The 121896-nt window shown below is 39.2% G+C and overlaps 7 protein-coding genes and 1 non-coding gene across 11 annotated transcripts in view; 5 read left to right on the forward strand and 3 right to left on the reverse strand.

Moving 5' to 3' along the window:
• Positions 1 to 715, reverse strand: part of LOC116328575 (serine protease HTRA3) — a 7329-nt gene extending 6614 nt beyond the window's left edge. Inside the window, exon 1 of the mRNA XM_039613806.1 lies at positions 38 to 715. Within this exon, the coding sequence (XP_039469740.1) occupies positions 38 to 464 (427 nt within the window). The 5' untranslated portion in view covers positions 465 to 715. The remainder of the gene's footprint in view (positions 1 to 37) is intronic.
• Positions 716 to 3942: 3227 nt separating this feature from the next.
• pi4k2b (phosphatidylinositol 4-kinase type 2 beta) lies at positions 3943 to 15407 on the reverse strand. Its single transcript, XM_031750395.2, has 11 exons — positions 14852 to 15407; positions 10363 to 10514; positions 9759 to 9839; positions 9467 to 9586; positions 9151 to 9282; positions 8063 to 8216; positions 7746 to 7807; positions 7296 to 7398; positions 6208 to 6341; positions 6037 to 6096; positions 3943 to 4510 (listed from the first exon to the last, which is right to left on the reverse strand). Exons 1-11 carry the CDS (start codon positions 15204 to 15206, stop codon positions 4337 to 4339), a joined length of 1527 nt encoding a protein of 508 aa, XP_031606255.1. The 5' UTR covers positions 15207 to 15407; the 3' UTR covers positions 3943 to 4336.
• Positions 15408 to 17431: 2024 nt separating this feature from the next.
• Positions 17432 to 19194, reverse strand: zgc:195282 (uncharacterized protein LOC100192223 homolog). Its single transcript, XM_031750404.2, has 4 exons — positions 19005 to 19194; positions 18040 to 18134; positions 17873 to 17927; positions 17432 to 17775 (listed from the first exon to the last, which is right to left on the reverse strand). The coding sequence occupies exons 1-4, from the start codon at positions 19045 to 19047 to the stop codon at positions 17765 to 17767; spliced, it is 204 nt and encodes a 67-aa protein (XP_031606264.1). The 5' UTR covers positions 19048 to 19194; the 3' UTR covers positions 17432 to 17764.
• A 9140-nt stretch (positions 19195 to 28334) lies between these two features.
• Positions 28335 to 51298, forward strand: rnf38 (ring finger protein 38). Of its 2 annotated transcripts, none has more exons than XM_031750394.2 (13): positions 28335 to 28486; positions 29443 to 30134; positions 41495 to 41556; positions 47053 to 47255; positions 47363 to 47735; positions 47997 to 48161; positions 48411 to 48581; positions 49118 to 49303; positions 49420 to 49523; positions 49650 to 49734; positions 49874 to 49995; positions 50114 to 50213; positions 50479 to 51298. In XM_031750394.2, exons 2-13 carry the CDS (start codon positions 29531 to 29533, stop codon positions 50539 to 50541), a joined length of 2238 nt encoding a protein of 745 aa, XP_031606254.1. In that variant the 5' UTR covers positions 28335 to 28486; positions 29443 to 29530; the 3' UTR covers positions 50542 to 51298. The 2 variants fall into 2 exon arrangements, with proteins under 2 accessions (XP_031606254.1, XP_039469627.1); XM_039613693.1 differs by lacking the exon at positions 28335 to 28486 and adding an exon at positions 28914 to 29113.
• A 2116-nt stretch (positions 51299 to 53414) lies between these two features.
• Positions 53415 to 63854, forward strand: LOC116328587 (excitatory amino acid transporter 3-like). 3 transcript variants are annotated; one of them, XM_039613191.1, is made up of 14 exons: positions 53560 to 53652; positions 57078 to 57177; positions 57997 to 58137; positions 58534 to 58626; positions 59274 to 59382; positions 60785 to 60827; positions 60926 to 60988; positions 61066 to 61247; positions 61454 to 61564; positions 61663 to 61785; positions 61915 to 62106; positions 62783 to 62917; positions 63046 to 63162; positions 63460 to 63854. In XM_039613191.1, exons 3-14 carry the CDS (start codon positions 58005 to 58007, stop codon positions 63518 to 63520), a joined length of 1362 nt encoding a protein of 453 aa, XP_039469125.1. In that variant the 5' UTR covers positions 53560 to 53652; positions 57078 to 57177; positions 57997 to 58004; the 3' UTR covers positions 63521 to 63854. The 3 variants fall into 3 exon arrangements, with proteins under 3 accessions (XP_031606267.2, XP_039469126.1, XP_039469125.1); XM_031750407.2 differs by lacking the exon at positions 57078 to 57177 and having other exon boundaries at positions 53415 to 53652; XM_039613192.1 differs by lacking the exons at positions 57078 to 57177; positions 57997 to 58137; positions 58534 to 58626 and having other exon boundaries at positions 53415 to 53652.
• Positions 63855 to 69985: 6131 nt separating this feature from the next.
• On the forward strand, positions 69986 to 82682 carry LOC116328584 (neuronal acetylcholine receptor subunit beta-2-like). The gene is made up of 9 exons (XM_031750402.2): positions 69986 to 70035; positions 71200 to 71253; positions 74329 to 74474; positions 76079 to 76123; positions 76234 to 76343; positions 77231 to 77757; positions 78960 to 79450; positions 80838 to 80983; positions 81672 to 82682. Exons 1-9 carry the CDS (start codon positions 69990 to 69992, stop codon positions 81685 to 81687), a joined length of 1581 nt encoding a protein of 526 aa, XP_031606262.2. The 5' UTR covers positions 69986 to 69989; the 3' UTR covers positions 81688 to 82682.
• Positions 76657 to 76728, forward strand: trnae-uuc. Its single transcript has one exon. It is a non-coding gene; the product is annotated as a tRNA-Glu (tRNA).
• A 12173-nt stretch (positions 82683 to 94855) lies between the features above and the next one.
• On the forward strand, positions 94856 to 118060 carry LOC116328583 (neuronal acetylcholine receptor subunit alpha-3-like). Its single transcript, XM_031750401.2, has 8 exons — positions 94856 to 95144; positions 106473 to 106612; positions 107716 to 107760; positions 110278 to 110387; positions 111626 to 111833; positions 112963 to 113574; positions 115118 to 115387; positions 117226 to 118060. Exons 1-8 carry the CDS (start codon positions 95087 to 95089, stop codon positions 117349 to 117351), a joined length of 1569 nt encoding a protein of 522 aa, XP_031606261.1. The 5' UTR covers positions 94856 to 95086; the 3' UTR covers positions 117352 to 118060.
• Positions 118061 to 121896: the final 3836 nt, after the last annotated feature.

Here is a 121896-nt window from a genome sequence, read left to right on the forward strand (position 1 = left end):
ACATTCTAGGTTTCTGGCGACCTCAAAGCAACCCTACCTGCTCCTAAAGGCGAACAGGGTCCTTTGTGCGCTTGGCTGACCGCGGGTCTCCCCTTGAGTAGAGTTTTCCGACTGGCTGCTCTCATCTTACACACATTTCCATACGTTTTCCCGTCGCTCCCACACACTTCATGGTCCATCTTGCACCGGCAGGCCCCTTTGGAGCCTCGCCGCTTCCCTGCAGCGAATAATTTGCACTCCAATCCATCCCCGCAGGGCAGGTCGTCTTTGCGGCCGCAGGGGTCTCCTTCACGCGGGGAACACACCAGGCAGCAGTTACATCTGTCCGGAACGTAGCCACCGGGACAGCTGGGGCTCGGGCACGAGCTCACATCGCACCGGGAGGCGCACTTGTCAGAGCGAACGGCTTCGATGATTTCGTGCGCAAAGAGAAACGCAGCCACAAATATAAAGAGCTGCATCATGTCAATAGTGCCAGAAAGCTTAAATAAATATGATATGTATATACGCCCTCACAAAATCATATTAAATTACTACATTGAAAAAATTGGGTTGCTTCTTTAAGAACTAAAAAGTAATCTAAGTACAGTCTCCCGTGGCTCTGCTGTCTAAAAAGGACTACAAGCCAAGCCGTCTATGTCTGCATATTTTTACAGCCTTGTGACTTCACATCACTTACTTTTGTGAACGACTAAACTCATCGCCTTGAAGTGCACTTCCGACGGCAGGCAACTAAAATAAAACAGACACTGCGCGCCATCTAGTGGAAACAAAAGCTCATAACAGACATAACTGCAGGGAAGCTTGTACAGGTCAGAAATTTACATACACTCATCATGGGCATGAATGTCCTGGTAGTTTGGGCTTCTGATTCCTTTGAACCGGTCTTTATCCAGGGTGGAAGCATACATCTTTAATGTCTTTAAAAAAACAAGAACTGGGTGCACTTTTTTTTTTTTCTCCAGTTCTTACAAAGTCACAAAGTATAGATACAGGCTCAGATACAGACGTACATTTATTTAAATATTTTAATAAGCAGTGCTAAAGGTTCTACATTGTGTTTTTACTTGACAAATGCAAGTAGTGTTAAATTTTCATTAGTGTTCATGATTGATTACTTGGTAGTTTTTCCTTTGCCAGTACTCACTGGATTGAGCAATACTGAGAACAACGGGAAAGCCCAAGAAATTCAGTGACGATTTAAGAAGCGGAATTGTAGATTTACACAACTTAGGAAGGTCTTTCAGGGCCATTACGAAAAAACTGCAGATTGCAAAACCATTCGTTCAAGTAACTGTAACTATGTATGAGTTATTGAGATGTGTCACCGCATTGCCAGGGTCTGAAAGAAGATCCAAACTGTCACCCTCAGATGAGAATAAACTGGTTAGGATGTTCTGGAACAGCCCAGGAACCATCAAGGCTAAAGCTTTACATCCCCATGGACTGAGAGACTGCCAACCCAGGAAAAAAAAAAGCCCCCGTTTCAAAATCGACACATCAACCTGCACTGAAATTTTCAGCTTCTCACCACAGGCATGAGCCTAATGCCTTCTAGAGGAAAGTTTTATGTTCAGATGAAACAAAGATCGGGCTGTTTGGTCACTATGACAAGAGGCATGTTTGTAGGGGTAAAGGTGGGGCTTACAAATCTAAGAACACTGTACCAACCCTCAAACATGATGGTGGCAGCATCATGCTCTGGGGGAATTCTTCAAATTCTTCAGCTTCACCTCAAATCAACAGTTAGAGAAATGGAACTTGGACAGAGTTGGGTGTTCCAGCAGAAAAATAACCCTGAACAGACATCAAACTAGTTTTAGAATGGATAAAACAGGCGAACATCAAGCTTCTGAATGGGCCTCCCAAAGCTTCAACTTAAACCCAATTGAAAATGTATGGATTATGCTTAAACACCAAGTCTATTCCAGGAAACCGACCAAATATCCAGCCAAAATTATGTCAGAAGCTTGGTGATGGCAATCAAAAGCGGTTGGTCAAGATGCAACTGCTAAGCAACATTTAACCAAATATTAGTGGGTTGTGTGTATATATTTGACCCAGTATGGATCAGAGAAAATACAAAATAAACTCAAACTTGACTTTTGAAGTCAGTAAAGGTGTATGCTGTACAATCATTCCACCGTGGATAAAGAGCAGTTTAAAAAAGCCCCAAATTACCAGGACATTCATGCCCATGAAGAGTGTATGTAAACCTTTGACCACAGCTATATATACACAAGCAGAGTACAGACTCATACGTTTGGTTATTATAGTGCTTTAAAAGCCCTGGTACTCTATTTTAGAAGACTGCCTGTTTTTTTGTGGTGACTTGAACCCATTAACCTGAGGTTATAAAGAAAACTTTCCACATGAGGGCACTGTTGTGCAAGGCTCCACGTCACACTACTGCTCAGCTGACGAGACATTCTGGTAGTATTGCAACATCTGTTTTCACATTTTATTTCCTCTCCAGATGTGCGTCGCTTCTCAGCGAGAATGTGTGGTGACCCTATTCAGCTGTGCTTCACATCTACCACCACCTTGGTGTATATTGGTTTGAAAACCTCTGCTATACAAAGAACACCCACCACAATTTCAAGGCACACCTGTAGGAAATATTCTGTTTCTCGTCTTGAATGACATCACTGACATTCCCGAATGGTCATATGAACCTGTGCACCTTTTTGTTTGTTTTTTTGCTTTACAAAAGGCCCCATTAGCTTGTAATCTTAAACCGCTCCCTTTTTCCACTTTCACACTATTAAACATTTTCCCTGGCTCTGGTTTAGATCTTGTACCTTTACAATTGGCAAAGTTCCTCTCAGAAAATCTTTAATTGCTGATAACCTTTTTAATAATTTCTTAAGCTAAACATTCACTGGTTCCAATATTTCGCGTGTGAAGATCTGTTGTTCTTGTTTTCATCATTATTACCTGGATATCTTTGGGCTTTAGCAGGTTGGGTGGGAATTACTGTTGACATCTTTAATCTTAAAGTCAATAGGCAGGTGCATGAGAACTGTCATCCTGCAGATAGAGCTCTGCTGAACATACCTTTGTCACTGTTGAACTCCAGCTCGGTGCACTTCATTCTTTATGCCTTCAAATTAGCCTTTTCCTATAAACTAGAACATGTACTAGTGACAACTACAAAACACTTGATTTTGCCAAATTTTATTGTTTTTTTAATCTGTTAAATATACAACTTATCCCATATAATCGCTGAGTTGGAATAAAAACTTCAAGATGCATACATAAGAAAACAGAATGGCATCAAGCAAGTCTCCACAATTTAGTTTTTCCTCTTCACAGAGTACATTATAAAAAGCAAGGAGAGTTGCGACCCCCCATGCCACAAGATTCAAGAGAAAGCTGCTTACCAGCAATTAAATACGAGTCAAACAACAAATACATTCATAGTAATGAGAAGTCTATTTCTTACAGAATTCTCTTGTACTGAAATGTTTAGGAGCAAAATTCTGTGTATAAACGGTAAACAGATTACATTCAAGCAAAGTGTATTCGCAGTCCTCCACTTCCTCCAAATTCAAGTTTCAACAATTTTCTTCTCTTGAAGCTCTTCAATATTCCTTCAACAAAGATTTTGGCAGCACTGAGAATTGAAGACACTGTCTTTGTTTAACACGTGGTTTTGAAGCTGGGTAAAGTGTGTTTTGCCCCAGGTGGGGAGAACTGGTCAAACACTTCCAGTAGTGTAAGTGCACATCTATATTTCACTAAGTAATCCTATAAGGCAAAGCAAATATTTTGGACTTTATCCCAGATGAGGAACAATGTCGACCAAGAGAAACTCCTTTAAGATTCCCAAACACTACCAGGACCACTGTGCTGTTGGTTTGTGGTATTTAGGTGCTTGCTCTTTGGCCATCAACGCACTACATTATCGAGAGACCTTCAGTAGGTAGCTTGGGTGGTTTTAAAAAAAAAAAAAAAAAAAAAACCTTTCAGTTTCCTAACAATAAACAAAGCCCACCTCTGTGAAAAAGCAGATTATCTAATCAAGTCGCCATAGTAACCACAAACAGCCCCAAGGTCTCTCTAGGAGACGGTGGTATGCTAATCTCTCCAGCTCCCACGGTTCCCTGCACTCTCCTCAAATGAGGAATTGGCCTCAAGTCAATTTCCTCACAAAATATTTCTCATCTTATTTTTCATCATCACCGTATCCCTCTTCATTTCCTTCCTGCCGAGGACAAATATGAACAGTTTCCAGTGTAAGCTTCTCTCTCACTTTGTCCTTCTTTGCTTCAGGAGCGATGTGTGGATAAAAAGCAGACGCTTCTCCTCTGCTCCCCTCGTCATCCTTCTCCGACTACCAGGAGGAAAAGAATGGCCGCTTGCAGTGGAAGGTTTGTGTAAACGCATTCCCCAAAGTGACCACACGACCTTGGCCACCTGAACGGCTGCGCTCCACTACCACCCGAGGCATCTGCACCAGTTGGAGGGGGCTCTTCCCGTCCTTCAACGCCTGGGTCAGGTTCAACACCTGGGAAAAGACAGGGTGCATTACAGTTGAGCGAAAGCAACTCGAAGTTTGTAGAGAATATGCAAACAACTTATTGGAAACATGAAACCGTCTGTGCTTACATGTTATGCATGTAACATGGCTTTGATAAAGGACAGTAATACATAAAAACTGCAGTTATTATTAGCTACTTTCTCCACAGCCCGGTCATTTTAATATCTGACAAAAGTTAAATAATTAACTAAAAGTTAAAAAAAATAAATAAATTACAAAACAACTGCACTACAGGGCAAAGTCTTGAGCCATCCCTCATTTTGTTATATTTTGGAAAATGGGAAATAAGTGCAGTGATCTATGAAACGTGCAAACGTGTGGAAATACCATATGGAGCAAACACAGAATTGGTGAAATTCTGACAAGCTTGAAAATTTAGTACGACCATCTTTGTTCTTTAGTAGTTTTCAGGAATAATTCTCCAGGCTTCTTAACATTGAAGCTCTAATCTGGATGTTACCTGATTTTGATCCATTTGTTCCCTGCCTCTGTCTCACACCGCTTCAATAATGTTGAGGTCCAGGCTCTGAGGATACCAATCCATAACTGGTAGCATTCTATTATGCGTTTTCTACCCAGGTGTGCTTTCACTGCAGTGGCAGTGTGTTTGAGATCAATGTCATGCTGCAAATAAGCCACTGCCTATCAAGACGCTTTCCAGATGGTACTGCACGGTGGATCAAAATCTGGCAGTACTTTTCTGCGTTTATAATTCCATCAATTTTGACAAGATCCCCCACACCACTGACTGAAATTCAGCACCAAACTATGACAGAGCCTCTACCACATTTAACAGATGCTGCACACATTCACTGTTGTACCTCTCTACTGATGTCCTCCATTACACTCCAATGACACTGACAATAACTTGACAGATTCAAAATTCACAAGACCTGTTGTTTACAACAGGTTGTTGTACAAAAGTCAAGTTCTTGTGTAACTTGGCATAACTCAGCCTTTTCACCCTCTTTCCCTTCTTTAAGAAGGGCACCTTTACAACAGTAGATGGATCAACTGAAGGGTCAGATGTATTTCTCAGGTCCTTGGGTCCTGTGTTTTGCCTTTGTTGGAGTTATTCCTTTTTCTTAAGGACATGACTTTAAGCACTTTAAACCATATTAAAGAATTCCAATAGGGAAGGAGAACAAAAATATGAAGAATTGAGAATGGCTCAAATCCTGCACAGTATTGTTCACTAATGTAACATGTTTTTATTATTAAACTGCTTGCTGAGAGAAGAATAGAAAGACTGAAAGGTGAGACAGGACAGTGGCTGCAGATGCAAAATTAGGGTAAAATGTGTGGTGATGACGTTACAGAGCACACAAAGTGACAGAAAGTAGGCCATGAGAGGAGAAAGGAGAACGAGGTAGGATATAAAAGGAACAGGCAGGAAAAAATAAAATGGAGGACAGAACAGTACAAAGTAAAAAGAAAAAAAATGACTAGAGGAACATTAAAGTACTCATTAAAAAAAAATTACAAAAGCTCACCTGTCCTCTCATGACAGACATCTGTCTCTCAAACATGGTTTTGTCAAAGCCTTTATCTGTCTGAAAACAGAAAACGACTGATATTAGCTGATATCCTGCAATTAAAAATTCAACCCTGTTTAAAAATCTAGAAACAGATTAAAAAGGAAAGCTCATGAGAACATCTCATACCTTGAACATCTCATAGAGGTCCTCACAGAGGTCCTGAACAAAGTTCATGTCAGAGAGGCGTGACAGCACAAGGTCTCTGGTCTCCTGGGAGAAGGGTACCTTGGCCTGAGGAAGCCACGCCCAGTGGAATGGATCTGTTAGGAGGACAACACAAATGTTTCCATCTGTATAGCCTTTCACTGTCATTGAACCTATAACTATCATTGTATTTGATAGTAAGACCACATGTAGGATTGTTTAGTGGCCTAATTTTTCTCCACAGTTTATTTTTTTATTGTAAACAATTCTTTAATTCTTGCCAGAACACAGATCACAAGATTCTACCATAAGAAGAAAAGGACTGAAATTATTCAATAGCAATGAGATTATCAGAAAATTAAAGGAACTGTTGGTGGCTGTGTCCAAAGGTAAAAATCATATCAGCACATCTACAACTTACTAATTGCAACACTTTATCATGTTCACAGATTAGTACAATTTTACAAGCTCTTACATCAGTTCTACATTTGGAAAAAGCCAAGCTAGTAATTTCCTCCTATTTACAACCTTGGTGCTAAGATAAGCTAATTGCATTGTCTAATCTGGACTGCAGGTCTGAAAGTAGTATATGTCTCAGCAAGTATGCAAATAAATGCCCTTTCAGACATGCAGTCTCCTCCAGTAATTTCATGGTATCTCAGTGTTTTGTCTTTAGGTATGATGAAACTTGTGGTGTAACATAAATGCATTCGTGCATCACTCAGGACACAGCATAAGTCTAAACTGCATGCAGTCGCAGTGACTGGTTCTGATTTGTAATGAGAGTAAGACTTTTAGCTGTGACACATTTTGCAAGAGAGATCTCCTTAAGCCCGTGTGAACAAAGAGCCGGGTCAACCATCAATTACTGTGGCACAGAAAGAGACTCAACACTAAAATAAAAGTGCCTTTTCACTTTGTGTTTTTCAGAAGGTGATGTTGACAATACCCTTTCCTACAAGTGCAATGAGTCTTTTTAAGCATCACACAAATCGCACACGTAAAGAGGCCCTCTCATTACTGTCACTGACAGAGATGGTGAGCAAAAGTGAAATAAGTGATAAACATACAGGCTCTCCATTCATCCGGGTGTTTAAAGGGGAAGGCCAGGCCGTTGTCAATTGCTGCAATCTTGATGCAGGAGTCCTGAATGTTTTCTGTCCATTCTGCATCCTGCAGCATGAGGGAAAAGAAGATTAAAGACCTCGAATTCATTAAGTGAGTAAATTATTAATGACTGATGACCAGGCTAGTTACTGACAACTTTTGTCATTTATTGGCACATCGAAAATAATGATTGATGATAGGTAACCAAGACATACATCAAGTTTGTTCCACACATGTGTTTATCTATGCATTTGTGAGTGTAGTTTGCACATACACAGAACCAAAAACAATACAAGGTGTGTTCTGGTTTTAAAATATATCAGTGTTCATGTGTTTCAACAGAGTTAAGCGAGGTGAATGCGTGCTTGGTGAACAGTGTGAACACACCTCTGTCATGTGCTAAATTACCTCACCTTTTGTTCTTCTCCCTCTCCTGGTGTCTCATACTTGATCAACCAGTTGTCATTCCCTCGATCTGACAAGGAAAACAAACAGAAACAAGTTTTGATATGCAGAAATGAGAGGGAAGACAGAACGATGTCAAAGATAGCAAACAGCTGTTGTGCGCAAACATAAACTAACTTAAAATAAATACAAAGATGAAAGGAATTTTTATCATAACCAGTGTATAAGTAAATCGACATAAAGCTGCCAACACTGTAATGAGACTACAGTGACTGATCACTTCAATCTAAACCATGTACTGAAATGTTAACACATACACGCCTACCTGTGTTTCTGATAACATAGTCTAGCACCACCAGCCGCTCAAACTGCGACTGCAGCTGCTTCCTGATATTCTCTGGCAGTGGTTCTGCCTCAAAGCGTCGGAGCCAGTAGTCGGCTTCACGATAACCCTCCACAAACAGCTGAAATGAGCCCACCTGGAAACACACAGAGGCGCATATGGCATGAATGCAACTAACATACCCATTAAAACAAAACGCTGTATAGCAATGTTCAGTGTTCTGAGAACAGTAATAAGGTATGTCACCTTATTCATCACTGAGCCCCACCGCCACTGGCATCTGATAGCAGTTTAAACGGAAATTATGTGGTGTTCAGTGATATTACATGTGAAGCTGTAATGTCGAAAGGCTGAAATGTCAGCTGTGCCTGACAGTTGAAAATATGCAGTCAGTTTCCTCATATTTACTTCCTCGAAGACACTTCAACTATGTTTTCACATCATCTTAACATCCACATATCTTTAGATCACCCACAAGGCTGTCTCACGTGATAAACAATGAGGAATACAATACCCTGTTATACATGTTTTTGATTAAAAGACAAAACTGATATACGATTACAGTTCACGATACAAGAGATAAATATATCCAGTAAGTATTTACATCTCCTGAAAAAGAACACGGCTTAAAGCAGAACAACATTTATGGTTCTGCTGGCCTTTTATCTAAACACATTCTTCTTCAACACAAAAATAGTGTAGCATGATTTCTTTTACCGTTCTCTACCATCAGTGGCTATTCTCAGCCCTCCACTCACTGATGCAACAACTCTTGTATTTTATAGAGAAGCAGTCAGCGTACATATGAATAGAACAATTTTGACAAAGAACCTCTAAACTAATGTTGAAACAAGAAGATTAGAATTTGTTTCAACCAGTATCAGTATAGGTTTTTTCTGCATGTGGCTGCTAAGTGTTTTTGCACAAATACAAAGAGAAAGCAAGGAAGCAAGAGGAGGACACGACACAGGAATGAACAAGAGAAAGGTCAAGATTCCAAGTCCCTCATGAATTGCTTATAGTAAACAAATGGAGACGTTAGACTGTGACGGTTTAAAAGTGTTTGGTACCTTGGGTGGGAGGCCCACTCTGTGGAAGCGTCGCCCCACTTTGGGGACTTTCTCTAGGGCATACTTCTTCCCCCTGGACTTTGCTCTGTCTATGGCGTTGTAGTGGAATGTCTCACTGGCCAAATACACCACCTGATAAAATTTAGATAACACTGGTTTACTTTGAAATTGTGACCACTGCTGAACAGAAAGAAGAGTACAGAGACCCTAATCAAATTCAGATTCATTCAAGTGTTTACTTATACTTGGTTATGGAGATTACATGTTATTAATTCAAAAACTCTACAGAGAAAAACAAACAAAACCCCCCACACACCTTGGTTTTTGGCACCACACCAAGACCGAGTTTGGTGTCAACCAGTGAAGCAGCAGCCTCTGACAGGTAACCCTGGTTAGGTAACAAGCACCCTCGGCCAAAACAACATGGACAGCAAAGCTAACAACAGAGACAGACATGGGGAAAGTTTTGGAGAGGAGGTGTTAATATTACCCTACTTTTTTTTTATCTTACTCACTGTGTGCAGTCATTGAAGTTAAATGAATGACAACATATATCTTAATAACTTTTCAGATGTTTAAAAAAAGGTGATACATGTGACAGAAAGTACCTTGTGAAAGTATTTGGTCCATTTTGGATTCAGATGACCATAAGGTTCCTCTGACTTTGGTTTAAAAACACCAATGATTTTCTGTAAAAAAAACAAACAAACAAACCAAAAAAACAAAACAGAGTGATACATTTCTTTTTTTCTAAATTTGCAATCTGACATACAGCCCATGCCAGAAAACAGAAAGAGTGAGAACTAATTTTACCACGCATATTATTGTTACTTCAAGTTCCTTCCAAAAACACAATTAAAAAGCCAAAGATTAATAGTGTATAACTATAAGCAACAAATGTAAAGCGTGAGGAATGCGGCTGACATCTTGCGCTCACCATCTTCCCAGTAATTACCTGTAGATGCTAGTGATCTGCTGTTATCAGCTAAACCACTGCTTTTTGAATAATTAAACAAAAATCATAATCCTGTGTATTTTCATATTCCATCTTCCTAATTTACGATTTATGATTAAACTGATTAATGTTTTGAAAAAAGAAACGATAAATGTTTGGAAATGTTGCTAAGCTACTGATTTATATTCTTCCTCCAAGTTTAGCCCATGAACCTTCCTTCGCTTGTTATGAATCGGTGTCATTTGTACCAAACTTACCCCTTTTGGGTCTTTGACAAAGTAACTCCCACTTGAGCCCTGGGAAATCCTCTCTGGAAAGACCCCACTCTCAATGGCTTGCTCTGCCCTTTGGATAATATCGTAAAACTCGGGGTCCTCAGGGAAATGGTTGAAATCTCCACTGTTGGTACCTAGAAGGGGAATAACTCATGATTACTTTGATTTATTTTTACATCGTATACAACCAGAACTTGCTATAATTAAACAAATGTATTTTCTTAAGAACTTGAACAATAAGATTGCATTTACGATTACATGCCCATTCCAAAATATAGTATTAAGTAAACATCAAGAGGTTTCTCTGAATTGGTGTTATGTTTGGGTGTTTAGTACCATCAGACACTTTTGAAGTGATCATGAATGAGTTATTTACATTATACATGCTGAAAAATCAGTGGTAAAAAAAATACTAATAGTAATCCCCCTAACAGAGACTACTGTAGACTGTCCGTTACCTCAATCTTACCTCTTGATTATTGTGTTCTAAGCAGTGGGAAACTGGAAGTGTTCCCATTACACACTGTGCAAAGGGTGGGATAAAACAGGTGGCCAAGTCTATCACAGGAATCACCCACAAAGAAACACACATTTAAGAGGAATTCCAAATCACATGCCCATATATATATATATATATATATATATATATATATATTATATATATATATATATATATATATATATATATATATATATATATATATATATATATATATATATATATATATATATATATATATATATATATATATATATATATATATATATATATATATATATATATATATATATATATATATATATATATATATATATATATATATATATATATATATATATATATATATATATATATATATATATATATATATATATATATATATATATATATATATTTTTTTTTTTTTTTTTTTTTTTTTGTTGTTACATATTAAACTATGAACAAATTGCCCTAAGCAGTGATTCCACCACTTGTTATCTGGCATTTTCTACTGCCTTGTAGAGCAAATGTCATTCTCTTGAAATTGCTGCTCTCTGGTGAATAGTGCCAATTATTATTTTGATAAAGGTCCAAACACATGACGGGGCAGATTCTAAGTTCTCCTCCTTGCACAGGGCAGAACGATCAGCTGACAGAGACATATGCTCTGTATCAGTCACACTAAAGTCACAGTGGGATGCAAGGAAAGATAAAGTCACAGACATGTGGTAGGTGCAATAAAAACAGGGACAGGACAGTCAACATGCCAAGGGTGACCGATAAGGAGTAACAAAGATAGCTTTAAAGCTAGTTTAACTGCAGGGCTCGAGAGAAGCTAATTAATACGAGGAAGAAAAGAAAGACCGATAAGCAAACGTTACATAATTAATCTGGATTATTTAAAACAGTGGATAACTGTCAAACCTAGTCATGTGGCCCAGTTACTCCTGAACAAATACATGAAAAGTACCCAGAATCATCTGTTAAAAGTCAAACTCACTTTAACTTAACAGGGAGGTTCAGAAAGTAAAGTGACTAACCAAGACCTCCTCATTACAGCACAGTACTCCCACCCTGCAGCCAATTATCTGTTAGTGTCCCGGTAGCATATTATGCATTACTTTGATGCGTCAAAGGTATTTTGGTGGTACAGTGGGGAGCTAGACAACATTAGGTAAGTATTTATTATGTTGTGGCTGTATGATAACTCAATAAGAATTTAGACAGACTGATCATTTTCCTGTAACTTCTCTGTAAAAGCTGCAAAGTTTCACTATGCATTTATAAACCACTCTGCATTAATCAATGCTTATTATTAATTGCTGGCTCTCTTCCACAGTGTATCTTTTGTCCTGTCTTCCTTCCATCAACCCCAACTTGTCATGACAGATAGTTGCCTCTCCCTGAACCTGGTTCTGCTGGAGGGTCCTTCCTGTTAAAAGGGAGTTTTTCCTCCCCGCTGCTGCCAAATGCTTGCTCATATAGGGTCATCGGATTCTTGGGGTTTTCTCTGCATTAACTGTAGTCTTTACCTTGCAACATAAAACACCTTGAGACAACTATTGTTGTGATTTGGTGCTATATAACTAAAACTGAATTATTTGAAACAGAGGTTTAAGCTAGGCTGCACCTGTGTTTCATGCTCCATTTGGTACCTACAAAGCAAACATCATACTTTAAAAATAATTTTTTAAACTGTGCTGCAAATATTAATCAATTTTATTGGGTAAATACTCCCATAAATTTCTGATCATGCTGTACGTGCACAATCTCTGAAGGCTAAACTCTGAGTCATTTTTGTGGATGTGGACCACACTGGGACAAGATTTCTGGCCATAAAGGTAACTCTGATCTCTGGAAAAGCTGTCCAAAAGTAATGACTTAAAAATAGATCAATTTTGACTTTAGTATGAAAATTTTAACATAGTGCTAGATTGTGCTCTAAAACAGTAAATCTCTGATTTACTGTAAGGAGTTTGTAATCCAGTTCTGTGTGATGCAATATTTTATCTTCATTTAATTCCCAACAACAGGTCAAAGGGTGCTCAATCTATAATCTTGTATGATGACAGATCTACGCTTCCTGTGCACAACCCTGGTGCTTATAGTCTGTGATAATATCACTGTGGTGTATTGCTGCAGAAGGCAGTAATGGGCCTTGTATGTCGTACACATCCCATTAGCTTCAACCTGTAGAAAGCCAAAGTAATAGTATATGCGCATATAGTACTTCCTTTCTCTCAATTTCCCTCTTCATCATCTTCAAACACTGTACTGGACTACAAAGTGTGTCTGCTAGCACAGGGGCATTATGCATATTTAATATCAGCCTCTCAGATGTCCTGGTCAGCTAATGGGGCACACACAGCAGGAGTGTACCTCACTTATAACTTCAGAGACCTCCAACAGACCTGCAGAGCACAAAGTGTGTGACATGCCACAACGCTGGACTGGGAAAAGTGTTCTATAACTATATATTTAGGTTACAGCAAGCGCATAAAATCAATACAATTTGTCTTAAACGCTAAAACTGTTTCCCTCGTGTTTTGACATGATACATGATAAAATGCTTCAACTTACTCAAGTTTACGAAAATGAACTTTACATAAAGACTGTAACTATAAATAAACCCTGCGTGCCGTTTCTAGGCTCTGTGGATTGGTGACAAAGAAGGCAGCAGAAGATGGCATAAGTGATGAAAAACAGAATGCATCTATGGACGGATGCAAATTTTTACCAATTACTTTATTTAAAAAGAAAAGCACAGGTGCTATTATTTACTACATAAAGCAGAATTTAACAGCCACAATTTACAATTAATTTGCATTTGCATTTTAAATTACACAAAGTGCAAGAGTAACAGCTCTTAGTCAGTATTCTAATAATAATCTGTAAAACACTTTTGTAATTTTAGAGGAGAAGTCTATTGTTCCACTTGCCATTTAAGGCTCAGACTCTCTACCTGTGGCCTAGATTTGTGGCCATAATAGAACATGGATCTGAACAATAGATCTCTGTTGGGAGAGGCTGAATAACAGAAATGAATACAAATGCTCAAAATTTGTTTTGCAGGGGAAAAAAAAAAGAAAAAAAACAAAAGGTGGGCGGTATGAGGGGGAGTGTTGTTAAATCCAGTGAGCATTTAAGTCAGATTGTGCCGCTTCCATGGCGACTAGGTCACCTTTTTCTTGGTCTTTCCCTGCATCCCCTCCCCCTCTCATCATTCAAAACAAATCTGACAGAAACTTTAGTTGTTCCTGCTGGGAAATGTAGTTCATAGCATAGCCTCAATTCATTTTATCACAACAAACATCTTACAACATACCGGAATGTTCAAAAACTTCCTAGCTTGAGGAACAAAGATAATTTGGATGAAGGAGGCAATGATGTCAACCAGGTGGCAAGAGTTCAATGGAAGAGGCAGTCTTATTTATTATCCTGGAAGAATTAAAAACTGTTTGTTTCGGGGGGGGGTTAAAACTTTTTTGTCATCATATTTGTAGCTTTAATTCTGTCTTGATTGTCAGATAGACTTAAATATGGGTGATGACAAATTGAGCAGAAAATACAGACACGATACAGAGTGCACACCGAGCCTTCAGTACACCAAGGATCTGCAAAGTGCTGTGGAGAAACCGGGTACCTTTTTTATGTAATGTGACACCAAGTTTGTGCTTTTTTTTAAATTCTAATAATAACCAAAGTGTTGGTTCTCCAACAGCCTCAACAGACCTTAAGATAGACCCAAACATCAAAAAGCCAGCGTGAAATGCTCACTTCAGAGAGCTTACATAACATATCTATTTGACCACGTTGCATTACCTGTTATCACAACCGTAATCAGCCTGAGTAGGCAGAATTTTCCCAGAGCCATATGCATCAAATACAACATGTCAGAAAAGACATACCCCCTATGAGTGTCCGAGTGTAGCTGTCTATTTATTAGTTTCATATACAACCATTTCAAAGGCCGTGATTTGAAACACTTACCCGGGGAGGCTAATGCATCTTTATCCGAAGACGAGCTGTGCCTGTACCGCCTGCTCCGCTTTTCTTTTACACCTCTCGGAGACGACGAGCTTCCTGCTAAGCACGGTAACAGCAGCGCCTCTTCTCCGGAGCCCTCTGTCTCTAGCTCGGTTAACACGCTTTCACAAGAGTCCGAAATACGTATGGCGCCACCGGGGTTCGCCCCAGTTGTCAGACCTATCCGGTTCCTGTCAAATAACACCTTTGGAGGGTCTATGGAGTGAAAGTTAGACTCCAGCACTGGCACAGCTGTTTCCCCCGTGTCCAGCACTGGCTCGCCGGTCTCTGTCTCTGTCAGGTCGCATTCTGACATCATTCTGGCTCAGGCTCTAATACATACAGTTAAATATATATCGTATTAACTCAACTTCGTTTCGAGCTGTCAGCTTTTCATTGTAAGAAGACGGCATGTATCCAAATCAATCAGCTACTGCTTTCGCTCTACGGTATGTCCACATAATCCGTGGAGACAGTCTTCTCTGCTTCCTAGTTAGCTCGATGCGCATGCTCCACACAAAACGACGCTGTTGGCTATGAGTTGCCTTCAAGTACAGCTTGGAAAAGCCGAAGAAATTCAAAGACGTGAGCGAGCCCCCGTGTTTCAAATTTCCGTTTGACAAGTACACCCAAGAGCTTTACATCATTACTTCTGTTATTACCTTGTGACTAACGTAGTTGTCAGAAACAGGAACAAGAATCTAATGCAGTCTATAAACACATACCTTCCTACTCTATTTATTAGATATTAGCTATGTTAAGTAGGCCTGCTATCAAGATATCCGCTTCTGACCTTGCATTTATTTATTTATTTATTTATTTGCAGAACAAATATATTCATAGTTTTGTCTTTTCTGTCTTTGTCTCCGGTGCTTGAAGAATTTCAAATTCATGAACTGAGTTAGAATTATTGGCACACGATAGGGCTACGTTAGTATTTCTTTTGTTTTATTAAAATGCATTTTCTAAGCTATTAATACAAAAATACTTCGAGCCAGTGGTTACTGTACAGGCTTTTCAACTGACTCGACGCAGCCCAGCAGTTTTATTCACGGCCACTAGATGTCAACAATATTACATAAATGAAAATGTTTGCAAAGCATCGCCTCACAAGCAAAAATTGTCTAGTCTTTATACATTTTTTAAAATTTGCTGTAAAATACTTAAATACTATTTTTAAGTTCCTCATAAAGTGCCATTGTTTGAAGTGTGGCAAGCATAGTTACTGGTTTAGAATGCCTCTGAAGTTAATATTGGATCCACACATGGGCCTTACCCGCTGCCACCTCATGGTAAGATAATGACATTTTTTATTTAGCTCAATTTTCCAGTTTCGACCCAAGGTGAATTAATGCAAATTGAATAACCTCTGCATTAACTTAGCAAGGCTTAATATGGTAATTCTCCATCCCTCTGTTTTACTTTCCCCTCTCTCTTCCTGTCTCGCCTATAAATTCAAGCTCCCTCTCTTTTCTTTCAGTTCTGTCAGTGCCCCTCAATCACCCAGTGGTCTGCACAGCACCCACTCATCCCTCAGCCCCCCTTCCACCTATAATTCTGCCCTTCCACCACCACCCGTCTCTCTAATAAGGGAGTGTAGCTGAAACACTTGCAAATGAACAGTCAGCCAGCTGGTAACACAGCAGTCATGTGATCTATCAAGGTAGGGGGTTAGAGGGTGAAGGAGACATGGAAGGTGAGAGAGGCTTGGTGTGCTTGGGATAGAATATGGATCTGGAAAAAGGAGAAGGAGATGGACAGTTTTAAAGGCACACTGAAGGCTAGACAGGTATATCTCTGCTTACTCTTTGCTAGATGTCATAATAAACCCTCTCTCCCTTTGTCCATCTGCTCTCTCGATACTATTTCTTTTTCAGCCCCTTCACCCTTTATTTCAATATCCATCTCACCTTCAAGAGCAAACACGTGAAATGTCACTGGAGTGACACATGACACTCAACAGGAAAACACATCAAGCACATCTTTGGGTTTTTTTTCATATGCGTGCGGGTGTGTGTTTGAAAGAAAGAGAGCGAGAGAGAGAGAGAGAGAGCGAGAGCGTGTGCATCGAAACTGTGCACTTCACCCACCACTGGGTGACAAGCTCCTGCAGCAGACAAGGCACACTGCAGACACACTGCTTGCACGTGCACGTGTGTGTGTGTGTGTGTGTGTGTGTGTGTGTGTGTGTGTGTGTGTGTGTGTGTGTGTGTGTGTGTGTGTGTGTGTGTGTGTGTGTTTGACAGAGAGAGGCCCATGTTTGCCTCACTGTATCACCCATTCCACTAGATTCTGCTGGCAGAAGATGTAGTTTACCCTGCCAACAGCAACCACTCTTATCCATTCCTGCTCCTTTCCCCTGGCGGCTTGATGAGGGAGAGAGGGAGAACCCTCTAGCCCAACTAATTTTTTACATGCATCTGTATTGTTGGTGATTAGAGTTTTTATTAGTTTGTGAGGGAACACAATCATGCCGCATGCCCAGAAATCTAAAAGTGTAAGCCCCTGATTGCAAAGTCTTAAAAACTTAGACATCTACCAGAATTTGATGCTGCAACATTCAGAAAATGTATTTATTTGCATTGACTCACACTTTTCTACATCCAAATTAATTTACATTACAAAAGTGAACAGTCACATATACATAGCATTGCCTAGCTCTACCACATTTATAAATATTTTATTTTGTCAAAAGGGAACAAAGAGAGCTCACTCTGTCCTATAAGGTTTACAGTATATTCCGGTCCTTCATTATTATTTATTCACTCCTTTATCTTTTTGCCTTATATAAACCGGATCTTTTAAATGTCAGCATTTGTTCATTTTGCCTCATCCTGGCTTCTGTTGAGGGGATATACTGTGCCACACCGACTTCAGTTACCTGTTACCTGTTAAGAAAGATTTACACAGAGAAAAGGCATTCAGAAATAGCATGTGGTTGGTCAGTGTGCGTGTTTGTGTTTTCCTATTGAGATGGCAGTATACCTCTCGGTCCAAACATCTTCAGATAGCAGTGTGTACAGTATGGCTTCTCATCATACTGAAACACAATGAGTAGCACATATTTATAGCATCATCCTACTCATTCAGTAAACTGCATTCATATTACTTTCCTTGAATACTTAATTGACTCAGTTGTTGTCCTTATATACCTCAGCATGTTGTCCAGGGGTGAGCTGTCTGTTACACTTCTGACACTTCAGACACAGAGGATGGTAGTCTCTCCCTAAGGACCTCTTCTTCTCACCTGCAACAAAAGGAAGAGATGGACTAGCTTAATGAGATGCAGGATCGGATATTTTTATTAATATTTAATTAAAAAGTCAAAAGGATTTTGCATCTCATACAATTTCTGATAACACAATGTCTGGATTTCATGTGCCTGGTTCAGAAGTTACAGACTATTAGCCTCATCAGTGCAAGTAGGCCAGAGACTGTGATGTTGAACTAAAAGTAGGGCAGGTCACATCAGAGAATTTGAACTTAGCCAGTGCATGAACAGGCGAGAAAAACTAACAGCAAAAATAACAACCAAACAGGAATCTAACTGGTGGTTTGAGTCCTTTTGTGGATCTAATGGCTAGGCCTGAATGTGGAAAAGGACTTGTTTAAAAGAGAGAGGAGGTAGGAAGGAAACCCAAAGAGCAGTGCATGCTCATTTGGCTAGACCCACATCCTGTTGTTATCATGGATACGAGTGTGTGCATTTGTGTGCATGTGTGGTTCAATTAAAGCCAAAAGCCTTAAAAAGAAAGAGTGAAATGCCTTTTTTTGTCCTCTAAAAAGAAAATAGATAACAATTTTGCATTTAAGGAACATATTGATATCATTGCACTTTGTCTAATGTAGATAATAAGACTTTGCAGAAAGAAAACAAAATACAAGGTGGACCTCAATCTTATGTTAACTCCTACAAATGCCCGTTATTAATGTTATTATACCTAGTTTCACCTGTTCATTATTTGTGCTTTATTCCAGATTTCAAGTTTTATAACAATGCCAAACCGATCTGCCACAGAGATGATAGACAGACAGATAAAGAGCGTGTAAAGCAAGTGCCAGACAGAAAGAGGAAGACAATTGTATCGAGTATAAAATTTAAAGAGGTCAGACTTACCAAAGTAGACAGGCTTCCCACAAATTGGACAGTAGCCTACCATGATAGCATCTAATTATTTATCAGTATGCGTTTATGTGTGCACCCTTTTAGTCCACAGTGTCCTATGAGCGAAATCGTGTGAATACGAGTGTGAACTGAAAAGTGACAGGAAAACCGTTAAACTGTAGACATCTCAGCATCTTGTGCAGACAAAACCAGGATGTGGTGAGACGTCACAGGAAGAGAGTAAACTTTGAGATTTGAGCAGTAAATGGTGTCATCAGTGGAAAAACTAGAGACAGGTAGTTTCTCTCTCTGTCTCTTTCATATATATATATATATATATATATATATATATATATATATATATATATATATATATATATATATATAATTTTATCATTTTAAATCATTTAAATCACATTATTTTACAGTTAACTTTTCATATCTTCATATAATGCTTTGTGCACTCATCTATAACACTGTAAAGAGAGAAAGGAACAAAAAACATCTGTCACCAGCTCAAATTCCCAGCTACCTTCTCCCTTTTCGTGCTCTTTTCACCCTCTTTTCTAGATTAAAAACAAGGAGTTGAGCTCCTGAACTGAAAAGGGAAACTTGACACTTGTGCCTTTCTTTTCTTCTTTCTGTCTGTCTTCTTTCTCTCTCTCTTTCCCTCTGTGTGTGTGTCAAATACTCACACACACCTCCCGCTCACTGACTCACACAGACACCATACACCCATTTACACATACACATGCACTCACCGAAAAGGCCATCCTTCTGCTCAGTGACATCACATAAAGAGGCTGCAGCCAAAGAGCGGAGGGAGAGGCAGGGTGAGGCTGGCCTAGTGGAGGGACAGATGGGGCTGGGCAGCGGAGGCAGTTATCCCCTAGGGATAGGTGATGGAAGCAGACCTCGGGAGGGACAGGGGTGAGGAGAGATGAGCGAGACGAGGTTGGAGACAGTAGCCAACTACAGCTCAGCGGGGACAAAGACGATGAACTGTGATGAACTTTGATGAATGCAGAACAAGGCCACTGAAGTCACTGTGGAAGACAGGCAAATGTCTGTGTGGTTCGATTGCTATCACTGTCTGGGCTTATACATGGCTGAAATAGATGTTTAGCAGCATCAAGGACCAAAGACCAGACACAGCAAGAGCTTCTTCCCCCAAGCAGTCAGAGCCCTCAACTCACTACCACCAAAGGACTGATATACACATACACCTCTACAAACACCTTACAATACTCACCAAAAGACTCAAAAACAACAAAAACTTCCGCAAATCCACTACAAACTGGACCTGGGAACAATATGCTTATTTTCACACTGAGTCACATAGTTACTGAACACACATCTATATTTGCACATTTTGCATCTTCCACATGTCTTCGTCCTGTCTCGTCTACAATATCCTGACAATAACTTGAACCTGGTATTCAATACCTACTGCACAATCCACTTGTACAGTTAGTATTCTATAGTTATCATTATAGTATTGTATAGTTAGTAATTAGTACCTTTTTATCCCTTAATTTTACCAAAATTTAGCGTGTTATTTATCTGTAATTCCTAGCTTTATATCTCTTGGAGATATATCTTTTATATACTTATAAATGCACCATGAGGGGCTTGGGGTGAAACAGCATTTCGGTACGCTGTATACTGTGTATACTGTTGTATTGACAATAAAGCTCTTGAATCTTGAATTGAATCAAGGAGTATCCAGGAAACTATGGTGATGGAAGAGTTATTCAGATGGTTTAGTTAAGTAAGAGTACTTCAAGGCAAAATAACTCCAGCATGTACTTTTTACTTAAGTAAAAGTTAATTAGGAGTAAATGTTTCAGACACAGGGAGCATTATGCCATAAAGCTGACTAGTTGTTTCTAATCCTTAAGGGGAATTCCACCAGCATACACATGAAAATCTATTTAAGGTTTTAGGGGTGCTGCTACATATGAAAAAGTTTAGTGATGCCTTTTGTAGCTCTAGAGTGAGTAATTGAAATGTGACAAATTCTCTCCAGTGATGTCAATTTAAATTGAAAATGAAAAAGTGCAGGTGCAAAGTCAGAAAAAAGGGTGTTTTGTGCAGCTCATTCCTACTCCCGTTCAATAATACATACATGTGCAGCTGCTAAAAGGGCCAAATATCACATTCAGTTGTTGACTGTTAAGTTGCATTGTAAGATATGTTTGCGGTTGTTCTCCTGCAATCATTTTGACAAAAACACATCTTTTCTACCCTAAATTCACAATTTAGATGATAGAAAAATGTTGTGGATTAAAAAAGTCCTATATTTGTTTAAGGAATATAATGCAAGAGTAAATAGTATATAGACACATGCATTCATCATTTATTTTCAACATAGCAGTGTTTTACAGTTAGTGTTTCCTTTTCAGCCTTTAGACATGCCAAAAACATCTGCAAATCATTACTGCAGCTGATGAACTTCTGAACATCTTCTGAAAACCATGGAATATATGAAGTATTTCATCATTTGCATATTTACCGGCATCCCTCTCCTGTGTGTCATGCTTTGTAGAGGGATGGAATACCAAGTAGGTATTTCATCTGACCAGCTTTCCCTACAGGATAACCTATCATGTCTCTCCATCAGCATTCATTGTGTGTGGACACTGCTAGGAGAACTACATCCTGAATTAGAGGCCTATATGCATGCAGTGTTTTTTAATGCAAATGATGATGTGCTTTTAATAGAGAGCAGATTTTGAATATGCAGAGAGAAAGAGAGACCGGTGTCATTAAAGCAAGAAGAAGCAAAAGATTTCCACAGGTTGAAATTGCAGAAAATTGAATACTGAAGGAAAGGGGATAGAATTAGGAGGAAAACAGAAGTGGAGCATGGAGAAACAGAAGTAATGTAATTGTGAACTAAGGAAAAGAAAGGAAATAAGTGGAAAGAAGAGAGGAGGCGTTAAAACCACATTTCCCAGTGGATTTCTTGGTGAGGCTATGCTGAGAAAACTGCCAAAGCTCTTAACAGACACATTCCCGTACTGGCAAGCACATATGCATGGTTCACTTCTGCCAAGTCATATGAGATACACCAACACACTGGATGGAGAGATGTGGGAATATGGTGTGTATGAAGTGAACGATTTACAGTAATATTCGGTGAGTGGTGGAAAGAGACAGAGCTTGGGAAGACAGAGAGAGAGGTAGAGAAACACTGGCTTCTCTCCTCTGTGTCCTCTGGTGGGTTGGATCTTGCATAGGCCAAACCCTACGACGCCAGCTTTGAGAATTGTATGCAGAGGGGTGGAGGGGACACAGGAAGAGGCTCAGGAAAGAAAACGGCTGGAAGGATTCCTTCTTCCCACACATAAATGCACTCTTGATCACATGTGCGTACACATGAACGTACAGTCACACATACACACAGCCAAAAAGAGCCTTTGGAAGGATTCCTTTTTCCCCACTCACTCTCACACACCCACTAGTCATCACGTTTCAGCTCTTGGCAACCTCCTTTCTCCTCCAAGCCCAGAATATGACATGGCTTTAGGGTTGCATCTCAACTGCATACACATAGTCAGCCTCACAGTACAAGACATATGGCAAAGAAAATCAAGCAGCATTTCAAACATTCGACAAATGAAGATAACCAAAGGACCACATGGTGATTTACTTGGTGGTAACTCTTTGAGGTGCAGAGAATGCCTTTTTGTTTTTGAACTTGCCTCTTTTCATTGTTGATGTATAAATATCAGTTTTCAAAATGAATTTTCTTTGCCTCCTTGATAATCACTAGATTGTTAAAGAAAGGGAAACAGCTCACACCTTTGTAACCAAGCCAAAACTAAGTCTTTCACCCTTTGCTGTTACAAGCCTTTCTGGTGTGCATTTGGAACAGTCAGATGGATATTTTGGTTGTGTGCACTGTGGTGTGGTAAGCCATTCCTGGGGTGTGTTTTTCACAAATATCCCCCTCTGTGACAGTCTTCCTGGAGTCAAACAATCTAAAGGCTATAATCCTCTACTAAGGGTATCAGTGGATGGAAAAGTCCGAAAAATAAGTCCTTGTTTTTCACTCATAATCTGGCAAAGCTCATAAGTCCCTTCATGCCTCTATGCAGTGATATGATTGTGGAATGGCAACTATTACTACATGATTAGTAGATGTGAGTGGCTGGGTCAGTCAGATTGCATTAAGGGACATTCTATTGTTTTTCTTTTTTGTATATGAGTCTTTTTGTGTGAGTACATCAGCGACTGATTTGTATTATGGTAACATAATGGGTGCATGTTTAAAATCTCCATAATGTAATTTTAAGGTGAGTATAAAGAGAGTTTCGGATAGGAAAGCAGTAGTTGTGGTTAAGGTTAAAGAAAGTCATTATAATGTCCTCTGAATTCATGGGTTCATGACACACACTGTGTGTGTGTGTGTGTGTGTGTGTGTGTGTGTGTGTGTGTGTGTGTGTGTGTGTGTGTGTGTGTGTGTGTGTGCATGCGTGAACAGTAAATTAAACAGATGCCAGTATTGCTTAGGCTTTCAATTCTCCATAGGGCCTATAAACAATACCAGTCCCCCAAATGTCTAATGTCGCTTCCAAAATGCCATCCCTGCGTATGCAACAGATTGGCTACTAACACACACACACACACACACACACACACACACACACACACACACACACACACACACACACACACACACACACACACACACACACACACACACACACACACACACACCAAAAACTGAACATGATGCACAAGACAGCAAAAACTGTTGTGATAGCAAACTTCAAGAGCTGTTTAACAAATTAGAGTCAACAGATTTTTATGATGTTCTTCTTTGTAAGCGACAAGTTGGTCAGTCAGTTGATTGATCCTCCTCATTTTGTTTAAATAAACCTAAGATATACCAATAAATGTTGAATGGTTTATGATTTTGTTTGTGATTACATGTACAACTACAATTTTGTTGTACACATACAATGACAATAAAGGGCTATTATATTCTATTCTATTATTTTTCTTTACATATCTTTGCTGAAGCTGAAATGATACAACTGGTGGATGGATTTAGACAAATTTTGGTGCAGATATTTATATCCATCTCAGGGTGAATTACACTGGTCTGGTCCCATACTACTACTACTACTACTACTACTACTACTACTACTACTACTAATAATAATAATAATAATAATAATAATAAATTTCTAATGTGCACCTAATTTTGGTTCATAAGTAAATACCTGACCCCCCCATTCCCAGCAGACTCTGCTGTACTCTGTGTTTAGAATGTTTTCTACTAACATAAAACATGACATTTACCCAGCAAACATACCCATGTCGCCCCACAGTGAGTAGCTGTGGGTGAACTGTAGGGCTTTGTGGACAGGGCAAACCCACACTTATCCCACACAGGCCCAAACTGAGTGTGCCCACATGGGGCCTGTGGCAGTTGCAAAGTTGCCCTTTGGGACACCAGTATTGGTTTTCTATGGGCAAGCCTACTGTGGACTTCCACATAGAAGACCGGTGTGGGGCCACAGAAGTTTTTACTTTTTAGGTCCCCATAAAGGTTTTCTGTGGGTAACCTATTGTAGGCTTGCTCACAAAAATTCCTCACTGGCCCCTCCATGCCAATGAGGCACATACATGTGCCCACTGTGGGCCATTTAGGTCTGCCCTCAGGGGCCCACACAGGCCTGGAGGGGGCATGTTTGCTGGGTAGTGTCAGCTTAACAGAACTTTTAGCATGCCTAGACTCCTAGTCTTGTATTGTTACAACAACATGACAGTTTGATGAATCATCCAGCATTTGAAACTTTTGTAGTAGCGGTAGTAAAAAAACAAAACAAAAAACCCCACTGTGTCCAACTTCTGAGCCAGCACTGTGAAACCAAGCTTTGTTCATGATTACAGAATTCAGTTTAAATTATAGTGGAAACTGGACGGTTTTCAAAGTTACAAAATAGGCCAGATTTCATTTAGGAAAATGTCTTCTACAATGATGCAGAAGATATTTTAGATATTTCTTTTCGATTTAATGTTGGAACCATGACAAACATGTCCGTCTTTGCTTTAAATATTTCACTTAAAAATATCACCTGACTGACAAATACAGACTGTGGATACAGTCAGAGCAGGTGGCCTAAGATGACTGGCTACCTATTAGCACACAAAAGAGGAAAACTGTTAGAAAAAGACAGATATACCCCAAAGGGCAAAACTGCCATGGGCTCTCAGTCACTAAGTAAGGCTCTGACTGCACAGTGCTTGGTTCTCAAGGCTGGTCCCACCTATTGTTTAGATCTGCTTTAGGAAACAGTAAGGCAGGCAGAAGGAAAGAACCTAATGTGTTGCTTCTTGCCTGTGCATTCTTGGCATAGCTTGTTGCCCTTTTCATTTTTTGACTGTGATTTTTTTCCCTCTTGCTTTAATAGTGAAGCCAAGGGTCCACAGCCAGCCAAGTCCCACCGCTCCAGTCTGGCTAAGCCACAGAAAGCCTGGCCTCCTCTACTCTGCTCTCTCTGTCTCCCATTCTCATCATATGTACTACAATATGTACCCCTCTCTCTTTCTATTTGTATGTCAATATACCTCCTCTCTTACATATCTTTCCTTCATGTTTGTCTTTACTGGTCAGTCTGTCTTTTTGTCTCGTTTTCTCCCCTCTTTCTTGTCTTGTTCTCTTCGAACACACGCACACACACGCAGACGCACACACACACACACACACACACACACACACACACACACACACACACACACACACACACACACACACACACACACACACACACACACACACACACACACACACACACACACACACACACACACACACACACACACACACACACACACACACACACACACACACCACCCTCTCTCCCTGCCTGACAGTCTGTCACAGCCAGCGGACTGGTTTAGCAGGCGGGGTTCAGCTGGGCTCCACAAACACATGGCACTCAATCTGCCTTCTTGTGTGTGCTGGAATGGTATTTCTTTCTCCGTGCTGTTTAAAGCTTTCTGTTTAATCTTCTTTTAATTTTATGGACATGTTTAAAAACAGTCAAGTATCTTTATGTTACACTCTAAATGGGCACATGCGTACTTTTGTAGTGAAGTTTATGTTAAGGTTAAGGAGTTTCTCATACACAGGTCGTTTTAAATATCGTCGTTGTCATGTCTAACCTTCAAAAGCTGATTGCATAATGCTTAGGTAACACTGAAATAATAAATGCAATGATGCGTCATCTAAAATTTAGTTGCTCTACAGAAGACATTTGGTCTTTTTTCAATACGAGTACAAGAGAGTTTGGATGTATCCAAAAGAGGCAGTGTAGGCAATTTGCTCCTCTCTGCGTCTCAATTATAGATCAAGAGCCCCTTGTGTGTACAAAAAACAGAATTCGCCAACTCAAACAAAGCCTGCTTCCTCTTCTGCTCTGCTCTGTTCCTATATGATCAACACCATTCATTCCGCCACTCAGACAGGAATCTAATTAGACGAGAATATCAACATTAAAACCTATCGGCCCCCCTCCATCCTTCTCTCGCTCTCTCTCTTTGTTTCTCTGCTCTTCCCTACAGCTGGTGAGAGTATGGTTTGTGGCTGCCCCTCCCCCAGGTTTTGAACAAGCCAATAAGAGAGCACGTCAGCAAAATACCCCCCAACACACACAGAGACACACACACCATCCCTCGGTTTCCCTTACCACCCTATCCATTCCCAATCCCATCCCCCAGAGCCCTCTCTACACCCCATCCCCCTTTCATACCACCCCTAACCCACTTACTCATCCTGCCTCCACCCTCCCACACACCCATGAGACTTCCCCACCCTCTCCACTTTCTCACCCGTCCTCACCCTCTGTAGTACCTCCGTGGTCCTCGTCTTCTCGATTCCTTTCACTTTTCTTCTCACTCAACCTTATTCCTGGACACCCTTCCTTTCTTCTATACTCCCTCCCCTTCATTACACCCACTCGCCATTTTCGTTATCCCCATCTCTGCTGTTTCCCTTCTTTCCCCCACCTTTCTCCCTCCCTCTCCCTCTCTTTCTCTTCTCTATCTACTGTGGCCTTATCTTATGAATATCGGTAGCACACTGGGTGAAAAATTGATCCTCCCCGCCTGTCTGTGGACGCTGCCACAGCGCATTAGCCTGCGTGTGATGTGTGTGTGTGTGTGTGTGTGTGTGTGTGTGGAGGCTTGCTGCTTGTGGGAGACACAGAGGGAGGAAGGGAGGAGTAAGAGGAAGAGGGGTAGGAGGGATATTTGCATATCATCAAAGTAGGAAAAGGGAGTGTAATGAGGAGAGAATATGTGTGTGTCTGTTGGGCGTATGTGTGTATTAGGCCTGTTGTTGATGGGTTGGGCTTCAGTATGTGTGAAATGAGAGAACAAGACCAAGGGAATAGGGTATAGGAGGTAAGATAGACTCAGATGGGGTTAGATGTGTGTGTGTGTGTGTGTGTGTGTGTGTGTGTGTGTGTGTGTGTGTGTGTGTGTGTGTGTGTGTGAGAAAGAGAGGACAATCAGAAACCACATACAGTTTTCCTCTCACATGCCATTCTTCTTGCTCCCATACCCGCCCCCAAACATACACACACACACATACACACACAGTAGTTTTCATAAATATTTCAAACAGGGCATGTTCTTGACTTTTGACACGGCACCATTAAATGTTTTCCAAAAAAAGGTATAATGGTCTCAAGCTTCTGCAGCTGTGTGTTTGTTTGTTTGTTTTAACATTCAATCACATTTTTCTCCAGCTTATGAGAAAAAAAAATGCAAAACCCCGTTTTAAAAGTGAAAACTTTGGCTCAGATCTCATAAACACAGGCACTTCATTTATCCTAGTGGCCTAATTTATTTTAGATTACGGCTGAATCTGTCCTCCTCCCCCATTTTTCAATGTTTGTCACTATTTAATAACGTTCTAGTTATTTTTTTTTCCTCGCTACTGTAATTTTGTAACTCAAGTAACTTCTGCAAACACAGCAAATACTTATTTTTAAAGCGAACTTTCGGCTCCAAAGGAAACAGCTGCAATGGGTAGGCTTGGTATTTGTAAATAAATAATTTAAAACCCCTTTTAGTCTGCCTCTGCTATCCACGGCTTCTGATTTAACAGCCCTGCTAATAGATTGCCGAGCTTAAACCGGTTCGTTTCACCGGGAAAGTCCGGATTTAAAAATTGTATTTATAAAAACAAACTAAGATTAATAATTTTAGTTATTTGTCTGTGTTTTGTTGCTATCGGTGACTTGACCAGCATTGTGTGTGGGGGAAGCAACTACAAATGCACTCTGTTTTCTGCCGTCGATTGATCCGGTCTGGTGAAATCCGACTTGAGCGTTGACGGTCTGTCACATTTCACGCTGACACCGAGCGAACACTGGGCTCACACACTCGCGTTCATACACACTCACAGACAGGGCTCGCAATATTATCGACAGATCCGAGTTGGGAGTACAGTCGGGGAGAGCGCGTTGAAGGTAAGTTGTTAAAAAAAATACTCAGAGCAGGGGAAATAGACCCGGTTTCAGTGTTAGACACAGAGGCGGGGTCATTCCTTAAGATCCTGTTAATTTTAGCCGTGGTTCTTTCTTTGTAATTTTAGACCGGCCACTTTTAATCTTTCTCTCTGCGCTTTGCTGTTTGATTCCATACAACCGGGAAAACCCTACCGGCTCATCCCAACGCAGCGAAATCACCCGATTAAGTTTCTACATAACACCGTTTTGTTTTCGTACTATGAACCAAACATTTTAAAGCGCTTCGAGGCGTGGGTGGCTAGCTATGGGATTTTTCTCTGTGTTGGTCGGTAGAGGAGGAGGGGTTGGTATGGCTTGCCAAGCTAGCGAACGACATTACGCAGACTGGCTAAACAAGTTTAAATGGGGGTTAAAGTGGAGAAAGTTGTTTTAAAGTCGGTTCGGGGATAATTAGGATTTCGAGAAAGCGAGCTGGTGTGGTAACACTGTAGTTGTATAGTTAGAAGAAGCATAATAACGCCTTTACCACAGCGTGCTATGCGCACTAATGCTAGCATCGTCCCCAAACGCTAGCTTCCCGTCAGCTAGCGAGCCGTGGTCGTTGCTGTTGTGAAGTTAAAGCTGCTGGTGAGCCGGGAGAAGAATCGTATCCCTGTCACATTCATGTACATTAATTTTTTACATTCCCAAACAGTGTAATTTAGTGAAAACTTAAATATTCACAATAATTCACAATATTCACAATGTAAGCTGATGAACCTGTTTATGAAAGTTTTAGTACCAAACTACCAGTTAACTCGAAATTACAACACACGTGCATGTCAAAAGAAACTGATGGCTTTGACTTGTTTGTGTAGGTAGTCCAGCTTGGTGAATATTGTGATGTACAGTGTTAACAGAGTACCTCACAACTCGGTTGAACTCTTCGTAACTCATTGAATTTGTCATTTTAACAGTGTGTAAAAGCTGCTTCGGTGAGGGGAACGAGAGGAAAACGCAGGGAACAAAAAAGGAAAAGAAACGAAGGAAATCCCCCGAAAGGAAATGCCAATCGCAGCCGCTGGACAGCCAACGACTCAGGAGCCTCGAGTTTGCCCCCGGCTGCCCTCCACCCCGGAGCCTGTCCCTAAAGGGGCTGATTTATTCGACGAGGCGGGGGCGACAGAGTCTGCGGAGCGAATAGAGTACGGGGGCGCGGAGGGGGGCAGAGGACTCGGGGGCTATAGTTACAGCCAGAGCGGCGCGAGGGGCTTTGTACAGCCCGGATCTACCAACGGCTCTCCGCCGCAGTCCCCAGTAGCGTCCTCCTCTTTTCTCTTCCACTCCCTTCACCCCCACCAAATGACCATGGAACCTCCAAGGACTCGATCTCGCTCACGGTCTGGATATTATCAGTCCTGCGGTGTTGGGAATGGCAGTGGAATGACCGGCAGCGCAGTTATGGTATCTAACCACCACCACCATCTCCACCACCACCACCATCATCAGCAGCAACTACATCCACAGCAGCAGAACGGTGCCGCTTGCGCACCACTTGGAACTCACAGCAGCCACTCGGAGAACCAGCAGCGAGCCCCAGGAAGTAACGCCTCTCCCGGCATTCAGAGGCTGTCTTCTGTTCCCGGAGCGCACCGCATCCCAGCAGCAGGTAAACGTCCCCACTTGTCATCGTCACTGGACGTGTATGTGGTTGTGTAGGTTTAGAACAAGAAGGAAAGGCGAGTCACACCTCCACTCAGAGTTTTAATTTCACACTGTGTGTGAGTTGAAGGGACATAAGCGGAGGTGTTCTAATACCTTTCTTTAGAAGCTAACAGAGAGAGGGAGGGGACTGCCCTGGGGTTGGCATGACTGTAGTGTCTGTGCATGTGTGAACGCATTTGATGTATTTTAATTAGATGGGGTGTTTTATGTTCTTGCCACTTAGCTATAGTGTGGATGTGATACACAGTTAGCACATACAGTAGGCAAATGAAAAACAGCAGCCTGTGCTGTGGACTGGGGTAGCCTCAAGCCAGTTGAACTGCTGTGCATAGTTAACCAGACTGCATTTCTTTAGGCACTGTGGCATGTCTACTTTTAGTCAATTACACAAATATTGATGTAGCTAGGTAACAAGGCTTATAATGTGTACAGGCAAAATCTTTGACTAAACTAGGTATGGTCTGTTCTTTTTCAAAGCTTCTTGGAGTGAAAATTGTAGCTAGATAACCCAACTTGTTGGACTTGTGGGCTGTAGTGTGAAGTTGTGAACAAGAGTTAAAATATCCTCATATATTAGTGTATTGGTTCTCATTCATTTCATGTATGATATTGAATAGATCAATATTTAGTCAGCATTTACTGTTATAAATGCACATACACATACAAAAAAAAAGTGCTTATGACGGAGAATCAGCTGACCAAAGTGGTAAACAATCTTAGCCATGGCCTCTGTTTTAACAGATATTTGGTTTCCGTCTGAGGTTGTATTCTGTTTCAAATGTTCTTTTCTTTTTTTTCTTTTCTTTTTTTTTATTCACAGCTACCTGGGTAACCTCTGCTGTGACGTTTTTGCTCCATTGCAAAGCAAACTTGGTTAGAGTATGTGTGGACTGGTGTTGGGTGTTAAATACATGTGAGGGCACTCTCACACAACACAGTGAGTGCAGTGTTGTGAACTTCATAACATAGAAGCAGCACAGCTAGAGTTTCACATTCACTGAGGCTATGGGAAAGTTTTCCTTTCACTAAAGCTAATAGCACACCTAACTGGCTTCACAGGTTTGAAAATGCTTCTGCAGTTGGTAGTATCCACGGGTGTTGTGGAAACATTTTACTAGTTGTTGTTGTTATTATTATTATTATTATTATTTTTAAAGAAACATTGTAACATTCTAAAACAAAATCCCCTTTTTATACAGTGACATTATGTAGTGGAACTTTTGTTTTATTATTTTTTTTATTTTGCAAATTAATTTGAGTCATTGACATTAAAATGTAAGGACTCTGGGAAAAGCAGGGTTTAGGTTTGCTCTCATTACAGCAGACAAATTACTCATACCGATTCTACCTCTTGGGATATGTCTAAGACCGCAGTCATTTCTCTCACTAAGCAACTCATATATGACAGACGGCCTAGTTTTTTTTTTTTTTTTTTTTTTTTTTTTTTTCGTGGAGGTACTTACTTCTGCTCACCTCTTCGAAATATGTCCTCACTTGGGTACACCATCGAGATACACAGTGAAATGAAACTATTGAAGTCCATGGCTTGAGTTGCATATATAAGAGTAATAATGATGAAGGTGATGATGATTTAAAAAAACAAAACAAAAAACTGTCACATTTTAAACAGTAGGCGTTTGCATATCTGTGTACACAAAAAACTGAGCAGCTCTTTAGAAAGACTGGATTTACCTGTTTGGAAGACTGAGAGCAAGAACACAGCTGAACCCACATAAACAAAGAGAGGCCTCTTTTGAACACTCAGTCATTAGGTTGTCGAGGCAGTGTGTGTGTGTTACTTGTATACCTTTGTGTTGAGTTCCAAGGAAATAAAGTTGTCTCTGTATGTTTTTCTTAAGAAGGAACGAAGAACCAAGACAAATTAATAGGAATAAGAATAAAAATATAGACTAGTTTGCCAAGTCACAGTGTCTCACCAAACTGCTTCTAGTTATCTTCAGAGTTTATCGACCCACTGAGGCTTGCTGCCTGTACTCTATCATAGTAGCTTCGCTGTGAAATGGATAGCTCAAATCAATGGATGGAATGACTTTATTGTATTTCCATCCAAATTGATTTTGATTTAGAGGAGGAGGGCCTGGGTAGAAATTCTATAAATTTTACCAACTTGTTGTTCAGACAAATTTCAACATGACATGACACCCAGAGCACACAAAAGAACAGGTACTCAGAAAGGCTACAGGTGGATGTCCACATTTGTGTTTGTACTTTACTCTCTCTTGCATTTGTGTAGGTAGATGATGAGTCTAACAGTAGAAAAAATGCACACATATAAAAGTTTCTTTCATTTAGTAGATACTGTAGTGTAAATATAATGTAAGCTATTGTTTTATTTCTATGTATTTTTAATTGAGTGCTGTTTACATTGTTAACTGCAGGAAGCAGGGGGTGGGGGTGTACTTTTATAGTTAAACGTACTCCTACAAGGGTAAAGCAGCTGGCTAGCTGGACCTTTCCCACCACTACACACCTCTTATTAAACCCTCTTTCCATTCTCAGAATAGGATTTGCTTGCTGGGAGAGAGGAGGGATACTTAATCCATTCTTCCACTGCTAGTCACCTGCGTTGGACATGAAAGATAATGATATCCTGTACTCTTCAGTCCCCTCCCTACTCTCCTCTCCTTTCCCCTCTTTTCCACTCATCTCCTCTACTCTCCTAGTCCCCCGTTGTAATTGTTTTGCTCCCATTTTCCTCTTTGTGCCTTGTTCTTTCATACTTGTTTCATATTGTACATAGTGCAAAGGGTATTTTCCTCTTTTTTTTAATCTGTCATAAAGTTCACATGACTTTTTAGGAAATCATTATGTTTTCAGACTTAAGAGAGCTGATGTCTGCAAGACTAAGACTTGAGGTTGCAAAAGAGAAGCACAGAAAAGCTCTCAAAATGCTTAAGACTGCTGCCAATTGGTCCGAGTTGATAAAAACATCCTTTGTAGCAGCTGATATCTTACCCTGATTGCGACCCACCTCTGTCACAGTCTGTCCTGTTACTCACATTCACTTCTCCCTCCCGTCTGAATCAGTCAACCCTTTCTGTACCCCTCCGGTCCATTTTCTTTGGCTTCCTCCTTCACATTTGTCTAATGGAGGGATCGTTTTAATGGATTGCCCAAAGCAGCAGAGAGGCGGACAATCCTGCCACTCTACCTCTACCCCTCTACTCCACTCCTGTCCTCTCCATCCTTCTGTCTGTAACAGAAGTGGAAACATGCACTCTGTTTTTTTGCTTTCCTTTGTCTTGTCGCCCAGGCAACCCCCTCTAGTTTGAAGAGAAACTCTTTCACTTGGATTGACCAAGTAGCAGGGGTTCCCTGCTACTCTGTCACTCCAAATAAACAACAAAGCAGTCACTTTGGTCAGCAAGAGAGGATCCTTGGAATAGGGGAAAGTGACCTTAAATTAGCTCAGAATCTAAGGGAAAGGGCTCTGATCTGGTTTGGAAAAAAGGTGCTTCTGAGACTAAGTGTAAGAGAGAATGCCAAAGGGTCACTTAACTCCTGAAGAAAGGTCAGTATGAGGAGAGAAGAAGGAAGCCAATGAGTGAGCAAAAACTGCAATAGCTGGTTAAAAAACAAGTCAGTGGTGGGAATTTGTAGTCATAGGACTGCATTAAGCAAGTACAGTGAACGAGTTTTAGGAAGGTCAGGTGCAGGCAGGGGATGAGGAAGGGGAAGATGATTAGGCTGAGACCAGGCAGTGATAACAAAAGGAAGATGTGAATAAATATAAGGAAGAGGGCTGTTGAAGAAACGTAGCATGTCATGGGTGCGGCCATAAGCAAAGCATAGACAGGAAGCATGTCTTTCTTGCACAAAGCAGTTGAGTGTGCAACCTGAGAGGAGGTGTGGATACTGAAAAAGTGTTGGAGGCATGAAGAGGCCAGAACAGTTGACTGAAGTCAAGACAAGCACTAACTTTGGGAATGTGGGTAAAGGTATGTGTCAGAAAGGAATGAATGGTGAGTGAATTAAGGAGGAGGATGGGAGGGAGGCATACTTTGCTCCTGGTGTTTGCATGTTGGCCTTCTGTTACTTTCAGTTTAATTGCATATGTCCACTGGATGTACCTTTTTGTTATATCATGGCTGCAAGCCTGTGTTTCCCCTTTTGTTGTGAGAAATATCCTCTTTTGTAAAATTCTTTCCTTGCTCATGTAACCCTTTCTCAGTAAGCTGTTGGGAAATGGCATATTATGTCAAGTTGTACTTTTTAAGTACTATGATAGGGCCACCATTAACCCTTAGCACAAGTATAAACCCAACCAACTTCATACAACTTCATGATTTATATTTTCTTATTCTCACCTTTGGAAATTTCTTTTTAATCTCAAATAGCTTCTGTTGCAATTCTGTGCCTCAACAGTTGAGTATCCTTATCTTTGTTGATCATTTCAACACTACCCCTCAATGTGTCCTTCTCCTTTTCCACCTCTGTTTGTCTTTGTTTTCACTGCTTTAACCAAGACTGCTCATTTACATGAACTGAATATTTTACTGTGCATAGTTGTAGATTGAAGTAGTAAGTTTGTTTTGGATGTTTTGTAAAGTGTAACTGTAAGAAAACCCTTCCCACCCCCAAACCTCTTGTGCAGGATAATCCACTTCTCTGCTGTCCGCACATATGCTGAGTGTTTTCCAAACATTCATCATTTTGCCAACATATGGCTAAAAGGCTACATCCATTGAAAATTCAGCGCTTCGTGGAGCTGTATTTTGGCAAACAGGAACTGTTTAAACATACTGTGCATACAGATGGGCAGCAGAGAGGTGGAACACGCTGTAGGGATGGTAGAGAAGAGTCATTAAGATATTTCAGTGAACTATAAGCTTCTGTCTGTGTTTGTTTTGATACCCTTTCCTGCCACCTCTCAAGCGCTCATTGGTGAAAAAAAAACTTTAAAATACTGGCAAACTGGGTTTTGTTTTGGGTATAAATATATATATTTTTTAATTGCACTTAGGGTGTTTTATTGGTCAGAATGCGAAGATAATTTCATTTACTTATTTATTTACTCAGTAACTAGTTGGAGGTTTTTTGGGGGCTGTGAGATTTATACCTTCCAGCTTATGAAATAATATTACACTTTTTTCTTTTCATTTGAGATAAAAGATGTCCAGGAGGCTTAGTTTCACTTAAGTGAGGGATTGGAGCATATCCCAGCTCTAATAGGTAGAGCGCCAGGGTACACTCTTGATCCTGGCTTATAAATGATGTGTTAGTTGCCCCAAAGACAGAGAGCAAGTGCATTTTATTAGTAGCTATTTCCAATGGGCTCCTCAGAATGTAGTTTAAATAGTTGAGAGCTCACTTTGTGGCACTAGTGTCAAAATTTATGATGAAAAGTAGAGAATTAAGACAGTTATCACTCTCCTTTTCTGCCCATTACTTTCCCTGTCCTAATGCTGTTGCTCAGATGGCTTCTGTCTTTCACTGAGGGAAATGTGGAGAGGAAGACTGAAGACAGAAGGTAGAGTGAGAAAAGAAAACGAGTGTGAAAGAGCGGTTCGCTGTGTGCATTTTGTATTTTTATGAACTTGACTGACTTGGTGCGTCAGTGCACACGCCTTATTTACTTGCTGCCTGGGTGGGCTGGGAGCAGGAATGGGACTGTTAGAAACATGTGCATACAGACAGGATGACGTCACAGTCGAGCTAGAGACCAGCTTCATATCAGCCGCAACGCTATTGAGTTCTGAGACCACTATTTCTAACACATGTGCTTTCTTAAATTAATTATGAAATAAAACTCCTCTGCAAATATTTGAATTTTGAATTTTTTTGGGTCACAAATACATAATAGAAGAGCAGCGTACGGGAGCGGTGTGACCAGGTTAATTTCCAGTGAGTCTCATACCCTGCAAATAGACTCTCAACTCCACTGGATTGGACCTGCTGGTGGTAGTACTGTCCTCTGTTCTGTAGATTCGGTTATATCGACATTATGGCTCCTGAACCAGTACTCAAAGTGGTGCGGGCTCTGTTTAGAAGGACAAGGGGCCAGCTGGTATGAGTACAGGGAGTATTGGGGCTAGTTGGTTAGCAGCATAAACTTTAAAAGCAAGAGCAAGAAAATTAATGGATGTAATAGTTCAGGCTGAGGGATTTAAAAAAAAAAAAAAAAAAAAAAAAAGTGTAGTAGTGGAGCACCACTTTAGCTCAGTAGGTGAGCAGGCGACCACATGCCGCATGGAGTACAGTGGCTCGGGTTTGAGTCTGACCTGTATTGTAGTATAATGAAATGAAAGTCAGTTGCAAAGTATACTTCAGTGGGTGTTAAGTCAAATGGCATAGCACAGTAAAGTTTCTGTGTCTGCAGATCCACATTTTGCCATTATGATGTTGAAAGATACATAAGGTCAAAACAATACCAGCCTCGTCATAAAGAATGTACTTTATACATTTACACATCCAGTTTTAAACATTTTGTCATGTTGGAAGAAGCCAAAGGCCATTTCTTGGACTGTGCTCATGTTTAAACTTAGCCTGTGTTTGAGCTCACGTAGACAGTACTGGGACAGGCATACTCACAAAAATACCAGACTTGCCTTTGACAGGAACTATGTTTACTAGCAATGTACTAGTTTAGAAAGTAGCTGCCATGAAATCAGTCACTTATTATTTAAGGTGAGCATGGAGAAACTTCCCCTTTAATTCAACAATGCAAAAAAAAAATGTCTGTGTTAACTTGTACATCTGTACGTAATAAATATGAATAAACAATGTTGATTTTTGAATGGATTACATTAATATTTGAGCTCAGTGACTCTTAATTTGAAAGAAACATGCTTCTAAACTTTTTTGTTTTGTTTTTTGGCTACTTGGGACTTTTGGTAAAACAAATACACACACACACACACACACACACACACACACACACACACACACACACACACACACACACACACACACACACACACACACACACACACACACACACACACAAAGACATGCAAACTTCACCATGGCAGAAGTTTAAATCCAAAAACATTGAAAGATGCTTCAGCAAACACTATTTATTATACATACACGACATAATATTCTGATGTAGGCATGCAGAGATGAGGCTTCAGAAAAGAACATAGACGTGTGAGTTACTCACTGTTGCCCATATTCACAACAAGTTCGCACTCAAGTATGTTATGTGCAACCACCTGCACACGCTTGCAGACTGTGGGATGTAAATTTTCAGGCTTGAGAAGAAATGCAGGATGGAGGAGCAACCTGAAGGACTGCACACAAAAAAAGATAATGAGAAAGATAATGAGGAAGGAAATGTAGGAGGACAATGAAGTGGGAGAACAGTAGAATCCGACCCGTTTTTATACGTGCACACAGTCTTTTGCCATGAAGCGTGTGTGAAGCAGGTAATGGTTGGGCAAACGTTACATGCCCGCCTATTTTAAGCTTGGATATTAGCTTGTTACTTGACTGCTTTGCGCTAGGGTGTGAAGTGTGCTCTGACATGTGTTCAGGAGGCGGGGTGATGTGAGAGGTGTGCATATATGTGTGTGTGTGTGTGTGTGTGTTATACATATGTTCAGTTTTGCTTACTTTCTGTGAATGCTATGTAAATGGATACAAGTTCAGCAGCAAGCAGCGAGCCTTCTGTGGTTGGTTGTTACTGTTGAGCTGGTGATTTGTTAAGTAAACCCTTTGCTTATCTATCATCTATCCTTCCATCTATCATTTCTGTTCACCCACTCTCTCCTGTGTTTTTCCATTTGGACATGAAACGGGAAGATTTAGTTAAATAAAGATAGACGGTAAGAGAGAGGCTGATGGAGATCATGGATAGAGATGGTGCGATAGGGCAAGAAAAGGAAATGTGGGTGCCGTGCGATAAAGCTTCAGGAATATATGGGAGAGAGACAGGCCGGCAGATAGGGAAATAGATCGGTGGCTGGGAGGGATGGTGATGAAGTGATGGAGAGTGTGAGGAGGAGGAGGATGTGTAAGGAGGGTGTCTGAGCTGAGTGCAGGGGGGGAGGGAGGGATGAGAAGGGGAGGGAGAGGTGAAGGAAATGGATAGAAATAGCTGATGCACTCTGAGGCTTACAGAAAATCAATAGCAGTCAAGAGGGGAAGCCACAACCCCCACCCTGCTCCCTCTCTCTGGCTCTTCTCTCTTTCTCTCTCTCCCTCCACTCGTTTTTCTTCCAGCCCATGTCTGTTCCTGTCTCCCTTTCCTCCTCAGTGGTCTCACCTTTTCATGCATGTTTCCAGCCCTGTCCTCTCCTTCTGCACCTCCTTTTTGCCCTCTTCTTGTCACCCACACTTCTCTCCCTCTCTCGTTCTCTCTCCACCTTCACCCTCTCATGCCAACATTGTTGTGCTGGTTTTGTGAAACAAACAACTAAAGTCGATGGCAATTTTCTGCAGCCACGGGGAAGGTGGGGCCTGCAAACTATTCATTCTCCACATAGTTACTTAAGCTGGCATTGCTTGCAGTCATTTTTCCTTCATTTAGATAAGACCTTTTTAAATTTCACACAGCAAGAAATTGTTACTGCACACTCGATTCATTTTTTAAGTTTTTTCAAAAGTTTGTTTTGTGACTTTCAAGAAGAGAAGAGATGAATTGTGGTGCTCTAAAGCAGTACTTTGTGTCTTTAGTATTATAAGTCATAGTTTTTCATATCGTCTGCTTCACACAGCAGACATTTAATTGCCATAAAAACAACTCTCCATCATGATGCAGTCTGTTGACCTTATCATTCTCGCAACAAAATATCTTACTGTGTTCCACTTCCTCTTCTTCAGATAACTATGCAAAATGCAGTTTTAAACACAAAATCACCTGAAAGTTAAGTTTAGAAAACTTTGCAGCCTATTGCTGTTTTCCCACATGTATGTAAATTTTACTACACAAATACTGGTTTATTATGCTTTTAACCAGGTTGGCTGTTTTTCCAGGTAACCCTAGCTCGTCCCATCTTGTATCTGTGCACTGACTACTTTATTGGCCAGACTGCTTTTGTTTTAGTCCATGATATTATATTCTCATGCTCATCGTCAGACCGACAGACTCCCAACTCTGTTATCTAGGACTGGTGCAGTTTTACCCTGGAAAATTGCTGTGAGCTGGGAGGGCCACTCAAACCAGTTGAAGAACCGGTTCATGTGCTGCTGCACCAAACTCAATGAAGTCTCCAGAGCAGAATAAGACTAACATCCCAGTCCAAAACAGTAAAGTTGGGCTATATCTGTATCTTTATTTATAATGGGAGACTTTCTGAGTAGCAGATGATTATATTACCCATTTCTTTGTCATAGACTTTTTTACTTAACAGTTGGTGGGGTAAAGACAGTTTAATGTTCGACCTTATTGCTTCCTCACATTTCAAGAAAAGTTGAGGACTGCATTGGATTTGCGAAAATGACTGAAGACACAGGAAAGGAAGGTGATTCAAGAAGGTCACGTCATTTGCAGAGTCCGCGGCTTGCCAATGAAGGTTCATGTGACAAAGTCCTTCATACAGTAGTTCAGATTCCATGAAATCCATTTTGTACTGTCTAAAACTTCCTAGATATTGTCAAAGAATTTGCCATTTCCGTGCACATTGTAATTCATACTGCAAATCCCACCATTCGGCTTTCCTCGGGGCCCTAACAGCAGAACCACGATTGTGCGCAGTCTGTTCGTCCAACAGTGAACACGATGTTACTGCAACATTTTAAACCTGCTCTGTAGCTTCTGTGTTGTGCTCTATAGAGTGACTCTAACTGAATGACTCGTTTCTGAGTCAATTTACAGGATTCTGACAATGTGCAAGTGAGACCATATTCAGGGAGGGAGCTGGATTTTTGCCTATTGTGATCAGTGAATGAGTGTTGCAGAGACGAGCCGCTATGCAGCCGGCGAGCTCCCTGAATGCTTCACCAGTATTCCGTCCCAAATCATCTCAGTAGAAATAGCCTTTTAGCCTGGTTTTCACTACTCTAATATAAGCTTTACTTACTTCAACCTTTTCAATCCATTTATTTGTCCTGCTCTAGGGATTGAAGTATGAAAGGAAATGCTTTTTTTAAGGACTGAGGAATTCAGTTGTGAAAACCTCACTCTGCCTCTTTCTGTCTCTTCCCCCCCTTTGTTGTCAGTCATAGCTTCTCTTCAAAGAGGCCGGCTGTAAGCAGGAAAAATCCCACAAACAAACAGCCGATAGGTGAAAAATTCTCTTTTTAAACACCTTTTTAAGAAATGTTTTATTTATTTTTTTTTTTTGGTACATCTATTTCTTTTTACTTTAGATTTGTTCATTTTTATTGAAAAGGTGGTCTTGTCTGGAGTGCCCTTGGGAGTGCTTACCCTTGGTGTGTATACCACTGCCACCATCTGTGGTGAGGACGTCTCCGAACGAGAGACGTCCCCATGACAAAGGAAAAATAAAAGCCAGAATAAATAGGAAAGACAATAAAAAGATGAAAGGATTGTTGAAAAACAAAAGAGTAAAAGTCTTAGCTGTGATGGAAGCGGCGGTATCATCAGAAAGCTTCTCTAATCCAGGATTACTGTGTTTATTTTGTGTGTGTCTGTTTGTGTGCGTGTTTTTGCATGTGTGCCTACATCTACTGCCTGTGATGTGAGACAAGAGTATGCCATATGTGTTTCAGTCACTTTTTTGCCGTACACACGGTCAGCAAGCGCTCTCACAAACAAATATGTTGTCATTGTTTTTTGCTGCTGTGTATAAAGTCTTATACAGTGGGTTAGAACAATAACAACAAAGGGATTAAATGGAGATAATACAGAGGTCTCCAAACAATGATGGCTCTAATGTCAATAACCTCAAAAGGCATTGCTTTTATGTTGTAGTTTATATTGTAAAATAATACACAGTACACTGCAGAAAAAAATATTTTCATGACAGTGTACATGAGAAAAACTGATGCCTATTTGCGCTGTATTTTTGGGGAAATGAGCTGCTTCTGTATTTTTGGATGAGAAATACATAGAGAAACTTTTTAGCTTGGCATGATGATGGTTGTCCAAATACAGTTTTGTTTAGGTAAACTTATCAAGCGCAGATGATGACGATTTCTGGGCAATTTTAGACTTTTTGCTGTATTTTTTGCATCCAAGTGGGTCTGAGTGGGGGAAAAAGAGTTGTAGGAGTGTAGAGACGGCTTAGTAAGGATGTCTGAGTGCCCTCCATTTGTTGTGACCATGCAGGGGCATCAATTGTGACCTTCAAATGGACTTGAAAGTGGTATAATAAGGAAAAACTACTCATTTCGAAAGGTTTGTAGCAAGCCTTACATGTTCTTTCCTTCTTTGTACAGGAGCCTCTGGTGGGTCCTACCACTGCCACCCAGACCATGCGTATGGAGAGGAGAGTGATAAGGTAAGAAAGACATTTATCAAAGTTTTCACAGAATTTCTGCAAAATGGAAAAACTTTTAAAATGTATCGGTTTAATGACCCCTCTCCCAGAGATGAAGCTTTAGCTCTGAGAAGTGCTTGATGGTGTTTAGTATTCAGCAGCAGGCAATGAGGCTTCTTGTGTAGACATTTGCCTCCAATTGCCTCCTTGAGAAACTCAAACAGCAATGCGTCTGCTTTACATTTCATAAATGCTAAAGTATGTTAAGAGGTGGTACATAACTGTATGCACATTATACATCTATGAGAGAGGACTGCAGATTGTTGTTTAAGTTCATTCTTTAGAAGTAGTTAGGCTGTCATTGTTTCATGCGTTTGTTGTTTACTTTTGTGTAATGAAGCATACCATACCATGCTTTTGAATAAACAGCTGATGGCCAGTTGTTTACAGCAGATTAATCTGATTACTGGATATTGCATTTAACCACTTGCCGTTATTTGCAGTGATTTCACTAAACACAGTTTCCCTGTCTGTTAAGGGTGCTTATCCTTTTTGTTTCAGAAACTATATGTTTGCATTTACAAGTTTAAAAAACAAAACAAAAACCTTGTGTGTTTGTGCGTGTGCTTCTGATAATATTTCAGTATACAAGTGTACTTCAGTAAATGATAGTCATCATCACAAGTGAAGTTGTGTGTTAAAAGCTAACAGATGAAGTGGAAAACGGGTAAAAAAGGAGGAGAGGGGAGACAGGATGCTGAGGAAGGTGTTGCAGAAAGCTTGGAGGAAAAGAGGGGAGGGAGAGAGGCGAGGCCAAAAACAGGGAGGGGGTATTGCTAATGATTTCACCTCCAGCTGTGGAACTTGGTTGGAGTGAGAGAAGCGAAAGGAGGGGAAGGAAGGGAGGAACAGTGGCAGAGGAAACAAAATGGGCTTTGAAATCTTGTTGATGGAAAGAAAATAAGTGGGGGAGGGAGAAGTGTTTGAGTGCTAGTGGGAGCATGTCTGCAAAATATTAATGAATCTGTAAAAGCAAATGGCCATATTTGCTCAGTGTGCAAATTCGTGAACAGATTCTCATGCCAGGAAAGAGAAACCTGGTCTCTATTGTATTTTTTTTTTTTTAGGTTTGTATTTTCATGCAGTCTCTGGGCCTCTCTTTTATTTTGGTTCTCAGCAAAGACAGTGAAGCCACAACAGCTGTTGGCCAGAGTTGCTATGTGTATGTGGGTGAGAGTGGATACATGCATACCCCAAATGTGGACATGGTGAAAGAGAATGTGGAAGGGTGTGTCTGCACTTCTGCTTCAGGATGTCTGTCCACCCTGGTCTGTGAACATGCTGTGGATGCTGTGAGAAGGAATGGGAGGATGTGTGAGCCTTAGATGGATTCACAGTTTTTCCAGACATGCTGTAGTCAGTGTGTCAGTTTGCTTGTTTGTGTCAGAATGTTTTCTTATCATATTTTCTAGCTTTTGTTTTTGGACCAGATGTGTGTGTCTGTTTATAAGTTCACAAGTTCAGGCACTCAATTAGAACATGAGGCCACATTATAACACATTGCTTTGGGACACACACACACACGCACACACGCACACACACACACACGCACTCACGCACTCACTCCTTTGTCTGGCAGTGCTCCCCTCCCTCTAACGTGGGTAGACAGGCCCATCAAACTTTCATAGTAATGGGCAATAGTCTGCATTTGTTAAGATGTGTTTGTCCTGTCTAAGAACATTTTTTGGCCTCATATTTTAAGCAAGGGTCTGAGACAGGGCAGGCAGACAGGGAAAAACCAGGGGGCACATGAAGAGGCGATCATAGATGGGTTTAGATTATCTGATGGAAGGAAAGGGGGGATGGTAGGAGGTTATTCAGAAGGGTGGGGAGAGTCAGTAGAGGAGACTGGCTTAGATATGAAAATGGGCACAGTAGATGTCCCTAGGGTTTTGGGGTTGGGGCGAGGCTGGTAGAGAGGTTGTGGGGTGTTGGGTTGGAAGAGAGGAGCTTAGTGTCTCAGAGTGGGGTGGGGGTGGACCGCTAGTGCCCTCCATCCAGTGCTGTAATGGGCATATTGTAGTATCTTCTGCTGGTTTTGATAAAATGAAATGGAGAAAAGCTTATTTTTCATTTCTTATATAACAAATAACCTATTTTCACAGTTTCACTCTGATTCCAACTTGAACTTCAACATATGTTGTGTTGTGTTCAAGTTTCCCGAAAGAATCTCCTGACTTTTAAATGTGATTAAAAATGTGTTTCAAAAGCAAAGCAGTGGGAACAAGTTTAATTTGTTGATGTGTACTTCATATATGCCAAGTGTCCATCCTAAAAATAAAAAAAACTTTAAAAACACAGATTTTAGTTTCAAAAAACAATCTGGGATTATGTTTTAGTCTGGACAGCAGGCAGAAAAGACGTACGTTTCTGTTTGAGTCATGTGTGCTTACTAAATTGAGTCAAAACATTGTAGCTAGGCATTTCATCCTTATTGTGTGGGTATTTTTTTTCGCCCCCATTGCCATTGCTTCCTGTAGCGATTGATGATGCTTATGGTACTGCTTGAATAGATTGCCATATTTGCTTTGCAACTCCTCATCTTTGGTCCAGGTCCTTTCTTTTTGTACCATTGCTTTTCGTTCATTGCAGTTCTATAAGCCAAAATCCCTTTTGTCTTGTTTACACTGTCACAAGCATACCCAGCGTGTATGTGTCGTCATTTTAATATGCCCTCATAGCCATGTTAGTACAGACAAGAGATTATTTGTAAAACTCTAAAACACTACTAGTATGTACAGAGATTTGTTTTAAAATGAAAACATATTTGTGTGACTGAAGTCTTAGTCCGCTCTTCATGTCAAGGCTCATAGTTTTATTTGTTTAGTTTGTTTCGAGTTCGCCTGTTTGACGAAAGAAAATTTCATACTTTGAAGATAAACTGAATCCATTACAGCACTGAATACGAGATGAGTTCTAGAAAACGGCTTACAGAGTAGTAAGAATACAAAATCAAGACTGAAGCAAAAGCCATCTCAATGCGCCTTGTCCATTTTATTCATGTATTTATTTTTCAAAATGTTTAGTTCATTCCTCCTTACCTGTCGAAGAAAACCCTTAAAAATAGAGATCTGAATGAATTTTAATGAGCGGATAAGGCAGGAAAGGATTTGCTCAGCCATCACTTGGCTTCAAAAGAAGTTACAACAGACTTGCTTGTATTCTGTTTATCTTGGACCCAAATGATAAGGTGTATGGTGAGTCAAATAACATATAAAAAATTAAAGAGGCACACCCAAAGGTGTTGTGTATAAACCTCACTGCCATCCACGTTTTTTTAATCATTTGGGATCCGAGGGGCCCTGATGCTCTCACGTTGCTTTAGCCGTTTGATTGGACAGATTCAAATACCAAAGTCACACTCATTTCTGTATTTCTATTTTTTAATTTATATATTTTTTCATCAAATATCTTTCCTTCTTTCCAGTCCTCTGATATAATATACATGCAAAACTAAAGAACGCCATAGTTGATGTTGGGGCTGGGCAGAATAGAAAAAATGTTGATATATTGGGTACCAGTTTATGTAATATTCAAGAAATGACTATTCTAAATAACAAATATGCTTAATGGGGGGATTACGCAGGTTACCATCTACATGTGTTTTAAATTGACTGCATTCGAACAGGACGGTGTGCACAAGTTTACTCTAGCCTAGCTTCTAGCTGCTAACTAGCTTTTACTGTACAGACCAGCCCTCCAATGATGAAAGGCAGAAACACTGTTGTAACTAGGGATGGTAAAGAACTAACATATTACTGTAATCACGCCTGCACACTATTTCATACAAATTCACTGGCATTTAAATGGTGCTTTTCTAGTCTTATTGATTGATTATAGAAGATGCATTCGCACACACATTCATGCAGCACCTTAAGTGTCTATCCCCCCCCCTCACACACACACACACACACACACACACACACACACACACACACACACACACACACACACACACACACACACACACACACAATGGATACATGGAGGAGAGCAATGACGTGTTCAATATCTTGTGAAAGCACACTTTGACATGCAGACTATGAGTCGAATCACCAACATTCTGATTAATGAAAGGGAGCTGCCCAATAAACTGTTGTTTTTTTAAAGGTATTTGTATTTATGGTCAAACTATTTAAGTTCAAAACTGCGGCCTGCATCACCATTTCTGTTAAACATATCGAGATGTATGGAGATGACTTTTTTGTTATCCTTGTTGCCTGGTAGTAGTTATTGTTTGCCTTTCCCATAAACTTGTCGAGCCCGGGTCACATTCAATATTATGGGCAAGCCATTAGTGTATACTCTGTTTGGGCCTGCAGTCAGAATACATTTTGTACATTTTTTTTCTTTTTTCTTTCTCGAACAGCAGAGTTTGCCTCTAAAGAACTTCAGAAGCTATTGTTCTTTATAGGCTGTAGAACTCAAACGGTGGCAGCTGCCCATGTGTGAATGTGAATTTGCGCATGTCTGCAGGCGTTTCCATAACTGTGTGTGTGTGTGAGTTTCTGCAGTCTGCTCTCCAGCTGTTTCCTGTTAGCTATCACACTGCTCTCAAGGTTGCTGAGCTGTGTATGTGTGTGTCTGTGTGTATGTGTGCTAAAAAGTCACAGCCGCTGAGTCATTTTTATCACACTTTAACAACGTGTCTCTCCCACGAAGAGGGGAGCTGGAAGCAGGGATCAAATAAGTAGAAAGGGGGGGGGGAAGCATTGAGAGGGTAACTATGGGGAAGTGTGTGTGTGTGTGTGTGTGTGTGTGTGTGTGTGTGTGTGTGTGTGTGTGTGGTGTTTCTTAAAGAATCCATGTGTTCTTCAGAGCACAGCAAAGGTCCTCGTAAAAGAGTGACTAAGAACTGACACATGGATACGTGTGTGTTCTTGCCTCACCAAGTGCTAAGCGTGCGAGTCACTGTTTGACAGTAAGTGAAGTGACTCACAGATGAGTTGGTAGGATTGAAGCGGAGTATAACTTATTAGTCAGTCTAAACCTGGATGACTAATAAACTGAGCTATGTGTCTGTTTTTGTGTATGTATCGTTGACTTTTTTTGACTTCGCAAGAAAGAATTTGTCAAGCTATCCAATTTAGGGAGTGTTCTCGTAATTCGCACATGGGCTTGTGAGTGCTTGTTTTGTTTGCATTTCCTCGCGCCAAGAGGAAGTGACTTTCAACCCTCAGGGCCTTCGAGAGCTGGTGGTGTAATATGCTTTCTTTCACAGATGCACGCATGCAAAGTATGTAAGCTCGCATGGAATATACAGGAAGTACCATTTGTCACAAAGGAACATAATGTCTAATGTGATGGTATGGATTGTAGGCTAGAGGGACTGAAAAGCATGCTGAAATTGATTTATTTGATATGAGTTCTATGGGTCACTGACCACAATATCCATTCCCTCTCTCCTCTTCTCCCCTCTCCCCTTTCCTCCTCCGTGTTTCACCCCTCCCTCTACAGAGTGAGGAAAGCCCCAGTCCAAAGCGCCAGAGGCTGTCCAGTCAGTCCGTCTTGGAACAGCTAACCTCATCGGCACCCCCACCATCCACCCCTTCTCCTCCCATCCGCCCCTGGGAATCAGGACCCCAAAGTCGGAGACAGTCTCATCCTCACTCACACTACCACCAGGAGAGATGCCTCACTCCTGCCCGGCACAGACGCAGGTAAGGTGGCAGTTTCCAGATTTTTATTTATTTATTTTTTTACAGTTCCACTATTACAACTTACCTCAGGGTCTGTGATATAAAACTGTTATTCTTCCCTTTTTTAGTCCACCAGCAAGGCGTCAGCGTGGCCGTCTCTCCAGACCCTCTCGCCACCTGCCTCCTCATCACCACCCCCCCACCCAAGGCCCCATATCTCGTCTGTCACCATCCGAGCTCCAGGATGAAAACTACCACCACAACCCCCATCCATCCACTCCGCAGACATACCCAACACACACTCCCAGCGCCTACGGTCAGCCTCCCACGTCTGGGGGTGGAGGGGTAGGTTCAGAGGAACCCCGAGCTTTCCATCCCCCCAGCCTATCATCGCGACTACTGCACCCGGCCACTCACCACCATCACCACCACCATCATCAGCAACAGCATCATGCAACGCAACAGCAACAAGGAGCTATGGTTATGGATTTGCATGAACAGGTGAGTCTGCAAATATTTTATTTTCTGTGGAAAATGATAGAAAGCTGTGTGTGTGTGTGTGTGTGTGTGTGTGTGTGTGTGTGTGTGTGTGTGTGTGTGTGTGTGTGTGTGTGTGTGTGTGTGTGTGTGTGTGTGTGTGTGTGTGTGTGTGTGTGTGTGTGTGTGTGTGTGTGTGTGTGTGTGTGTGTGTGTGTGTGTGTGTGTGTGTGTGTGTGTGTGTGTGGGTGGCTGTACTTCAACTGTGGTGTGATTTCTCATCAGCTGCAGCAGGGCACTGTACCTGTCTCCTACACGGTGACCCCAGTCCCTCCTCACGGTCTCACAGCGCCTTTGTGTAGCAGTCAGCATCTTCCACCTACCTGCTCCTCACAACAACAGGTCCCCGCCTGCAGCGTGGTCTTCAGCACTGGACAACACTACCACCCGGTGAGAGGCATAAAACAGTGTAAAAGTTAGTAGGAGTGTGTGGGTTTCTTTGTTGATTTGAAAAATAAAACACTTTGTACTGTGCAGTTTCTTTAAAAGAAAACTAAAGTGAGCAAAAAAAGTGTGCCAAAACCTTTCCTGTTTGAGGAAACTAGTTAGTTTTCTCAGTTGTGGCTGCCACCTTGTGGTGAGACTACATATTACAGTAACCCCCATTTTATTTCTCTCTTCTCTTCCACTCTCTTCCAGATGATACAGGCATGTTCAGTGCAACATTTGCCGGTGCCCTATGCCTTTCCCTCACTGCTATCCAGTGATCCTCAGTTCCTGCTTCACCCTCCACCTCACATGTCTCACCACCCGCCCCACCTACCCACACCCGGACAGTTCCTGCCTTTCCAGACACAACAGCCGCGTTCGGTATGTGATCAGCTTTACTGGCAATGACCTATATTGCTGTGTGCAATACATGCAGTGACTTACATCCGGTTTCATAAAGACTTTAAACAGTGTCAGTGCTAGTCAAACACAGGTGTGTTATTTGCCCAAAGTTGCTGTTGCTGTTTGTTATACTAAAGGTAGAATACAAGAAATGTTGCTAAAACTAGACTAGTATATTTATTTAATTTGTCCAAGTGTTTTATTTAGCTACAGATGAGAAGTTATAGAGTAAATTGGTGTTCTTTTCTGTTTGTTACATTTTATTTTTTTCTTCAAGTTACAAATATTACGATTTTACATGTTAAATGTCTTAATGCGTCTCTTTAAGAGTAGTTGAATCATTGGAGTTACAACTTTTAATATTAATAAAACTGTCAAGCCATCAGTTATAAATTGTGTTATTAAAATATGCTGTTTTGTGAGTTTTGCTGAAATCTCCAAAGAGAGAAAAAATAGGACAGCAAACATGTCTAACCCACCATAACGCCTGGCATGCTTTCGTCATTTAATCGCAGCCCTTACAGAGGATTGAAAATGAGGTTGAGCTTCTGGGAGAGCAGCTTTCAGTGGGTGGAGGTTTCAGCTATGCCCACCATCACCATCACCACCATCACCACCAGCCGCCCTCTGCTCTGGCGCCTTCAACACCGCTCCAGTTCCTTTCACACCACGACCCCCTGTCACAGGAGCTTTTTACAGTGGTGAGTAGATTTGTCAAATCAAATGTTCATTTACGTTACAATGTGTGATTTTTTGTAACATGAAATTTTTAACCATAGTGTAATACATTTTTTCCATCTCTTTTGCTCTGTCTTAGCCCTATCCTCACTTTATGCCTCGGCGATTCACAAGCCGGCGTTACCGTTCTCAACAGGCAGTGCCCCCATCTCCCTACCACCCCAGCTTCCTGCCTTACTTCTTGTAAGTTCCTTCCTAAAAATAATTCTGTTGGAACTACGTGGCTGAATTTGCAAGAGATCTGAGTGTACCTCAGGATGGTGATAAATGCAGTGTATTAAACTTCTTCATACTCTTCATCCACCACAGGTCCGTGCTTCCTATGCCTCCAAATGTGGCCCCTGCTATCAGTCTAGAACTGGATGTGGATGATGGAGAGGTGGAGAACTACGAGGTAGAACAAACTGCTGTCGAGCTGTCACATTTTTCATTTTGTTTGAAAATACTGCAACATAGAATCAAGCGACAGTTAATAAGATGGCATTATTTTGTTGTTTTTTTGTAAACATGTCCTTTATCTTCGAAATCTTCAGGCCCTGTTGAACCTCGCAGAGCGTCTGGGAGAGGCCAAGCCCAGAGGTCTAACTAAAGCAGATATAGAACAGCTTCCATCATACAGGTTCAACCCCAACAACCATCAATCTGAGCAAACACTGTGAGTACCTTTTTGCGTGGATTTTCTTTTGTTTTGTGAGCAGTTGCAGGTGTTTGCGCAATTTAAAATGTTAGCCCAAGACCATGTGTTAAAAAAGCTCCTAACATTTGTCTTTCAGGTGTGTGGTGTGCATGTGTGACTTCGAGTCACGCCAGCTTCTGAGAGTATTACCCTGTAATCACGAGTTCCACACCAAGTGTGTAGACAAGTGGCTTAAGGTGAGTGAAGGCATTCTTTTATTAGGATAACGGTAATAAATTCCACTGAGGTTGTGAAGCTCAGGCAGAGCAGCCATGGCACAGCAAATAATTGTGACAACTGAACTTCCAAAAAGATATTGCCTCACTCATGTTTAAATCTAGCAGCCTGCATTCTCCTGACTTGTAAATCACTTCAGTAAACAGAAAATTTACACACTCTATTTGCTGTGCTGTTTGTATTTGGTACATTAATAATTTAGGTTCTTCATTTATTTTTTTTCAGGCTAACAGGACCTGTCCTATCTGTCGAGCCGATGCCTCTGAGGTACAACGGGACTCTGAGTGACCTCCTATAAATATCCACAATCTCTGACTCCCTGTTGGATGCACCAACCAATCAGTGAACTTCCTTACCCCTTTACCACAAGCCTTTGCTTACACATAACTGGGACCAGTGCTCATTAATCCTTCACTCTATCCCACCAAACACTGAATGGTAATTCTCACCTGGGATCAGCATTTATAGAAGTGTGGAGACGTTTTGCTGACTCGTGCTTACTTTATCACTGGACTTCATAGGCCTTCCGTTTTTGGACTATTAGACCCTGCTACCCTGCCTTCTTCTGATGGTTAACGCTCACTATAAATGGCCTTTAACAACACACCCACGACACAGTGTCATGTGCAGGTGGACATATATGTACGTATTCAAAAAAAAAAAAAAAAAATGGCATTATGAACCCTTCTGAATTGTGAACTGTTAAGTTCTGGTAATGGAGAGAAGAAAAAGCTTATTTGAAAACCACCTGTATAGTTGTACTAACAAACACTGAGGGGGAAAATTGGCAGTCCAAAGATTATATTTTCATTTTGTTCTTCTGGTTATAATTAAGCAATCCCATTTTTGGTGTGCAGAGACTGTCCTTTTTAACTAGACTCATTATAATTGTGCAGCAGAATGAGCCAGTTTAATTTCTCTGTGTGTATTCTTGCATTCCTTGGTGTCAGAGCAGTCTGTATAGGGTGAAACAAAGATACTGTACACTGTGTGACAAAGAGTGAGCTACTTTGGAACAGTGAAAAAATACACTTTATTTTCTCTATCCGAGTGTCTATGCGCAAGTGTTTTTTTTTCAGCAGCGTGAGCCTTTTCACTTGTGGGGATGTGAGTGTTACACCTCCTGTAGAATTTATGCAGCCCATGTGGTACAGTGCATTTACTTCCTAAATTGTTTCCACTCTACTTCAGATTGATTTAGACCCAGTGAAGGTCAAAGGTAACTTCAGATCTTCACAACCAAGGTTCTTGGGAAGCTGACAGTGCTCCTGTGTCATATTTCCATCTTTCTTTTTTAAACCACACATTAGACCTTTGAATCTACATCTGTTCCTTCTTCTCTAAAACAAGTATAGGTTCAGTTTTTTCCCCTTAAAAAACAGAAAATATATTTATCAACATCTCAACATGGTCACTAAGCTCCTCCTCCAAGACATATTTGATGAATATGGTTGAATTTATTAAAACTCAACAATTTCATCAATCCTCAGTATATTATAATTTTAATGGGAATATGGTATTTAAAATGTGACTGTCTGTTTTTGGTACCTTTCTATAATTTTGGCAGGTAGCGATTCCAGTGTTTTCCCCATCACTCACGGGGAAGAAGTTTAAAGAGTCTTATAAGGTCACCGTTAAATCTACTTTGGTTCACTGGTGGATTTTTCACTTCAGCACTTTAATATGTAGATTTATGACCTATACACTCTTTTTATTCTAAGAAAAAGAAGCATTAATGCATAAAAAATACAGATGTTCTTCAAACATCATTTTCCAGTATTTACTACACCCTCAATATATCAGTTCTTTCAAATTCCCACAATTTCCAAAGTTGTTTATTCTCTGTATCTTAATGATCATCAGTCATGATATAACTAATAAACCTCAAGCACATATCAGGCTTTCAAATGTAAATCCCAAAAGGTCAATATTTTGAAAATGACAAGCTAACATAGGCCATAAAAAGTAAAGAGGAAGTTCAGTGCGGCACCTGCAGTGTCTTCCATCTGACATGCCTTTTTATCCAATCGGATTTTCTCCTGGTAGAACTCGCATTTCTTCACTGTTGCCACATCAGATGGAAACATTAATTCAAAGTGGATTTCTGTTTTCCAGAATCTGGGGAAGAACATTGGTTTATACAAAACACTTCTTCAGTGTTATCAGACGTTTTTAAAAAGACAGCAACTCTTATTTAAACAATGGGAATCAATGTTTTTCTTTTTCATTTCTGTACGCATCCCTTTTGTGTCTTAGGATCGTTTTGTGTTGGACAGTTTTTCGTTGCTTGGTACACTAGCAATTACCTCAGTCCCACTATTTATGTCTTTTCAGAAAATGGCACAACCAGTATGCTTAGTGTGCATCTGTTCATTTTCCATGCAATTTGTTGGGTTGTTTGATATATATTCCTTTAAACTCTATGAAACTTTCATTAAAGTGGTGTCATAGTAGTTTCATTATGTATTATATCTGTAACCAAAATCGTTTGAAGGTCTGTTGATGATGATGATAATGAAATTTTTAACAAACATTTGTACATTTTGTATGAGAGTTATTACTAGTAATACTTTATTAAGTAGTGCAATGATTTTTTTTTTTTAATCCCTTACCCTGTCTTTTGGATTTCAAAAGCTGGTTCAATAATAAATGTATAACATGCTCTTCTAAAACACTGTGGTTTCATTACTCTTTCCTCAGCATTTTGTTTCCTTCATCCTATAAATTATCATCTCCAATGAACTGTCCAGATAAGTGAAGTGCTTTTTACAACAATCCTCTTGGTGGCAGTGCAGTTCTGCAATCCAGGTAATCCTCCCGGCTGAGCCACGTGACTTCTCACATTTACCATAGACGGTGCTTTCTTGGCCTTGGAAATGTTAGTTTCTTTTTTTCAGGGGGTTAATTTAAACCTTTGCTTGGGCAAGGTTCTGGTCCTAGGGTCCTGTGATTAACAACACAGATTTCTTTTCTTGTTCTACTGTTTTTAAAATTGTATTTCTTTGCTTTTATAGGAGTCTCCCTAGTCACGAGTAATTTGAGGATTTAAAAAACAAAGAAATAACAACAGCAAAAAACAAACAAACAAAACCCTCCGGATCTAATGAACATCTGAACACCTTGTAACTTCTATAAGGTCTACATATTTGTGAGCACTAGCTTCAAACTAGCTGCACTTGCTGTACACAGCTCATTTAAAGGGTGGTCAAAGTAACTCAAGTACTTTGGCCATCCACGCTCCTGTTCGGTGTGACATCAGTTGACTATTTTGGCTGATTTGTTACCTCTTTACAAAAAATAAAATGGAGTGCATCCGAAGCTTTTGCGGAAAGTGCTGGCATTCTTGTATCCACAGAAGAAATGTGTTAACCCTTTTAAGTCTGACAGGTGTTTTCCTGGGTAAGTGAAAACGGTTATTTAATTACTGTAATTAATGATAGCGACAGCTGTTGACCAGTTATGGTCATAAACTGTATATGGGCAAAGCTAATGCTAGCTGGCTATTAATTTTCCTACAGTATGCTAAATCCCGAAGTTTATAATGGGTCTTTGACTTATGATATGAAGTATCTTGAGGTCACTTCTATACACTGGCTTTATAAAGTAAATATTTAAAGCTGAACTGCATTTGAACATTCCGGTTGAAGTTATTTTGAGAACACTAACAAAAAAACTTTAACAGCACTTTTAAATATAAGTAATAAAGCAGTTAGCAATTGAGCTAATATAATGCTAATTTAGCTACTTGTTATATTTTACTAAAACGGTAATAATGTATAGCCTTAGCAGGAAGGCAACAGGGGCTTAAAAATATTTCAAACAGGCTTTGGGTTTTAATGCACCTTAAATTCTTTCAGAGTGGATCTAGTTCATTCCTTGATTTGAAGTTGATTTTGGAAGTTATGGGTGTTAACTGTTAACTAACAGTGAATTAAGCTAATCAAATTTCAACCCATTAATTGTGGGGTGATGAGCAAGATTGTGTTGGGGCTTTCTATATACAGGGGGCTAATGCTATGAGAATTTACGTTTTAATAAGAATATAAAACTTAAAAAAATGAACACAGGTGACTGTAGATGACAAATGTGGCATTTGGTATGTTAAGGGCTATTTGAGTGCAACGAACACAGCTCCTTTATTGTAAATACTGTAACGATGGTTAAATGTTATTTTACAGTGACATGTTGGTTATCTCTGCACACTGTTGTTATTTCTTTAAGATACATGTTTGGTTGTGCTGCAGGAAAAAGGGAGTTAATGTGTGCAGGAAGGGGAGGGGGGTCTGTGTGGTTGTGTGTGACTGTGCGGGGCTGAAGTGAGGTGGTATGAGAGCACTCTCCCCGGAGTTTACGGCCTGTTTGCCTGTCACCGAATAAACGGACAAACTGAGACCAAAACGCCTGGTTCTTGAGAACGTTACACTGGTGTCAGAAGTGGGATGTGGAAGACTTTTGCCGCAGCTGTGATGCATGTTCCTCGCACAAAGGGCCACAGGACCAGTCCCGGGCTCAGCTTCAGCAGCAACCAGCTGGAGCTCCAATGGAGCGAGTAGCTGTGGACGTCATGGGCCCATTTCCTCGTACAGACAGAGGAAACCGCTATGTCCTTGTGGCCATGGACTATTTTACCAAGTGGCCGGAAGCATATGCCATCCCAGATCAGGAGGCTGAGACTGTCGCTGATGTATTAGTGGAGGGGATGTTCAGCCGCTTTGGAACAGCAGAGACCCTCCACAGTGACCAGGGGCGTAACTTTGAGTCCAAGGTATTTGCTGCCATGTGTGAACGCCTGGGGATTAAGAAGACCCGCACCACCCCACTTCACCCCCAAAGCGATGGACTGGTGGAAAGGTTTAACAGGACGCTGGCCCAGCAGCTAGCCATCCTTACCTCAGAACACCGACAGGACTGGGACTACCATCTTCCCCTTATCCTCATGGCCTACAGGTCGGCAGTGCAAGACTCCACCCAATGTACACCTGCCCTGCTCATGTTAGGGAGAGAGCTGAGAACTCCCGCAGAGTTGGCTTTTGGGAAGCCCCCGGACGCGCCAGAGGCACCACCAGGCCGGGACTACGCAAGGAGGCTGCAGGACCGGCTGGATTCTGCACATTCCTACGCCTGGGAGCAGCTGGCGAAGGCAGGCCTGCGGCAAAAGAGGAATTATGACATCACCACTAAGGGGAGGCACTTCTGTGCTGGGGAGCTGGTGTGGGTCTACAGCCCAAAGAGAAAGAAAGGACGGTGTCCTAAACTGGATAGCAGCTGGGTGGGGCCCTGCAGCGTCCTGGAGCGAGTGGGGGAAGTTGTTTACAGGGTGCAGTTGCCTCCTAGAGGGAGGAAAGTGGCGCTGCACAGAGACCGGATGGCCCCTATAGAGGGCAGTCCTCCCTCCTTCCCTGAGGGACGTGTACAGAGTTCCCCTGACCCTGCACAGAGGGACCCCCGGCCGGAGCTGCGTTCCCCTCCCTCGGACTCTCCACCTCAAAGCCCCGAAGCTCCGTGTACACCCCAGGGGCTCAGGAGGTCAAGGAGGGAATGTAGGCTACCACCCCGCCTCAGAGACTGTGTTGTTCCCTCGGGGACGAGGAACTTATTGCTGGGGGGGCAGTGTAACGATGGTTAAATGTTATTTTACAGTGACATGTTGGTTATCTCTGCACACTGTTGTTATTTCTTTAAGATACATGTTTGGTTGTGCTGCAGGAAAAAGGGGGTTAATGTGTGCAGGAAGGGGAGGGGGGTCTGTGTGGTTGTGTGTGACTGTGCGGGGCTGAAGTGAGGTGGTATGAGAGCACTCTCCCCGGAGTTTACGGCCTGTTTGCCTGTCACCGAATAAACGGACAAACTGAGACCAAAACGTCTGGTTCTTGAGAACGTTACAATACCATAATAAGGGTGTAAAACAAAGCTAGAATTCGTTCTTGTGGATTTATGTATTCACCTTTTCTCTCTATCTAATTTTTGAATATGGTGTTACCTGTTTTTTCACCTGGTGTTCTATCTTGCAATCATAGGTTCAGTAAGGAGGCTTACATAAATGATCACATTTCGTTTTGTAGCCACACATTTCCTTTGAAACTCAAAAGATCTACATAGCTTAGGATTTGGTTGTGACCACCAAATCAGTGTAGCATTTAAGCAGCAAAAGTTGTGACACTTTAACATGCACATGGCCCATGATGACATTATTCTGTGTTTTCTTCAGTCATTGAATAAAACCCAAGCTTTATGAACCTGGATGAGCTACATTGATGACTTTAGAAAACTAAAGCCATTATGTGGCCGATCAATAAACTGAAAACTGTACAAGTGGAGGGGAAAAAAAATTGTTGCTGCAGCTATTTACAGCAAATTGACAGCATCTGAAAGTTATGTTCTGAAGAAGCAAAAGTACTGTGTGTGCCGGGGCCTCTTCAGAAATGGTGGTTGTAAACAACTCATTATTAAGGGAAGGAACATGGGACAAAAAGTTCATGTATGCCAAATTACACAAGAACTGAATAGAAAATTTGTGACAACAGGTTGTATGGTGGTATGAATCAAAATGTGAGGTTTTGGATACATTTTTGTCAGTATGCATGATAGAGGCCAGGAGAGAGGTACAACAATGTGTGTCTACCTGCTAGCTTTAAAATACAGTGGAGGTTCAGACATCAAATTTGATGAAATCATGGATTGTGCCAGATTTTTATCCATCATATTATACCAAAGAGTGAAAAAGTCTGATTTGTAACAAGTACATTTTTCAACATGACTGTAACACACTGGAACTGTTGTGTTTTAAATAATAAGAACTGTATTTTTCTGTATGCTTGTACCAGATTCAAGAAATTGCTGCACTTATATCCCAGTTTCCTACCAAAATACAAAGGAATGAAGGATGGCTCAAGACTTAAGAAAATTCTGCATATTTCCCTAGAGTTAAGTTAGTTCTGTACAAAACAAACAGCTTTTGTCCACAAATGAACATAACTGCAAATATAAAGACACTTTTTTTTTTTTACTTGGATGATAAAACTTTGCAGCTAATGTATCCCTGAGGTCTGCCAGGCCTTTACTGCAGGCCCTTCAGTTGCTGCTTGTTTGTGGATCTCTCTCTCTTTAGTTTTGCCTTCCATAACTGGGTGGATGGAGATCAGCTGACTGACTTGGCCATTAAAGAATGAAGAGTTTCTCTATCTCAAGAAACATTAGAGTTGCTCTTGATGAAGTTAAAGTTTGTGAGCTCCTTCTCCACACTTTACTCTCCCCATCATTTTGGTATAAGTTAATTTTGGTTATAAAGTTTTTGCTACCTCTTTAATTTCATTTGGGTTATAAACCTAGTGATGACCTCCTTCACTTGCATCGGCATCTCTTTGGACCTTGTATTGAGAGTTCAAGTGAAAAAAATACCAAATATAAAATAACCACTTGGAATCAACTCCAGATCTTTTATATGATTAATATTTCATGGGATAATATGGAAACAGGCCTCACCTGACCATGAAACAGCTTTTCAGTCAAATATTCAATTATTTTTGAGCCTCTGAAAATGGGGGCTGCGTATAAAACTTACTGTAATTCCTAGTTAATGAATTTAAAAAAAAACCTTTCTAAAACCTATTGATTTAAATCTGAAACTCTGAATTTTGGTTGTTTGATTTAAAATTCAGTGTTGTGTTATACAAAGGGAAAATTACAAAAATTGTGTCATTGTCCAATTACTCATGGACCCAACTGTATTGCTGTATCTCAAAGGTGTAGGTATGGGTGCAATTTTGAGGACCTACGCCAAGCTGACAAAGTTTCAAAGAATCTATATCGGCTTCCCAGGAGAAATACTGATGCGGATGCTTCAGTTGGTCACTCTTCCTCTCATTGTGTCAAGTGTGATAATGGGTAAGCCATGAGTACTTTTCCTACCAACTATTACATTAACTCCCACATTTTCTACACCTGGATTTTAAATGACCAAAGTGGTTGTTCGTCAAATGTCTGATAATAATCAATAATAAATATATCTAAGAATAATTCTCCTTGCAGTTTTAAATTTAACAATGAAAACTGACATAATGACAATCCTTTATGAAATTTTTAATAAAGATACATTTTGACAGTTGTCTGAGACAAATCACTCCACAGCTCGCTGATCAAACAAACTGCAGTGGTTTTAATGTGGACTCAACACAGAAAGATTTATGATCAGGAAAATGTAATATTTGTCTTCTTTTAGGTGTTGTATGGTTTGGACACTTTTTTTTCTTTGTACTATTTTTTATACCATGTCTTTAACAGGAGTTTGTGGTGTAAGTGTTGGCATATCCAGAAGAATCCCTGCGCGAGCGATAATATACTTTGTCTCAACCACTGTTTTGTCTGTAGGTGTAGGTAAGAGAAATTATGGTTTAGCTTCAATAATCTTTGCTTATTTTTTAAGACCTTTTTTTTCTATGTTAAAGCATTAGACTTCCCAAAAATATTCCAAAAATATTATCTGTATATCTGTGCACTCCATAATGTTTGGGACAATGACACATTTTTTTTGCCTCTGTTCACCACCACAGTGGATTATAAATCAAACAATCAATTTTACAAAAGGTAAAAAGTTATATCTGTTTTTATACATGGTCCTTTATTTTCAGAGGCTTAAAATTAATGGGATAAATTAATACATTTAAATATAGAATCTGTTTAATATTATGATGAAATAGTATTAAAATAGAGCCTGTCTGAAGTCTAGAATCTATGGACAACAGTAAATGTTGTGCCCTTGAGTTCCTCCACTACTGCAGCTACCTTCATTTGCTGCTTGTGTGAGTCTTTCTGCATTCAGTTTTGTACATGATAATGGAAGAGCATGGTCTTTTGGGTTGAGATAAGGCAATTGATCACCATATTGATTGTTTGATTTACAATCCACTATGATGGTCTACAGACGCAAAACTAATAAATCTAGACCTGCTTAAGCAGAGTGCGTTGTTTTTGTTGCTACAGAATATTTATTTCTCTGTTAAAACTCTTATTATATATTGTAGGAATATTGTTGGTAGTGGTGATCAAGCCTGGGGTCAGTCATGACACTGTTTTTGATGATGACGATGATGAAGCCTTCTCAACAGTCGATGTCTTGTTGGATCTAATAAGGTAAGAAGAACATTTGTTTTCTCAGAATCCTTCCTAACTCTTACTTTTCTTCCATTTATTTAGGTTTCATTTTCCAGTTTAGCATGATTTAGATCAGTCAGTCAAATCCTTTAATCTGAGAAAAACGTCTTTAACTTGATAAAAACAAACAAATACAAATTTTCTCATAGTGTGCATTGCTGCAGCTCTCATTTTCACCCTCTGTCTTAAACAACTGGTTTTTGCTCATCTTTGATGAAATGGGGAGTCTGTTGTGATTGTTCAGCTGGCCTAGCTAAAATGGAAATAAAAAATCAAATTTAATCTGTGTTCAGTGGCACACAATGGATCCAGAAACAGAAACGGAAGAAACTGCTACATTATATAATTCCACATTATATTGGTGTAATGCAATGTTGTCACCATTTCTAACATTATTTGCATTATGTGTGTAGTGTCAGACAATCCTAAGAAAGTTGAGCTGCACTGTCGCACAGGAGATGAAATGAAAACACAGCATCACACAACAACACATCTCTCTTCTCTTTTCTTTCCTCTGACCCCCCAAACAGTTTAGGCAGACAGCTAACCCTCCTTGAGCCTGGTTCTGCTGCAGGCCTCCCCCTATTAAATGGGAGTTCTTTTTTCCCACCATTGCCAAGTCTTTGCTTATAGGGGATTTTCTCTAATGTTGCTAATATTATAAGGTCTTTATAAAGCAATTTAAAAAAAGCTGTGAGTTGGTGATTTATAAATAAAATTACATTGACATTGTACCTCAGCATTGAGTTTTAGCATAATCTATGGAAATACTATCAAATCTGCTGATTAGAAATGTTAGTCACATTTCTTCTCTAATATGTTAACATTACTAATAGTTTTCATATTGTTTTGGTAGCATTGCCATTAAGAATAAAAGCTCATATTTTTCTCAGATGCTGTAAGGGCTTGAGACTCCTGAAACTTAACTCCTAACTCAGAAATTTCTCAGTCCTAAAGTTTGTCATGCTTTGCTTGTGCCTGAGAAATTTCAGAGTTAAAATTTGAAGCAGTTCATGTTTTCTGTTGGAGAAAACTACTCTTGTGGACTTTTGCCCTTTCTCCCTTTGCATAGTTTTATATAAACATTATATGCAGTATTGTTAAAAAACCAAAAAACTCATGGCAATAATCCAATAATGAATGGCAGTTTATTATTGGCAATAGTAAATTTGTTTGGCTCCAACCTGCAGTGACTCTTAGTTGCATAAGCAGCTATATGTGAGGCTTTCTTTTAAGTAACATATGTGTTAATGTTTAACAAAGGTTTAGATTATAACTTTAAAGCACCACATTTCTCTTTTAAGTGCTTCAACACAAAACACCAACTAATAGTTATAGTTTTTTATCTTCTATGATGCTTGTTTTCTTGACTCTTTTTCAGAAATATGGTGCCAAAAAACTTGGTTCTGTCAAGCTTTAAACAGGTATGTTTTATTATTTACACCAATCAGACGATCTGATATTCATGGTTATTTATTAATTATGTTAACTATTCTTATTTATATTATTTTTTTCTCATTAGTACAAGACCCAGAAGGTGTTGGTGAACATTGAATCAGACAATAACAATTCTACCTCTGACACGGTAAATGATTTGTGAAATTACAGTGATGACTTCCGTTGGAAAGTTGTTCTCAATGAATTTCTCATTTTTCATTTTAGGAAGAGACGCAAGTACGTCTAGTGGGCAAATACAGTGATGGACTTAATACACTGGGGGTGATTGGAATGTCTTTTATTTTTGGCCTGGCCCTCCGGAACATGGGTGAAACAGGGAAACTCCTCGTGGATATCATCAACGCCGTTAACGAAGCCACCAAGGAAGTGGTTAAGATGATAATTGGGTACACTGAAATAGTTCCTACAAGGAGGCCATTCAACACCTAAGAGATAACATGCAAAGATTTAAATTATACAAGTGGACTGATTTCCTGATTGTCATACACTATCAAAAACAAATCATTTTTTCAAGGTGTAAAAACGAACACATTTAATGTTAACTGGCTTTTCAAATAAACCAATTAATTTAATTCTATTGTTTCCTTTTCAGCTTTTTGCCTATAGGAGTAATGTTCATGACTGCAAGTTACGTCATTGAGGTTGGGGAAAAGTGGGATGCTGTCCTCAAACTGGGAAAGTTTACGGCAGTGGTTATTACTGGGTATGTTTAATGTAAATGCATACTTTACTAGCACCTTCTTGTCAGTAAGTACAATTGGAATAACTCGTATTCATATTGTATTTTTTGTCTGTTTTTAGGCTGTTCATCCATGCAGGAGTAATTTTACCACTGATCTATGTCATGTTTGTGAGACAAAACCCCTTTCCCATCATAAAAGGCGTTTCTCCGGCCTTGCTGAGGACCTTGCTCATCTCACGCAGGTTAGAATTTTTATCTTTGTATAAAAACTCTGTATAATACCATATCACAGAGATGACTTATAATGATATAAAGAAAACATATAGATGCTTACAGATGTTAAAGAACAAATCATACACTGTGTTTTCAAGCCATGCAGTCTCACTGACTTATACGTGCTGTGAGGAAATAATCAAGGTTGACAAAAGAATCTCTCACTTCATGCTGCCTATTGGGATCAATGCCAATATGGATGGAACAGCCCTTTATGAAGTAGCTGCGGCAGTTTTCATTGCCCAGCTTAATAGCATGAGATTAAACTGGAGCCAGCTATTTACCATTGGGTAAGTGACAGTAATATTTCTTTTTCCATTCTCTTTGTCTTTTCTGATTAAACAGAAATGTTTCTTGTATGTTTCAACATTGATTGGACCTTATTTAAAACAAAAATCTTTTTATAAAAATCTTTTTTCTGTAGCATGATCGTACCAGACACGTAGAAATCTTACATGTTTTAGTTGGTTTCCTGTCAAACATATTTTTGTCCCAAATACTGATGGATTGGAATAGTTAGAATAGTCCTGTATAATATTGGTTTTGACTAGATCGTGTGAAATGGTAGATTTATGTATAATGCCTCAGCTTTTATTTCTTTGGGCAACTGTTATTGTTTCAAGAGGTATCCAGATATTTGTCTTTGAAAGATTCCAGCCAATTCTGTAGATCTGAAGCTATTTTTTCCAATAGCCATATCAAATATGTAAGCCTAATGAAATTGCTTTGTGTACATTTAGAATTTAAAAGCCAACCAGAAGACAGAAATCAAAATCTTAGAAGGATTAATTCCATGAATCTCAGATTAAACCTCATAGTTACCTTACCGCCTAGTCTCCTGCCTATTGTAAATTTTCATATTTGCCTTCAGTCTCATTTTCAGCATGGAACTTAAGGCAGTACAGTATACAGCTGTATATTATTTTGTATTCAATAGTGGTGTTCTGCTATGTGTGTTGTCTACAGTGTGACGGTGGCAGTGTCTGCTATAGGAGAAGCAGGAATCCCGGCTACTGGAACGGCGACGACTCTCTTCATTTTGACAGTAGTTGGGATTCCCGTGAGGGATGCTTCCCTTTTGCTGGTTATAGAATGGTTGCTGTAAGTTGAAGAAATGTTTTTGATGTTATTGCTACTCTTGCTTTGCCTGAGACCTCACGTAAAGAAGCAGTATGCCAAGGTGCTGATAAACCATGCTTTCTGAGTTCTCTGTACTTTGTATCTTTTAGAGATCGCTGCAATGGTACTGTTAATGTTCTGGGAGACTGTGTTGGTGTGGCGCTCGTACAGCATCTGTCAAGACAAGAACTGCAAAAAATGGACGAGCTAGGAATTCAGCATCCCAGGTGAAGTTTTAATTTGTGTTTTTGGTGAATTTGAAGAAACATAAAAACTAGGTCATTATAAGCAGGTACACCAGCAGTCAGAAAATAGTTTTCAGTCTTTAGTTGAAAATGTTTATTATGATTCTGTTTGAAGTTGGGTGGACACAGCGGGACACCTTAATCATAAATGGACGTGTTTTGCTACAAGACAAGTGGGAGATTACAATGTGAAAAGGACATTTTTCCTGCGCTGTGGGAGTTGAAAAAGGTTCTGCTCACAGGTACTCATATCTGATATCTACAATATCTGTCATTCAGAGACCGGACATCAAAATGTGACATTGAGGATATCCATTCAGCCTCTACCAGCAGCCACTAGGTTGTTACGTCGACACAAAAGCCAAATGAGCTGCCTGGGGTTGTCCTGTAACCGCAACTTGAAGGATATTTTCCTTGGGAACATGGACTGCAGTGGAGCATAATTTTGTGTTGTTGTTATTCTGTTACTCTTTTATTAAATTTAATTTATTTTTATGGGTTCTTGGAAATAAGCCCCAATGAATTGTTTGATATATTTGGAGTCCAACTGATCAAATGCAGTATTTATGTATTTATTGCTTGGATTTATTTCCCATCTTGTATTTGTGTGTATTTTGTCTTGTTTGTGCAGCATAAAAAGATGTAGCCTGGAAATTAATTGTAATTTATACAAACTCGCTAATAATATAAAAATAAAAATAGTAATATATATATATATATATATATATATATATATATATATATATATATATATATATATATATATATATATATATATGCATATTGGCATTTATTTCTTAATATTATTTGTTTAGGTATTGATTCCATGTATATATAGAAGGTGTTGTTGTCTTGATGTACTAATGTACTATAGTTTTCAGCTGATCTCAATAAATATCTATATAAAAATTTAAAAAACAAAAGTATTGTTCTCTGATTACATTGATATATTAGGACATTTATGAATTTTAAAATGAGTTTTAAAACGTTTTTCCCTTGTAAGCCATCTGGAACAACAAATGTGTGAAATGTCATAATATGTCAACAAATAATGATATAATAATGATGAATCGGATAATAAAACATACAGGTTGTATGTTTTTGGAACAAAATTGCAATAATTTTAAATGACTGACTAATCAAAATGATTACCTACCTCCACAAAGGAATCTAGAGGCGAGCTGCAAAATTATTTTTTTTCCAGCCTTTTAAAAAAACAAGATGCTTACCTTACATATCTAATCTAATGGCCTCTTAAAGTCCACTCTGTGATCTCTGGCATACGTGTAGAAGTTACTACCTTTCCTGTACCACAGCATAGAAAACTGGGTTGCACAGTAAAGCAGGTTAATCTTAACATTAGCCTCCATATAAATTAGTAGACTTGTTATGGGTAACACTGTTGTTATGGGAAACTCAGAAAGAAATGTTTATTATTTATTTATTGACTCATTTGTCACTTGACAAACATGACACGATTTCCCTTTACACTGCAGGATTTCCACGTTAACTGTTTTTGTAGTATCTATTGAGTCTCTGTTGCCATCTAGTGGTGGTAAAAATTACAAGCTTCCAAACAGGACACTGGAGCCACACTTAGAAAATACTGTGTGACATTCACTGGTTTAGATTGTGTGGCAATGAAAATTATTTTAAGGAAAACAGAAGTATTGTTTTTTAAGAAAAAGTTCCATATATGATGACAGATATACAGTCCAAAACAAAAAAATAAATAAATTTGGGCCTAACTAAAGCTTACAGTTAAAGTTTTATTATGTTTTATTATGTTTTATTATGTAGTTTGATGTCCATTTACTCCATTAAACTTAATGGAGTAACAAGCATGCAAATTTGTATGCCTATTTTCTTTTTTGATTATTGTTTTCTTTTATCTTTAATAGATGTTTTATGAAATAGCTTAACAAACTTTTTGGTTATTTTCTCATATTTGAACTGTTGGGATAAAATGAGATTTAATGATGGAGAAATGTTACTTTCAGCAAGCAAACAGGTAGAGGCAAAAGGAAAAACATTGATTTTATCTTCATTTATGGTAAAGTGGGTAAAGTCCCCCCCTTGTGAAAGACATTAGATCAACCTTTACAACAGCGGACAAATACAGAGTTAAGTGACAACTTTATATCAAATCATTTTCCGACACATTTCAGTGGATCAACAAAGTGGAAAATGTGGTTTACATCAAGCATCAGCTAATCAACATAAAATAAATAGACAGCTTCCAGAGCACTCAAAATGCAATCATCTTCTCTTTCATGCCAGTAAAGAAAATAGATACATTTTAAGAATGTCCCTTTAAATCTCATCAAATACAAATGAGCTGATTACATTTTGTGGGATCAGGTTTAACGTAAGCACATATTTAAAAAGGACAAAAACAAAAGCATCTGATGTCCTTCTTTACATAAAAGCTGTGTGATATTTGTTACATATCAGGTCTTTCACTCTTATTGTGTTCATAGGTGTGCTTGCCCATAATTTATGCCATCATGTCTAAGCATGCTGTGCATTATTAGAATATTAATGCATGTATAATGCATGTTTAAATGTTCACATAACAACAGAATATTTCTCTATTTTATTGCTTTTTTAAAAATATTGATTTAAACATGAATCTGGACATCATGAAGAAATTTAGTGACAAAACAGCAAGACACTATTAACGTCTTCCTCACATTTATAATTGGAACTGAACTCTAAAACTACCAGTTCAGTAATATTCAGACACAACATTTGTGTTAGTAGACATAAAAATTACAAAATCATCAAGAAACTAATAAATCAATGGTCTAATGTTTTGAGCGTGAACTGGACAACTACACCCTACTTTCCTCAGACCTCAGTCCCAGACTCATCTGCTTTTCACTTTTGTTTGATTATTGTTATTTCAGCATGTGGCGTCTCTCAAATCTACTTTTCTCTCCCATCCAATGCTCTCAGACGCACTTTTAAGAAAATGGATTCTTTCCTAAACACAACATTCACAGTACTCCAAAACATTCCCACAGCCACTTTATTTTAGGATCTTGAGCTACTTTTCACAAATTAGCTGATGCAGATTGTTTGGACTCAAAGTTCAGTATTGCTGATTCACCCAGTTTCCTACTTTAGTCAGTTTTTCATTTAGGCTCTCATCTCCAACACCTCACAACTCCTCTTTTACTCTTTCCTTCTCAGTGTTATATACTTGGAAACACCTCTTGAGATATTTACAGTCCCCTTTCTGCTTGTTCTCTTGTTATCATAACCACAATGTAGGCTCCCTTTGATCACTGGTCCAGTTTAGAGTCTTACATGTTCTGAGACTCCAAGGGATATTTAACATGAGTCAGAAGGTGTCATAACAGGAAAAAAGCTTATTGGTTAATAAATAGCTATAAATCTATTAATCAGTGGTGAAAACTGATGGTCTGACTAGTTTCTTCACTGACTAACTTCGCCGTCACTCAGATGTCTGTTTACGAATATGAAGATCCTTTCCCAGTGCACTCATACAGTAACCAAGAATAAAAATGTAAAACCAACAGTGTAACTCATTCTTTGTGTAATATTTTGATTTATTTTTGCCTCTAATAAATATTGCGCTTTTACTGTAAATACATCATTTTTTTCAGATATCTTATTAGCACTTTTATGAACCTAAAATCTGCCTGTGTAAGACAGAAGCAGTGATGGAGCAGCAGAGCATGGGAGGAAGGGTGTTATGAATTGCTGTAAAACGTGGCACTGTTGTGCCAGTTAACTTGACTGAAGCAGACAGTCACCTCCATTATAGCAGATTGAAATCTCCACTGGGCCGTGTAAGGGAGTAATGTGTTAGTTATATGGCCTGTGCTGTGATGGATTTATGCACATGCTAACTGCATCAATGATAGACCTTGGATAAATCTCTCCATTTTTATTTTTAACGTGAATATTTCTGTCTTGTGGGAAGGAATATGCACTCAGAAAATCAAATGCTTTGCATCAAACTCAGCTGAAAATTCGAGATTATGAAAAGATACAAAAAGGAAAAAAACTACCTGAATCTCCAAGACAAGTCCACGACAAGTCAGTGATTAACAATCATAACGTTGTTAATCACTGAATCTGCAGTGGTTTATTTATGAGACCCAAGCATACATTTCTAAAGGAGGAGCAGAATGTTAATGACTTCTTCATATTATTGTTTTCCCACCCCAGGCTTTCTTTGTTTTAAGCATTGCTGCAACGTGATTCTTCTTTTACTGTGATAGCCACATGCACCTACATGAACAATAAAAATACACTCACGTGTACTAAACTAACATGTGAGTATCATCTGAGGTCAGACATTAAGGTAAAACACAGACATCAGCTCCCATTTGAGCAAGCACTTGTTTAAACAGTGGGAAGGAAAAACTCCCTTTTAACAGGAAGAAACCTCTTGCAAAACCTGAGTGTGAGAGTACCAGAAATACCAGTCTTTATTCTTCCGATGAAGAAGTATAAACTAAAAATGTCAGTCCAAAAGTCAACTTAAATTAAATGTGGTACACAGGGACAAAGCAACAAAACTATCAACAGTAAAACAAAACAAAAAAAATCACCATTCACCATCAGCCTGAATTGTTGATAGAATTAAACACAATTGTATTTATCTAGCAGCTTTCAATCGAAATATCACAAAGTGCTTCATAACAAAAATGCTAAAATATCAAATTTAATAAAAAAAAGATGGGGAGGGTTCCAGAGTCTGGGGACCACTGTTGCAAAAGGTCTGTCTCCTTTAGTTCTCAACCTTGTATGATGCCCAGCAGATCCTGACCACATGACCTCAGGACCTCCTGGGGACGTATCAGTGTAAAAGCTTACTGATGTTTGCTGATGCTTGTCCCTGCAGAGCTCGAAAAGTCAAATCCAGGATCTTAAAAGTGGAGCCTTAAGTTAATGGGGAGCCAGTGCAACTAAATTAGCAACAGTGTGACATGTGAGTAGAAGACTTTTAAAAGGCTTGCAGGATCATTATGAATATCTTGCAGATGCTCCAAAGAGGCTTTATTAAGAAAAGTAAATGATGAAGCAAAAGCATGACTATTAATATTTCTTATAAAAGCAAGAGCAAATCATAAGTTTAATGTGATCATCCAATAATAGCTGAGTCAAAAGTTATCCCAAGGTTCCCGACATAAGATTTAGCAAATGTGGCAAGGGGACCTAGAGTTTCCATCATCCTACCTGTCAAAACTGTCAGAGGGAACAGGCTTGTTTACTCCACGTGTTTCTTTCAATCTATCATCTGAATGTCACAGCAGAAATCAAGATGTGGTGTGGTCACAGTGGTGTGCTGTCAGCCGGCATGGCTTATCTCGTCTTTGAGTTACAAAATCAGCTCGAATCATCAGCTTGTATTGCTTTCCTCATTGTATCATATATTGTCTTTAAAAAATATCACATTCATCCATCAAACAAATGATTATGGTCTGTTTAACACCAGAACATTGTAACTCACGGTAACCCCTTTTGGACAGGCAAAATTAAAGTAAAATAATGTTAACTTGGACTTATGAGTCGATAAGAAAGTCTTCACACAGCCATATGTCAAAGCTGCAGTGAGAAATAATTTGCAGCACTAATGTGTTTCTGCTGCAGACTATACTGACACATTTTAGTAACACATTATCATGGTTATAAAACCCTAACATGTATATTATTTTCGATTAAAAGGACCTGGATCTCCATGTCTAGACTATTATATACATTTCACACCACCTAAAGAGGAAGCCTAAGTGCTGGATTATCTGCAACACTAGGTTCGTTACATGTAGACTGTCTTCTTCCATCAGTCTGACGTATATCAGGTTGTGAGTTTAGTCTATACTCTGAATGTGTGCCAGTACAAAACAATTATAGAGCTCATCTGACTTGAATGGCTGATCCTACACCATGTTTCTCATTTAAATTTGCGTCTTTGATTCTTTAACATGGGGTCTACAGTCGCCAGGTTGCGGTGGTTTTAAACGCACTCTTTAAGTTTAGTTAGTCACAGTGTTGTAAAAAGTAGGCTGTGGAAGCGCCAGTGGCTGAAAAAGAGCCCATCTAGATGAGACTGGCAGATGCACATTAGTCCACGCCGTGACGTGTGTATCTGCTCCGGTCCGAGGCGCGAGGAGCACACAAGCAGAGAGACACGCACCTCCCTCTCCGAGCCCCGACCTCCTGCTTTTTCATCGTAGCTTCTCCTCGAAGTTTGATGGAAAAAACGCTCCTGGTTTCTTTGTGGACCATGACTGCAAGGTTTAACCCCGAGGAGCCAATGTAGCGCAAGCGTCCCGCCTGCATGCGCGCTAGTCTCATCAGCTGCGCCAATTTCAAGTTATCGGCGCTTCATCAAAAGAAACTTAAGGCAAATATTGGTGATTAAGTTAAAAAAGAAAACAAGTTTAATGTGGATTTTTTGGACACCGTCGTGGACTAGTCTACTGGATTTGGATCGAGAGTTGCTTCCTGGCGGCTGCGCAAAATGGGCTTCCTAACTACCGCAGGATGCTGTGAAGTAAAGGACCATCATGTTGCCTTTGGCAAATAAACACTTTTTACACGTGATATTTTTTTTTAACCATAACAGCCAAAGTTTCTGCATGTTTTCCAGCAAAGGAGAAAACACCTGGAGCACCTGTGTGGAAAAAAAGTAATAGGGAAAGCTGTGAGGTTGGGCTAAAACGTCACTTTTGACATTCAAGACATTTCTGGTCTTTTTTATTTGATTTTAAATTTTTTTTAGAGGACAGTCTTTAGAAAGAAGCAACTTAGCGTAGTGAAGCGGAAAGGAGATGACTACCAGCACTGCTCTTGTGCTCCTCATTCTCTCTCTAACAAGTAAGTTCTTATCTTTTAAATATCCCAAACTGGTATGAATATGGAAACATTTTCTCTGAGAAGTTTAGTGCTAAGAACAGATGTCCAAGTCTATGGTGTTGATCTCTCTCTCTCTCTTTTACTTCTCTCTCTCTCTCTCTCTCTCTCTCTCTCTCTCTCACACACACACACACACACACACACACACACACACACACACACGCACGCACACACGTACTATACCCCCTTAGGTAGTGATTATGGCCTGAAAATAGGCTTATTGAACTGCAGAGGAGATAACTGACCTGATTGAAGCTTCAGGTGTCCTGTAGCAAAGGATAACATTAATGGTGCCACAAGAGAATCTTATATTAACTGTAAATCAATCTCAGGGGTACAATCCAAATGATTGTGCTTCAAAGTGTGGAAAATCTTTTGAAAGACAAATTAAAGGAAGGGATGCTTTTCTAGTCGATACTTCTCTATTTATAATCATGTAATTAGTGCAATACCACTACTTACCTATAATAAATGAAACATTTTGGTAGTTGTGAGAGTTATCTACATTTTTTAATTTTTATTCAGAGGGATTCATAAAAGAAAATCCCGAAGCTAATCCTGAAGAACTAAACTTCATATTTCTGTATTTCACTTCAGCTTAATCAAATACATGTTATTATTTCACTTTATAGTAATGTATTCAAAGCCTTTAGACTTTTATATATTACCAAAGTCAGTATTTGAAAGTCCACAGTCTTTGCAAATATTAAAATAATATTTCAAACCATTCTTTACCTGACAGAATTTTGTTCTTCTTCATTTAATAAAAAATGCCCAAATAATCCAGATCAGACTCGACTAATGTCATTTCTCTAATTTGTATGTATTTGTATGATTTAAACTCTTCCTCAAACTGCTACCCCACTCTTAAAGGGAGAATATTAATGACTTGAACAAGTGCACTGAGTAGTACCTGCAACCCAAAGTATTGGGTTTTCTACTTATATTGTTCATATACTGTATCTATAATCAACAGATCATATTCCCTGGAAAGACACAGTTACAATTATCTTATATTATCTGTCTTTTCTATATTTGGATTCTATAAAACCGGACTCATGCTGTTTACAGGACCTCTGTGTTTCACAAGAAGAGGTGTATTTGATGTGTATTTGTGTTTCTCAGTACAGGAATCTGTAGCAACCACAACAGCACTCTGCAAGAACTTCCTGAGAAAGTGTGGGTGGTGTTCATACTCTTAAAATACCCATAAGTAAAAGCAGATGTGCCCTTGAATAATTGAATAAGAGCCCTGTTTTATCTACCACCAAGAAAGCACCATCTCCTGTTTTTTAGGCAAAATGTAGATGTCTCACTGCCCTAAAAGAAAAGCGTCCTCTTACTTACCTGGCCTTGATTTTAGCTTTTATTTCAGAGAGTGGTGCCTTGTATACACGTAAAACTGGTTAAGCTTGTAGGTTACGCTTTAGCGTTTAAGCTAGACTTACAATACAGTAATTTTTCCAAAAAGAATGAAGACAACCAAAAGGCTGAACCATCAATCTGTAGATTTTCTCTTACAAATTCTGACAAAGATCAGCTGTGGCAGGTAACATAGTCAAGGATTAGTCTGCAGCATCCATCAAGAGAAGGCATGAGACCCTGGAATTGAGCTTTAAATGATTTAAAGGCTGTAAAACATCGAGAAGCGGCATCGCACTTCTCTGTGTCTTCCATCATGTTGTTGTGAGTGGTTGCATTTCTCTGAAGGCCTAAAGATTTAACTTAGTCTTGTACTATGCAATGATATGTGGCACCAGTCTTCCATCACAGCGTCAGTGTTTTAATCTTAATGAGTCTCATCACTGCAGATTACTGGAAGCTAAACTGTTCTTAATATAAAAGGTATCAACAAGGGGGGGTTAGTCTTGAGTGATTAAATTTAAGTCACTGCTACCCCCTTGAAGTAAACCCTTCCATACTTGTGAATGTGAAAACTCTAACGCTGGCATAATCGCAAGGCTAAAGTCATGAGTCAGTCCCACTTGTAGCAGACTAGATGTTTGAAATAGTTTTTCAAAAGGAAACTGAAAAGAGTTTATTGCTCCATAATATGTTTGAGGCTTTAGTCACTTACGTCTAATATCACCCTCTTGAACTGCCATGTTTTGACAGGAAAGTAAAACATCTTGAAACAGAGAATATCTCTGTTGCTTTAGTTTGAATAGCAATGTTGCACAAGTACAGTATCACAGTAAATACTAGTGCAGCAGCTATTATCTCACTCTTATTACCCCAACAATTGATCATGCATGCATAAAAAAAGGATGTTGCCCACTAAATCCTGTCAGAGACTCCAGGAAGTTAATGATCCTGGTGAGACCCCATCCATGGAGAGCCTTTTCACTTCCTACTTATGTCATTATGCTGAAATTGGCTGCAATTTGGCCAGAGAGTGCTTGTGAGTTCCTCAACTAATTGAATTCAGTGAATCTAAATTACTAAAAATGATTAGCACCTGTTTCGAAACAAATGCTCATACTCTGTTACAGTTTTAGCAGACATACGTTTTTTTTATAGGGAAACCCATTTTGCCCATACAACACTAGCATTCCACTAATGTGTGCTGAATTGTCAGTTTAGGATTTACAATAAGTCATCCTACCTCAATGGCTCCCATTCCCAAATGATAGTAACTACAACAGATGTCGGGAACATGGTTAAATCAAAACAGAAGCATCTGTAACAAGTTGGATATTCCAGCTGGTTTCAGTGGTCGATTATGAATGCTCTCAGTTTGCCACGGCAAGAAATTCTCTACTTCTTGTTAGATGCATGAAATCAAAATGCCAGCACCATAAAGTGGATGATGATGCATAACATCTCCAGTACTTACAGAGAGGTATTTCATTGCAATCCTGCAATAAAAATCTCAAAATTGAGCTTTATCGCTTGCCAGAGGTTCAAAGAGTAGGAGTTTTCCATTTTTAAAATATCCGTAAAACAGTCAGGGAATACCTTGTAAAACAGATTAAGCAAAATGAGCTTCAGGAGTGCTGCTGCATTTTGGTATCTTTTGATAGACGATTTCCTTTGTTTTCCCTTTTCTTTATGCAAACTGGAGCTAAGTGACCTTTTGTTAAAGCTCCATATTTATTGTTGAGATTAACATGTGGTAACTTTTGACAACAAGTTGTTAAATAATACCAGAGCAGCACTGCAATATTATTACATTTACTGCTTTTTTCCTATTAAACGTCTATTCAAATCTTCTGTTAAAATGCATAATTTGGTATCCACTTGATTTATATTTAAATACAGCATTTGTTCTCATATAGCTACTTTAATGACAGCCTAATTTGCTGGGCGTAATCTAAACATTTCTACGTACGTTCATACATTTAACACAGAGTATTGAACTCTGCTGTGGCCACTTCAGAAGAAATATAAATGTGATTAAGTGGTTTAGCTTTCATTTTAACAAATAACTTGCCTCTTACATAAAGAGATACTTGAGGTTCTTACTTGATGGCAGACCATTTATCCTCTGAAGTTAAAATAAACTGAGAGCTAAAGATTTCTCATTTAGTTCTAAGAGACTCACTTGCCTCTCTTCAGCTGAAACCACTGATGTTCACTCTGACATGAAAACTTGAAACAGCAGGGTGCTGCTAAAAAAAAAGAACATCCATGCTCACACAGTCTTCACTGCATGCAATCTTGCAAAAACAGACAACTCGTGTGCCACAGGGAGGGAAGCGGTCCAGATAACCAATCCTCACTGCGCTGTTGTCAGTTTGTTTGACAATGTGGATATAATGGCAACTGGAGCATTTTGCTTCTGATTTATTCATACGATTACTTTTATATAACCAATAATTTAGGGCTCAGGAAACATAAAGCTTCAGGGGCTGTCTCACCGGGATGCTTGACTGGAGCCCTGTGTGTTTCTGTGCTCTAAAACCCTGCAGTAAAGTGTCAGACTGCAAGATGTACACATGCTCACACTTAACCAAGAACACGTGATTCAGCTGTAATGCCCTCTGGTAAATTTACTTTGTTAACAGACATTGTTTTCAGAAACAGACACTCGCACACGCAGGATACAAAGATACACTACACACCTACCAGTGGCTGTGAATCGCCACAGGGGAAACACATGGCATTTATGAATGACATTAGTTATTGCCTTTTCAGGCAGTGGAGTTCCACCTAACCATGTCTGTAATATTACATATTTTAAACAGATTCATTTTATGTTTAAAGCAGTTTGATTAATTGGACTTCTTTCAATATTCTGTATTTTCTCTGCAGGCAGCTGGGCAGAGAATGCAGAGGAGCGCCTGGTAAACTACCTTTTAGGTCCAGAGCACTACAATAAACTAATCAGACCTGCTGTCAATAAGAGCCAGCAGGTCACCGTCTCCATACAGGTGTCTTTGTCTCAGCTCATCAGTGTGGTGAGTACACACAAACTACATCCAGATTATCATGCATCAGAGTCTACTGGGCTCAAACACCGTTACCTGAAACAAATGAAAAATTGGACTTGTGACGATTTAGTTTGACGCAACCAAAACCCATTACAGGCAACTCGTATTTGATGTGATTCAAGTGAAGTGTTAACATGGGAATTGACTCACTTCTGGATTATTTGAATTGTGGAGTCTGCATTTCACCATTGCCTTTATATCCCTGCTACGGAGGTAGCAGCTTGATTACGGCACAATCTTTATTAGTTTGTAGAGGTTTGTGACATCATATGTTCCCACATATCGCTTCAGCAGGGCTTTTCACAGGGGATCATTTACACAGGTGTTTCCTAAAGACATAAAGGCTAATAAAGCATCTGTTCTATTTATGTGCCTCAAGAAGCCATGAATATGAGTCTGTATATACACAGTACCAGGACTCTGAACCCGAAATCAGCCGTCATGCATCCTTTTATATACACATGTCACAAAAAAGGATTATTCTAAACTATTTATGTCTTGAAATCAGCTAGAGCACCTGTATGGATGTGCAGTCCTTTGTTGCTCTCCTCTTTGGTCTTTTAGGAATGTTCAGGTTTTTGTTTAAACACCGAACTGTGCCTTTAATTGCATTACAGAAGTTTTTATAATTATTACGTGGTGACTATGTAACCATTAAGTGGTGCTTTAATGGTCCGTTAGTCTCCTTTAAGAAGGAAAATGGCCACATAAATATTAAAGAAAAGAGCTGGATTAATTTTACATTATAATGTAATAATAATAACTTAATAATAATTCATGACACTGTCGCAGTTCAGAGGCTTCTAGGTTGTAGAATAGAAGTGACAACTTTAAATTGTCTGTAATTGTGAAGGTCTGAATCAATTTATCTGTCTCTTTGAGTTAGCCCTGTGCTCGACAAGTGATGTTTTGTGCTTCTCTTCTCCAAACTATTTGTTTTACCATTTGGATATATTTCTTTATGGTTGGATTGTAAAATGTACTATGTTAATAAGTGACCTGAATAATTCATCTCTGGATTATTTAAGTTTTTAGAATTTTTGATGACCTGTTGTTCTGTTTCACAGAACTATTATTATAAGTCACTGCAACTAAGCTTTACTTAAGGTTTTCACCTCGTGACATGGGCTTCTAAAAGCTTCTTATTCACATTACTTAATGCACTACTTTCTGCTCCATCGCCAAAGCCACTGAAGTGTTGCAGAATGTGGTTTTAAAGCCATTATTTTCATCATATTCACTAACGATCATGTTAGCCTCCATGGCTGCGTGCGCCTCACCAGAGGGTTTAAAACACCACTCGTCTCAGACAACTTTAATTCTAACCTTTCCATTCATCTCTATACAAGACAGTAAACAGGCTGACCTTATAGTATCAGAGTAAGTCCTTCCTTTCAGGCATTTGTAAAACAGGCTTTAAAAATACATATTTTTGCTCCAAAATGTTAGTGTTATTTCATCCACTCTTTAAAGGTGTGTATTGATTTATTGCTTTGACCTTTACTCAAAACAAAAATAGCATTATGGAAAGTATTATGTAGTTTTAACAGCTGACTGATCTTTGCTTTCAGAATGAGAGAGAACAGATAATGACGACCAACCTGTGGCTGTTTCAGGTACCTACAGTCTTTTCTCTGCTGCCCAGTTCTTATACAGTACCTTCTTTGGTCAGTATTTAGGTCTTTTGGTCATAGTTATGGTTACAATAACAAAGGCTCCTCTGCAGGAATGGAACGACTACAGGTTGAGATGGGATCCTGAGAAATACGAAGGCATCAAAAAATTGCGAATACCCTCCAAACTTATCTGGCTTCCTGATATAGTGCTCTATAACAAGTAAGTATGCAAATTTGATCCCAACCGAGAGAGACTTGGCTGCTTTTCTGAGTTAAATTTATGTGATTTGGACATTTTTTTTTACTATGAAAAATCAATTTAAAGCAGGAAAACTAATTCCTGTGGCGGCCTTGTATGAGTGGATTAAACCATTATTTTATTAAACTGTTCTCAATATTATGAGGTTTTCGATCATTACCACTCATGTTTTACACGTTGTGACTAAAATGGAAATGTATTTCAGTGGGAGCTGTGTAATTAACAATTTCCACAAACCCAGTTTCTCTTTATTTTTAGTGTTTCACATTAACATTCCCATATGGTCTAGTGGCTAGGATTCCTGGTTTTCACCCAGGCGGCCCGGGTTCGACTCCCGGTATGGGAAGTTGGCAATTAGCAATTTTTCACAATTTAGTTATGATTGCTAGTAGGATAGTGTTATGTGAATAATTCCAGTGCTGATGACAATAATAGCATGACCTGTGCTATCATTGAACTCTTCTACCATGTGGTAAACAACATTTAATAATTTGAGCCCAACCAATTTACTGTCTTGGCCCACATTTGCTTTTTTTTGTAAATAAGTATCAATAAATGTCAGTTTAATAGTAAATTAATGGAAATTAAACAGGTAAAGAAGAGACCGAAGAAACACCCCACAACCATATTACAAAAGTTGACATTTTATAGTTATTTGGCACTCCTAATTAACTACACATAACAAATGCTGGAAAATACAAATAAATGTTGTCCCATTTATTGGACTTTAAAATATTAGTATTAGTATTGGTTTAAAAAATCCTGTATTGGTCAGACTCTAATTTTGCTTTCCTCTATATTTGATGTGCTTAATGCTCTTTAATCCTTTATTTCCAAACCTCCTGTAGTGCTGATGGCGTGTACGAGGTTTCCTTCTATTGCAATGCTGTGGTCTCAAACACTGGGGACATCTTCTGGCTCCCTCCAGCAATCTACAAGTCAGCCTGTGCCATCGAGGTGCAGAACTTCCCCTTCGACCAGCAGAACTGCACTCTCAAGTTCCGCTCTTGGACCTACGACCACACAGAAGTAGATCTTATCCTCACCAGTGATTTCGCCAGCCGTGACGACTTTACCCCAAGTGGAGAGTGGGACATCGTCTCGCTTCCAGCACGCAAAAATGAGGACCCCAACGACATAACCTATCTGGACATCACCTATGATTTTGTGATCAAGAGGAAGCCTCTTTTCTATACCATCAATCTGATTATCCCCTGTGTGCTGATCACATCACTAGCTATCCTGGTGTTCTACCTGCCGTCAGACTGTGGGGAGAAAATGACGCTTTGCATCTCAGTGCTGCTGGCACTCACTGTGTTCCTGCTGCTCATATCAAAGATAGTGCCACCTACCTCTCTAGCAGTGCCACTCATAGGTTAGTCATATCCATATTTGTCTATTTGCAGTTTGTAGCCTAGGGCAATGAATATTTTGGTTTTTACTATGTGTACAGACACTTTATATAAATATAATTGTTTAGTGATGTGTGTAAGAAAACATAAAACAAGAAAAAAAAAGTAGTTTTTCAATTATGGATTAAGGCCATTTATTTACAACTGAAAGAGCTACACCGTATTCGAAATAGGCTTATATAAATGATGGGTCTTCACATTTCATTTTTCATATGTGATTTGTAAATGTGTTTCATGACAGGTCAGTCCTTTTTCTGCTTGCCCTCCACTTAATTTTTTATTATGCTGTTTACAACCTCAGCACAAAGTCAACACAAGGAAATTAAAAAAACGGTGTAAAATATTATAGTTGCCTGAAGAGGCAGCTGCTCAGATTATGGACAGTTTCACTCTGGTGAGCACAAAGACTCACCGGATAATAAATGTTTAAGTTCAAACCATTAAATTACTAGTGTTATACGTGTACCTACACTTAACATTAATATACTGCTTTTGGAGATTCCAGTAGGAACACTAATGGAACAGTATAAGGGAAACCGAACAACTGAAAGTAATGAAATATACTTCATTCTAGCAGAGTACTGCGCCACTCAAAAAAATGAAGGAAACCCTTAATTATAATAGTATAACACAATCTGGGAAGCACACCCCAGTGTCATGCAAATGTATTTCACCTGCTTTGGTGCAAATGAAAGTGAAAGCTATCACCACTCTTTGTTTTAAATAATATCTACTTTTAGAACCATTTTAAAATTTTAGTTTTTTACTTAGCATTACATTATTTTACTTTATTTGTTTTCAAATTGGACTGGTCAAACCTTACTATTTTTAAATTGGTTTTATTATTCTATTTTCTCTTTTTCCTAAATTATATTTGATGTACTTTTTTTCCAGCTATAAACCATTTTAATTTCTAATATATTTCTTTCATCATTTTTAATTTAAAATTGCTTAGTATTGCATATTAACACCTTCCAGTTAGACGTTTAACACAGTCTTTATTAAAAACGTGTTAGAGATGCTGCTGGTTGTTATTTGAGACCCAGCTATTATTTGATTATTGAATAACACATGACTGAAGACTGAATGCACTATGATTAAAGGCAGAAGTAGTGTTGGTAAATGACAACATCTGATCATTTCTCCGTATCTCATTCTGTTAAAGGTAAATACTTAATGTTCACCATGGTGCTGGTCACATTCTCGATTGTAAGCACCGTCTGCGTCCTCAACGTGCACCATCGCTCACCGTCCACTCACTACATGCCTGACTGGGTCAAGCGGCTCTTCTTAGTCCGTCTACCTACCTTCCTTCTCATGAGGCGCCCAGGCTCTTCCAATGTTCGTGATAAACTGCGCCGGAAGTACGCCAGCCGGAGTATTGTCTGTAAAAATAACACCCAAGGCAGCACAAACAAAAAGCAGTACTCAAACATCAGACTCGGTGGGATCAGAACCGACGCCGACGCTTTCTACGTGAATGAGGATTTGGCACACAGGTGTTGCTGGACGGCTGGTGACATCCCGGATGGTGGCGGAGGCTTTTCAGACTTCCAGAGGCCTTTGGCCAATCAGTTAGATGCAGATCTGGAGGAGGCAGTGGATGGAGTGAGATACATAGCTGAACACATGAAGACAGAAGACGACGATGAAGGGGTAAGACAAAAATAGATAAGTGATGATGAATAGGGGATATAGGGGGACACCAAAATATTGAAAGGAATAGAAGATAAAATATATTCTTGCAGAGACAGAAAGAGGAAAGGAAAGTCATACAAAAACAGATTATGGAGATGCATGATGTCAGGCAAGGTGGAAAGAGAAGATTACCAGGGCAAAATCAAATATGACACGAGCCATATCTCAGTGTTCAGTGTTTGCTTTTGTTCTCCTGTCATACAATTGGAATCTGTCAGCTATCTATTTTACTATAAACATTTCTAATGTCATCAGAAAGCTTTTGTGTAAAACACACGCTGACTGAAAGCACAAATCATAAACCTCAGCTCTCAGATATAATAAATATACAAACATGCTTTGCATCTGTAAATGTACTCTTTCTGAATGACATACAGTTGACTGTCTGCTAACCCATAACACCAGGGGTGTCAAACATAAGGCCCGGGGCCCGGAATCGGCCAGTCAAAGACTCCAACCCGGCCCACTAGATGTATAGTGATGTGAAGGAGAGCATAGATTTTATTTCCCTTTATTTTACAGTCCTACTAATAAAAACCACCCCACAGCCATTCATAATACACCAAAGTAATGAAGTAATAGACAAATAAATGACAGAAAAGTTCATTTTTTTCAACTAGCTACTATAGAAAAGTTTGTTTTTCACATTGTGTAAGTAAGTAAGTAAGTAAAATTTTATTTATATAGCACCTTTCAAGATAAAAATCACAAAGTGCTTTACAGAGGCAGAAAACAGACATTAAAATCCAAAACAAAACAAAATTAACCAAAAGCGAGTTTAAACAGAAAGGTTTTTAACTGCTTTTTAAAAGACATGACTGAGTCCACAGATCTCAAACTCAAAGGGAGCGAGTTCCAGAGTCTGGGAGCCACTGATACAAACGCTCTGTCACCTTTTCAATGGTAAAATAATAATAATAAAATAAGATAGGGAATTAACAAAAACATTCTGCTTTATAATTACAGGACAGTCTGTGTCATGAGCTACCAGAACGTCTTCTGTCATTTTACATTTATTTTTTACAATTAAAGAGCAGCTTCTGTCAGTTCTCTTTCATGAAAGAGAACTGCATTTCTTTGTTGTGTAGTTGAAATCACACTTCTTTTTCCTGTATTGAGATATTGCAGGGATTAAAAGTTTACACTGACAGAAAAGGGAGTTTCACTGGCTTATGGTGGTCTGTATGTGACCTTAATGTAAAATGAGTTTGACATTCCTGCCTTACAATGTTTAGGTGTTACAAACACTGAACCGTAAAAAGGTAGATTTAACGAGCTAATTTTTGTTTGACCCAAACATACAAACCTTAACCGCAATGGTCTGGATCTGTTGATGTGGTTCTAGATAATAGAAGACTGGAAGTACGTAGCAATGGTGATAGACCGTCTGTTCCTGTGGATCTTCATCTTGGTGTGTGTGGTGGGAACTCTGGGACTCTTCATGCAGCCACTGTTCCAGAGCTATAACACGCCCACTGCTGATGAGACAGAGTGAGTCATACACACTGTGAAATACACATTAACATACAGAGCAACACATGTTTCAGCCTGGCATGGGCTCATATTTAAAAGTCTAAAAATAAAAGAAACTGTCAGTTTTCTTTACATATCAGAAATGTCCCATCCCTCTGCAAAAACAGAGCTTTTTTTATTTGTGTGACATGCCTTTTTCTATCACACACACACATGCACACACACATGCACACACACATACATCTGGTTTGTTATCCTTGTGGGGACATCCCATTGACATAATGCTTTCCCTAGCTGCCTACCCTAACCCTAACCATCAAAAATGAATGACTAACCCTTACCCTAAACCTAACCATAACCCAACTGTAACCCTGACACTAAAACCACATTTTGAGTGTGAAAAATGCCTTCAACCCCGTGGGGACCTGAATTTTGGTTCCCACGAGGGCTGTTGGTCCCCACCAGTATAGTAAATTTCAGATTTTGGTCTTCACCAAGATAGTAAGAACCCATACGCGCACACACACACACACACACACACACACACACACACACACACACACACACACACACACACACACACACACACACACACACACAAAGAATAGTTCATGCACAGCACAGCATTCACGCACTGGGTGATTTGTAGGATTCGGGTATATCTTTATCTACACTTGCTTTACTTTGTGTGTTTTTCTCCCTGTAGATATGGAGATTTCTAGGTTTCCTGTGACTGCAACTTTGAGAAGCATTACAATGTCTGGCTGTGATCTGCTCCTAATGATTGAATCTGACACATAACCAACCGGTGATGAACTTCAAATGAACATGGAATCAAACCAGTTGCTTAACGTTTGGCTGCGTGTTTCCCCACCTTCATCGAAGAAACTTTACACCTCAAAGTCGAGCAGTTTCTGTCAAGATGATGAAGACAGTGCCTGCGGACAGTTGTTCCAGAAAATTGTACAATGTAAAAAACACAAAGGTGATGAAAATTATAGATGATTTGCAGTCCCTGTTTCAGTTTTGACTGACTGCACTGCTGATGAAAGAGTTTAAGGTTTTAACTGTGACTGTTTTTCTCCCATGTTGCTGCTCCAATGAGGCCTGCTCTCCTCTCCGGCATCGCTGATATGAAAATTGTATGAACATTTATAACAGTGGTACAAAAGCGGAACGTCATTTCTTTTTTCTCTACATCAACCTTTACTGTAATAGGAAGAGGATTTTGTTCTCCCCACCTTTTGTCTTTAACGCACCATTTCTCTTTCTGTCTCTTTCGTGTTCCACTTCAGAGCACTGTGTTTCATTTCCACAATCCACCTCCCAAGTAACGTTGTAACTCTAATGCAGTGTCTTATTTTGAAAAATGTGTGTTCTGCTCTTGGTTTCTCTCATTGTGTTTTTTTTCTCACATGCTTGTGTATTCTCTCCTTGTCTGTCTTTCTATTCCACAATCACAAGGCGTGTCAGAGGAAAAGGAATAGTTTGAGAAATATTGATAGAAGTCTTGAAAATATGGATGAAATTTCAAATAGATGTGACAGATGGAGCGAGTGCTGTACACGTCACACATTTTATTTCATATGAAAAGACAACATTAATTCCAGTTGTGTGTCTGTTTCCCTGTCCAACGGCACATTTTCACCCTTCACTTTTTAACTGCCTTAAACTTTTGTTGGACACCAGAAGATTAAAAACCTGTAGCTGCACCATGTTAATGATCTGACACTGACTGTATTCTAATTCAATATGTTGAATAAAAAAAGGCTGTCAGCTTTAGTTTGACCTGTGCTGTTGCCTCATCCATTTGCTAGAAGGTCACTTCTTAGATCGGCTTTTCTAGTAGAAGACATTTCAAAATTTGATGGTTGGAAGTCAAAATATATTGGCTGCAAATACAGTAAGTATGACTTTCATTTTTGGTTATTATTATTATTTGGTTTATTTTTTGTAAGACACTGACATTGGTCAGATCTCACACGAGAACAATGATATTTACACTTAATTGGGATCAGTTTTCCACTCTCACTTCATCAGATATTTACTGTAGTTTGGTTAAATTTACTGATAAAAACTGCAATTTGGTTTAGGAGATTTCAGATTTCATTCTTTCCTTGTGATGGTGACAGGGAAGGAAATGACAGAGAATAAAAAATAAACAAATAAAAATCTGTATGGACTTGGTTTGTTGTTAAAGCCAGTAGTCTATTGTATGCTGTTAGAAATATCATCACCACACCGCCTTCACGCTGTGATTGAACAGCTCTGGGAATTTTGAGCTGGATTTGAGCTGTACTTCCATGTTCACAACAGAGTACAACAATATACAAACACTTCCAGGAGACACTCTCGCTGTGCCTGCTGACTTTTCACCCCCACTTGCACATTGGCCTATCAAATCACGTGTAACACCATGTTTGCCTGCTGAATTAGTTGGGCAACACAAAACACAAAGTACCTTTTTTCTATTATGACCCCATCTGCAGTTTAAATAATGTAAAATGCCTCCATGCCTGACAGTAACTCATTTACACAAATATTATTTACACTCATGTACATTAGTATGTCATATGTTACCTTGGAGGTAAAGGTATAATATAACCACAAGCTGTGAAAATATGTCCAAACATCATTTTACACTGAGTCTTTCATACCCTTCATATCATAACCAAGGCTTTACTTTACAGAACAGGATTCAGCTGCCTGTCCAGACTTCTGAGCTGAAAACTGACAGCAGGAGCTTTGCACTTGAGGGTAAAAGTAATAGAAGCACTCTCAAAGTAAGAGAGCGGAGGTGAAAAACAGTGGGGTTTTTTTGCTTTTGTAGATGGGATGGCTGACATTCTCAAGCAGAGCCCTGACAGTATAACATAAAAGGAGGTGTTCTGTACTCAGAAAGGGGGCAGACAAGGTTGACAGAAAGTGGCCCAAGTATTTTTATACATTTCAAAAGTTGCTACAGTGACACTAATGTGTCGTTTGTGATGTTTTCTTTTCTGGGTGAACATTTTCTCAAACTTGTTTTCTTCATGTTTTGATCAAACAGTGCCGGAGGACAGCACTCTTCTGTGTCTCTGTGAAAAATACATATTCAGACCAAATTTCTCTTTAAGACTTGATTATTTTTAATCTGTACTACTGCTGATATAAAGCAAACCACTGTGACATTTTTTGCGCATATCCACACACAAACACACAATTACTTGAGTTAAAACCCTTTTAAAACTTAGCTCTCACTGCAAGTGAATCCACAAGCAGGATCACATCCTGTTAATGGACATTCTGGTTGTTGTGTATTAGAGTGCACCTCCTTCCTCAGCCTGAAAAAAGAGAAAATCTGCTTTGCTAATGCACTAATGTGCTTTTGGTCTACTGAGGGTCTACTGTGTATTTGTGTGTGTGTGTGTGTGTGTGTGTGTTGCTGACAGCATATGCCTAAATTTGTGAACAACATCTGGCAACAAAAAGGTAATATCAGGTGAAAATAACATAACCAGCTAACAATCAGGAGCCTCTGAAGACAGCGTGCGCAGTTACTTTTAGTGTGCTACGACATGAATGAACACACACACTGACACACACACATAATAGACGATGATAAGATTTAACTGGCCCAAATTCTTTATCTCAGCAGAAGTGAGGCACTGATTCCTGAAGTCAGCACATCAGCAAGAATGCTATGAGTCTGCTCTGGTGGACAGTTATCGACAAAACACATATTTACACTGCCTCTCTGGTTTGTGTGTTTTTGTGCGTGCGCCTATGTGTGTTTAAGCAATACCTATATGTGGTTGACTGGAGCATGACAGTGACAGATGTGTGTTGGTGTGATAAACAAAAACAAGGACGGAGCAGGCCAGCAGTCATTCTATAGAATTAGACTGTGTAAAGTAATGATGCTCAGTGCAATTTAATAAATGTGCCTTAAATGGAAACGTAATGAAGTGGTCATGTTTTAGGATTTTATTAGTGAATATGAAAACTTTTACTCTTCAGTATGTTTAAGTATTGTGTGTTGTTGCCCAGCGTGGAACTCAGTCAGAGTAGAGCTTCTACTCCTCAGTAACAAAAGGCACTTGAGGCCTGGAGTTGCATACCCATGTTCTAGAGCAGGGGTGTTGAACTCCAGGCCTCGAGAGACGGTGTCCTGCAGGTTTTAGATATCAGCCTGGGTCAACACACCTGAATTAAATGATTAGTTCATGACCAGGCCTTCAAGAAGAACTTCAAGACATGTTGAGGAGGTCATTTAGCCTTTAAATCATCTGTCTTGGATCAAGGACACATCTAAAACCTGCAGGACACCGGCCCTCAAGGCCTGGAGTTGCCTACCCCTGGCTTAGACTGTTGCCCCTGCAACCTGGATCTGGATAAGTGGCAGAAAATGGAAAAAATCAATGGAAAAGCAGAGGGTTAAAATAAATAAATATATTCAGTGTAATTTTGTATTCTTACTTAATATTTAACTTTGGATTTCTGTTTCACTGGTGTTTTACACTTTAGATATTTTTCTTTGTGGAGCCTTTAAATCCTTGGTTTTTTTTTTGTTTTTTTTTTAATATATTCCGGTGTATTGTGAGTTTATGTGATTTTGATTGCCATTCCTGAAACATGTCTTCTCCTCTTCTTTATGCAGCATCTCTTATCCTCTCTGGTACAGTTCCTTTGTGTAGCCCTGTGGATTTTGTGCTTAGCGTTTTGACTTTGTTTTGGATTTTGTGTTTTTGATCCTTCAGCCTAAATTAAATGGCTTGCCTTTCAAAAGATTTTATCATTTACACAGTCTGAAAAAACCATTACAGCAAGAGTAAAAAGCATGTTAGGCTACATATTTCATAAGAAAACAGACAAGTCTTGCCTACACAAATCTGAGGGCTGTAAGTGCCATTTAAAAGTTCATTGTGGATTTTGAGGTTGCAGAGATGCTCTTTTTAGCTCCACATTAACTGACTGCATGACATTTGCATCCAGACTTTAATATTTAGTGGAATCCAGTCTACTCTCTATCCCTGTAAATGTTCCTGTGCCACTGGCAACAACACAACACCACATGCAAACATCTTTTCAACACACTTCTTTCTTTTTTCTTTTTTAATGATTTTATTACCTTTTTCCTTAATATGCCTTAATGCTTACATAAATTTGTCCACACCTATTTTTTTTTTTTTCAGAACAGCTGTGGCTTATCCAGATGCTTGGCATGAAATGCAGTAACTGTGTAAACTGTGCCTGGGAGACTGGTGCTGTTTCATTTTTATAGTGTTTCTGGAGGTGTAGGGTTTGGTCTGCTGTGCTTCCTTGTTTGTCTCTGTTTTTGGTTCCTTTTTATGACTCAATTTTTTTCACATTTCTTGAGGGCTACGATGCAAGATTTGTGGTTTAGTGAGCTATGTCAAGCTTAAAGTCAGAGTTTTCAGTATCATGAAAGCGTCTCTTATTTCTGGCTAAATAACCGTGGTAGCTTATGCTGATGCTGGAAGGGTCACATTTTCACTGATTCTTTCATTTCCAGCATGTTTTAAGCAATATAAATTCTCTGTCAGGGGAATGAGTTTTATATGTGCAACTTGTTCGACTGTACCTCGCTAACATCACAAATGATGCCCAGCTGTATAGTTACAGCACTGCTAACTGTGAATTTTCACTAAAATGTGAATGTATTAATTTACCAAGTCTTTTTTAGACTGCTGGAACTGCAGCTTCTAAAGCACAGAACACACACCAAGAACACCGTTTCAGTCAGCAACACTATTATCATGTTGGTTTGGCAACAGACCAAAACTAATCTGAAATAAAGACGGGACTCTGAGCATGTGATCTAACATCTGGATCCAGGCAAAAATAGGATAGGGCTAAGATAGTTAAGAATACTTATTTGAAAACAATACAGAATGCCAGAGATTCCCATTGCGTTATACACCCGCATATCTTCAGCTGTTATGGCGCCTGATTTTCGTGTTTCCCTTAATATAAATAAACATTTCTTCCATGAAATGATGCAGAAGAGAAACAAACTGATGCTCAAAGAGTCACCAGAATGCAGGAAATGAAGGGTCTGATGCTCAAAATTTCCCTGGGGGAGGAACCGTAGACGTCATTTATACAAAAACATCTATTTGTAGAAATTTAAATATGAAAACAGTTCAGATGAATGAATTTCATTTGATGTAACTACTCTGGAGCTTAATAAGGCCAACAAGGCAATGTTGATATACATATTTTATGTATTTTATGTATTAGAAAAGACATTATACACAATGAGACATTTTTAACTGTAATCATGAATTATTATACATACATGACATGGATGATATGAGCTGAATTCTTCCTTGAACTTCACTTCCTGCTATTGCTCTGACTTCTTAACAGTATCACTATTTTTAACAGAGCAGCACTTTCCCAGGACAGTGCTTTTTATCCAAACTGATTCCATGTCTTTCGTTTCATGCCATTCTCCATCAGCCACTGCTCACCCTATCCCATCTTCGCTGGCAGAGCTGGCCTGAGCTGTCCTGAGCTGTCCTGAGCTAGCCCACAGCAGATTTAAGTGAAGCCAGCTTTTCAGATCAGCAGTTTTTTTGTCCAGCACACACACACCCGTACACGCCAAGCCTTTTGTCCATTTTTTTTATTTGGTAAGATGCATTTCTCACAACAGCAACAGCTGTCCATCAACATAAACTTTCAACAATATTTTCAGTATTTAAACATGCAAGGAATTTACTTTATGGTATCTTATACAAATCACACCTGTGGCTACCTGAAGGATCTGTTGACTGTTACTGGCAGCTTACTATTACTACTTACTTAGTACCTATTACTTAACACAAACTTTAAGCAATGCTGTTATTCTATAGTTAAAATTTAAATTAATATTTTTTTGTATATTTTCTCTTTCCGCCTTTCTCCAGGACACCTCTTGAAAATAAATCTCCAGCATTTACTTTTACCTGCTTCATCATCTCATCTATGATGAGGTGTCTCAAAGCATGCAGCGACCAGCATATTTCCACTTCTATGCCGTGTGATGTTTGGCAGTATTAGCTGAGGTCTACATCACGGTGGAAAATCTGTCTCCCTCTGTTGCCAAAGTTTCCTCAGGTTGCTCTCCTAAATAAGCACGGTTTGTCAGGCCCCCTTGTAGTCATGCAGAGGGCTCGTTCTGCACTGTCTACCTGCACTAGTGCCTGTAGGCGGAAACGCCGCTGCTCCTTTACACACACTCCACCAAATTTGGACACATGCCAGACTCCATCTTTGTGGCCCATTCTTTCTCTCTGTTTTCTCCCTGTCTCTTCTACTTCCATTTATTAACCTCCATTCCTCTTCTTCCCCTCCTCCTTATCCTCCCTCTCTCTCTATTTCTGCTCTGAGCCTCCCTCCACCCTTTGTCCTTCTTTTGTAAATTGCGTGTGGAGAAATAGGAACTAAAAATACACCGGTGATAAACCCAATTATCTGTCCTTTTTCACGCTACACGCCCAAATCGCTAAGAACATGGGACAAGCTGTGTGCCAGAAACCAGCCTTCAGCGTGAATTCCTGTGTGTTTGCACGCTTGCACCTATATGTTGTGCTGTTCAGCAAACTAATTTAACAATTTTGCTTTACTGCTGTGGAGCTGCAAATCAACTGGTCACACTTAAGAAAATGAAACAGTCAGTACTGCTAGAATTATTAATTTTGCAGTACCCAAGTGCAGCATATTCTACAGTTTAGTGCAAATGTTAGCTGGAGAACAGCCAGCACAATCAACTTGTGCCAGTGCAGCAATGGGTCACTCCCAGATGACCCTGCACTATAATATTTTTAGTGTTTTCTCTGTGTCTTTGTGACTCCACTAGATATCGCATCCTAAGCTTGATGGCTTAAGTCAGCTTGTCCCACCAGATAACCCGCTTCCAGCAGCGCACAATATTTGATCGGCCTATGTGTCAGCTTGCATGCTTGTGGTTGTGCGTGTGAGTATGGTTTGTGCTGGCTGGAGATGACCGAAAAGACACAAGCACAGAAAACACCGCACTGAGCAGTAAATTCATGATGAAAACTGGACGCCCAGTTGTTCTGTGTTAGAACAAATGCCAGAGCATAATCTGAATATTTAAAAGACATATCCATCGTGATACTTCACAGTCTGCATCTCTGTACTTGGCAGCCAAGTTTTAATTTTAGCTTTCCGGTTCATTTTGGATAACCAGCACATATGAAAACATCCCCAGTGTTGACAGTACATTTGGGCTCTAATTATACTCCTATCCCCTTTTTCAGCCACAGCAATGAATAAAAGATACTCAGCTCTGCAGACGGTAATGAGTGCCGTGCTCTTAGACAGCACTTATGATGTACTAACAGAGGTTTGAGCTTGTTTAAGCATTCCTCTTGCCTGTGGCTTGAGTACAAGTGAGTGTCAGATACTTCTTTCTTCACAATCACAAGCTGTAACATTCAAACTGTTGGCCAACTGGTGAGCTGCCACACTTATTTCAAACTTGTTCCAATCAGTTTACATTCTCTGAACTGTTATCCCATCACACAAAGATGTGTGTGTGTGTGTGTGTGTTTACGCGTGCCCACTTGAGTATTACACTGAGAGAAACACTATCACTTTTAAATTGGAGAGCTCAGTTTTTACATGGATAAACTGGGGCAAAAATGACTGCCCTTAATTTGATTCACTGCAATTACGCTCAGTATACACAACCCCCTTTTTTTGACATAATGTACCAGACCACATGACATCTTACTGGCCTTGGGGAAATTAGTTTTGCAAAAACAGCACAAAACCACGGGAGTATGAACATCTTTCTGTCCAGCAAACTACAGTTTGACCTCTGCAGATGGCATGAAGTCTCCTTATGCAGGTCTATTACACACCACACCAACAGCACACTCACCATGTAAAGCTCTACATCTGTGTAAGTCAATCAAATGACTGAAGACAAATGAACAGATGTTCGTTTGTGGGTATGTGTAGGTGTATGCATTAAGCCTTTAATCTTTTATTCGAATATGAGATTGCTTTCATTGGCACAGGTAGTGACATTTGATTAAGACACAGCCAGTTGTTTTGATAGATTGCAGGTAAACATTTTCTTAAAACCGCTTGATGTAGTTGAACATTTATTTATTTATTTTATACGTTTCAGATAAAACAGGATACAAAAGACTGCATAAATAAAAACCTTTTTAATCAATTAGAAATATTTAAGGGCAACCATGAACAAGATTGTGCATGCAGCATTTTTTGGTTTTATTTCATTTACACAGCAGCAGTGAGGAAGTCTGTTTCAGCAGTAGAAAATGTTCTGTTTGCCCACAAGAAGTAACTTAATTCAGCTTTAACACAATTTTACGAGAAACCGCTAATTAAGGGGGCTTTTTAAAAATTGCACAGAATGATATTTTGCTGTGATTTCAGTCTCAACAAAATCTGCTTTAGTCTACATTCTGTATTTTTCTATATTCTGATTCTGATTACATAAAGAGATAATTAAGGAATGCAGAAAAATTGCTGAACATAATATGAAAAAAGGGTTCATTTTCAAGAAATTCTTATTTAATATTTGTCCATACATTTACTGACACTTTATTTGGTACACCTTACTAGTACCAGCTTGGACCCCCCCCCCTTTGCCTTCAGAGCTGCCTTCAATTTGAAAAGGTACTGAAATCGTTCCTCAGAGATTTTGTTCAATGTTGACATGATACTATCACACAGTTCCAGCTGATTTGTTTTCTCCACATATCGCTCCACCATATCCCCAAAGTGCTCAATTTGATGGAGGTCTGGTAAATCTGGAGGCTATTTGAGTGCAGCAAACTCACTGTCATGTTCAAGAAACCAGTTTGAGATCATTCGAACTTTATGACCACAGTGTGCCCATCTTCTGATGGCTGTTTCCAGCAGGATAATGTGCCATGTCACAAAATGTACCCATCTTCTGAGTATTGGTCAGCAATAATACTGAAGCAGGCTGTGGTATTTAAATGACGTTCATATGACATTAAGGGAGACAAAGTGTGTCAAGAAAATATCCCCCACACCATTAACATCACTGGCCGCTTGAACCATTGGTACAAAGTAGGATAGAGTCATGCTTTCATATTGTTTAGGGCAAATTCTTACCACACCGTCTGAACGTCTCAGCAGAAACTGAGACTCATCAGACCAGGCAACGTTTTTCCAATCTTCTACCATCCAATTTTGGTGAGGCCATGTAAACTGTAGCCTCAATTTCCTGCTCTTAGCTAGCATGAGTGGCACATGGCTATCAAGTGGTTGTTTGAGTGAGTGTTGCCTTTCTATAAGGTTGAAGCAGTCTTGCAATTTTTCTCTGATCTCTGACATCAATAAGTAATTTTTGCTCAATGAACTCCACTCACTAGATATATATATTTTTTTGGACAATCCTGTGTAAACCATAAAGATGGTTGAGCGAGAAAAGCCCAGTCGATCAGGAGTTTCTGAAATACTATGCCCAGCCCATCGGACAACAACACACAAGCCTCATTTAGAGTCACTTACATCACCTTTCTTTCTCATTCTGATGTTTGTTTTGAACTGCAGTAGGTTCTCATGACTATACCTACATACTTAATGCATTGAGTTGCTGTGACTGGCTGACTAGATATTTCCGTTAACAACTATTCGGACAGGTATACCTGACAAAGTGTCCAATGAGTCAGTAAATCTATGGGGAGGCCACAGTTCTTATCTTCTTACATATTGTTAGATGCAAATATTTTATAGGAACTTCTTGTACTTTTGTGATACAACTGTACCTAACAAACTGGCAAATAGATAGAAAACAGCACAATTACACAACTGTTGATGTGGAAATTAAAACAAAAGAAGCCATATCGCTATAATAGTTCAGACACATGAAACTTATAGAAGAGTAAACTTCACATAGTGCATATAAAAGTATTTGGATAGTCCAAAATTTAAACAATTTTCCACTTTTAGTCATTTTTTAACTGACTCACTGCATTTATTACATTACAACATCACAATTTACATGTGTCATGCATTATTTTAGCATGCAGGCCATTGCAAGAAAGGCTATTGTTGTTTCTTTAGCTATGAAATTACTGATGTGATTTCTTAGATAAAGCAGAACTGAACTTCTTAGAAATTGTACTCTCTGCAGCCCTGACCTCTTTACTGTACCACACTATACTGTTCTTTCTTCCTCACAATATAGGGAAGACATGATATCTACCTCCCTGCCTCCGGGCAGCTTCCAGAAACCCTGATCATCTCTGCTCCATTAAACCCACCTCTGCAAGACGATCATGCCAGAGAGAGTAAAAAAGGGCCATCCAGATTTCATTACTTAGGGTTGAAAATAAAAGCACTTTTCTCAGGTTGAAGGGATTTGGTGCAGCTGTAGATGTGAATAATTCAGCATGGTCTAAAAGTTGTAGCGAGGGAGACAGATATTTTTGTGTTATGTTTCACTGGAGGAAGACAGATGGCACCAGTGTACATTATATGAAGAGCAAGTGCAGAGGAAAAAAGCATGAGGTGAAAGGAGAAGGGTGAAGAGATTCTGGAATGAGAGAAGTAAAGAAAATCAAGCATGGTAAGAGGACTGAGGGGGAAGAAAAGCATGAAGGGAAGGCCAGAGAATGACTGAAAGTTGGTGAATTGAGATGGTGACTGAAAGAGAGGAAGTGAAAATGGACGGATGACGCTGAGCGGACACAAGAGGATGACACTAATGGCTTGTGGACGTCTGCATCCAGCTTTTAGGAAACACATGAATTAAACATTGCCTTGGGCAGAACACTGGAACAAGCTATGGTGCGTCACACTAAACAATCCTGGCAGAAACACCGACTCGCACCTAGTTCCTCCTCCAAACTGCTTCACTAATAAGACTGGCGAAGACAAGCGTGTCATGACGCCACACTGTGAGCTCAGCAGTTGTCAGATGGTGACACCAGCAACAGCAAAAGCACATTATCCCCGTTGTGCTTATTCTCTTTTTCTTCATCTGTCCTTTTTTATGTGGAGCTTGTCTGGAGGGATTAGACTCAGTAAACTCCTTCCAACTGCAGAAGAAAGAAAAAGAAGGAGAATTGCACAGTGTTTTGACAACTTTGCTTGTGTTGAAATGAAGGGACACTGACTGCTGTGACAGCTCCCAAATAAGAAAGTCATTGTTTTGAATTTTAACACTATTAATGATATGATATGGCCTCGGGGTGAGAGGCTGGTCCTGACAAAGTGTGTTTATGTGTTTGTGTAAGCAATAACTTAGGCATGCACCTGTGATTTATGGACCTGCAGAACATTTAGATCACATGGGTGGAGTTTGACTAAAAGGGTGGACACAATTTTAAACACTGCAGCATGTTACACACGGGTCATCTCTATCTTTGCTTTAGAAGGTAACTGTGTCTTGCAAACTCACCTCTCTGTAATTTTGGGTTCAATAAAGTAATATTAATACAATTTTCGATCTGTACATTGGCTCAGTAGTTTTTTGTTAATAAAGACTTTTGTCACTAGCCTACAGCCACCTATCAATACAAAAACCATGACCAAAAGATTGTGCTTTTAAAATGTCAGAAGGTCAAAGGGCATTAAAAGTTTACATATTATAACACAACATGTGTAGTCTGTTTTGAAATCATATTAAACTACAAGCATTAAGCATGCTCTGATACTAAAACAGAACTGCTGCTTTAAGGGCCCTTAAAGCTACAAAAGACTCTCCAGATCATTTAAATCTTACTCATCATCCTTTAAAGGGTAACTTATCACAAACAACCAAACAAACAAAAATGTAAATTTTTTTTTTTTGTAGTTATTTCTTTAAAAGAAGGTAGAAAAGACTGTCCTGACAGCCAGTGACGGTGTCCTCTGAGCAAACGGTACATCTTAGCAGGATATACTTTCAGTATATTTGGGGCTGATGTGGAAATAATGCTCTACTTTAAGTCAAACTATATTTCATTCTGTCTATATATTGACTGAATGAAGCATCTGTTCGCCCTTGTGTGTTTGTGTCTGTGTCCCCAAGCAGGTGTGGACAGCTCGCGTGTGCAGCACCCGGACACGTCTCAGAGTCATGTGTCACTCCCTTTCTCGCCGCTCACCTTAGGCTTTTGTGTCGGCTCAGTTCACTTCAGCACTGCTCCGCTAAGCCTCCTCTCCTTAATGACTTTCTTTGATGACGTCAAACCAAGCGTGTAAAATCATGCGCTAAAATTAAACTTAATCAGCGCTGGTAAACAGAAACCTGGGGAGCTTATAATGCGAACAGCGTGTTTCAAAGCGGCAGGAAGCATGCTTCCGAGCAGATAAACTTTCCTCCTCAGAACAGCGCAGTGCTGCACTTCAGTGGTCGGGTGAAGACACAGCATGCAAAGGGTCCTAGCTCCAGTTTTTGGAATTCAGCAAACTCGCTGGATTAATTCAGTATTTGTTCTCAAACTCGCTGGTTTATGCGGACATGTGCTTCAAAACGTTATTTCACGCAAGAAAACACCGTGAAGGCTAAAAATTAGTCAAATAAAGTAGACTGCCTGTTACGTGGACACTTCAGCACCACGGAGAGCGCACACTAAAACTCACTGACTGTCTCACAAACAAATCATTCTGTCCTGCGTGTGCCGTGCAACTTTCTAACCAACATGTAGCAGCTGGAATGAGATAAAGTATCCGCAGATTTTACTGTTGGATCTGGATGAGATCAAACAATTCCATACTGAGCGCCCCCCAAAAAACTATTACAGCATATTACGCGTGTGACACTTGAGTTTGAATGTGTCATATTTTTAATTTTAGGTTCATATCCTCTTCGATCTTTGACATTTCTCTTTTTGCCAGTGTTGGGATCACTTTGCGCATGTTGGGACGGTTTTCCCTCCCTGTGCTGATCCGTATGGATGCGCCAGAGGGGATTTTTGCGCTCGTAGGGGAGGGACGTACGAAGTCAATTTGGGATCATATCAGGAAGGAGCGCACCGACAGAGCGAGATAGACGACACCAGGGGAGAGAGGCACATTTTCACGCCCTCTCACATTATTTCTCCGTCTCATCGATTAAAGAGACAGGCTTCCTTCAGGAAAAAAGTGAACAGGATCCCCAAACGACACGAGGGAGACATGCAGTCTGTGGAGAGATGGACTGTGCTGCTTTTACTTGTGGGTTTGAAGGCGCAAGGTAAGTGGCGTTTATTCAAGGTAGAGTTATATAGTATATTCTGCAGATCAAAGACGCATGAGGATTTTTGGCTGCATGGTTTTCAAAGCTCCAGGACACTGGAGCCTCTCTGCGCGTCAGTGTCTTGATAGTTAACTTGGTGATTCTGGGGTGATTAGGCTGAATTACTGTGCATTCTCCGAGGCGTCTTTTAGTAACTTTGTCTTTTTCTGCCATCCTCCAGTGCTTTGTGGTCATCGCTATGTCGATTCCAAACTTTTTCTCGTTTTTATTTTTTGAATAATTAGCAAAAATATCGTCAAAATATGCAAAAGAGTTCCTGCCAAAACATCAATTTTAGGTTTTTGCACTAAAACTTCTATTCTTACACTCTAAAACTAGGCCAACAAAAATGAAATGCGGAAAAATCTGGAGAAAGGCAAATGAATTTTGATGAATGCTAATTTTGTTTTGAAGGGTCGATGTGATTTCACTAAGCAAAACAGATTACAGTTCCGTTTCCCCGTTTACAGGTAGCGAGACTTTTGGAGGTTATACGAGGCCTGTGCCAATTTTGTTTATTCACACAGAAAGCAGATAGGAGGGTTTTAGTCGGGAGGAGGGGGCTTGGTCTGCTGCAGGCGTTTGATAAAAACCCTCATAGCAATGCGTGTCTTTGGATGAATCTGATGACCTTATTTCGTTTCACCCCAATTACGACACTAATTAAAAGTTGTATTCATTTCTTGTTTGTTCTTATAGTTTGTAGCAAAGGATAGGAACAAAACATTACATCTTTAGCATGAGATACTTTTAAAGTTACCTTGTTGAAGGCTCGTTTGATTGTTGTAATAAAGTTAAACGTGTAATCATTAAGGTATTTTCAACTAGCAGTGAAAATAATCGATTAAACTAAAACATACAAAAGTGTATGTTTTTTCAGACAAGAGCATCTTTGTCCAGAGAAGATTCATAAAATATATATAGAAAGGTAGGAAAAGAGGGAGGACGCAGGAAATGACTGATAGAAGGAGGAAAGAAAGCTAGACAGTGAGGAAGCGAGGAAGTGGGGTAATGAAGGGTTGAAGATAGCAATGGATGAAGGGCGATCAGAGACAGATGGGAAGAAGATAAAGATGGAAACAAAGAAGAGAGGGGAGATGGAAGAAAGATTGGAAAGAGGGAAGATCAGGGGCAAAAAGATTCATAGAAGAAAGAAGGAAAGATAGCTGGGGTAGAAGGGGATAGCAATGAAATGTCAAAGATAGGAAGGAAGTGAAGGTGAGGAGGAGGAATTGAGGAAATGAGAATGGAAGGAAGAAACAGTGGGAAGCCAGGATGAAGGATGAAAGAGAGAAGGGAAGAAGAGAAAGGGGTAGGCAGGGCAGAAAGAAGGAAAGGCACTGAGATGAGGATCAAGGAAAGGAGATAAGGATGCCATCCAACTTAGAATGATGAAAGGGAAGGAAGAATTTGTGATTATTGATATGCAGCCAGTATCTTAATCACTGACCGCAGCTGAGCAGAGAGCCTGGATCTGACCTGGAGCCACTATGTGGAATAAATTCAGCGACAGTAATTACGCTGCAGCATTTCCAAGCATTAACGTAAACATTTGCTCCAAGGGTATAAATAGCAGCTATCTGATTTATGCGTGGTGGCAGGCAGACTTTCTTATGGTTTATCAGCCTTTATACACATTCTTTATTCCAAGCATGATCCTATGAGGTGCTTCTAGCTGTCTTCTCTCGCTCTTCCCATTTTCACTGACACATATGGACAGTCTGTAGTCCATATCACGTCTGTACCTAAATAACGTCACATGAACTTTGGAAAAAATTAAATTTGACCCTTAATCTGTTGTTGTAACTGAATTTAATAAACACTTCTAAAGACAGTGAGCTTCTAAGAAAGAAGCTGAAGCATTTTGACTAGCTATCTCACAAGATTGCTAAGATGATGCTGATTTTCATGCTTTACAGTGTAGGAAAATTTCAATGTGGGGCGTTTAAATAAATTTAGGAACACAATTTAATTCTAATAATCAGATTAAATGTCATGTTTCTTGGTGATAATTTAATGACCAAATCCTATGTTTTTACAAATTCCCAAAACTGAGACCACCTGCACATTTAGTTTGACTTACAAATGTCAACATAAAAATACAGATTCTCGTAAGTGATCAAAAGCTTAAATAATGTTTAAACATCTCAGAGATAAACAGTTTAATTAAATTTGAGACACCCAGGCCCACATTTGCAGATTATTTAACATGTCCATGAAGATTTTCACAAAATAAATTTCTTATCCATCAACCTCACCTTCTTATCATCACAACCTCAAAAGCAGAAAAGGTTTTGATTATGTATGTGCAAAAAAAAAAAAAAAAAAAAAATCTACAATCATCTTGCCACTTGGGAATCCCCTGTGGCATCTTTGCAAATATGGGAATGCTCAGATATCCAGTTTAGAAGACATACTCAGAATAAATGGAACAACAATGTTACTTCCTCCATATTCCAATATGGACACACAAAACAAATAAAAGCCATAGCCTGAAAACAGAGACGTGGAAATTCCTTTAGTTTGTCTGCAGATCAAAGCGAAATTCATTTTATTGAGGGAAAATGCATTTTTGGTAAGTGTTCCAGTAGTTGAAATTCCAGCTGAGTAAAAAAAAAAAAAAAAAAAAAGACTTGGCAGCTCAATTCTAAGCTTAGAATCCAGTCTAAAAACATTTATATGTTTTCTGCATCACCAGCTGAATATGTGCACAGTAAAGCTGTAGGCTATAACTTTACAGTTGGGTTTCATTTGTGATGGTACTGTAGTTCCTGCTTAACAAGTTGCACAAATACATTCAACAGGACAGAATACATACTGCACATAAAAAATAAAAACGTGGCACTTCCAATTTTACAGTGAAACTCTGCTCTTGAGCAGGTTGTGCATTCAGCACAAGTTACCATGGTGATTTAACCAGGTTAAAAAAATAGAGCCTCTTTCATGACACACAAAACTCTGACTTTAAGCTCAACATAGCTTCCTGACCCATAAAACTTGCTTTGTACTACTCCCCTCTGACCAAGTGATGAGTTGGATGAGTTGGGCACGCAAACATTTACTCCATCACTTCAGACAGGGTAATTTTAAAGCACGTGTCTTTTTTCCTGTTTCAGCACAATCTACAGCCAAAACTGGCTCATGGGCAGTTCAGCATTCACTTCTGACCCCGTGTTCAGTCAGCCTGCACAAAGTTTGCACTAAGTTTGGAGACACTATCAGACTACAAACTTCTGTACTGGTAAATGGACGGGTATATATATAGCACTTTTCTGCTCTTTCTGAGCACTCAAAGCATTTCTGCACTACAAGCCAAATTCACCCATTCACACACATTCATACAGTGCTTTATTCTATGCACTTTAAGCACTTTTTATCTGTCTCATACACACTCACTCACACTCTGATGGATGCGTCTCACTCCAGCGGGTTCAGTATATTGCCCAACGTGAACTGGAGGAACCTTGGAACAAACTACAAACCTTCCAAATAGTAAATGGCCTGCTCTACCAGCTGAGCCACAGCTGCACCTAATCTCAAATTAGCAGTGGTCATGCTCTTTAGTGATTTGTGACACACTGATTAATATTACTCACATGAATTCATCCTTTTTGAAAGCTGTGAATGTGAAAAATGTGAAAAAGCTTATGTAACCACACCTTTAGCTGCAGTTATGTCCATATATTTGGATAACGCACAAACTGTAAACAGCATTTACACAAGCAATGTTTAGTTTGCCTCTGGTGATTTCAGAAGTGCTACTATTGTGTGTTACTTCAGCTTGCATATAGTCACAGCACTGTCCCTTGTATTCAAATAAAGGCTGTTCTCATAATGTAATTGAATGCATGACTGATGATCCGGTCAGTGAACTGTGGTGATAAGGTGTGTGTGTGTTTGCGTCTGTGTGTGCCAGCATGACTGCAGCTGTGTGGTAACGAGGCTTATATCACGGTAACATTTATAGCGCAGAACACAGAGCAGAGGGGGCGTGGCTAAATATGAACTGAGTCACAGATAAATGTGTTGAGAGCACCTCATGTTGCATCCCTCGCTTCACATCCGTCGGTTTTCATAAAGGCTGAACCTGTTTGTTAGAGTCCAGTTTTTAGAGTAGAAGGCTTTCAGGTGATGTTTGTGAAAACGTGTCCATTGTAAGTTGTAAAAAACTTATTTTGTGGATAAATGCAATCATTTATGTTACAGTTTTACAGTTTTTCTAATGGAATATTGAGCTAAAGATACTTCCTGTCAACATCAAACAATGGCTTCTCAGTTTGCATGTAAAATATTTCTCATTCTGGCATGGCCCAAAGTGAAAATGACATTTCTCCTACATCCAGAGAAAGGAATATATGGGCACTTACATTCCTGGTCAGGGACTCATTTGCACCTAATAATGACAAAATGCACATGCTAAAACGAGAAAAGGACCACTGAGATGTCAAACCACAAAGGCTGAGCGCTTTTCTTCCATGAAACATATTCAAATTCATGTAACCCACTTTTTTGTGAGCATGCCTTCAGGGAAATTTCTATTAGATCTGCTCATTTCGAAGGTGAAAAAAGTTGAAAATGGATGAGAACTGCGAAATGTGTGCAGTCTCGCATGAATGTCATAAGTCCTTCAAAAAGAGCTATACTTGACCAATATTAGCATCTGCTGAGAACGTCGGGACAAAAAGAATACAAGAAAAAAAGACAAATCAAACAAAGCTGTTTGTAGATTTTGCCTGAATACAAGTGTCGAGCCTTTGCTGTTAAAGGCATCAGTCACATCTCATGGTATTCCATTAACTGGACACACATGCACACACTCACTGCTCCACGATCCTATCTTCCTGGGCTTTTTGCACCTGTCTCTCACTTTTCACTTCGCCTCTTTCTCACTCACAAATCTCTCAGGTTCTTTTCCTCTCATTGGTCTTTTCTCTTGTTTTCCTCTCTCTCCTTTTCCACTCCCACTTAATCTCTGTCACTTAAATTCAATGCATTTCAGCTCAGTTTACTGGCACACAGGAAAAATAAACACTTCAGTTTTATCCAGTGTTTACCATATAAGCATTGTACATAAAAAAGACCCCTCATCTATCTCCATTCATTTCTGTTTCATTCTTTCTCACTCTCCTTTAAAAGCATTTGCATGCTCAGGGGAGGCTAAAGGCTAAAAGGCTTACTCTTACACCAGCCTCTCACACCACCAATAAAATTGTCTCTTCTTTAACAATAAGCATTATCTGTCTGGTATTCCTCTACACCAGCTTGTCTCCTGTTTCCTGTTTCTGTACTTCTGAGTCCATTAAGTGTATATGTTGCTAACTCAAACCAGGATATTCTTTTTTTCTCCTGTATCATACACTGTAGCTGTCTTATTTTTTTAGTCCCATCAAAAAGATGATCCGCTTAAACAGTAAAGAACAGAGCTGTGCAGTGGTGTCAAAAGACAAACTGAGACGTTTCCTTTAAGACACTGGAACATCTCTGTAGGAAAGATAGCTAAGTAGTGCAGACAGAAATAAAAGGGCACTAGAATCTTCTTTTTTCTCCATTTTCCATCAAGGCAGGGGATTAGTGCACCATATTTACAGTGCAGGTTAAGGTGGCCAAACTAAAGACATGCCCAAGCTAAGGAAAAGAATCAAATTAGATGGGAAAAAAGAACATAACTAGGAATCTGTAATATAAATATGATAATTCAAAGCTTATCTTGAGACAAGTTGTAACTCCTCCCACTCAAGGAAAAAATTATGCAACTATTAAGTAAAAAGTGCACTCGTAGCAGAACTTAGTTTATTCTGGAAAATGCAACTGTATTAAATTAATATTGGAAAAAGGATACCCTCGGGGTATCCCATGGGAGCTGTTCAGTATAGGGTGTTACAAGCCATTGGCCCCTGTACAACCAGAATGACATCTTGGTGTGTATTGCTGGCAATAAGTTGGAGTTGTTGCCAAGAGGTGTTGGACTTACCGATTCTGTTCGGAGATTTTAATGGGCAGAATTTCTAAGCGGAGCCAAGTGGCAGAAGACCTTCACCTTGGTGATTTTGTGCAGATGATGTGGTTCTGTTGGCCTCATCTGGTGGTGACCTGTAACTCGCATTGGAGCAGTTCCCACCCAAGTGTGAAACAGCAGTGATGACAATTGGAACCTCCAAGTCCAAGGCCATTGTTCTCAGCATGGCCCAATATATCCTATAGAAAATGGATGGATGGATGGATATTAAGGGAATAATGCTAAATACAGAATGCTTAAAATCAACACATTTTCCCTAAATCATCAAAATCCCATCCTTCATACCATCCCTGGCATATCCCCTGAGGGACTTTATGTTATATGGAGTCCAAAAAAAGCAGCAATGATTGACAGTTCCTGGGTCCAAACCAGAAGACGAGGTACAGTTTGTAGGATAGTTGAAAGACATATAGATTTTTCAAATGCAAAAAAAAGTGTCCTGATAAACAAAAGACGGATTTGACGAATTGCGCATCATAACGTATTTTTAGTTATGCTAACAGTTCCTTCAGCTCCAGTCATGCTAAAATTAAATTCTAGTGTAACTGCTAGGGATTAACGCCTTACTTAAATCTTTTTTTTCTTTTTTTTAACCGCTGTTCTTTAGTATAGCTCTATATACAGCACATCCATATTTGGGGATCAAGCTAAGCTTGATAGACTCATGTGCTTGGTAAGATATGACTGTTTGAGAGAGCTTAATGAACTATCAACAGCAAAACTTAAAAATGTAGTTAGAGAGACCTGAGTGTAGAGAAAGGCAAATGTGTGACCGTGATTTTGTTTAATGTTCTTATGCACCTTTTCCCAATTCTCATTTTAATTTTCACAAGTGTGTGAAATATGTTCCTATCTACATAATTATTTTTTTTCCACTTTTTACCCCATCTGATGCATTAATCCTACTATGATGAAAGCGTCCATTAAAAATTGGGAAGTTCTGACTGGTGGACTAATAATTGGCAAGTGAGGGTAAATGTGATAAATACAGATCAAAGTGGGCAGATCTTCTCACTTTAACGTGTTTTTTTAAAGTGTCAATGGGGAATGCATCTGACCAAGCTAAATGTAGGCATACATATGTGTGTGTTTGTGAGAGAGAGAGAGAGAGTGTATAAATGCCAGATTTTGATCAAAGAATTGGTTTAGTCAGTGGACGTGTAGCAGGGAGCAGCTCTGTCTTTGTAATTATACTAACAAGTAGATGAAGCACTGTGACAGCTCATTTTAGTCAAACATTTTTTTCAACTTCTTTTCTTTTATATTTTAATTCAAATTTCATTCCTTTCTGTTTTTGTCTTTTTTAGTCTATCGCTTGTATCCTGAAAAGTATAGCCGTCAACATTGTGCAAGTGAATGTTTCCTTTTTTGGATCAGATGTGAAGTGTCTGCTACCATACTCCCTTTAAACTCTATTTAGCACAGCATTAGCACATGCTAAGTAGCTACCAGACAGCAGGCTATGAAGTCTGGAGTCATAATCTTCTGAGTGACATCTTAAGAAGGCTTTGCTTTCAGTCTGTCTCTCCTTTCCCTTACTCCCTTCTTCTCTCCCTCCACTCCTTGTCTTGGTGTTTCTTTCTTTTTTCCCCTCTTGTTGTCCTCTCTAGAGGGCTGTCATCAGAAGTTCAACACCAGCTAGGTTTCTGTTGTCATTGTTCTGTGCATGAAGACGGTTATCTTCTGCCTTTGAGCGAAGGATCTTGATGTAATAGGGTCAGCAATATTTCATCATCAGGATTTCAAGGACTTCTCCAAGTCCGTTTTAATTAAAACATTTTTCTCTCATCTATCCCAAACTCAATTTGACTGCTGTTAGTCAAATAAGAATAGCATTTATTAAAAACAAAAAAGTTTGGGAAATAAATAATGAAACACCTGAAGGTAAAATGTGCTTTGAGGTGACAAGTTTTTAGAAGTTCTCCTGAACATTAGATGTCTCTTTGTCTTCTGTCTCTTAATTGTTGTGTTTTTGTGTACCTGCTGTTTTAGCTGTTTCTTTTGTCCCTTATTTTGTCTCCTCGTTCTCCTTGCAAAATACTCTGTCCTGCATCTTCTCTCCTCCATTCAAGCTGCCCTGCAGAGACGAATGCGGTATTGATCTAGATATATTTATAGAGGTTGATGGGGAGTGTGAGCGGGATTTCTGCGTGACAACTCTAAGAGCACTGGGGGGTCTTGAAGGATGAAGAGTGAGTGATCATCCTCACAAACTGCAGGAGTGTAAATGATGTGACTCAGTTGGCTTCAAGGCAACAAGCTGTGTGGGGAACTTTAAACTTATTGCTTTGATACAGCTCACTTTGAAAACTTGCACAGCTTACACAACCCCAGTAACCGATTTATCTTGGTACTGAATGCAGTTTCAGTCTTCTTTAGAATAAATTCTAGATCAAAAGTAAGAATATTGAAGATTCTAGCTCTGCTGGATTAGGCGATGGATGTAGTTGCTGGTGGTAACAGTAAATGTGGTCCAATAGTCACAGAATCCTGGAGGAAGCAAACACTTCTTGAGCATGGACTAAAACAGACACAACTAGTGTTTCTGTTTATAGCACAACCAGACACATTTATGTTCACTCAATATTTGGTCTCTTTTCATCACGCCAAGAACAAATGTGATCTGACTTTGTCTCATGCCAGTAACTCTGTGCCAACAGCACAGCTAAGCAGCTTTGCTGTGATGGCACAGGAAAGTTGTTCACCTGGCTCATAACCTTCTTCCATTCCCGTTCATCAGTTACACTCTTCTAAACTACCTTAAGAACTTGTTTGTTTTTGTACATAAAATCAACAGCTGCTATTAATTGTGATTATGGATTGTGGTGTCAAATATTTTCCTGTGACCTCACAATAAAACTCACCCAGTGTTTCACTTGGTGAAGATGCAGCAGTGGCAAATAATTTTTGGACAGTTGGTCAGCTGTTCCTAAATGCTGCAACAATTTTAAGGTGTTTTTATTTTGTGGCAGTTCTGGTTAGTGTTATAACCTTAACTTATAAGATAAGAGGCAATATATAGTGCAATTATACTGTTGTTACTAGTATCCAGGGGAGTCCACATAGATGGTATACCACATAGACCTGTACCAAGTAGTTGTTAACTGCTGCTGTGATGTGTTCCACTGCTTTGTAATGTCCTGTTTTGATGCTTCTTGGTGTTTTAGAATCAGAAATCAGATGTGACATAAGAGCGGTGGAATCTGACTTCAGAGCTACACGTTCACTGGCTACTGTGATGACATACTTGTGTAATAACAAGTGTTAATAGAGGTCAAGTCAGAAATCCTTTTTCTATTTTGCATAGGACCAGAAGTCTTTTGCAACCACAGTAACTGCCCCTGGTGACCATTAATAGGAATGCAGGTACTTCTGTCCTGGCATCACTTTCCAGACCCCGAAGCATGCGTGTTTTGGACACTCCATGAGAGTCCAGAGTTTTCACATTACCCCACACTGAAGCCAAAAGTTTGAAATCTGAATCCTGAATGGGGAACAAGCTTAAAGAAATAGCAGCTCCCCTCACTCCTCACACAAAAAAACTTTCAGCACCTCATCTCCTGTCCTCAGGCTGCAGTCTGCAGCTTCACTGCACTATGTTAAAATAGCTTGCTGTGCATTTCCCACTAAATAGATACTCTGCCTGAAGCCTTCAAGGTTCCTTCCTGGAAGTAAATAAGCGCTTCATATTTTGGTTACGTACACAGCCCTTAAGCTGTAGTCCTGACAAACACTTACCTATATATAGATAAATTATAGTAACTCATGCTCTCATATGGGTGAACACTGACAGCTTCCACCACCTACCAATCTATAGTTACCATTATTCAGGAGAAGAGAAGAGGACATGCATGTCACAGTGATTTATTTACATTTAGAGATCACATGTTTATTTGAGTCTAACTTCGATTATATTTCATGCTGTCTACAGTATGATAACACCCGTCCACAGTGCTATGCAAACAGGCAGAAGTATACCCAAAATATTCTTCCCTCATGATGAATTACTGAGGTGCTTAGTTCATTACTAGATTCATGTCAAGTCAATGGATTTTCAACAATATCTGTTTAGACTGTACTGAAGCACGCTAAATCCACTGTTACCGTGTTGCACTGCAAAGCTTGAAACCTCACTATGCATTATCCATGACTTCAGGGCTCAGTTGTAGCTAACCTACAGGAAATATTGATATGTACATAAGTAAGTTGTCTTTCAAGAAACCACAGGCAGCAATGCTACTAGGTACACAGAAACAGCTGTGAACAGTGTTTAAAAGGTGCAATGAGATAAAATATGTGGACAAAAAGAAGATCAATATTCACTGTTGTTTTCTGTTTTTAAGGAAATTGTCTCTGCTTTGAGCTAAAGTCTCCACTGTGTTGTACCAGGTAGCTGTTCACTCTGTCTGCCAACTGGTGCCACACACCTGGATTACAGTGGATGAACTGGTACTGCTGAGTCTTGGGTCAGACAGATGAACAGTGACTGAGCTAAACAATAAGAGGTCTAGTAAGATTTTAGCCAGTCCAGAAAGAAGGTGCTGAGAAATGAACAGAGGCAGTGAGACTGAAAATGTTGCTCAAGAGGTTAAGGTGGAAGGTGGGTGTGAGGCAACTGTGTCCTCAATGAAATGATGACCCTCTTTTGCAGATTTTCAGTTAAACAAATGATCAGACAGAAATGTAAAGGAAATTAAAAATTCCCCCAAAACTAGAAAAACAACATGTTTTGTTTTAATTATTATCATTATTATTATTATGTTTTTTTTTTTTACAGCATGCCAGAATTGAAACTTGATATTACTGCTCTTGGCTTCCTTACTTATCATTCTTCAATTTTCCTCATTTCAAACATACTGAAAAGCACCCTAAAGGTTATCTCATGGCACAGACTTGTTCAAAGCACTTTCTTTACTCTGATGATCTAAGCAGAAAAGTTGTAATCTAAAGAGAGTTCTTCATAGATGATTCATCAAAGATCATAAAACATTGATTTTATAAACTGAAAAGACTTATTGATGTTTGGTGCATTGAATTTCAGAAGTGTGATATATATATATATATATATATATATATATATATATATATATATATATATATATATATATATATATATATATATATATATATATATATATATATACATATATATATTTCTTTTAGTTCCTTTCTAAAAGATTCTTTGTTACGTTCTCAGTGTTTTTCTAAATCCCTATCTTAGATGAATTCTTAGATGAATTTCTCCTGTTTCTTCTTTGTTTCACCCTCAGACTGCCTCTCATCAAAGGCTGAGGACCGACTTTTCAGGAAGCTGTTTAGACGATATAATCAGTTTATCAGACCAGTGGAGAATGTCTCTGACCCAGTCACTGTGGAGTTTGAGGTCTCCATCTCCCAGCTGGTTAAAGTTGTAAGCTTTAGGGCATACACACACACACACACACACACACACACACACACACACACACACACACACACACACACACACACACACACACACAGATTTTTAAAGACTGTAATGTAATGCTGAAAGTGTTTTAAGCATTTTTCCACATTTTGTAACTGTCTTGTTTTATGTATTTGTTCAAATGTATCTATGCATTTGTCACTCATACCAACTTCTCAACAATTTATGATAGTCTGTGTGAACAGTGAGTTGTCATTCCAAGAACATCTTGATCACATTTCCTACCTTTGAAACTGAAGAGCAAGAAGATAAGCCGTGGAACGAGAGAAGTGAAAGTGGAAAGTGAATGCAGACTTTATTTAGTCTGTTCAATTTCACGGATTCCAAAAATGCCTCACAGTGTTTTTATACAATGCTGCTATGCTTTGGCAATGTTAAGTTCAAAACTGGTGATGGTGGTGGGGGTGCTGCACAATCCCCAGTGAAAAGAGGTTTTCACCCCAGAGTGGAAATCCTGAGATTAAGAGGAAATTGCCAGCAGGAGCCTTTTTCCAGACTGGATTGTGAGGTACCTCTATCTGCTTGCTCAGCAAGGTGAGATTAATTTAAAGGTGAGCACCTGGACGTGAATGTCAGGGTGTGGTAGCACTGCATGAATGTGTCATTATGTGTGTGTCTATGCACACATTTTCACCTGTCTGTTTGTCTACAAGACATGGCTTTTTACGGACTTCTTTTAGTCGATTCTGTATAAATGTAAAAATATTAAGACTGCAAATCAGAACTGAATAAGGACAAGGCGGAAAGGATGTGAACTATGTAACCTTTTCATTTCTTAGGAACATGTTCACTATTGATCCTCTCGGTTAATCATATATAACAGAGGACTAAGATTAGAAAAGAAATTCGATCACCTTTAAAAATTCTTGCAGGTATTTTTTTCTGTTATCTCAAACAGTAGAACTTATGATGTGCACTTTTCTTGTAGTCCCTTCAGTAGGCTGAAGCAGCAACACAGTCTCTCTCACACATGCACAAGCAGACAGACACAAACACACCCACATCTGCTGGCTAACGAGCTCTTTTCCTACTCTGTGTCTCTGCAGGATGAGGTGAATCAAATCATGGAAACAAATTTATGGCTCAGGCATGTGAGTAACCATGTACACACACAAACACAGACAAACACATCACACACAGCATGCATTAACAATTTCACTGACCTACCTTTCACTTGAGGTCTGCAGAGCGCCAGGTAAGTGAAGCCTGACGAGGTTCATATGTTCTAACACATTGTTTACAAATACTAAGCAGTATGGGATGCTGCAGTCTATTTCTCTTTTAGCTGTAAGCCGGTGTTTGTGTCTGTTTCCCTTAACTTAATGTTACATTTAGTTGGAATAAACAAGAGAGCACGAGTGGATAAGAAAACAAAGATAGCTCACATAAACACCTAAATGGAATCAGCCCAGTGATCAATGTTAGCATTATTCCTAGTCACGCTCTGCAGCTCAGCAGATCTATAGCTACAGACCCTGAACTCTTGACCTCACATAGCCAGCCAATAACATTTTCTCTCTTTCACCTCGTTGATAACATTTTGTTTCCTCTTCCCTTTTCCCTCCACTATTAATCTGTGCTTATAAGATTACAAATACTTCTTGTAAGGATTATCGATTTATTTTTATCTTTCTTAAATTGGTGGCTAATTGCTCTACAAAGCCAAACATTTTGTAGAATCTGATGTGATTCAGTGGTGCTGCTATCCCCGAGCTTTCCAATTAAAATATATTGAAATGCCTGTATAGCACAATCTCATATATTGTTTTTAATGGCGGGGCTGTTTTGTTTACAACAAGTCCTTGCTAATGACAAGCAGTGCCAACACCACAATCACTGACAAAGACACTGGATCACAGCAGTGGGTTTACGGTGGAAGCCACTTTAGAAATCTCCCCCTTGATGTATTTATTGTAACTGTTCTGCTGTATGACTGCAGGGGATTCTTTATTCAATAGCCTTAACACAATATTTTTAAATATCCTAGCTGTGTACTCTTTGAAACCTAGCTCCACTGACTACTTTATGTAAGTGGAAGGAAAACTTTAATGTAATACATATACATACAGGTTCTTTGAGTACTGTATATATGTAGACACATTCAGGTGGGCACACGGGCTGAACCTCATGGTTCAAAGTAAGCTTCTATCAAAGACCAGACATGCCATCGATCTATTAAAAAATCTAACTCTAAACAAATAAATAAATGGTGAAATACATGTTGAGTTAAATATGCATCAAAAGGAACAAATACCATTTCTCCCTTAAGTTTATTAAGTAGGCAATGAAACAAGTAGAGCAAACAATAAAACTTATTTCCACATAAATCAGTAATAATATCTTTGACTTAGCTAAATTTAAATTTACCAAAAAAAGATTTTTATATTAAGAACATATAATAGCATTTCAGTAAATTTAACTTTTAATTTTATTTGTAGACAGACATTTTTTTTAAAGCAATTTTGGTTTGCCCTGAAAAAGTCTCAGTTTTGAGGATGATACCTGCATATTAATCAGTATTGAGTGAGTGATCAATAATTATGATGGGTACTCATTTCCTCAGCAAAAATCAATAAAGTGTCAGACTACTGAGCATCTCCCAAATATCCAAAAATATAGGTTTGGCACAACATGTTGCTATTTATAACTAAGCCAAGGTAAATAGGGTTTTTAAAAAACTATGTAATCCCATTTGCTAAATGTGTGGAAAATACATGAAAAGTATGTAGAGTACACAGATGTCTTGCATCCTTTGAACCATAGTTTGGGTTAATATTCTCACTATCCCTACTCTTTGATTATGACGAGGAGAAAACCGCATTATGCTTTATGCTGTGCTTTCTCAGAACGCTGGACATCCAGTGGCATAGCCACAATATAACCATAATTAAACAGGCAAGCCTTTTGTTGTAAACAAAATGATCTGTACCTGTTTACTGAGGCTAAATAGAACTATATTTTCCTTCTTCTTTCTACTTTTTTTATGCTGAAATTTTACGGTCACAACAAGCTGCATAACTGAGCCTATCAGGAATGACATCTTTAGCCAATCACTATGCAAACTCTCAAATGAAAAAGGTAGTGTTGCATGAAGTGGTTAATTAAACAGCTTCCAGGTCATAACTGGGTATTAATCTGCCTTTCTAATGAATGAATTCATCTTGAGTGATGTGCAGATAGCCAAGTCTAATGGATATACAGCTCATGAAATGCTACCTACGGATATGTTGAATGCACTCTTCCTTTATTTCTGTCAGGGAGCTATTTATTCATACGCCCCGTCTCTATGCGCTGCTCTTTATGCAGGCTATTGTTGATATCACATTGTTATTTTGTTACTCCTTCAGAAAAGTTCACATTTCTATCATGAGCTAATGTAGAAGCAAATGAAAGCCTTCAGATTTGTTTTCTCTATAATACCCATATTTAGCACTACTGTAAAAGATCAAAGAAAGTTCTGCCTGCAGTATAAATATGTTTTTCAAAATATTCCCAAGAAGGGGGATGTCTCCAGTGACTAATACTGTCTGCAGCACACAATGCAAAATATAAAGCAGATGGTTGAATCCTGAATCTGCTGAAACTGTTTTTCTCTTCTCTTCCGTCAGATTTGGAACGACTACAAGCTCCGATGGAAGCCTGCAGAGTTTGACGGGATTGAGTTCATTAGAGTCCCATCGAACAAGATTTGGAGACCCGACATTGTGCTCTACAACAAGTGAGGCTGTCAACATCATAACACTCATAAATTATATAGCTTAGCTGGGATCTCTGTTATGGCAACAGTATGTTCTGCAATCAGTGATTATAATATAACAATCGAAACCATAATAATGGCCAAAATAAAATAATTATTTAAAAGAATTCTTTATAAAATGCAAAGGTGAATGATTATATTGATTTATTATTGTTATGATTTATATTTTCCTGTTTGTAAGTGTCCGTTTCTTTAAACCCAGACCAGAATCTGTCTGAAATTTTAAAACTGTACTAGTAAATGTTTTATTACCAATAGATCTTACATAGAGGTAAAACCACTCAGACTTTTCAGTATAATATTAGAAGTGTTTTATATTCCTCTTCTTCATTGTTTTGGATTTGGCCTGCAATTTTAATGTGGGTTTGCAGGTTTCGTCCTAGGTTTATCAGCCCTGTTTCCAGCAGGCAGATGTTTTTATTAAAATAACTCCTAAACTCAATGTACTGACCAACGCCAAACAACAAACAGATCATTTAGCTGCTCTAATGGTGGTAGAAGAGCAGCTAATTGTGAAAGGCGAAGAAGTGAAATAAAAATAAACTGTTGACATGTATTTATCACAAGTCAGCAGAAGAGATGTTCCAAATGAATGCTAACGTCGCTTTTGTGCAACACCTAACATTTTCCTCTTGCTCATGAATCTTGCGGGTAATTTAAAAAAAAGCACTGACAAAGAACCCTCTATGCCATTTCACCATGAGAATAGCCTTATTACAATATTACATTAATGGCCATAATCTCTGAAGCACAAATGTCTTTTATACCTTCAGAGTTTCTAACAGAAAATGCTGTGAAATATGCTAATGTGACTCTGTATTGTTCAGGGTCAGTTTGTGCTGCATTGTATTCTCTCAGTTTTAGCTCAGTTAATTGTAGACTCATTACTTCTTTCTACTTACAACAAAGGTTCATATTGTTAATCAAAGGTCGTTTTGTGTTTCACAATAATACATAATGCAGCCTTTTTGTCCTCTTAATTCTAATAATCCTTTGTTCCATAACTGCTGGTTTTATCTTCTCCCCTTTCTTCTGTGCCTTTGTTTTCTCCTTGCATATTCTCTCATTGTTTGACATCTCTACCTTCCACCTAACCTCTGTGCCCTATTCACACCACACGTCTATGTTCTCATGCATTGTTTGCCATGGAAATACATTGTACCCCTTGTTATGCATTCATTCACGTTTGTCTTACACAGTGCTGTAGGAGATTTTCTGGTGGAGGATAAGACCAAGGCCTTGCTGAAGTTTGATGGAACTATCACATGGGTTCCTCCAGCAATTTTTAAATCATCCTGCCCAATGGACATCACCTACTTCCCCTTTGACTATCAGAACTGCTCTATGAAGTTTGGGTCCTGGACTTATGATAAAGCCAAGATTGACCTGGTACTTATTGGGTCCAAGGTCAGTCTTTGTAAATGCATTTAAGCCTGGTATAACAATAAACTATCTATTTCATTTTTTTCTCTTTCTGCCTAGTACAGACTTCATTCCAGTTAGATACAACAGGCATTTCAAATCCATTAGTTTTTTTTAATTCATTGTTTATTTTATTAAAGGGCACCTCCATCAATTTTACACAAAAGGTCACTTTGCAAGTAATGAAGAGCTCTATTGACTCTGTAAAACAGGCTGTATAATGTCTTCTGTAGCCAGTGGCACATTCAGAGAACCATAACTTCAATGGGGGTTCGACAAAAAAATGATATGTGGCAAATTGCTGTAGGCCAAAGTAGTCATTTCTCAGGCATGACTGTCATATAGAGGTATTGCATAGAGTCTCAAATAATAATCATTTAAATGAAATTCTTAGTTGATGAAAATATCTGGGATGGTTGCTATAATGTATTCTTTTTTTTAAATGTGGATGAAGCTGATAAAATAACTACAGTTCTAATGTTGGTAAAGGATGGGTTGCTGTTAAAATATGTCAACGTGGGAACAATTTCCTTAGAAAAAGAGTTCTGCAAAAAAAAAAAAAAAAAAATACAGCTCACTGGTAAAAAGACAGAGTTTTAAAGACCCGAGCATCTAGGAAACAGTGTGAGTTCCATTATTAGGAATATAAAATCAAGCACGTAGAAGACCACGTAGGGAACTAAAAGTTGGTGCTGCTTAAACATTTAAATATTTCTTTATTCTAATTAACTTCATGAAAATGCAAGAGTGATTGGTAACTGGATAAAACAAGTTTGAATAGCAGATAAATGAATAAATTAAACAAACAGATAAAGAAAACAGGTGAATTTTAAGATTAGCATTTAGAATGTAACTGTTTTGTGCATTAACCACTTTGCTTGGACCTAGGGGAGGTCCAGTGGATAATCAGTGGCTCCAATACATTTTTTTAAATTCAAAATTGGTTTGCAACTTCTTGCAAATTCACATTTATCATATTTACCTGAAGAAAATAATGCATTATGTGGGTTAAACTAACAGAAAAGGGAGCCTTTTTAAAATAGCTTGTTGATTCTAAAAATGTTTATTTTTTTCTCGGATTTGGGGATTTTTAAGATCTTTATCCATCTATTAGGTGAACCTGAAAGACTTCTGGGAAAGTGGCGAGTGGGAAATCATTGATGCTCCAGGCTACAAACATGACATCAAGTACAACTGCTGCGAGGAGATCTATCCAGACATCACCTACTCCTTCTACATCCGGCGCCTGCCACTCTTCTACACCATCAACCTCATCATCCCCTGCCTCCTCATCTCTTTCCTCACAGTGCTGGTTTTCTATCTCCCATCTGACTGTGGAGAGAAGGTCACGCTCTGTATCTCCGTCCTGCTCTCCCTCACTGTGTTCCTACTTGTTATCACAGAGACCATCCCCTCCACATCGCTGGTCATCCCGCTCATTGGAGAGTACCTCCTCTTCACAATGATCTTTGTCACACTCAGCATCGTCATCACTGTTTTTGTGCTGAATGTACATTATCGCACACCAATGACCCACACTATGCCGGGCTGGGTGCGCTCGGTGTTTCTCAAAGTGCTACCGAGGATTATGCTAATGCGGAGACCGATTGATGAGAACAGCAAAGTTGGGGGGCTGGACAGCAGTGGGGAGGCAGGAGGAGGTGGAGGGGGAGGGGGAGGCGGAGGAGGAAAAGGAGGGAAGAAGCGGAAGAATAGCTTAATGCAGGTAAGTGGTTTTGTTCACAAAACATCTGGTTGTTGAAAGTATTGGAAGTATTTTCCCTCGGTGTTGGGGTCATTACTCAAAAAAGTTATGTATTACACAGAACACTTTTCTTAAAAGTTGTGCAGTATATTACTTAATTACTCTCAGGAGAAAGATATTTGTTATGCTACTTGTTACGTTACTTTCATGTTACTCTGTAAAATGATCTGAAACACACCATCTCATAATTACAAATTAACAATATAAACCTACAGGCTACAGCCCCACACACCAACACAAATCCCTGTCCTAATGAGGACACACGTGATCTTTCTCTTAGTATTTAGGTATAAACACAAAGCCGACAACACAAAGCAAAGATGAAAACCAGCACAAAGAGACTTTACAGTGATCGTCACAATGATTCTACTGTGGAAACATGAACAGGTAGAAACCAGAGGCTGCAGCCTGACTGCTCATATTAGCATGCTGTCTGTGCAGATGCTTGCAAACAAAGCTGTGTTAGCAGCATAATGCGGTTGTTTCTGTTCTGGATGCAGTTTCCACTTTACTGTTGAACTCTTGTCCTTTTGTGCAATGAAAATAATAATAATGTAAATGTAATGTCCATATCCACGCTCCAGACTGCCCAACTATTTTTGTCCTCCTGCACATGAGCTGAAATCAGCCGATTTCAGGGCCAGTACAAGTGGAATCGATAGGCTGGATCAATAAGCAAACAGACCAACAATTCCAAGAAACTAAACTACTGGGAAGTGGTTCTTCACAAGAACAGTTTCTTGATTTCCATCCCTAATCCTAGCCATCAAAAATATTTTAATGATAAACTTTTTTGATTCGGTTTATCACAGGTCATCTAGGTTGAGTCAGTGACAGCTGTCATCCCATTGTTTGCACTGAGGTTATGACTCTGTAGCAGGTCAAATAATGCTTAGTTAGGTCTGCTGCAAAGTTCACGGTCTCCGTGACAAACGAAGCCTTATACTCTTACAAAACAATTCTGTCAATGATCATGTAAAGAGAGCTTAGTTCAGGGGTCTCAAACCCGCGGCCTGGGGGCCACTTGTGTCCCACGTCACCCCTACTTGTGGCCCATATATTGACTAACGTGTACACTTATGTCTTCATTTTTATTTTGTTAAATACGAACAAAGTTATAGCAGAAGGGTCTGGCCGGAAAGAGAGTACCAATTTGTTTATTTGGTAGTTCAGTGAACTAAATGGCTTCAGTTAGTTACGAGTGAGAAGAAAAAAATTGCGTTCACGTGTGCAGTTTTGTCTTGTTATACAATATTTGAAATAAAACGAACAAACAAAACACTACATTTTTGGAAATATTTGTGGGTGTTTTCTTGTTTTTTGGTTAGTTTTTTGTAGTACTTGAACACTAAGCTTCAGTGAAAAGGAACAAGTCCTTCCTTAATATCAGTTGATGTTTGACTGCTTAGCTCACTAAAAGATCTGCATATGAAACAAGCCAACATCTATTTGGAAATAAAGGAGGGCGTATAAGTTAATCTTAATTGATTATGGTTCCCAACAGTTTGGAGGAGGATCGCTTAACTGTCTGGAGTTTGGTGAAAGCAAGCTCTCAACTATGGAGGGCTGCACTGGAAAGAAATGCCCCTGCCCTTGCCAGCATGGGAAGGAAACCCCAGAAACCCCAGACCCTGGGAAGATGACACGTCAGCTCAGTCACCAAAGCATCAACACAGTGGTGGCCTTTTCTGTGGTGTCACCTGAGATTAAACAGGCCATCGAGAGCGTCAAGTACATCGCTGAAAACATGAGGAGCCGCAACAAGGCCAAAGAGGTGAGGCATTCCTATCATTTGTCCGTGGACAGTGAGAGTTAAACAAATTAAATAGATGTTCCTATAGCAAAACACACACACAACAACTCAGTCAGATAAATTTAAGACTTAATCAACAAAATAAAAAGCTGTATTTAAAAAGAAAGACATAGCAGGGAAATAGCCAGTGAGCATGGCATCATTGTGGTTCATTTCCTGTGGTTTGAAAGTGGTTGATAAGACAGTGCTGAAAGGGGTAGCCACTGTCATCTAAAGTAGAATTTTACTAAAATAAAGGTCAGCAGGGTTGCAAAATTCGTATACATCCAATTTAGTTTAGCTCATCTACACCCCAAGTGCATTGGCTGTATGCCTCAGTGCTGGGGTCTTCCTCACTGTTGCAATGTGAAAGATGGCAGTCATTTGTGCCAGTTACAGTTCCAAATCACATGACAATGCAGGTTTGGGCTCCCATAAAAGAGCAAGAATAGTGCATTGACTTCCATGAAATTGTCATGTTTCCTGAACACTTGTTCCCACTCATACCTGCCATTTGTGCAGACTTTTAAAAGTGCCAGCTGATCCATCAGGCAACATGAGGCTCAACCACCTTCATTAACAGTCTTTAATGAGCACAGCTGCCATTAATAATTACTGTGGTACACTTGTCATGTTTTATCAGGGCTAAAAATAAACATATCAACTAAAAGAAAGTTGAGGAATGTCACGGGAGGTATTTCCCTGTTGCCACGTGTTTCCAATTTTACAAGTCATCAAACTATTTATATGCATCATTAAAAGTGGCTGTGGAAATTTTTTTCATTGAGCTTTCCTTTATAAGTCATGTATCAATCCTCTTTCTGTGCACTAAGATAATAAAAGAAGTCCCAGTGTGATGAAATCTAAATCAAACTGAGCCATCATTACCATTTCTCATTGTAGTTCTGATTCTTTTTTGTGAAAGAAGGTCTATGCCTTGGCTTTAGTGCCAGTAAACTGAAACATTGCTCCCACAAATAACATTTTAAGTTGCAGCTGTTTTTGTTGGTTATTCTCACAGTATGATGTTGAATTTAACTCCAGTTTATATGCACACTGTGCTTCCATTTCACTAAAGCACAGTTTGACTTTGGCTTTTCTTTTTTAGTAAGCAAATAGTAGGCATACATTTGTCACACAGAAGATACATTGTTCCAGTAATTCTATACTTTATATATATGTACAGACATTCATGGAAAGCAAATACACAGTAAGCATGCATAATGTATTTATGCAAAACCACTCCATACTAACAAAAAAATATGCTGGCAGGGAGAGCTGTTGTATTGTTGCAAAGTGTAACCTGCTCTATAAGTTTACAACAATGTAAGTTAGAAGCAAATAATTTTAGATTTGCACTGAACAATCTCCCTCCTCTCTCTGTCAGTTATAAATACAGTGGGTGAAATCTCCCACAAGGCAAAAAGGAGCCTTTGATATGCAAAACTCGTGCCTCAATCAGCTTTGTCAAAATGCCTGTTGCTTTTTTTTTGACGTTGTGGTTTGAATGTGATTATCACAGTAATTTCTCCCTGTGTAAATTATGTATCAGTTTTCTGTTGACTTACAAGAAATTTTCAGCTGTTTTCTCTTCTATTATTTCCGTCTTCCTTTTTTCCCCACGCTTTCTCTGTGTTACACTTCACCTCATCGACTCCTGTAATCTCAAACACACTGAGATATTGAATCACGTGCTTCTCTCTCACCGTGCATGCCTTTTCACCTGCTTTTAAATGATCTCTGTTCACGTTTATCTCTCATTTCTAACCACTGACACTGTCTTTTTACACCTCTTGTTTTGTCCCCTCCCTTACTTACAGGTGGAGGATGACTGGAAGTACGTTGCCATGGTGATTGATAGAATCTTCCTTTGGGTATTTGTGACCGTGTGCGTCCTGGGAACCATGGGCCTGTTCATCCAGCCTCTTTTTGGCTTTGTCTCGTAACTGCTAGACCGTCAGGGTCCTCAGTCACCCTGTGCATAAACCAATCTCAAACAAGTAACTACTGGACTCTCAGTTCTTAGTTGACAAATCAAAAGACAGAGTTTTTAAGTCCTAAGCACTATCTGGTATGCTTGTTTTGCTTTTTTGTGTTTTTTCCCTTTTGCAGCGAATAGAAATAAAGAAACAGTGAAGTCTAAAATGTTCTTGACTGGCAAGTAAACTGTATAACAAAAATGAGTCCTACACATAAGCTCATCCTTCATGGTAAAATAAATTTTTCTATAACTCCTTTTTTACCTCTTGACCATGTTTGTTCATTGGTACTTTTTAAAGTATCTTTAATACAAGTATTGGACACATAATGATTTCTTGTGTAGTTGAATGTGTTAACAGCCTCAGAGACAGAGCTTTGTGCGTGAAATTCTAGTATTTGCACCCTCCTAAAAAGTAAAACCAGTCTACCTTATTACTCAGATCCATTTAGCTCTCAAAACATACATGCTAACATCTATATCTCTAAAATTGGCTCATCAGAACTGGGTTTTTCTAACCAGTGAGTGATCTTACAATCGTGACATCCAACTTTTATAGTCCATAGGGGCAATGAAGTTCACACAGCTTAATTTTGACCTATGTTTTCCTTTTGGGAAATTTTGTATACTGCTTTCGTAAAATTTCTATCTCTGGCAAAAAAGAAATGTGATAAAGAAGTCAGAAACTCAGATTCACGCCTCATCCTTATTTTGCCATCATGTATTTGATTGGTTTTTGTCTTGTAATAGATTTCTGTAAGCCTGGCTCCGTTCAAAACTTTCACACTGAATAGTCCTTTAGGACTGGAACCCGGACATTCAACAGATGCTTGGAACTTTGTACTTCCAGCAGAGATGATACAAAAACTGAACTTAACCCTGCAGCAGCCCTCCTCTGAGCTGACTGATAAATGTCATACCCGTTACCCAGTCTGATTCATCAAGAATCCCACTGTCAGAGCCAGTCATGCTTGCTGCTTTTTTGTGCCATTTCCAATTACAGTTGAGACTACTGGCATGCTTGGCAGTGCTTTTACAGATAAGGGCAGGCTGTTCTTCTATTTGTAATTAGAAACCATACGTTTATAATGTTCTCTCTAATTAATGTTCCACGAGGTAATTGGTTGGCCTGGTAAATATTGGATTAAATGGTATTTGATTAGTTGCTCCTGAAATAGCATTACATCTATTAATTCATGAGAGGATTCTATCATCCAGTTCCATGGCGACTAATTTAATCTTCTTTTTTCTTGTCACTTTTGATTATTATGAAGCACAAACGTGATGTAAGAAACATGTATCACAGAAGTTTTGATGGCTTTGACCTATGGCTGGGTGATAAATTAATCTGAATTTTGGTTTTGCACATTGTGAGAAAATGGTATATTATTCATAAAAATCAAGATTTAATTGCTCTGGCTTTACCGCACAGCTCCATTTTTATCTCTCTCTCTCTATGTATATATTTATATATGAATTGTACAGCAATATAAGATTAATTTAATTTAATATGTTGAATTTAATTTATCCTTATTTTTCACATCATATTATATTATATTTTAACGTACCTGAAATAGACAGCCTTTGCTGAAAGAAGCAAATATTGTTTTTGCAAAGGAGCTTTGCCATTCTTTGTCAGACTGTCTGAATTTCAAAATAAAATGAGTATTTCTTCAAATAAAAGGGGTTGCATTTAACAGAAAAGGTTTGCAATGATGCTTAAAAAAAATCTATGACTTGATTAAACCATTTTTAAAATATACACTGACGTACACTGTTGCACATGTGTGTCATTACTCTAACAAAAAGCCGCCAGAGGTATAATCAAGCCCTTTGTTATGCCGTATGGAAGAGCATGTTGTTTTGCGCTATTCGGACATAATTTTAGTGTTAGGGTAAAATGCATAATTACACATGACATCGCCATATAATCATGATTATCAGAGGGTCAATCTCCCAGCTGCACATAGCAGTCATTGTTTGCAATGACTGCTATATTGCAATGAGTCAGTAATTCTATACTTAATGTTCCTTACAGAACACGTTCATTTGCAGACGTTTTCACAGCTGTGATTTTTCTTCTACAACATAAAGTGAAACATCTCTTTGGGACTGTTAGCAAGAAGTGGTATCCTGCCTTTTGCTCTCAGCTGGGAAGAACTGGAGAGTACTACTTGGTGCGTACATTTCACATAGATATGACCTTTAAATAAATACATTGCAAAATAATTGTGACAGATTTAAGTGTCATATTCTAAAATATGAAAAACCTGCTTCATATGTCAAACACATTTGGATGGTTCACCTCAGAAAATTCTGCTGTCTTTAAACACTAACCATTGCATGTTGTTTGTCATCCTCTTTTAACTTAAAACTAAAAGATAAAACCTATATTTTTTAAATGTTTTATTGTTTATTTATGATTATTCGATCATCATATGAGTAGTCAAAGGAGTTTGCAAAGAAAAGCGTCTGGACTTCTTTGACGCTTTTCTTTGCAAACTCCTTTGACTACGATGACCTGGATGACTGAGAACCTTCACAGACATCATATGAGTATTTTTGTATAATCTTTATGTTTATTGTTGATTTTTTTGTAAATTAAATTATAATTAGAAAGAATTCTACAAATCCATTCATGTTCTTTCTTCTCCTCACCTATTGGACCTTCTCCTTCCCTGCTCCTCATTTTCAACTAAAGGCTTTGTCTCCATCCCCCACATCAGACCACAGTCCTTCAAGGACAGACCCTTCAGCACTGTTCCCCCCACTCTCTACAACATGCTTCCCTCTGAGATCCACAATGCCCTGTCTCTGGGCATTTTTCAAAAACAGATCCAGTGTCATGTATTCAATGAAGCCTTTGGCCTTTGACTGTTTTTTGTGTGTGTGTGTGTGTAAAGTGACCTTGGGTTCCTTGAAAAGCACTATATAAATCTGAGTTATTATCGTTATTATTATTGTTATTGACAGCGCCATCATCCTTCAGGCTTTGGATTATCTCCGGGTCTTCTTTCTCCCTTTCAGTGTGAGAATCGTTCTCTGTTTCAGTTTGTTCCTACTGGGTATCTTTCTCCTTTTCAAACTAATTATTCAGCTCTAGTCTGCAGCTAGCTCTTTTTGTAGACCACTGGTCATTTGCACCTACTTATAGAGATCTAGGTGAACTCACCATGACAGGCAATATATTATTCTGTATCCTGCATTTTAATCTATGAAACCTCAACCTGGGTGAGCAGAGCCTCATTTGCTGCCTCACTCTACTTTAGCTGCTTGGCCCACTTGTGAGAATGTAAAGAATGTGAATCTAATAGTACTGTTATTGTTTTTGACATGTGTCACCTTGTGAAATGTTTGGACTGGCATTCTGCCTGGAATATTTAAGGAAGTTGTGATAGACATGAAAATATTTGAAAGTTCTCCTGTTTTCCCCTACATACTAATATAAACTTCAGAAAAATGTATAATTTATTTCAGTTATTTTCTAATATTTTCACCTAAGTATAATATAAGTGCAAACAGCCACAGACCACTAAGAGCCGGGACACAAGATTAAATAATGTATGTTATCAAACCCCAAGTTTCTTACTAGTCAAATGTTTGTTATATTTGTGGAATATCTATGTATGACTGCCCATCCTTCTAATATTACTAGACCCTTTGTAGCTGAATGGGAGAAAACCTTAAAAGAATAGATGCTGTTAACAATGCTGATTAATGAACATGATTTTTCATTGACATGTTCAACAATCACAATAAGGTATAATATTTTCCGTGTAGCACATCCTGTTTGTGACATATTTTAAGTCTTTTAACTAGAAAGCAGGCGTCATATGTCCCACCCTAAACTGTACCTCACCAATTTCACAGAATTTCTGCATTGGTGTACAAGAATGTGTAAAGCACAGTATTTCTATATAAGCATAATGCGTGAGGGAACTTGCAGCACACTCACACAAACATGCAGCCTTACAAGAGATCCTAGTGCAGTTTGACTTACTCGAGTCTCTTCTGGTGCCATCAGAGCATGAAACACATGACCATAGCTCAGAGGCTGCAGAAGCCTCAGTGAGGCCAGCAGCTAGGGACAGAGCTCTGGGCATGCAAAGGCTTGTCTGGAACATACTGTACATACTGAGTGGTACAAAAAGATTTAACAAATGTTTATAGAGATTATCTAAGTGCTACAGAAAAATTAAAGGTTATTTGGCGGGTATATTGTTTGCATATCTATGTTAGAGACATCATCATTAGTGTTTGGATTTGCCTACAGTCAGTGAGACGCTTGTATTATGTTGTGCAAGGCTGTTATTGTTGAAGGGTCGTGACCAAGTTGGATCTAGTGTTGATCAAAACTATGTAACAAAATAATACAAACATCAACTTATTCATCTCTAAGTACTTGTTCAATAACTTTTCTGACAGAAAAAAAAGATTTAAATAAACTTTTAAATGTATTGTTGATGATAATCTAAATCAATCAAGAAATTGAGCTGACATTTTAATTAAACAA

This window comes from Oreochromis aureus, linkage group 6 (genome assembly GCF_013358895.1).
Source record: "Oreochromis aureus strain Israel breed Guangdong linkage group 6, ZZ_aureus, whole genome shotgun sequence".
In the NCBI taxonomy this organism is placed as follows: domain Eukaryota; kingdom Metazoa; phylum Chordata; class Actinopteri; order Cichliformes; family Cichlidae; genus Oreochromis; species Oreochromis aureus.

Excerpts from the sequence above, each read along its gene's own strand:
- pi4k2b (XM_031750395.2), bottom strand. The coding sequence starts at position 15,206 with ATGATGTCAGAATGCGACCTGACAGAGACAGAGACCGGCGAGCCAGTG. Across the intron at positions 7,808-8,062 it reads CTATGTTATCAGAAACACAG|ATCGAGGGAATGACAACTGG; the intron begins GTAGGCGTGTAT and ends TTTCCTTGTCAG. Across the intron at positions 6,097-6,207 it reads ACCTCTATGAGATGTTCAAG|ACAGATAAAGGCTTTGACAA; the intron begins GTATGAGATGTT and ends TTCTGTTTTCAG.
- zgc:195282 (XM_031750404.2), bottom strand. The coding sequence starts at position 19,047 with ATGGTAGGCTACTGTCCAATTTGTGGGAAGCCTGTCTACTTTG. Across the intron at positions 18,135-19,004 it reads TGGGAAGCCTGTCTACTTTG|GTGAGAAGAAGAGGTCCTTA; the intron begins GTAAGTCTGACC and ends CTTTTGTTGCAG. Across the intron at positions 17,928-18,039 it reads CCCCTGGACAACATGCTGAG|TATGATGAGAAGCCATACTG; the intron begins GTATATAAGGAC and ends ATTGTGTTTCAG.
- rnf38 (XM_031750394.2), top strand. The coding sequence starts at position 29,531 with ATGCCAATCGCAGCCGCTGGACAGCCAACGACTCAGGAGCCTCGAGTT. Across the intron at positions 47,256-47,362 it reads CCTGCCCGGCACAGACGCAG|TCCACCAGCAAGGCGTCAGC; the intron begins GTAAGGTGGCAG and ends TCCCTTTTTTAG. Across the intron at positions 47,736-47,996 it reads TTATGGATTTGCATGAACAG|CTGCAGCAGGGCACTGTACC; the intron begins GTGAGTCTGCAA and ends ATTTCTCATCAG.
- LOC116328587 (XM_031750407.2), top strand. The coding sequence starts at position 53,556 with ATGGAGTGCATCCGAAGCTTTTGCGGAAAGTGCTGGCATTCTTGTATC. Across the intron at positions 61,786-61,914 it reads ACCTTGCTCATCTCACGCAG|CCATGCAGTCTCACTGACTT; the intron begins GTTAGAATTTTT and ends TGTGTTTTCAAG. Across the intron at positions 62,107-62,782 it reads AGCCAGCTATTTACCATTGG|TGTGACGGTGGCAGTGTCTG; the intron begins GTAAGTGACAGT and ends TGTTGTCTACAG.
- LOC116328584 (XM_031750402.2), top strand. The coding sequence starts at position 69,990 with ATGACTACCAGCACTGCTCTTGTGCTCCTCATTCTCTCTCTAACAA. Across the intron at positions 71,254-74,328 it reads CAAGAACTTCCTGAGAAAGT|GCAGCTGGGCAGAGAATGCA; the intron begins GTGGGTGGTGTT and ends TTTTCTCTGCAG. Across the intron at positions 76,344-77,230 it reads GATATAGTGCTCTATAACAA|TGCTGATGGCGTGTACGAGG; the intron begins GTAAGTATGCAA and ends AACCTCCTGTAG.
- LOC116328583 (XM_031750401.2), top strand. The coding sequence starts at position 95,087 with ATGCAGTCTGTGGAGAGATGGACTGTGCTGCTTTTACTTGTGGGTTTG. Across the intron at positions 106,613-107,715 it reads TCTCCCAGCTGGTTAAAGTT|GATGAGGTGAATCAAATCAT; the intron begins GTAAGCTTTAGG and ends GTGTCTCTGCAG. Across the intron at positions 115,388-117,225 it reads GCCGCAACAAGGCCAAAGAG|GTGGAGGATGACTGGAAGTA; the intron begins GTGAGGCATTCC and ends CCTTACTTACAG.